Source organism: Arachis hypogaea, chromosome 12 (genome assembly GCF_003086295.3).
Source record: "Arachis hypogaea cultivar Tifrunner chromosome 12, arahy.Tifrunner.gnm2.J5K5, whole genome shotgun sequence".
NCBI classification, from domain to species: domain Eukaryota; kingdom Viridiplantae; phylum Streptophyta; class Magnoliopsida; order Fabales; family Fabaceae; genus Arachis; species Arachis hypogaea.
In genome coordinates, this window is record NC_092047.1 from 118,210,319 (window position 1) to 118,354,497 (window position 144,179).

Here is a 144,179-nt window from a genome sequence, read left to right on the forward strand (position 1 = left end):
TGTGATTTGTTTCTTGTTGTTTGATGAGATTATGGAGGAGTGTTGTCTTGGTATTTATATAATATGCAAAAGAAGAAAAAATATTCGGTGTTCAAATTGTTTGGTATGTTAGAGAAAGTCAATACACGGAAAAAACAAAGTGATGGTGGTGGCACCTTCCATTTTATTAATTAAGACTTTTCAAAAATCATATATATATGGATTATGGGACGAACGATAATTACCCGTGTGATACACGTAATAAGATTTAAAATAAAAATTTTAATTTTAATTTTTTTAAATTAATTTGAATTATAATAATTTGATTAATAATTTTTTTATATATATAGAGTCACCCATATGATTTTATTTGAATAAAAAAATACAATTTGAATTTTTAATATTAGAAGTGTAATTTATTTTATGCTATAATTAGGAATTATTTAAAGAAGTGTCATGTTGATGAAGTAGTAATTAGTAATACTATTTTGTGTCATTCTCAAATAATTTCATGAAAAAATGGTGGTTTAACTTATTATGTGTTAGTTAAAGTGGTAGTAAATTATATATTAATTTTGACATTAAAAAAAATATGTGAGTTCAACTTTGTTTTTATAGGAATAGTTTATATATCACTAGAAAAATATTTTAATGATTTTAATGAATTATTTGTCAAAAAATACATACTTTTAGAATTTAATGATGAACAATGTGAAAAATTTTTATACTTATTTCTAAAGTAGATTCAAATCAACATTTTCTTTTAAAAAGAAAATCAAACAGCTGGAAAAAGTGAAATGAATTAATACCACATGCAAGTAGGGTTAATAATTAAAGAGAAGACTTGGATATTATTACCCCCTTTGACTTTTTGTTGAGTCTATAAGTTTTTTTTTGTTTCTCTCTCTTCCAACTCATGCAAGTATTAAATTATTAAATCTTAAACGTTGGGGTTTGACTGCAATATTGGGGCCGACATTTTATTTAGAGAGAAAAAAAAATGTGGATGCAATACAAAGGAAAGTAGCAAAAGTGGAATTCTCAATTTTGTGTTGACAATTGAGATATTCATTTGAAGAATATCACTTTCTCTTTTTTTCAATTTGTCTTATTATTTATGTGTTGTATGTTTATTCGCAAATGTTGCATCAATTAACTTCACTCATTGCTTACTTACTTGTCACCATACTTTGACCAAATCACCTTTATTTTTATTTTATTTTTTTATTTATTTTCTTTATTGATATATATATATATATATATATATATATATATATATATATATATATATATATATATATATATATATATATATATATATGCAAGTATAAATTTATCACATTTTTCTGAGATTTTTTTTTTTGGTTACTTCATTTTCACTTGACTTTGGCTAATAATCTTCCTTATTCCACATATAGAAGAGAATAATTTAATTAAGGAGTAAGACAAATGAAACAGCATGTGCAATTGGGCAATGAATAAATTAATTAATTAATTAATTAAGTGAAAAAGATTTTATATAAGTATTGGGTTTTTTTTTTCTCTAGATTCGTTGAAAAATAACTCAAATCAAATCTAATAAAGTTCTAAACCACTGCGCCGAAACGATCACAAAGAAAAATTGGTATTGACCATAAATGTAAATTCAGTTGGCTTAATAAATAAGTTAACTTTTTTATAATTAAATAACCTATTATAGAAATTAATTAAATATGCTTTTATCATTTGAATTATACTTTTATATAATGAAATGAACTCATCACTACATTAGACATAGAAAAAGGTTACGTGAATACCAAATATATTCATCGTATATTTATGTATAAATATAAGTATTATTTAATTTATTTTTATTATATATTTAAATTTTAATATATATTTTATATCAATGGCTAATTTAGTGATTGATTTTTCATATACATATAATATAATTATTCTACATATAATAAGAGTTTAATTAAAGAATTAATTATTTTTAATTAATATCAGCTAATAAATTTTTACATTACTTTTTTATTTTAATTAACATTTAAAATTTTAAATCTAAAATTAATTCCTAAATTCTAAATCTTCTAAAAAACGAAATTCTAAAAAGAGTAATTTTACATTGAAAATTGATTAAAGTTGACTAATTAAAAATTAATTTTTTATATTTATTAATAAGCTGGATTTATAATTTTCAGATTTTTTTAATAGCTCGGCTTATCCATCAATTGATCTCATTCAGATCGAAAATATGGTTGACGAGAGGATTATCATTCCTTAAAAATACAAAAACAAATGTTAATTAATAATTATTAAACTTCCTTTCATTCTAACTAGTTCACATTAGGCGACTGTAATACATGATGATAAGAAGAGTGTATATATATATATATATATGTATGTATGTATGTACGTACATACGTACTTATCTTATGAAATCAAACAGAGAAATAATTATAATATAATTAAGCTTTAAATTATGATAATGAGATGATGAACCGGTAGCTGGAATCTGACTCGCAAAATTGATTAGACTTTTGGTAGTTATGGTTTTGATTTGATAAGATATATACGTGAGTGGTGCTGATGTGTCCGCGTATGTGATCTTATACCAGTTGTATTTTATTTTATTTTTTTTGTATTTTAAATTTTTAATATAGAAATGACGAAATAAATAAAATAAGCATGTCTTATATCTTCTTTTACTTTAATTTTTTTTTAAAGAAAAAACAAATTTCCACTATGTTACTTGTATACGTACATAATTAATAAATACAACAAGCAATCTCATGAAGAAGGTCAACTCATCAACTCTATACGAAATTTATTATATGATGATCATCTTAGAAAATAACCAATTCAGTTATTAATTGGTTCGTTTAATTTCCGTTTAAAGCATTAGATATAAAAAGTACCTTCCATATTTGAGAGTATTTATTTGACAACTTTTTTTCTTCAAACAACATTATGGATTCATAAACGAGGATGTCAGTTACCTTACTCATACGACAATACTAAAATTATATTTAAATATAAATACATATTAAAAATAAAATAAATTATACATACATATATTTATACATAAATATTATTAATAATTAATTTTAATATATGAATAATGTTTTTATTACGGATAATAGATGTATCCATTTTTTCTTGACAAATATAGAAAAATTTATAGTACTAAAATTAATTTCAATTATATGATAAATATGGTAAAATAAATTTATATTATTATTATTATTATCCATAAAAAAGTTTATTAAAATTTTTAGTTTTTTTCAAATATTATTATTTTTATCTATAAAAATGATATTATATATATATATATATTTAAGATCAAGGATCAAACATTAATATTATATATAAAATTCGTGGGTCAACTAATCAAAGACAAATAACAAAAGCAGTATGCATGAGACAATCATCAAAACTAGCTATAGCTAGAAAGATAAAGCTAAGAACAAAGTTTATTAAGGGATTAACATGAACAAAACAAGATTGAGAAAATTAAATAAAGAAGTAATCATGGGAACTATCTCTATAAAGATAAAGCCAAAGAAAAAGGCAAATCGAGGTTATTATTTTACTTTTTATATTTTAAAAAAAGAAAAGAAAGAAATATGAAAAAAATAGTATAATTTGGTGATGGAGGTGATGATGGAAAACACAAAAATTGTCGGCCATGGAAGTGAATCACATGGTGACTTAGATTGAGTCAATGTTGTATTGAATGTGAGAGCACTAATTAAGTAACGTTATATAAATGCCAAATGCTACTATTACAACAAGAAAGGTCAAAGCCTCAAAGCCGCCACCAAAGTCCAAAACCAACGTGAACTACCCTGCACCTTTAATTATTCCATCTATTTTCAGCAAATATTTTTCTCAATTATTATTATTATTATTATTATTATTATTATTATTATTATTATTATTATTATCCGCTTAATATGAGTTTTTTTTTCTGACTCTCTATATATTCCTCATCTAAAAATAAAGAGATAAATCAATATATGAGGCAAAATAAAAACACCAAAAGAAAAAAATACAATTTATTGTACTACTTTTATATTTTAATGAGATTATTTAATTTCTAGTTCAATATTAACATACACGTTTATCTTCCACCTTTATATATTGAGTTAGATATAAAAAAAATATTCAATCTAGTGTATATTAAAAAAAAGTAGTTAATATTCAATTTTAAATAGCATCACTTCGTTCGTTCGTTGCATTATATTATATTATATTATGGACGATTTCCAGTTGTAACACGACGTGCGATGATGACTTCACATATTCATGATTTTCGTGTGGGTGCTTAGACTATTTCCGGTACAGAATTCATTTCAATTTTTATTTATGGCCTATCTGTCATAAAAAGTAATTCCACGTCAGTTTTTGCGTCATAAACAGTAAATAGGAACTCAAAGCATCTCTCTCTTTTCCATTAAGAGGAACTAATTTTAGTCTCTGTTGTGATCCCACTTAATTAATTAATTAAAATAATTAAAATTAATGTAATTAATTTTTTTTAATAATGTAATTTAAATATTTAAATTTAAAAATAATTCACTATTAAAAGATATTAATATTAAATAAATTCATATATAACAATAATACATAATATATAATTTGGGGTTACACTAATTTGTAAAATTACTTAATATAAAGAAAAATATAATTAAACTCTATAGTTGACGACAAACATTGTGAAATTGCCATATGTGTTCAATCAAGTCCTCTTTCAATTGTCTATATTGCTGCCTATTTTAAAGTTGGGCATTTCTTTGGAGAAATTGATGGTATGATGTAAAATCTTCTTCTTCCAGCTGAGATTGTGATAAACCATTTTCAACATCATCATACTCAAAATCTTAAGCAAAATTTCCTGCATAAGTCTCTTTCATCCTCAACAATCATATTTAATATTAATTATGATATAAATAATTAATATAAATTATTAATTAAATAAAAATAATTATTATAATTACTACTAAATTGAATATTATTTAATTATTTAATATAATTATTTATTATAATTTAATTATTTAATATAATTATTTATTTAAAAGGTAACTTGCCATGTGACAAGTTATTATTGGTTGTCTATAAGTTTTTTTGAGCAGAAACTCCACTCCTTTAAATAACGTGAAGGAACTTATTTTATTACTTCTCCAAGGATAAATTTCTCAAAGTGTCAAAAAAAAAAGTTAAATGAAAATCAACCATTAGAGATACTCTTATATTTTAAAAAATGTACGTATTTTCCAAAAATAAAATACGAATTAAAGGATAAACGATATTTTCAATATTCACCGGATAACTGAAAAAAAAAATTGTTGTATCAATTATATTACTGCCAATATTCATTTCTATGGATTGGTTTTTGTAATACCCACAGATATTTTGTATACCAAGAGAAAAGACCTTTTAAAAAATTTATTTAAATATTACCAAGGGATTTCATTAACCAATAATTAAAAGATCAAAATTTTAATTTCTAAAATATATGAAACTTTTATTTCATATATTTAATTACAAAAATACTTCCTATCACTATAAAAGAAGCGGAAATTAGCGACACTTTTTTAAAAAAATTTTGGCGGTTTCAAAACACACAAAACGCATTACTAGCATTTTAGAAACCATCGCCTTTTAAAATGCGAGAACTAGAATTTGTGGTGGTTTTTAAAAACTGTTGATATAACTGTGGTTATATCAATATATTACATCGACTTATTTTATAACAATTTATAATAATGTAATATATTCAAAATTAACAATCAAATCTATCACTACAAATTTATATATATTTATACTTATAATTATACATATTAAACTTGTTTAAGGGTCTAGAATAAGATGAATCAAATCTATCTCTACAAAAGGATCTTTCACTCTTGCCTCTTCTATAGTCATAATTAGCATTAAAAGATCTACATCCAAACTGAAGCAATGTCTGAAAAAGATTAATTTCAATGACACTCAATTCAGATTATAAAACGCTCAATATAATCATGTCTTTATGAGCAAAAAGAAGATCCTCAAATTTGATATTAAGGACAAAAAAATCATATTTTGTCATAATGGAAGAGATGTACATACATCGCATAATTTTTGATAAAATCATCAGTGATAGCAGACATATGAGCATTAAGAAAAAAAGATGACTAATGACAATCGACACTACTAGAATTTAATATTTTTTCTAACGAAATTGAGATAAATTTTGAATAAATTAAAGGCAATTTTTGTTTTAAACGAATTAGTTTTGTCTAAAATTTTGCTTTAAAAAAACCCTATTTCTAGTAGTACAAGCAGAATTAACAGTACAATAGTACAAATTCTTTTAAGATAATCTGAGGTATATAGATTCCATGTTCCTTCATGGATTTCAATTGAGTCTTGATGAGTTGTTAGACTACTTTGAAATCTTGACAAAGTAATATGTGATTTTAGACCAAACCTAATATGCATAATAACACTCTAGCATTCGGTTCTTGAAGTAAAAAATCAAGTCATGAGATAATGGTCTTTCAATTTCCATTCTTTGAAAGATTTTGATTCTGTTCCAGCTACACAAGCAGCTTCACTCTCAAACTAAGCTAGGATTTTACGTTCAAGAAGATGATCTTATAAATTGTTTACATTAATGACATGAAGGACCAATTTCTGTCACGTTCATTTAGATGAGTCTTCAATTAATTTATCACGAATAAGAGGGAGAAATTAAAACATTGAATGAAGATGAAAAAGTTTATTGAAGAGAGACTATGAGCTTGTTTGGGTGAGCTTTTAAGAAAAGATTTTTTTTCGAGTTATCTTTTTTTGAAAGATCTTATAGAGAAGTAAAAGTAATTTTATGTTTGGATATTTCATGTAAAAAGGTCTTTTTATCTATCAATTATGTTTTGGTATAACAATATAAAAGTATTTTTTTGTTTATTTATTACATGAAAAACATCTTTTTTTTAAGAAAAAAGATCTTTTAAAAAAAGATGTAAATTATAGCTTCTCAAAAAAGATCTTTTTTTAATTTTACTAGTGCTTTTACTTTTACTGCTAAAAATTTGCCAAACACGTTAAAAAATAAATAAAGATCTTTTTTTATAAAAAAAAATCTTTTTTAACAAAATAATAGCGCCCAAACATACGCTATGATAACTATGTGGTTGATTGGAATCAGCTAGAGCTCTAATACAGTGATAAGATTTTGATGTGAGCACGCAAAAGAGTCTAATTAATGTATGTGAGCATAGTATATTATTGACGGTGTATTAGAATCAATGTTAAATGCACTTGAATGATACAGGAAATTATATATAGGCTCAGCACAATTTTTATTAAACTTGCTTATTTATAATTTGAACCCGCGGAACTTATTTAAACTTATGGGTGAACTAATTATTCGACTAATTTAAATTAGTTTATTAAACTTCTTAGTTTAAATTAATATAGTAAAAAATTATGAAATACCAAATACGCTATATTTTTATGTGTGATGGCTGATTAATTGCTAATTTTTTGTATCCATATAGTATGACTAATAATTAATTAAAGAGAAAGTATAGAAAATTAGCATTTTTATTAAATTTTGGCCAATATTTAATCATTAAAAAAAATTGAATAATCTTATATTATTAGATATAATTTTATACTATTAAAAATATTATTATTAGCTAATTAATAATGACTATAAATCACATCATCTACTGGCTTCCTAACACTCCTCTTAATTAAATTATTATAAAATATTTTTTCGGTCTACTTGAGTTAATACCACCATTTAAGACGAAAAAAAAACTTGGGTCAATATCACATTTGATAACACACATTGAATAAAAATAATAACAGTAGATTAATATATAGGCACGCTTGTAAGATTACATCCCCAAGTTATAGATGAAATAAGTTGAATTCAAATTTATTTAGATAAATTTAAAAGAGATTTTGTATAAAAAAAATATGTGAAAAATATAATTATTTATATATTTTTTATCAACTCAATCTTTTTGGATAAGTGATTATGAAATCACTTTCCCTTATTTAACAACAACAATTATCCCTTATGTAACACAACGCAATCAATCAGAAGCCCAAATTAATAATGTTAACCTCAATGAAGAATGTGCTTGATTACGGCATTGTTTATTGAAATTGTAGTACTAAAATTAAAGTGCATCGTCATCCATATTCATATTATATTTATATTATTGACACTACACATTGGCGTTCACATTACTGTATTCCGTATGACTGTATGAGAATTGAATTACATTAATTTTGATATACTTATTGACTTTTATTTTTCTCTTTGATCACATGTATCTTTTTATATTTGTTAAGAGATGATATATTATTATATACTATTTTTTATTAATTTAAATTTTTAGGATAAATAATATTATGATATAAAATCAGAATCTAAATTCTAGAAAAAAATTAATATAAGATAAATAAAAAAATTTATACAAAAAATATATTAAATTATTGCATAAAAAATATATTAGAGATATAATTATTTATTTTTTATCAACTTAATTTTTTAAAAAATGACATCATAACAATATAAAAAAAAATATTAAAAACTAGTAATATTGCATAAAAATGTAATTATTATTAATTAATTATGTATTTAAATTATTTTTAATTAACAAAACAGTTAATTGTTAAAAAAAAAATCTAATATCAAAATAGTGTTTGCTATGAAAAGTGTAACACACTATAATAAAATATTCAAATTAATATCATAATGTAAATAAAGAAATTTACTGGCAATATAATAACCCCACATTACACATTAGCGTTTTACCAGGTCAATCGTCTTCCTATAAAGTCAACGTTAAATAAATCCACGTGCCAAATTAACATTCATTTGGGGATTGATCAATTGGTTGACTTAGATTTAAATGTCAACGTTGCAACTTGTATGCAAGACATGTGGGTAATTTAGGGTCAAAAAAACAAGGGGTGCATTTCTAATTAATTGTTGTTTTTCATATTTTCCATACTTGTTATTGAACTTTTTAGTATGTACATAGGACAATAAGGGAATAGAAATATAGTATTTATTATTAGGAGAATTATATTTGTTAAAATAAAATTTTTGGTTAGTTTGATCCTTGAGTTTAAAGAGTATTTGAACAAAATAAACTTACGAGTTTGCTTATCAAATAGGTTGTGACTTTTAATTTTCCCCTTTTTTTATTCTATTCTTGTGAAATTCGATTTTTTTGAGAAAAAAAAAAACTGTTGGCTAGGTTTGTTGAGATTTGATAAACTATTAATAACTTTTTTTTTATATAAAGAATTGAAAGGAAGGCTTGTTCGAATATAAATGGTATAATATATGAGTTTAATTTTAATGTACTAACAGTGTAATACATTCGTGTAATTATATTTTTTTTAAATGGTATTCATGCAGTTAATAAAAATAGTAGTTATTTTTTATAATGTGACATTAGTGCATTAAAATTAAATTTATTTAAAAATAAAAAATAAAAAGAGAGAAACACGTAATTGCACCAAATATTGAAACAAATATATAAACCCAATGAATAATTCACTAGTTATTACTATGAAACTTCCAAAAAGTTGGTTTTCTTTCAAACATGAATATATCAAATTGAACATCATATTATATTTTATATATTTTTTGTTATCTATTTTGATTATTCTTTTGCTTAATAATTCAAGCTATGTTTTTGTCAAAATCATAATTTTGAGTTTACCATTTCTGTGTGCATGGTTATTCCAGAAAACAAGTGCATTGCATATATATAATATATAATTAATATATAGCATTTCAAAAAATTGGGAGCTTATAATTTTGGAGAATAGATACATGATGAAATGTTTTGGAACTTTCAAAAATGGTGGTTAAGAAATAGTAAATAGTAGAATACTTCTTACTTGAAGTTACAGTGTTTGAACTTCGAATGAAGCCAGCGGTCTCCGAAGTGGTCAACGGATTCAAAGTCCTTTAGAAATAAATAAACAAATAAAATAGATTATACATAATCTATTGATCAAGTCTAAAAGAAGTTTTTATATATGTTACGGTAGGTAACCGGAGATTAATAGAATAGATGGCGTTGGCTGGCCCAAATGTGGGAAGGAGGAGGTTTTCGGATGAGTGTGCAACTCGGGGGACTCCGTCCGACTTGTTTGTACGAGGAGAGGGGGTGGTACCTGCAAAGACATTCCGATGCCTAAGTTAGCAAGAGTGTGAGCAGGTCTAGAGAGTATTGGGCTTAGAGATACCTGAGGGGGTCAGTGTATTTATAGTGGTGAGCCAATAACCACCGTTGGAGTAGTGCCGTATCTTTTGGGTGTTAACCGTCCCTTTATCTTAGGGAGGTTAAGATATGGCTCGATGAAGTGGTCAGAGAGATTTTAGGGGCGGTTGCTCATTTAAATGAGTGTTTATCCGCCAGCTAACCTCACGTCCGACTTCTTCGCAGTAAGTCGTGGCCGACACCGACTTCGTATATGAAGGTCGGCGCTTAGCTGGGCTTAGTTCTTCGGATTAGCCCTTTCTATTTGGACCTGAGCCTTTATCATTGGGTCAGGGTATGAACAATATACATAATCTAAGTTTGCTAAAAAAAACTTGCAAAACCTATCAATATGATATAGGAGAGAATGCAGATTGAATCGGATCGAATATGGCGAAAATTTCGATTCGATTCGCACTAAAATCATCGGATCAAATTCAATATTTGCAATTTTTAAATTTGGATCCGATATGTATATTTGTGGATCAGATCGGATCAGGTTTCAGATATATCCGCAAAACATAAAGATATTTTTAATAAAAATATATCAATAAAATTAATTTTTTTATTCTTTTAAATATGTTTACTTTTAAAATAATATTAAACATACCTTTCTTAAATAATAAATTAAAATAATACAACATATATAATAATTATTAATTGAAACAAAATATAAAAAAATATTTACTTATTTATTTTTTATTTTTACAGATACGCGAATATGCGGATACCTACACAAAATTCGTAAACTGATCCGATAGAATTGCGGATCGAATCTATATCCATAATTTCAGATGAATTCAGATAAATACTACCTAAATATGGACATATTTAAAATTATTATACATACATATTATAATAAGATGTTATAAATGGTTTGAATAGCATTGCATGCACATATGGTTTTTATTTATTTAAGAATTTTTTATTAACTAATAAATTATTACCTGCATAAAATGGGATTCGAATCTCCACACTTATTTAAGCAGATTAGTAAACTAATACTAAACCAATCCAAGTTGATTGGATGGAGTTCAATTATAGTGCCAATAAATTATGTATTGGATCACAAATCCATTTGATTTTTGGTCATGAATAGCATGAAGCAATAATAAGTGTAAGCCCAACAAATGAGCCCAAGAATAAATCTAATGGAAAATGTGAATGCATCAAACATCCAGGCCCAAAAAAGGACAAAATGTCTACAACTGTATTCAACTCAAAAAGAAAGCTGAGATGTCAAACAAAAAAAAACACACACGCACACAAGAAAGTTTCTATAGAAAAAGACGTTAATAATCAAATTAGTTTTTGAAAGATCATATATTTTTTAAATTTGTTTCTATATTTCTTTTTAATCAAATTGGTTTTTTAAATATTACGAATTAATTATATATGTCTTTCATTTACTCCACTCATAATTTTCGTCAATGATTAATGATGTGAAATGTTAATTGACCTCACACATAACATGTTCAATTAGATATTGACTAAGTATATTTACGAAAATCTATCAATTTAATCACTAGGTCATATTAGGAATAGAATTTTATAGTTAAAAAAGATAACTAAATTAATAATTTTTTATAAATATATTTGTCAATATCTAATTAGACATATCCAATATTATATATGTTATCAATTAATGTTTTATAACTTTAATTTTTATAAAAACTATTAACAGAGTGACCGAAAGACAAATATAATTAATTCAAATTTTTAAAAAATCAATTTAATTAAAAAAATATTTTAAAAATAAATTTAAAAAATATATTATTTTTTAAAAACTAATTTGCCTACTGACTCGTTCAACTTCCATGGCATAATATTGGGGGTATAAGGCAAATTAATCCTTTTGGAAATTTAATCTAGTTGCAACTGCACCAAAATAATGAAAATCAGAGACAACGTGATTAATTTTCAGCTTCAAATTAAAAGAATCATATTTTATAAGAGATTAATTAATTCTTCTTCTTTTTTTAAGTATAGGTTATTGTTAAATGGCAGATTTAGCTTTTATATTCATGAATGTTGACCCCAAGAGAATCATTGAACGTTGACCGTTGATCTAACAATAACGTTGCACCATACATCTGTGTGTTGATTCGCTAACATGTCATTTTCATATTTGCCTTACTAAATTTGAAAGAGAACAGAAAGAATAATCTTAAAAAAATAGAAATTAAATAATAATAATAATAATAATAATAATAATAATAATAATAATAATAATAATAATAATAATAATAATAATAATATATTTTTGAGAATTTATAAATTCTTAATTTAACATAATAATTTTTAGATAAATATTTTTTTCCTTTGATATGTGAATTTATTTCAAATAATAAAGTATAATAGAAAACACAAAAATATTCTATACAAATAATTAATTAATAACTGATATTTTTATACACACCTAATATAATTATATATTGAAAGATTTTATTTAGTACATATCTTTATCCATATGTTGTTGAAAGTAACTAAAATATTGAAGGTCGTTTCATTTTAACATCATTATTTTTTTAACAATCAATACAAAATATCTTTTTGATTTGTTAATTAAAAAATAGTATAAATATACAATTAATTAATAACAATAAGTCTATTTTAATATCAAAAGTATTTGGTACATATGAATAATATTATTGTAAATATATTCATTTAAGGCTTATTAGAGCAACCAAAATTACTCTTCTCTATATGTCTATATCATTATGTTTCCACCATTTATTCTTCCCCCTATATTAAACCCTAATAATTAATAGATATAGTAGTTTATTTATAGAATAACTTTAATTTAAAGTAAGCATATAAGTGTTGAAAATTGAAAGCTGTTTTTCAAGTAGTCAAGTAGAGCTGTAAGCATAACCCGCTATTCACGATGGTCCATCAGCTTTTCTACTTCAACATTATCTTTAATTGCCATTGTTCATACCCTCAAGAAGCTTCCTTTCATCATTTTATTGTTGTCTCTCTATATTTATTTATTATTATTTTTCTGATTATTGAATCAAGCATCTTTAGAAATTTATAAAAAAGTTTAAAATTTAAAATTTTCTTAGTTTTTGCATAGTTTAAAATTTAAAATGATGTTAATTTGTTGTGTATTTGTGTATATATAAATTATTCTCTACATATGTCATTTATATTCACGCACTTCATACTGTTACTGTACATTTTTCTTTTTCTTGCTGCTGTATGTTCTTTTTCATTATTTTTCTTTTTCGTCATTGTCTTCATCAATACCACATCTTTCTTCTCCTCTTCCTCATTCTTTTTTCATTGAAATTTTTTCTCCTCCTTTCTTTTTCTCTTACAACAGTAATTCATATATATATATAGTTAGTCATTCTTCTTTATCTTCAATTGAATAAAAGATACACAAGTTTTCATTACATCCTCTCTCAATTTTATTACGGTATCAGAGGCTCTGACGATGATACTTCAATTTTTTCTCACATTTATTAAAAATTATGTCAAAATTCTGTTAGTTTGTTTCTATCGTTTAAAATTTAAAATTCTATTCATTTGTTTTGTATTTGTATATACATATAGTTAGTCATTTTTTTCTATTTTTAATTGAATAAGAATTATACAACGTATTCTCACAATTTTATTATGTACTCTCTCAATTTTATTAGAGATACTTTTCATAATATAATTTTAGACATGGGTTGGAATACCAAATTATACGAAAATAAATGTCGGTGTTGAAAAGTCTAGATATATATGAAGCTATTCATATTAACAAAGCTTAATTTTTACAAACAAAAATATCAAGTAAGGATAGGATTTTTAAAAACTAATGATTATGTAACATTATTTTACGTTTACCTATTTGAGGGATGAAATAAATGCAAAAATCAGTAATAATATTCTCGTCGAATGTGTTATCATACATTGTCTTTCAATACTAGAGGAGTTCAAATCTTGGAATTTCGTTGTTCACAACAGATTAATTTGTTCGCTTAGTTTAAAATTTAAAATTTAATTGTGTTTTGGATTTTTGTATATATAATTATATATGGTTAGTCATGTTTTCCTATTTTCAATGAATAAGAAATACACTAAATTCTCTTTACGTACTCTCTCAATTTTATTACGTACTCTCTCAATCTTATTACATATACTTTTTATAATATAACTTTAAACATGGGGTTCGAACAGCAAATTATACGAAAGGAATTGCAGGTGTTGAAAAGTCTGGATATTTACGAAGTTGTGTTGGGGTTCAATGATCAAATATGACCGTTTTAATTACTAATGGGATTCACCAATGCTTAGAGCGGCATATTCCCCGTAACCTTTAATTTTTTCTCACCTTCATTAAAAACTAAGTCAAAATTATGTTAGTATGTTTGTATAATTTAAAATTTAAAATTTTGTTAGTTTGTTTCGGATTTGTATATATGTATATATATAATTAGTCATGTTTTTTTATTTTCAATTAAATAAGAAATACATAAGTTCTCTTTACGTATTCTTTCAATTTTATTAGACATACTTTTAAATTTTATCATGTATTCTCTTAATTTTATTAAATATACTTTTAAATTTTATTATATATTCTCTCAATTTTATTAGACATAATTTTCATAATATAACTTTATATGAGATTCTAGTATCAAATTATACGGAAGAAAATGCGAGTGTTGAAAAGTCTGGATATATATGAAAGCAAGATTATCATGTAAAGAGAGAATTTTTAGAAATTAACGATTGTGAAAGATTTTGTTACGATAATTTCACTTATTTAAAGGATGAAATAAATGCAAAAATCAATAATAATATTTTGATTAAATGCTCTATTCTAGATTATTTTTCAGCACTAGAGGACATACGTAAAGAAAACATGTACGTGGAAAAGGAGTTCAAATCTTAGAATTTTGTTGTTCACAATAGGAGAGATTGAGTTCAGAATCAAATATAACAGAAAATAACTAGAAACAGTGAGATGAAGATTTTATTTTAATTGCTAAAAATTTCAATAAATTTTAATTTTTTCTCACTTTTGTTTAAAAATTGTGTCAAAAACTCTGTTAGTTTGTTAGTTTAGTTTAAAATTTAAAACTCTTGTTAATTTGTTTTGCATATATATATATATATAAGTTCTTTTTATGTACTCTAGTTATTTTAAATCCCAATAAATTTCAATTTTTTTTCACTTTTGTTTAAAAATTGTGTCAAAAACTTTGTTAGTTTGTTGGTTTAGTTTAAAATTTAAAACTCTTATTAATTTGTTTTGCATATATATATATATATATATATATATATATATATATATATATATATATATATTCTTTTCATATACTCTCTTAATTTTATGACGTACTCTTTTAATTTGATTTTATTATTAATGATTATTTGGTTCAATTTCTTCTTTCTATGTTAGCTATTAAAAGAAAAAGTTTTTTATATGCATGTTCATTAATGAAATAAATCCTTCAATAATTTTATAATTTTAATTTTGATGTAATTATATATACATGCATACCTTCACAAAGACATATTTATATATATAATCTTCTAATAATCATATTTTAAATTTTTTTTCCTAGGCCAATTTATCAAATTAAACACTAGTATTCCTTCTAAATGGGATAAAATTTTTGGCCATTAATGATACTTTTTTTTGTAGACTTTGTTAAACATTAAAGAGATACTTGGTTTTAGAAAATGTTTTTGATGTTTTCAATTTTATTATTTTTTATTTTTATGATTTTATAAAAAAATAAAATTAGTAAAAATAATATTTTTTTTATTTTTAATTTCTATTTGTACTATTTTTTATCAAATTCTAAAAATAAAATACACAAATCACACTGATCAGAAATTTCTGATTAATTACACAAATTTCAAATTTAGTCATACACTAATTTACATCATCAATGATTACTATCCATTGTGGTGATTTTGTTATGCTAACATAACGAATGTATGTGTTCCTTTTACTAAGAGATTAAATATACAATTTGATTGGTGATGATGGTGAATATTTTTTATTTTATTTTATTTTTTATTTTGTTTGTATATATCTACTTTTTAATAGAAATATCAATCAATTGGGTCAATTCGATCGGTTTAGATTTAATCTACTTAAATCTACGAATTATTCGAATTCTAAACATTGTTTTTAGCTTAATTTGTAAAAAAGAAGAATGTACTTTTTTTTTGTACTCTATCACATGAATGTCTTTCTTTATTTTTGTGATTTTAGGACTAGTATTATTGTTTTAGGAATACTCTTCTATTAAATTTAGGAAAACCTTCTTTCATATATGTTTTTTTTAATTGTTTTGTAGGAAATCTCACGGATCATTTTTATTATTAATATCATATATGAATGAAATTCTAACTTTGACTAAAAAATAGACCTTATTATCACTAGATATTTAAGAAGTTTAAATGATTATCAAGGGTAGGCCTCACATGATCATTAATCATGTATTAACATATTAACACAATAATTTAATTTAATTGTTAACAACTTATAAAAGTGTTACAATGATAGTAACTTAGAGTTAACCAACAAATTAGACTAAAATTTTTTACACTAATTACAATGTATCAAAACCAATGTGAATAGAAAGAAACCGTATATATATGTTACACTTGAGTGATACCTCCAAAAATTGCCATACACCAAGAAAAAAAAAACTATTATTATATGACAATTGCTTAAGCAAAGTATTGACATTTAATTGTCAATAATTAAAATACATATATAGGTTTGTACATTAATAAAGGAAAACATGTCATCAAATATATAATAAGTATGCATTTTTAATTAATTAATTAATTAATTAATTCACTTATGCAAACTTGCCAAAAAAAGAAGACTTATCAGGAAAACAAGGAGAGTTCCTCCAAACCTGAGAATGATTCTTAATAATTTCCATTGCTTTTTCTTTGATGTACTTTGCATGATCACTCTGAAGAACCAAACAAAGCTTTGCAACAGTTCCAACCTTCAACATCTCTTGAAGCACCAAATTTGTAGCAGAGAATTTGGATATCAATGATAGAATAATTATAGCTCTATCATCAACCGCCGCTGAAACCTTCAAAATCCTTTCAGTCAAAACCGCCATTGAACCTTTGTGACACAAGAATTGAGCTCTTCCACTAGCACATGAACATAGATGAAACAGAATAGACATTGTTAATTCAGTGATTATCTTCTCAGGTGTTCTCATTTCAATCTCAATCATCTCAAAAACTGCACCACATTCCACCATCATGATCCTGTTTCTTCCATACGCACAAGCACTTAGCAACACTTTCAAAGCGCCGCTAATACCTTGTTGTGTTACAACACCATTTCTCAAAACCTTCACAATCTTCTCAAAGAACTCAAATTTAAGCCTCTGAATAACACTTGAATCACCCCTTTGGATCAAGTTCTTGATCACTAGAACAGCTTGTGATTTTACAGTCGCCGAATTCTCCGAAAAATCGCACCCCAGAAGCCATGTTAGAGAATCCAACACCAAATCAAAAACATTCTCGGACATAAGAATCTTAACATCCTCGGAAGAAACCTTAACAAATTGTAACAAACTAAGAGCTTCTTCAATACCTTCACCAATTTGATTGATACCCTTTTTGTAACAATCCAACATGAACATGATCATGGCTTTTGGGACACCAGAATCAAGCAAACACTTCTTGTTCCTCTCATTTTCAGTTGCAAGAAGCTCCAATTGCCTTAAGCTCTTGATCTTCAATCTTGGATCCTTAAGATCCTTAAGGAGCTTCAAAACTTGAACTTTGTTAAGTGGGGGCTTTGGTGTTGGGATTCTATCAATTCCCAGTGAAGAATTTTGAGTGCACCATGCTTGGATCAAACGTCGAAGGGTATGGTTTGGTGTAAGATCAGAATCATTTGGTAGGGGCATTTTGGTAACTGGACATGTTGTGTTCTTGTTCTTGAAAAGCCATTTCTCAATGCTTTCTCTATCATATGTGATTCCTGTTATGGCAGTCACAGGATCCTTCATGATTTGAAGTGAAATTGGACATATGAAATATTGAGGAACTTCAATTTCATTATCCATGTGAATGTGATTCAAATATTTCTGAAGTGTAAAGTGTTCTATTTATTTTATTTTTTTTGTTTCAAAGGAAAAAAAATAATTGCAAGTTCTTATATGAAAATAAATGAGAGCGTGTGAAAGGAAGTAAAGGAAATTGATATTCAACAAGTGGTAAGAGATTGCGGCTAAAATTTAATGTATTAATAAATATTTAATTTGTTTAATTCATAAATATCATTGTTGAGAGAGACAAATTAAACTAATAAATACTTAAACAAATAATATACTGTTTTTTTAAATATATATAAATAAATTAAGACACATTTGAAATTCAAAAGATATATTTTGTGGAAGGAGAAGTAATTTTAAAAACTTGAATTAATTCCAAAAATTTCATAGTGGTCATCACTACTATCTCTTATGATTTTTTAATAAATAAATGACAAAATTGATTGATGAGAAAGTAGTTTGATGATGATTTGGTCTTGAGTCATACCGTCTAAATGAGCCAAATATAATTTATAGCATTCCATATTCTAAGGTATCAGTTCGGTGGTCAAAGGAGGAAAAAATGAAAAAGCGTTGGAAGAAAACAAGAGCCGGAATTAAAAGCAATGGGACTTGTGTATATACAGCCATGTAATGATGTTAGGCCTGTTTAGTCTTTTCCTAATTTAAATGTTTCCTTTTTCTCTGTTGTTTAAGAAAACATCAAACTATATTGTGTATATTAAACACCAATGTAAATTTGTGGAGTAGTCAATTTATTCGTCTATTTAATTAATGTCAAGATTTAAATGCTGTTTTGTGTATATAGTAATTTATTAACCAACTACATACTCTCATATGAAACTTAAATTTACGATAAATTAATTTTTAATCTGTTTGATTGGGAGATATCATAAATAACTAAAAATAAAAATATTATGTATATTAAAAGTAACCATTTACATATAATATATATAAAAATATATGTTAATTCATTTAATGATTAATTATAGTGTATATGTATATATGATCTTTTGAAGATTTTTCTCATGATCAAATATGTAAAAGTATTTTATCAAATAGATTATTGTTCTTTAATTTATGGGGATTGAAGTTTTAGCAACAATAGCAATTAATTCCACTAACGTGTAAATATATCTAATCACTAAAATTTGATGTAGCTTCCATTACACAAAATTCTTTGAAGTTGTGTCGGAAAAACAGGGAAATTGATTCTTCAACGTTTTATTCATCTTATATTTTGTGTTGAGAATATGTTATCATTATATTATAAAAAAATACTATTTATATATTAAAATTAATTATCGTATAGTTATATATAAATATATATTATTTAATTTATTTTTAATGTATATATATTTTATATTTTAATATATATTTTAGATTAATAATTAATTTTTGTGTTTAATTTTAATATACGCGTAATATAATACACGAATAATGCTCTTATTTAGCTGTAATTTTGATATCCTGGATGGACACTTATTTTATCACGTTTAACTATCTTCCATATAATAAAAATAATAAATAATAATAATAATAATATGTTATTACTTATATAAATTAAATATTGTTTTCTCATTCATGTTTTTGGTGGGCTTTCCTCTTTATTTCCCCCCTCTATCTCATTCTATATATTTATTAGTTAGTTTTATTTTCTATTAATTAATAATAATCTTAAAAACTCAATCACACTCTTAGCTAGGAGCACCTACCATTTCATCTAAATTTGTGCCCTGATTCCCAACAAGAATTGCGGTAATAAATTAAGCAAGGACATACTCTCACTCTCTTCTCTTTCTTTTGGTACATGGGAAAGGCTCAGTTCAAAATGTGTTATATTTATAATTATTTTTTTTGAATTATTAATCAATAATTTTCAATGTTTGATTTCCACAAAGTTTCTGCCAGAATGAAATGCCTAATAATTTGTTTATAATCTCGGTGGGAATCAATCATTTATGAAAACAAAGTGTGACCTATTTCTTACTATATAAAAATTTTAATATCATCACATGGTCAAGTTGCAACTATATAATATATCATAATTTATCTGGTTAATATAGTTTATTTTATTTCCCTGAATATTCTTGTTACTTAATAATAATTTTGCTGAGCATGTTACAATAACACAGGTTTCACATTATTATTTTAGTCAACCAAAAACCGTATCATATTCCAAATAGTTTGAAAATAAGGACACAATTAATTGTTATCATTGATTGTGTTCAAATTACATAAAAAAAATGTTAGTCAGAATTTCTTCAAAATTTTTCTAGCAACTCTCATAAAAATTACACCTCCTTTTCCTACCTAACTTGGAAATTAAAATATGTGAAAGTAGCATTTTGTAACGAAAATTGCACGCACGACTCAGATTAAACTTGAAAATAGTTCAACAAATAAGGACAATCATTGTTGACAATTTTTTTTATCTTAATATAAACCGAACAAGTAAACAATAAATAAAAGGAGATGCTCTCATAAAAACGTGTAAAATGTCTTTTTGTAAAAATACTTACCTGTCGTATTATTATTCGACGTAATAATGAATCGGTTATTTTTTAATTTTTTAATAAATTATAATAAAATCAATTTTTTTATAACAATAACAATAAATCTAATACTTTCTTTAGAAATTTAATTATATTTTTTAATTTTTAGGGATTTAAATGTTCGCAAAACAAAAAGTTATGGATATATTTGTCTTTTTATAAAAAAATTTAAAGATATTCGATTTAGATTGTGTAATTTGATCGGATCAAATCGAGTCTAATAACTATAATGCAGACAATTGAGTTATAATTATTGTTATAATAAACCGATTTTGTTCTAATTTATTAAAAAATAAATTATTAATAATTAGTTTAATAAAGATGTCTAATAATAACATGACACATATAAATGTCTTTACAAAAAAATATTTTTAGTGATTTTATTAAAGTGGTCTCTTAAATAAAAAAATCTAAACTAATAACCTTAAAAATCAATTTATGATCAACGTTATATATATATATGAACTCATTAATGCATGCGTTCAGGAAAATCCAAATCAGCCTGAAAGAGTTGCATTAATCCTTTCTTATATTTAAAAAAAAAAACAAAAAAGATAATAGAGATGCATTCTTTTTCTTTAATTTGAAAAACGCGGTATTAATGTTATCATCAGAAGCACTTTTATTTCATTTTAGTTTATTTGAAGTTTTATTTTGGACTTCATACAGTCAAGTTGATAGTAGCTTTAATTAATGGATGCCTATTTCGGAGTCAACGGGAAGACTCAAAGTAAACGTATAGTTTAAAGGGTAAATCGGTAAACCCTAGCTAGCTCCTTATGCATCTCGTAATAATGGATGCCAATGCTGGCCCCATTCAATATAATTTATTACTGAACCTCTTTCTTCCCATTATTTTTAGTAACATTCTTTATATAAACAATGTTAATTATCAAGAAGAATTGATCTTAATTTTTAATTATTTTGTTAAATATAATTTTTATTATATAATTTTTTATATACTTTTTTTAGTCTTATTTAAAAAAATATATGGTAACTAGAGATTTCACTTAATAAAATAATTAAAAAAATAAAAAATTATTTTCGGCAAAGATATTAGTTTAACTTTGAAATCCTTTTTGAATATGAAAAATATTATATGAACAATCATTATTGCTCTTAGTGAAAAATTCATGAATCATGATAAAATAATTAATTAATGTATTCGATAATAAAAAAGATTAAAATATTAAAACTGACTACTACGAAAAATTGTGACGCTAATAAATTTGATTATGAAAAAACTAAAACTAACTTATAATCATAAAATATAAATTTTAGTAGATAAAATTATCAATAATTTTCAAATTATCTTCCAGATCTCTCATCCAATTCAATTCCAGCGCGCAGGATGGATGATGTTGAAATTATTGGTGGTGGTGGTGGTGGTGTCCACGGCGGATCGGAATTGGGGTTGAATTTTGGGGAATTAAAGGATTTGAAGGAGACCATTGAAATTAGAAATTCAGGAATTGAAGAGTGGAGAGTAGATGTTTAGTTTATGTTTGAGAAGTTCGAAGTAAAAGTGAAAAGAAAAATAATGTAATGGAAGTGAAGTGGAGGTAATGAGGGAAGAGAATATTTGAGAAAGGAATTGACTGATTAGGTTAGATTAAAATGGAAAATTGAGAATTTTTGATAATTTTTTGAAATTTGAATAATTTTATCTATCATAATCTATCTTTTATGGTCACAAATTAATTTTAATTCTTTTGTGGTTAGATTTGTTAACATTATAATTTTTAATGATCTATCTTGGTATCTAGTCATAAATTTCCTTTGAAAACAAAAAAAAATTTAATTATAGCTACATAAGTTTATATAGGTAAATGTACTTCTACCGAATAGTACATTATAAATCAGATTCAGTTCAGTTAATTGTATCATTCCCCTTGTTATACACGTTTTCACTTTCCAAATACATTAAAAAAAGGTAGTAACAGAACACTGGAAGAAAAACGAGATTAGATCAAGTTCTTCACGCCATAGTTTCAATTTCATATATATACCAAATTATGAGAATATATATATATATATATAACAATTTATTTATCTCCTTCAATCAATTTACATTATTATGATAATATAAATGATTTTATAATATAATATTAGTAGCATTAATTATCAGTTAATTAAATAACTGAAAAAAAGATATAAGTTAGTTAGTTCGAAAAATAGTATGCTAACTTTACACATAAATAATAATTTTGTAGTTAATTTTTACTAAGTATGTTAATTTTATCGTATTCACACATCTTTTGTTAAAGATATAATCATTTATATTGTCTCCTCCTATCAGTTTATATAAATTTTTAAAATAGGTGACTTTATTATATGATATCAAAGGTTTATATTCCAAAAATCAAGAATTTGATAATTAATGAACCTCAAAAATAAAAAATAAATAACATAAGACAAATAAAAAGAGAAAAAAAAAACTTAAATAAAAATTAAACAAATTTAAAAGAAACTTTTAATTAAAAAAAAGTATTATAAATATAACTATTTATATATTATCTCTTTTTTATTGGTTTAAATTTTTGAGAATAGTAATTTCATAATATCTTTATCTTTTTCTTCTCACTTTTTTTCTTCTTTTTTTCTATTTCTTTCTTTTCAAGTTCCTACTCTTGCCTTTCAAGTGTTTTTATAATTTAAAAATTTAATTGTCTAGACTTTGATCTTTTTTAACCATCATTAAAAGAAAGAATTTTAGTATAAAATAAATAAATAAAAATAACACGCAAATTCTTAGAAAAAAAGATTTTGTGTGAAAAGAAGTTAAAAATATAATTAATTACTATTTAAGACTTTGAATTTAAATGCATGTGGATTATTATTTGTGGGATGCCCCATGATGATCAATTTAGTGATTTCTGGTCCAGCAAATCATGGATAAGACAAAAAGAAGAAAGAAGAAAATTCAGAACAATTCATACAAATAAACGTTGTCATATTTAATTTACAGAGGATGTTCATATAAAGATGCTTAAAATGTCTTTTTATAGAGATGTTTATGTTTCACATTATTATTGGACGTATTAATGAATTGATTATTTTAAATTTTTAATAAATTAAAATAAAACCAATTTTTTTTATAACAAGAACAATAAATTTAATTTTTTTTACAGATTTAATTGTATTTTTAAATATTTAGAAATTTAAATATCTAAAAAATAAAAAATAGGGATATATTTATTTTTTTTATAAAAAAATTAAAGATATTCAATTTAGATTGTGTAATACGATCGGATTAAATCAGGGCCAATAATTATAATGCAAATAATTGAGTTTATTATTATTGCTAAAATAAACTAATTTTGTTCTAATTTATTAAAAATAAATTATTAATCAATTTAATAAAAAGATCTAATAATAACATGATACATATAAATGTCTTTAAAAAAATATATTTTTAGTGTCTTTATTAAAATGGCCTCCTATTTATAATTGCATTACTTAGAATTCTATTAGTCCCCCAAAAAACTAGAATTTTGTTTTTGTAGAATTTTATCTATTCGACCACTTATGTTATGTCATCTTAATATACAGCGAGTTTGAAAAAGATTGAACAATAATAATTATTTATGTTTTTCCAGCAATCAACATTTAATTTACTTGTATTTTCAAAATGATCATACATCAAAACAAATAAGATAATAATAATGAAGTATCAAATTATTTCCAAATGTTATATGGAGTTTAATTTATATATACATGATTCATAAAAATAGTGAAGATTTTAAATAGAAGAGTTGAATACATGCCGTGCTAGTTAGATTGATAATAAATTTGAAGGCCAAAGATGGCGGCTATGTTGAATAGAGATTGCATATTCTTCCCATCGATTCCAAATTCAAGTCTTCCATTCAATTTTATTATGCATGAAACAACATAAAAACACAACCTAGATGGATGGTGATATTCAACACTATATATGGGGACCATTCTTTGATGCCACTTTCTTTTTTTTTTATATTTCTTCGGATTTTATTTACATAATTTCGGGTGGTATTCATAGTCAAGCTAAGTTAGTTTTTTTTTTTTAAATCAATAATTTTATTTATGAAATAAAAGAAACGTATAGGTGTCCATGTATGAGATAAATAAAAGAGATAGGAGATTTTTAATATTCTACTATATATAAAAGTAACATAATATAATAATCTAATAAGAAAGATAAAAAAGTAAAGTGCTCATCAACTAGAAAGTGAGAATTTGTTGAAGTTCTTTCTGTAACTTTAAAGCCAACGTCATTATCTTTTCTACACTAGTTGATACATTATTAAAGATAAACTTGTTCCTAGCCTTCTATAAGGACCAGCTCAAAATCACCATCATCATTCTCTAAGAGGAGCTATTGGATTGGGTACGCAAGACTCTCATTCTCAAGTTCCACTCAACATAAAAATCAGAGTCTTCGGTGCTCCTTCTAGTAGTTAGTAAGCATATTTTTTTTTACCAAATTTCTTTTGATTTTACACAATGGAAGATGCAATGATTGTGTTCTGGAAATTGTAGGCACCTTTAGCAGATAGGTTGACTCGATGGGATGCGATGATGAAGCTTTTGCAGCACTGGAAGCTTTTTATGGAAGTCCCTCCAAAAAAAATCTTAATCTTTCTGGGATTTTCAGCTTCCACAATTCTCGCCACAAATTTCGTTGTCTCATAATCTCTGAGCAAAATTCAATGGGAGGATGCGAGAACCCATAAGCCACACAGTACCAAGTACTCACTTCATACAAACCACTTTTATTAAGGACCCATTAAATTTTATCTTATCTATCCCCAATTGTTGTTGCTAGCACACGCTGACTAGTGTACTCAGAAAAAATACTTCTAATTAGAGTTTAATTCTACTAACTATTAGAAAATATTAAGTCTTTGACCATCAACAGTGGTTGATTTTGTAAATTGGAAGTTTCAGATAAAGAAACAACATAAGGATGTGGAGGAGCAAGCCAAGGATCACTGAAGATTCGGATACTGGATCCATCACCAACTCGCCAAACCAACCCCTTTTCAACAACCTTACGCCCTTCCAATATGCTACACCACCCCGACGAAGGTATTGTTCCAATCTCTGCATTCATTATCAAAGTATATCGAAAATATTTACCTTTGAAGAGTCTAGATAGGAGTGATTGTGGCTGAGAGATAACTTTTCAACATTGTTTTGCTAATAACGCCAAATTTTGAGCTCCTAGGTTCTTAAAATCTAGTCCACCTTCCAATTTCGGTCTTGTCATAGTATCCCAACTAACCCATGCCATTTTCGCTCTTCACCGTTTTGTTTCCACAAAAATTGGGAAAGTATGTTATGAATCTCCCTAATTAAAGTGTCAAGAAGACGGAACATGATAATAAATAAATTAGGTTAGCCTCTCCAATAGCTTTGATTAGAACATGCCTGCTTGCAGAGGAGAGAATATTTCTTTTCCACTCTTGAACTTGCTTTCTCACCTTGTCCTTGATTTCTCCGAAGGTGGCCTTTTTTTATTTTTAGACTGTAGATGGAAGACCCAAATATTTATCTTGTACACCAATATGATCAATTTCTAATTTCCGAGCCAGTAGTAATCGAGCAGCGGGAGGAGTATTATTACTAAAGAATAGAGCTGATTTATGCAAATTAACTTTGTGGCCACTGAACCCCTCGTATGACTGAAGAAGATTGAGAATATTTTCACAACTATTTTCTGACGCTTTGCAAAAAAGGATTAAGTCATCCGCAAACAATAAATGATTAACAGTATGACATCTTCGATTGATCTGAATACCTTTAATGAGACCATTTTGCTCTGCCTTGTTTGGCAAAAAAGATAATTCTTCTGCACAGAAAAGAAAAAAGGTATGGAGATAGAAGATCTCCTTGACGGATACCTCTATTTGGTTTAAAAAAACCAAAAGGTTGGTTTTCAACAACGACAGAATAAGAAATTGTAGTCACCACCTCCTGTATTCAACTAATTCACCTAGATTCAAATCCCAACTTCTCTAAAATGAACTAAAGAAAATGCACTTAACACGATCATAGGCTTTGATTATATCCAATTTAACAGTCATTTCACTCGATAGGCCCCTTTTCTTTGTCTTTAGATAGTGCATACATTCATGAGCTACTAGGATATTGTCTGAAATCAATCTACCCTTAATAAAGGCACTTTGATTATGGTTGATCACCGAAGTCATAAATTTCTGTATCCGATGGACTAGTATTTTAGAAATAATCTTATACACAACTAAGAAAAGGCTAATGGGTCTAACTAGTGTCATATCCTTTGCATTAAGAATCTTAAGAATGAGACAGATTTGTGTATGGTTGAAACTCTTTAATAGTTTATCACTGACAAAAAAAACTGTGGACAGCCTTAAAAACATCCTCCCCTACTAAACTCCAGTAGAATTGAAAGAATTTAGTCGTAAATCCATCATCACCAGGGCACTATGAGGGTGAACACTAAAGACCGCACGTTTTACCTCATCAAAACTGACCGATCTAGTTAATTTTATGTTCATGGTTGCTGAAACTTTGGTTTCAAAATCTTCGAATGCATGTGCCAAAATAGCTTAGTTAATCGATGTGAAGATATATTTGAAGTATGTTTCAGCTACTTGTACAATTTCTTCACGGATGGTAGCATACGTACCATCATTCTTTTTCAGTTTCCAAATTTTATTTTTTCAGATTCTGGAATGGAATGATTGGTGAAAGAAACTTGTATTTCTGTCCCCTTCTTTTAGTCATTTTACACGAGATTTATCCCTCCAATAGTTTTCTCCTTAAAATAAGCATCCTCAAGTTTATTTTTCAAGACTTCAACCTGTTCTCTCCTTGTAATACCCTTCTCTCTGAGAATTTCAAGTTGAGATGTGAGTTCACCAATGTCCTTCTTCGAATTAGATTTGTTCTACTGCTGCCATTGAATAATACGATGTCTATAATGCTCCAATTTTTGAGCCAAAACAAACATTGATGAGCCATCCACCCATTCCTTTCAAGTTTCAGTGATAATTATCCGAATTTTTTCTAAACCACACCATCTCTCTTGAAACTTAAACCTCTGATTAGATTTTTCTATGACCGGATTTGTGTCAAGGAGGATAGGCGCATGATCTGAATCATTTTCTGCGAGTCGAGACAGCGAGGCTGATAGAAAACAATCTATCCATTCACTGTTTGCAAGTGTACGGTTAAGCCGCTCCCTGATTTGGTCCTGTCTTCGTCGCCTATTAGTCCAGGAGAACCTTCTCCCAATCATACCCAATCCTTCAGTCTACCACCATCAATAAAATTCACAAATTTAGAAATAGATGAAGTTGATTTTAATCCCTTTCCTTCCTTCTCATCGAGGCTCACTATAACTTTAAAATTACCTATAATTATAACTTTTTCAAAGAAACCTTGTACAAAAGAGGAAGTTCTGTGTATTGGGTTGTGTATTGGGTAGACCGAATTCCATCCAAGCTATTTAAATTTACTCTAATCAGTCTCAAAAACAGTTCAAAGCATGATTAGTTACCTTGACAGTTATGAAATTTTTTTTTTCAACAAGAATCTCAACCATTGTGTCCTCCTTCCATGCTAAAGCCAATCCACTAGCTGTACTTGTCGGATTAACAATCCTCCAATCCGTAAAATGACAAGATCTCAACTTACTTTCTACCAGACGAGATTAATTTTTTATTTCACATAGAAATACAATCTCAAAAGAGTGGGATTGACACATCTCTTTAAGGTTATGAACTGTTAGGAATCTTTTCAAACCGCGACAATTTCATAAAAAAACTCTCATGGCGAATTAAAGGAAAAGAATGAAAAAAAAATTAAAAAAAGAAATTGACAAAATCAAACATTAATCTAAACGATACAAAAATTCTATTTTAGAAAAAATTCTAACAGAATAAATTGAAAGAATATGTACTCCTCGCATAAAAAAACCTAAACGGGGCTTTACATTGGAAAAACTCTCAAACTAAGTTAGTTATAGTTAGATAAAATATTGCATATAATTAAGTGATTAACAAGTCCGAACAAACAAAGTAATATTTTGTGGTTTATATTAAAAATTGTCCCTCAATTATTATGAATGAGTAAATATTAAATTTGGTTATTAAAAATATAAACGTGAAATATGTCATTCCTTATATTATCTCTTTGGTCTTTTGATACTCTAAATCTATGCTAATGTGGATTATTAATAATTAATTAATTTATTTATAATAATTTATGTTTTTTTGGTTTAAAACCGGTTGTAAGTTTTTTTTTATTTGTTTTGGTTAGGAGCTTTTTTTTTTAACCAAAAAATTCAATACAATAAAGCGGAGCAATTAGAATATATAAAATACAGAATCACTAGTTAAACAAATATAAATTAATTCAAAGTCCTTTTTAATATTAACATCAACAATTAAGGATCAAGATTAGTTCACTTTTTGTAGTTCATAATTCAACTTGTTGATAATTTTTGAGACATCTGCTTTTAAGTTTCTGAAAATTCTGTTCTTCATTTTTAATTACCTATTTTAAATAATAGCAAAAAAAAACCAATCAACTATCTATTACATTTTTTCTTTCTTACATATGCTCCTATCCAACTCTCAAAGTGTTATTTGATTGTTTCTGAAACTGATCATAATTTATTATAGGCATCCAACTAACTGACCAAACACACCACACATGCCAACTAAACTCACATCCAAAAACAAGTGAAAACTATTCTCAGTATATTTTTTACATAAAATACAAGAATAATCACTTTGATCAATAATACAAAATCTCTTAAATCTGTCTTTAGTATTTACTCTTTTGACTAATCAAATCAGGTGAATAACTTAATTCTTGGTGGTACCAACCCCTTTCAAATAAAACTAATGAAATTATAACTTGTAATTTTTTTTAGAGTGTTTCTGCCTACAATACCTGCATAAATAATAAGTTAGTAGAATAAACGTCTAACCTATTAAATTTTTATACTATTATATTTTTCTATTATTTATTTATTAATCCAACAGATTGTATAATTTTATAAAATTGGTAAATTAATTCCAATTTCCATTAAAATAGAGTTCTTCTTCAATGAAGTTTTTTTTTTTTTTTTTTGGTCAAGTTCTTCAATGAAGTTTTGGTCAGGAGTTGTAAGGTTTGTTTGAGAAGGGTAACGTACTATGCATATTTGGGCTTTAGAGAATTTTATTGGATAAATTTGTTTTGAATGTCGTTAAAAATTTTGTTTGAAAGGTCCAAAAGTATTTATGAGGCCCAAGAATGCTTTTTATTTTCTTTTCTTTTTCCATGTCTAGTTTCCTTTTCTGTCCAACAATGTAATATTTCCTGACCAAAAATGTTTTAGTCTTAGCTGAACTCTTAATAAATCAAGATTAGCTTGGCTTAACCAACTTAGATTCATCGAATACTTAGTTCATCCATACACTTAAATAAGTGTTAGTAGTTTAAATTACGTTTTGTGTACGCAACAATTCATTCGATAACGATAAACTATTAAATAAAACTTTAATCTGCAACAAATTTAGAAAAAACAAAATAAAAAAAGTTTAGTCCAAAGTAGTTAATGTGGATTATTCCAAATTCATACATAGGAGGAGAAAACATTAGTTACATTCTTGCATGGGAAATGAATACTTTTGTCCCGAATCATACTTTAAATCGTTTAGTCAAGTCAATGCTAATAATTTTCAACGAAGATTTTGAATTATTGTGGTATGTTTTGTAGAATATCATATGTTATATTTCTCACTGCAAATAATATATTAAAAAATGATCGAATTTCAAAGTACACATAAAAGACTTCAAGCTATTTGGCAATGTGTAATTGGCGTGCTGTGTTGGATTGTGTAAATGATTTATTTATAAAACAAAAATTGCCGAATAGTATGAATTAATTAATTATAATTTTATTGTGGCTGTCTCAAGCTTCTAGTTTCATGTAAATATAGCTATAAGTCATTTAGTGCTGCATGTCATGGTTGACATTTTGTGCCTTATTATTGGTTCCAACCTCCATATTTTCATGCTCCATGATTGAGTACTTGTTGAGTTTGAAAATCAAAGATTCTCTCCTTTCAATTTTTCATAATAATACAAGTATTAAAAAAAAGCTTACTTTTTTATTTTTATAGAAATACAATATATTTCACTATATGTAATAAGAATTTATCATAATACTTCAAAAGAGTAAAGTGTGATTTTTGTCCCCGACATTTGAGGTAAGTTCTATTTGTGTTTTAACGTTTAAATCGTCTTATTTGTATCTCTAGCGTTTATAAAAGTGATTCAATGTTATTGTGCAATCAATTATACTAACCGATCAAATTGTATTTTTCAATTATTGTTAGTTAGATGTATTTATTGTTAATTAGATCTCACTTGGATATCTTTGATTTTAATATTGTACTCACTATTTGTGTTTAGGTTCAATTATGTCCCTAAAAAAGTAAATTATGTAAATATTGGAGGGATTAGTTTCAACTTTTGATGAACTATTATTCAGATCATCGGCTCTGTCCCAGACATTTGTATTCTAATTTTAAGAAGAGATTTTTAGAATTCCAACTAAAGTTCATGATATAGAATTGACGGTAGGATAACATTGAATCACTTTTACAAATGTTATGGATATAAATAAGACGATTTAAACATTAGAGATACCAATAAAACATACCTCTAAACATTGGGGACAAAAAAGATATTTTACTATACTTCAAAAATTTAGACCAACTACAAGAGAATTTACCATAGTAGCCAGCAAGATCAAGATTCAAGAACAATCTATTCCCTTCTAGTAACATTTGAAAAGAAAAAGTTCCATCTCAAAGGGCCAACACATGAAAAAGAGTTTTGTAAAGTCTTGGACTTTTCGACCATAATAGCTAACTAATTTTTGTAGTGATGGTTTTTTGAAGTTTTGTAACTCATTATGTTGGTATTTTAATAAAGAGTAGACTAATCGAAAAGGACTAAATGCGGAAAATTCTGACACTCAAAAGTATGAGTGAATTGTCACATTACTCTAGATATATTTGGTTTTTTAAAAAATAATAATAAAAAATAATAATTGATAGTAGACTAATAAAAAAAAGGGTGTTTATGGATCGGATCCGATTTGTATATCTGTGGTGTTTATTCGAATGCGATCTGAAAATTGCGAATATGAATCCAATCCGCACACTAATAAGATCGGATTGCAGATTTTGTGTAAGTATTCGCGTATCCGTAAAAATAAAGAAATAAATAAATAAATATTTTTTATATTTTATTTCAACTAATAATTATGATATATGTTGTATTATTTTAATTTATTATTTAAAAAAAGTATGTTTAATATTATTTTAAGAGTAAACATATTTAAAAGAACAGAAAAAATAAATTTTATTGATTTTTTAATAAAAATAAACTTTTAAAAATATTTTTGTATTTTTGCAAATATATCCGATATCCAATCCGATCCGCAAATGTGTAGATCGAATCGGATCGTATTCATGCTTACAAACTGCAGATATTGGATTCGATTATTTTAATGCGAATTGAATCAAAATTTTGGTCATATCCAATCGATCCAATACGCGTTTATCCCTATTGAAAAGGACTAATTGCTAAAAATTCTGACACTTGAAAGTATGAGTGAACTGCCACATTACTCAAGATATATTCGATCCTTTTAAAAAATAATAACAAAAAATCAAAAAGAAAAAATTTAATTATCATATCGCATATATCCCCAATCAAATGTATATATTGTTATCTTTTGACTTTAAAGAACTTTTATAACAACCAATCCCATCTATAAAACTTACAAAAATAATATACAACTTCAATCATATAATAAAATCTGAAATCTGAAATACCCTAAACCTATCTAAGAATATACTAAAATGGTTCTATGCAAAAGTATAGGACCTATGCTAGAGTAATTAATAAAATCCCCTTCTTTAGTTTCTATACACTAAAAATATAACAATGTATTATTGTTATTTAATTTATTATATTAATTAGGCCACATAATCTGGCAACAATTGTGCAGCAAACCTCTTTGAATTCTGCATACTCTGAAATGCAGCTGAAGAGTGGTGAGGATTTTGAGTGTTGTTAACTGCACCAAACTCATTTGAATGTTGTTCACCACTCATACGATCCAATCTTCTTCCTAGTTGAATGTTCTGGAATGTGTCACAATGTGGAAGACCAAGAGTGAGTGATACACCATTATTGTTACTATGATTATTATTACCTGAGAATCTTGTAAAATTTTCAGCAGCAGCAGCATCAAATCTTGCAATTTCATCAATAGGGTATTGTCCAAATCCACCAATGAAGTTTGTTTGGTTCCCAACATTATTGATGAACGAGTATTCATTGTTGTTATTATTATTATTATTATTGTTTTGGCTATGATGAACAATTTCATTGCTCCTTGGCTTCTTAGGACTACTACCTTGTGTGATTCCATCTAATAATTCTGATGACCCCATGAAGCTGAATCCTGAACTATTATTATTGTTGTTGTTCCTTGAATTTCCACCAATTTGCGAAGTTGGTGTCGAAATTGAAACGTTTTCTTGTTTCGAATTGAAGCTCTTTTTGGTATCAGATTCAGAATTGCTGTCTCGAGGTGGTGAATTTTTAGCATTGTTTGGATCTTCATTGCTCTTGCTTGATTTGTTGTCCTCAGAGACATTGTTGTTGTTACTATTGTTCATATCATGATCCTTCATTTCCTCTAAGTACATTTCCTCCACCATTGGTTTCCAAAGCCTAACTCTTGCATTTATGAACCAATTTGATACCTGATCAATTCATAATAATAATACTATGTTAATGTTCCTAACTTTAAGTTATAATGATCAATTAAGAGATATACAGATAGAAGAAGTTCAATAAGGAACATGTTCTTTACCTGGCTCCTTGTAAGCCCTGTTTGTTTTGCAAGCATGTGTTTGTCTGAATCCTTGGGATAACTGAAAACCAAAAATTCGGTTGTTACTTTCATCACTAAACTTTTAAGCAACAGTCAAGGAATGTGTTTGGATTTGCATATTCTAAGTTCAAAACATATCATAATCAAGGGTTTTATTTAAATAACTTTTGAAAAAGTAAGCTATCACTTCCATTCATAAAAGTTTCGATTGCTGACAAATTTACTCATAAACGAGCAAAAGTAGTAGTTTATTGATCTTTCGTAGATACAAAATTAGTTTCAAATCTAAATATTAGAAGTGAACATCAAATATTTCGTCATAATCAATGAAAATACTGTATCCACTATTCATATCAATCTTTTATGTTAAAATACTGTCGGTTTTTCTGTAAATAAAATTTTGCCAATATAAAAAAATTAGTGATATTTGAAATATTTGTTACTGTATTTTATATTACATCAAAAGGAAATAGATATATAGATAATATATCGAGTTAGAATACGATTATAACTATGTTCAAGAAACATTTCTCATATTAGAATACTTACGGATGAAGAAAATGTTCGAATAGCCAAGCGCGTAGAACGGAAACCGATCTCTCCGGGAGTCCTCTCTGGGGTCTCCAAGCATTGTGATGCATCATTCCCAATTGTTGTATAGCTCTCTGTTGCCTTAGATGATGGTCAACATATTTAAGCCTTGACCCTTCAATTTTGCCTCCACCACCACCAAAGTAGTCCTCTTCACCTAAGCTCTTATTTGCAGCTTTAATTTGTCCAGTTATGGCATCCTTCAAGCACCTAAATTGCTTTGAGATTGTTTGCAATGCAAGGGCAGTGTATGTTCTTGCTGATCCAATCCCAGCTGCTTGCTCAAATGATGATATTACTATCTGCATTTGATTATGGTATTGCCTGTATCTTTGCTCCACCTATTTCATTCAATATAAATAAATAAATAAATTAACCTTTATTTTATTGATTATATTTAAGTAAAGTGAGTGAAATAATTGAGTATAATGGTTGATGCAACATTATATATGATTGTTGGTATATTTAAGTTAAATTCCATATCATCAAGTATGAGTTAAGTTTTATTTTGGTCTCTGAGATTGACGAGTTGTATTAAGTTAGTTTCTGACTACTTTTCAATTGTTATAATTTGGTTTTTAAATTAAAAAAATGCACCAATATAGTCCCTCGTGTATTTTTTGTCACCAAAACTCAGTTAAAAAGGAGTTTAAAAGTTCTGCGTTACATTTGTACACTTTTTAAATCTGAGAACCAAATTGTAGCAATTGAAAAATCAATGACTAAATTGATACACCTCGTCAATCTCAGAGACTAAAGTGGAACTTAACTACTCAATCAAATATATATAAAAAAAATTAATTCATGTCATGACTATATGGTATTAGACCATAATGTTTCATTTAATTTGTTAACTAACATATTAGTCAAAATTGTTTGTCACAAACGTGAGAATTTACCAATGTTCAATGAGAAGAGTTACATAGGTTACAAATGAATGAATTTTACTAGTTCATCCAAATGTTAAAAATATCATTAGCATATGTAGTAATTTTGAATGTAATTATTTTACCTTTTAAGGCATTTTGTTTCATATATATACCACTTTCAAAGCAACATAAGATAAAAATATTATTTTTGTACTAAACATTTGAAGTAAGTATTAATATTATTTCTAACTTTTTCTTTCTTATTCGTATCTCAGATGTTTTAAAAGTGACTTAATTAATTCACTATTAACTCAATTAAAAATTACTAATGTACATAGTAATATATATATAGTAAATGTTGAATCTGATAAATTTCTATTGCATTACTACTATTGTGTTATAAATTAAAAAAATAGAAAAAAAATTAACTCAAAATTTTTTAGCATATTATTGCTCTTTCTACTAAATTGCATAAAAAAATTAGTTTGAGAAGATATGCATCCTTTTTTATAATTTTACCCTAAAACATACATTCCAATGCAAGTTTAACTAAATTACCCGCATTAAAAAAAAAAAAAAAACAAGAATTCACCATATACATACACCAATAATTTCAACATCAACACTTAACACTTTCTTTTTATTCTTTCTTCCACTTTGTATATATCTATGATTATGTAAAAAGTACAAACACCAGCAATTTGTCATTTTGTATTACTAAATGACAAATGTTTGATGGGATGTAAGTCAAGAATACTATTCAGTTTCTTAATTAATATAACTGTGATTAAGTTTCATTAGAATAATAATACGGATTCATGAATACTCCTTCTCTTTAATTTTTTAAATTTTTAAAAATTAAAAAAATAGTACAACTATATATCTTTAAATCAATATATTTCGCTTAATTAATTTAAAGATATTCTAAATTTTCACTTTATCAAATAGAAAAAAAATCAAAAAAATATTTTACGACAAATAATTAGATAATAAAAAATTATATACACGTGTCTTTATAAAAGTTAATAATTAAAAATTATTAAATAATAATTTAGTTAAATATATTAAATTATTTAATAATTTTTAATTAATAATTTCATACGAAAATAACTAAAATTGAATAATTATTAATTAACAATTAAACTCTTTATAAAAAAAATTAAAAATTATTTTCTTAACCTAATGGAAACCAAATTAATTTTGATTAATAAAACCTATGAGCGCAAGGTTTACAAATCATATGTACGGGGAAAATTTAAGTATAGTTAACTTTATGTGAAGTTAATAATTAAGAGTCATTAAATAAAAATTTAGTTAAATCAGATAAATTATCTAATAACTATCAATTATCATTAACTTTATGTAAAGTCGACTACACCTGAATTTCGACCGATAAATATATACTTATTTCATATCGTCAAACAAAACCTTTGTGTATTTATTCAAACAAAAACAAACAACTAAAAATTAAAAAAATAATTAAATAATTGAAGTACCTCATCAAGCATGGTGATTAACTTTGCTTTCTTCATCTGAATTTCTTGTCTCTCTGTGGTTGATAACTCAGCACAACGCTTCTCACTTCCTTCACCAACCGAACCATCTCCGCCACTATTACCACCGTTTGATGAAGATTCTCCGACACCAACCTTAGCCTTCTCAAAACTCTTCTTCTTCATATTATTATTATTATTAACATCGTTGTTATTATTAACATTCACAACCTCTTCTAGAAGCTCTTGTGTGGCCCTCAAGTACTTTGAATTCAATAACACACTCTGAATTCCCGAAACACCGCCTCCACCGTTGGTAACCCCGGAAGCAGAAGACGGGGACCCACCGGAGACTCGAACCTCGTCCCCCGACATAGCTGGAAGGCTTAGAGAGAGTCCTTGTGTGGCGCGTGTAGCATCACGCGCCGCAGTAGTAGGGTCAATTGTGTTCCAAAGGTTGTAGTGCCCTCGCGGCGCGTAACCATGCAGGGCAACCGAGACATCATGGTGGCCGTGCATGTGCTCGGCCGCGAGAGGCACACCAAGGAACTGTTGTGATAGCGGCGCGTGAGATGCGAGGGAGGAGTTTCCGGCGGCAGCGAGAGAGTTGAGAAGCATAAGGTTTCCGCCGTGTGGTGGCGGAGGCGGCGGCGTGTCGGAGAATTGTATGTACCCGGGGTTCATGAGGACAAGAGTTTGAAGGCCGCCATCAACACCACCACCTTGAATTTCCGAATTACCATGAAAATATGTCGCCATAGATTTCTCAAAAATTTCTTTTTTAATCTTTGATTTTTGTTACTTCTTCACACTGAAAAAAAAAAAGGACTATAGAAAACGTTAGTTAATGTTCACATACCACTAAATATTTATAAGAAATTAAAATATTATGATGTAAAAATTTTTACACTGTAATTAAATAAAAAAATTATAATACAAAATTTTAATTCTCTTAAATAATTATATAAATATGAAAATTTAATTAAAATACAACAAATTAAACACATCACAATTCAGCAATAAAGAAACAACACAAGAAATTATTAAACCTTATCACTATGAATAAGGTTTATGATTGATTAAACTCATAATTTAAAAAAATAAAATAAAAATTGAGTTTGCTTACTTTATAAAATTTAATTAATATCTAGTAATAAAGTCATTTTATTATTTTTCCATTATTAAATTAAATATACTCTTATCTATACTTGTGTGGTGGTTGAGTAAGTTCGTTGTACCTTTCAGCCTTGTGGATCAGCCCATCAAATTAAACAACTCTCAGATTTTGATGAAGCTAATAAAGAATTCTCCTCCGTCTTCCACAAAATTAAAGAACTAAGTACTCTCAGAAAAATAAACTGTAAATAAAGAAGAAGAAGAAATTAATTAGCTAAGTACATACACAAGGATCCAATATTTTTTTTATTAGTGCAAAACCTAACTAACATATACATATTCATTATCCCCAAATTTGGTTTACTAGAGGAAGAAGAAAGAGTAGAAAGAGGTTACTATATATATATAATAAGAAATGGGAGGTAGAAGAAAAATAAAAGAGGGAAGAATTGAATATGTATATATATATGAAATTAATGATATGATGATATAATATAGGTACCTATATATGTGATATGAGGGAAATTGGATTGTGCACGTGCTTCATGGATCATGTATTTGAGTATTTTGTGCACTGCAAAGGAAAGAAACTAAGGATTATATTTTCAATTACACAGAGAGAAAGAGAAACATGGACAACCACAACACGCACACTTAGTCTCACCCACCATAGCAAAATTATATCAAAATAAATATGATACACATATGCTATATATATGTAGCTCCTAGCTAGATATATATAGATTTGAATTCATCAAATTAAAATCAAAATTAAAACCAATAATAATATTACTATATATACCTGGCCTATATCATCATCAATAATAAGAAGTGTGTGTTATTGTTATGAATTATGATATGAATATGAATTTGATATATCTTAGCATGCAAAGGAGAAAGCTCTATCTCAAGCTCAAAGTGGAAAAGAGAGAGAGAGAGAGAGAGAGTTTAAAGTGAGAGATAGGTTTTAAAAAAAGACTTGGGAGAAAAAGATACCAATCTTTGTTCACCTCATTATCCACTCAATTATATATACCCATTTTTTATTGAAAAAAAAAGAATATTTAGAAGAAGAAAAAGAAGAACAATAAGGAATATTTGAGATTATTCTGGGTTTAATGGGATATAAGGAAAAAAAAATCAGAGAATATAATAATTATGTGTGAAGAATGAAGTAGTGAACTTGTACATACATATAACATAGTTATCTCCTTATCTTTCTATGTGATTTTTTTTTTCCTTTTTTTTTTATTTGGAAGAAGTACCTGCGAATAGATCAAATAAACAGATGATGAACTTGTTTGTGTCTTTTTATAATTTGATTTGATTTGTATCTGATGCACCCAAACAAAAACACTTACTATTCATGAGCAACAAAGAACTTTTGAAGGGCGAAAGAGAAAGAGAGAAAGAAAGAAAGAAAAAAAAATAAAAATTAAATGGGCCTGCAAAGAAATCTTGTGTATCTATATATAAAAAAAGTATGTATTAAAAAAATAGAAAAAAAAATTAAATAATTTAGAGAAGATACAAACAGCTGAAAAACGAGGAAACGTCTCCTTCTTCAAAGCATAGGTTAATTAACTTATTTGTTAATAATAAAAAATAAAATAAAATAAAAAAAGAATAAAGACGAAGGAAGGTGACGATGGACAAGAAGCGGGTGGAGGAATCTGATTGCTCATTTCTCCATTAAATATCTTCTTGTCGTTTTCACAATTTCCATGGCTTTTTCTTTTTCCTTTTTCAACTTATTATATTATTACTACTATATATATTTATATTAATTAATTTTTTGTGGTTGGATATATGGCTGCTGAGTTTGTAGATAAAGCAAATTAAATTCCTGACGAGTATAAGAGCCAACCACCATGACACCAATTTTAATGCCTCCAAACTCCAAAGGCTGAAAATTATTTATATTCATAAATAATCTTTTTGCAGATATAAAATACAGTAATTAATTAATTAATTAATTAATTAATTAATAGATCTATATATATAGGCCTATTAAATAAGTAATTAATTCATATAGCCTGGAATTTAAGACTTACATTATTTTCTATGACCTAATTTTATTTTTATATTAATTATTTAAATGTACTATTACATCATATAATTAATCTTAGTATTTCTCTATTTGGTACTTTCTGTTTAATTAGTTATTTTTCGGTATATTTTTCTTTACACAAAGTTGTGGAAAATCTAATTTCATTTCCTAGGTTTTAATAACACCACAAATATTTGTAAGTATATTTTATTATTATTGTTGAAAAATGTTAATTTAATAACCACAACTCATCAAGTAATAATTAACAACAATAAAAAATGTTAAAATTATCTCCATCATTATCCTTTAATAAAATTCAATTATGTATGTGGACAATATTAACTTACTTTCCATTATTCCATATAAATTTGTGACTCTAATTAATCTTTTCCTTTATGGGGAATGTATGAGATAATAATGAATATCCAAAAGAGAAAATTACCTATATATATTTTGTTGCTATATATCTTGTGAATTTAGCAAATCAGAGAAAATTAAAAGCAATTATTGTAAAAAAAGAGAAAAAGGGAAAGAGAGTTATAAAAGTAAAGGGTCCCAATCAAGTGCATGTATGATGTGTATGCAAATAATGACCCTTCAATAATGTGGTCCTACCTTGCATTTCATGCATCAGACCTGTATCAAGCATCACCACATACATCGCATTAAATAAATTATTAATTTTCATATCAACAATTTAATTTAGTAATTTATTATTACTTCTATTACGTATATTTATTTCTTGCTTTTTATTTATTTATTTTTTAAAAAAGAAGAACTAATTTCAAAGTCTTTGATTTCCTTCTTCATTCTTCCTAAACAATTCTTGATCACACTCAAAGGATAACTTAGATTAATGAAGGATTAATAATAATAATTATCATTATTGACAAGAAAAGAAAGTGACTAACAAATAAATAATTAGTGTACTAACCCTTTCAAGGGTATGAATGAGGCAATCTCATCATTTGCATGGAAAGACAGAGAATAATTAATTAATTAACCATATTAAATTAAAATAAAAATTATGAAAATCTAGAGGGCCATTTTCTAATACATATCCAAGTCCTTAAAAGCTCTCAATCACCATCAGTAACTATTATTGTGTAAGAATGTGTGCAGTGACAAAGATTTTAGGACTATAACATTTTCGAAGTTTGGGGACATTCATTAGTATAGGGTATATATATATATTTATATATTATAGCTAGGGGAAAAAAATTAAGAAAAGAAAAAAAAAAGTGCACGGTAGTTGCTATTAATAATATACTATATAGAGTTGGTTTTGTATGAATGATACCTTTTAGTAATGAAGATGCATGTCATTCTCCTAAGAGATCAATGTCAATAGTATTTATTTCATTACTATACTTTCACTTTGGATTCTTTCATGAAAACTCATTGGAACTTTTTGTTCTCACTCAACCACAAATTAACAAACTGGAAATAATATTCACAGGTACCTACTATAATATATATAAGTATATATAGATATATATAGCACATTGGATCTATCAATTGGACACATGTATAAACAAGAGCAAAAGGGTGTACTCATCATATTGTTACTAATGAATATTCAAATGTCAGTAGAGAAGCATATATACATAGTTTTCATGGGTGTACTTGAATGTACAAAACATGATCAAGTATCTTACATAATAGTATAACTGAGTAATTGAGATATATTGGTTCTTTTCTTTTCTTAAAAAAAAGCCTACTACTGGAGGTTTATTTATTAGACGCCGGCTATACATATAACTATTTTTTGTTTATAAATTATACAAATTGGTCTAAGTTTAAAAAAAAAAAAGTGTACCACTCTTTTAAATTGAGCGTCCAACGCACGCGCCTTATAACAACACGTTCATTATGCCGCAATCTTTTTCTTTTTTTTCAATCAAAATGCAAACCGTCAAGATTCAAGTGACATTCGAAACAAACTACGATTCTGCGAAGAATAGAAGAAATCAAGAAGAAAAGATACAAATCTCCATAAAAAATCACCAGAAAAAACGAAGAAACATTATTCAAGGTACTGTTTTACTGTTTTTCTAGATTTTTTTCTAAATTGTCTCTGTCATGTGCTTCATCCTTAACCAGCAAAACATTAAAAGATTTCAAGAAGAAATATACTATCTCCTCCCTGATATTGGGTGTACTTCTTAAATTCTTTGGGTGTATCTCTGTAATCTTTTGGGTGTATTTTTGTAATCATTTGGTTTATTTCTCTGTAACCGTTTGGATGTATTTTTGTAATCCTTTGAGTGTATTTTTGTAATCCTTTGGGTGTATTTCTAAAGATCCATTATCTTCAAAACAATTTAAAAACTTGATTTCATAAACCATGAAAATCGAAAAAAACAGAAAGAGATCGAAGGCAAAGAGAGAACGCACGAAGGAGATCGAACAAATTTGGCAAGAAACTCGAAAAAGAAAATGAAATCTTTTGAAAAATGGAAGTTATATATTCACACATTAATTAATTTGGATTGATTTAAAAGTTTGTTAAAGAGGCATGTAACATAAGCAGCGCGTTTAGTAGTTTCGTTTTTTTCAGTCTTGTAAAGCTTGTAAGTGCAAAACACTTGTATGTAGAGATTAATCCTATTTACTGTTAGAGTTTAACTAGAAAATTAACTTTTTTCAATGAATATTAGTTATTGTTTTAAATTATAAATCTTAAATTTTAAATTAAATCTTAAAGTCTATATATATATATATATATACATATATATATATCCTAAATTCTAAATATAAACCTTAAATTCTCTAAAAATAGAAGTTAAAAAATAATATTACAATAAAAAATTTGACTAATATTAACTACTACTTAAAGATTATTTTTCTATATTTCTTTTTTTAATTATCTTTTATCATGAAAAATTTGACCAAGTAGTGCTGCTTTATGATTATTTAAAGCTTTAAATATTAATTAATAATAACTAATTCTAATTAAATTCTATGCAGCTTCTCCTAAGGAAAGTGTATTATATATTTCTTTGTTGAGTTCATCTAGAGAGCTATTTTTTTCGGTTAATATCAATTAATTTTTGAAATTATCTTTTTATTTTAAATTTTAAGTTCTTTAATTTTCCTAACTTTTAAATTCTAATCCTAAATCATAAATTATAAAAAAATAAATGTTAAGAAAATAATTTTATAATTAAAAAGTTGGCTAATATTATTGACTAAATAAAAATTAATTTCTATACTTATTCTTATTTATTATATATTTAATTACTCACATTAACTGTGTTTAGAGAAAATAAACACAAAATAGAAATATGGTTGGTCAACAAAAGAATATAATTTATAATGGGTATAAAGTTTTGCTAATTATACTCTAAATTAGTAAAAATTTTAAATAAGTTACTGATAGGATATCCAATATATTAAAAGCATCAAATATTTTAAATTTTATTCCATAAATTAATATGTCTCTTTTTTTTTATAGAATATTGAGTAGAAAAATCCAAATCCACAAGTATATGCTTACATGAAAATTTATGTGATAGTTGAGAGTACTATGTACATGGTTTATTATTTTGATGTGAGATAGAGATAAAAGAGAAAGAAACTTGGAAGGCTCAAATTCCTCACTTTGGATTTAGCAATCAATCTATCAATCATGCTGTATAATTGGGTGCATGTCCCTTACTATGTGATTTAGGAAAAGTAAATGTAAAACCATTATAGAACCCTAGAATCTAACAAGGTGGAAGTTATCATGATGATGATGGTGACATGGAATTCAATTACTTTGGATATTGTACATATGATATTTCCTAAGAGCTACTAATACATTAGCCATGGCTATTAGTAACATTTATTATTGACCGAATTCCTGATAATTATTTTAAAATAATTATGAGGTCTTTGATAAAAAAATATCTAATTTGATTTTTGATTATTTTTTGGAATTGATTAGTTCCTATACAAAAAAAATAATATTAATTTTTTTTTGTACAAAGGGCTAATCAATCCTATAAAAATAAAGTTTAGGAGTCTGATTGAATATTTTTTTAAGGATCTCGTTGTCTTTTAAAATAATTATCAGAGACTGTTTAGGATTTTTTCTCTTTATTATTAAACAAAATAATTAATTAATTAATTAATTATAATAAAGTGCCCTAATTTTAGCTATCTAATCAATAGATCATCTAATATTTTATTTAACCAACTTTTTTTTTATACATACATAATACATTTGTGTATGTATGTATGTGTGCTCCATATCTATTTTCAATGTTGTTATCATGGAATTGTTGTCCATTATACTTCAATTTCTTTTAAGAAGAAAATGACTTGTAAAGAAGCAAACACTTTTAGTAAGACAGACACAAAAAAAAAACTTTTAATAAGAAAAAAATATTGTTTAATATAAGATTTTCAGCAACAATTTCTAGTTAGTATGTGACAATATACGTGGCCAGGATAAGAGAATGCAAAAGGTGTAGAAATAGCACCAAGTATATAATAACTCATATGCTTCAATTCAATCATCAAAACTAGGATCTAGCAAGTTCCATCATCAGGGAAAAAAATATATAACAAAATTATATTACCAATGCATACCGACGAATATTTTTATTCAAAATTTTCAAATCAGGGACCAATTTTGATGAGTAGGGTTACATGTCTAAATTATTTTGAATTTTATAATAAGAAGCATGTGGTGTATATATAATTAATTATATATATAACCTTTGAGAAATCAAAACAAAAAATAATGGCGCTATATAGAAATTGAATTTCAAAATTTCGTTTCGCTATCAAATAATAAATTCAAAATTCAGCAGCATTGAAGTATATCTACATACAACATATATTATAGTAGTGTGGCCATGAGATTGTTTTTTTTTCCCCACTATAGGGGTGGCATAGAGTAATTATTATTAGGGTAAAATATATTTTTTGTTTTTAAAATATGGTAAAAATTAAAAAAATATTTTTAAGTTTTATTTTGTTTTAATTTTGTTTTTAAAATTTTTGATTTGTATCAAATATATTTTTAATGGTTAAATTTTCAAAAAATTTACGACCAATCTAACAATAATGCATGACAATTATGCTTAATTTATTTGTGTTGAGAGTTGTTCTTAAGAAATTGTTATTTAGTTGGTCTTAAATTTTTTTAAAATTAGCCGTCAGATATATATTTGATACAATCGAAAATTTATGAAATAAAATTAAAATAAAATACTTAAGAATATTTTTAAAATTTTTGTAAAATTTTAAAAATAAAAAATATATTTTTATCTTTATTATTATTATTATTATTATTATTATTATTATTATTATTATTTAAAGGGTGGACCCATGCTTTTAAATAACTAGAAAACAAAATAAAAAGAAGACGAGTGTTGAGGGTGCAATGTTTTCTTGGGATATGATCTATCTCCAATTTGTGATTCTCTTTGGTGGAAGAAAGAAAGAATACCCTTTTGGAGACGCAAACTATTATTATTGGCTTTGGATCATGACTTGGGGTCTCAGCAGAATTGAGTAAAAGACCAAAGTAGAGTACAAAAGAACCCTAATATTGCTACAAAAGTTATGGGTCCCATAATGCACCTACTTATAACCTCTAACCCCACTCCTATTCTTATATGCTCTTCTTCTTCTCCATTTCCACACCACATGTGAAGAATATTAGCTCTTACTTAACTTGTATACTTCATCACTTAACCAAACTATAGTTAAAAGATTGGTAACTAAACCATAGTTAATGACCGGTTTGACTCGATCGATTGATTGAACCGAAAGACTCGACCGGTCTAACCAAAAATTCGATAAATCAATCATCAATTAGCTAGTTTAAATTGTTAATTGAACTAAATTCTGTCAATTCAATTGAATTTGATCAAACTCACAAAAAAAAGTGAAATAATTGCTCTATTATTGTCTTAAAATGAGTTAAACACAATTTTAAAAAATGTTAATGTATTAAAATTGAAAAATTTTAAGAACTTAACTTTTAATTAATCAATTTTAGGATTTAGATTATAATTTAATATGCAAGATTAAAAATTTATAATTTAAAATTTAAAATAAATAAAATAATTTATAAAAAATTAATATATATTAACTGAAAAAATTAATTTCCTAGGATCACTCATTAAAATTGTGTATATACTCCACAACAATGTCATCTTGTAATTAGTTAAAGTATTATATCTATTTTATATATATCAATTACAATAAATCTATATTAGGGTTTTAAAGGATAAAATAAAAAAAATCCAAAAGACTTCAGTCCCTCAAAATTATCACCCAATTTTCTGAGTGCATGGCTACCTTTTTTGCCATTGACTGTGATGATGAGTTTGATCACTGTCACTGTATATTTGAGGGTCCAAATATTCGAAGTCAAGATACTATATCTGATATATAGATTGCCATGGACATGGTCAAGTTCATTGAACTTCATCTTTTGCTATTGTTTTCACTTGTCCTTCCTTTGTCGCCCTCACCCTTGTGCCTTTGTTTTTAATTGTGGTGACAAAAACATGTTTGATTATTACTCAAACTCAAAAACATTATACAGCCAAAGCAGATAAATAATGAATAATGTTACGCATTTAAATTTTTTTATTAATTAAGTTGGTTTAATATCAATAAAAATCAAATATGAATCGCATTATTCTAAGTCTTATTATATAATTTGGTTGGACTTGATTTATAAAAAAATTTGGATATGAGTAGCATTACTCATAAATAATTGTTACAATATGAGAAGTTTATCTCATATATATATATATATATATATATATATATAATTAATTAGTATTCGTACACTAAATAGTAAACACCATTGACACTCATAAAAAAATATAATTATTATTAATTAATTACGTATTTCATTTATTTAAAAAAAAGGAAAATAAGGCCAAGTTCGGTTATGAAATATTATATGCTTGCTAAATAATAAAAAACATTCAACTTGTTCTTATTTTTTAGTATTTTTGTCTATATTCAATTTTAATTGTTCAAATTGAAAGCAACATTGTCGTTATATTATCAAGCTCTTGTCATTTTTTATTGTTTTCATCTTCGTTCTCCTTCATCTTTATTCTTCTAATTAAACCATTGTAAATTTTTCATATAGCATTTTGATTTAGTGTTTGATTGAGGTTTTTACAGTATTTGATTTGTGAATTTATTAGCCTTTAATTTTTTTAGTTTATTAGGGTTTGGTTTGTGGTTAAGTTGGGTTTGATCAATAATGCGAAATAAATTTTGATAAGAAATTTATTTGAGTTTGATCAATAATGTAAATTATGAGTTTGATGGTAGGTTTTCTAAATGTATGATTTTCTATGTATATATGTTAAAATTTGTTTTTTGAGTTTTATTGGGCTTCAATTGAGGATTTAGTTGGAATTTAATTATTCAAAATTTTGTTAGAAGGTTTTGTAGGGTTTGATTTGTGGGTTTATTAGTGTTTGCTTAGAAATTTTGTTGGGTTAATCAATAATAATGTAAATGATGAGTTTATTACATCTTGATAGGAGGTTTAATTAGAAAGTTTTGTAGAGGATTTTTAAAGATTTTTTATCTGTGAATTTGTTAGTGCTTAATTGATAATTTTGTTGGATTTCATCAGTACAAATTATGAATTTGATAATAGATTTTTAGGAGATTTATTTGTGAGTTTGTTAATTAGGGTTTAGTGTCTAGTTTTATTATGTTTTCATAGGAGGTCTGATTGGATTTTTATTTTTTATTTTTTAAATTTGATTTTGATTTGATTTAAAGAGAGATTTGAAAAACGAGTGTGGTTTGAAAAATAAATTTATTTTTAACTGAATATATATTATTTTAGTATATCTTATACATTTTTATACTGGTATTAAAATGGTGTCAATTAAAAAAATGTTTACTCAGCGGAATTGTGAACTTTTTAGTATCTATCACTCATAATACTTAGATTTAATGATTGAATAAGAGTCTAAATAAAATAGCTAGGGACACTAATAATTATTATATTGTGCCGTAGTTCTAACTTTAGTTAAGTATTATTAAATCTTGAATCTTGATAACAGGTATTCAATGGATTCAATATCTGCCATTAACTCACTATAATAGAGTAGTTTAGGGTTATATAATTCTGTTTGTTGATTATAAATATTTATTTTTGCAGATAGATGAAGAAATTCATAGTTTCTATTTTTTATCATGGTGGATATTTTGTAAAGGGTAACAAGTGAATTTTTCTATATATTGATAAAAAAAAGTTAACAAATTCTTTAAGATGGATATTAACCTGCTTTTTTGACCTGCAAACTCTATTTGAAGGTTTAGACTATTTGAATTATAAGGCTATATACTAGTTTAATCCTATGACTTTTGAGTTGGAAAGTGAATTACTTCGTATAAAAAGAGATTCAGAGATTAGTCATATATGTAACATTAGCAAAAATCTCTCCATCACATGATCATAATTCAAGTTGACTAATCAACTCATGCAGAGAATTTGTAAAAGTTTTTTTTTGCTGATCATACAATCACATTATTCATAACAAATCTTAGTAGAATGTAAACTAATAAAATCCTATAATTATTTACTTTTTATATACTGGGATCTAAAAAATGATCTACTTGAATTTTTAGGAGTTCTTGAAATAGAAATTATTGCATACAAATTATATAGATATTTTAGGTGTTGTTCTTTAATAAATTTAACTTTTCTTAAATTATTATTATCGTGTCTGAAATCACTATAACTGAATTTATCGTGTCTTTTTTTTCGACAATTCAAAAAAGATGAACTTTTTTTATTTGGTGATATTGGAACTGAATTAGGGTTTATAAACAGAGTTTTAGGGATAAATAATTTGAACTATAATTGAACTGCAACGTTTCGAATTGGACACTAAAATGACCTGTTTCACTATTTTTCAGAAATTGTTTTGTCCTCGCAAACATGGACACTTAACAGTTACATGTATAAATTAATGTGTCAATTCAGCAGTTTTAATTAGTGAGTCACACAAAAAATAAACTAAAAACTATTTTAATTGATGGAAACATCTACTAGAAATTGATGTGTATATTAATTTTTTTAATATTAAATTATTCATTGTTAAAATTTTTGGAGATTAATTTTATTGGGTAATTATATATTAAAAAATATTAGATATACGAGATTATAAGTTTATATATTATAGAAAAATATTTTGTTAATAAAAAAAAAGTAAGAAACAACATATATAATTTAATTTAAGATTTTAGTAGGAGGTGACTAGCTAGCTAGCTAAGCCAGCTAAGATGTATATATATTAGGAAGAATGAAAGAGAAAATTGTGGATCGGATTGATTGCTTATTCCAATTTGTTTTTATTTCCATTTTTTCTTGCATTCATGGCAATGGGGACCTTCCCAATTAATGGTGTATCCCCAACAAAAGTGGGTGCACACTTGTAAGGGGTAGGGCTAATACTACCACCTACACCAGCTACCTTTCAAATCTTGTCTATTTTCAACACTTTTTTATTTTTTATTTTGGGCTCACACAACCTACTCATATCTAAATTAGCCTCGTAGGTTCCTTAATGTTCTCCTTTTTATCAAAATGTTGTTTGTAATTTTAAAAATAAACCATCAAAATATATAGGTCTTAAAAAATTCTGACATTGACAAAAGGAATTTTTAAAAATTAAAATAAATTTCTTTTTACTAAAATATATATCCATTATTCCATCACATGATAAAAAAATAACTACATTATGTATGTATGTATATTGTATAATTAAAATCTCTCATGAGAATAATATTAAGGTGGCCGGCCATAGAATTTGTTCATATATTGTAAAATTGTATATATGTGTAGGTTTTTTCTATATAAAGAACATATAAAATTCAAAAATGTCTTTCAAAGGATTTTTTTTCAACTAAAATATGCCATTTATTTATCTCATTTTATTTATTGATGATAAAACTCTGGAATTTATGAAAATAATTTTGCTTCAATTTTTATTTATTTGTTGTGAAGCTTTTATTAATGGATAATATTATTATAACTACTACAAATCCTAAAAAAATGGATATTGCACTTTATTTCTAATAGGATATATAATTGGTGTCATATTAAGTTTTTATAGAAAAATAAAATAAAATAAGAGAGAATAAAGCATGGTGCACATAGTGGGGGTGGGGGGCCTGATTTATTTATTATTTATTGGTACTAATTCAATTCAATCCCTTCTTATATTGTCAGTAGCATAGTGTGTGCAACCATACGTAACGAAACCCAATTGGGTTATTTTTAAATTTATATATTTATGAAATATTAAAAAAATGTATGATTTATTAATTCTCTCTCGTAGTAATCGAGTAAAACGTCTTTTTATAAAGATATTTACGTATCATATTATTATTAAATGTATTAATGAATTAGTTATTTTTAAATTTTTTAACAAATTAAAATAAAATTAATTTTTTATAATAAGAATAATAAATTTAATTTTTTTTAGAAATTTAATTATATTTTTAAAATTTTAAAAATTCAAATGTTTAAAAATAAAAAATCAAAAATATAATTATTTTTTATCAAAAAATTTAAAGATATTCGATTTAAATAATATAATTCAATCGAATTAAATCGAATCTAATAATTATAATATAGACAATTGAATTTATTATTATTATTATTATAATAAACTAATTTTATTTTAGTTTATAATAAAAAATAAATTATTAATCAATTTAATAAAAATATTTAATAATAATATAACATATATAAATATTTAAAAAAAATTAATATCTTTATTAAAGTGATTCCTATCAATCTATCATTCAAAAACGATAGAAGTGTCTGTGTCACTGCTCCAAAATTGTGGGTTAACGATAAAAGCTTATTAGTCAACAAATCTTCTAGCATGCATGTTTGAGGATAAGATCAAAGTCATGTTTGGTACGGGTGTATTTGGTTATTTGATAATTTTTATTAAAATAATTAATTATATAACAATTTATATTAGATATTTTCGTTGAAAAGTGACTGTAAGATAATATATTGCGTTTGAAATATATGGAAAATAATTTTTTAGTGATACAATCATAAAAATGAGTATGAAAGAATTGTCTATATTATTTAATATGGTTTAGGAACAAAATAGTAAATCATTAAAATTTAAAAATAATAAGCTTTTAATTTAATCATAAATTTCAAACTACTGTTTTCGCTTGTAAACTATTTTTAGCTTAAAATTATTAATTAATTTTTATTATAATTATTTTCAACGAATGCTAGGGGGTCAATAATTTTATTGAATTTTGGCCAGTATGTAACCAGCAGAGGAAGATGAGCCATTGAATAAAATCTCATACCAATCTCATACTATCAAATCATCATTGATGACTAATTAATGGCTAACAATCACAAAAATTACTGACCCCTAGACTTTCCCTTATTCAAATACTCCTTTTCATGTTTTCCAACGATGCCCGTACTTTTTTTCTACACCTTGCTGTTGACTTCTTTACATTGATTAGTGTCATAATCTAAACTAGCCACCTCATCATTTTTTATTAATTGAGAGATTAAGAATATCGTTAATAAATATTTTAAGAGTATATTCATTGAGAATATTAAAAAGATATTTTATTAAAAGTTATTAAAAAGATATATTTTTTATATTTTCAAAGTAATGAATAAATAAAAAATTTCAAAATCTTTTATTATTATCTTATTATTAACAAATCTCTTTAAGAAATGCATTCTTTTAGCTAAATCTTTATGAAACTATTAAAAAAATTTATGTAGTATTTTTTAATTTCAACAATACTAATAAAAATCCTAATATTATATTTGAAATTATTTATCTCCAAAATTTAAAAATTGATAACAAAAAATTTTTAAATAATTATATCTCTAACTTTTTTTTTAATATCTTCTGCCTTCCATACAATTTCTTTCTCCTACTTCATGATTCTTAGAAGAAGGAAATATAATATGCAACACAAATTATGATTTAGTTTGTATACTTTTAACATAACATTCATCTTGCATGGTAAATAAATGATTGTCATGAAATCACCTTTTTTTTAGATTAAACTTATAAGAGGTGGCAATATAAATAGTTATATTTTTAACGAGTCTTAACAATTAAAAATTTCTTTTAAATTTGCTTGATTTTTCATATAATTTTTTTTATCAGTCTTCTATGTTTTTTTTTCTATTTTCAGAGTTTACCAAGAATTGAACTCTAAATCTTTAGAATATAGAATTTTAAAACTATGAAATCACTTCTTTCAAAACTTAAGCTGATAGAAGATAGTAACATAAGTGTTTATATCTCTAAATCATTATGAATTAACTAGCTACCTCATCGTATGATGAGAAATATTGAACTAATTAATGACACATAATTAGAATATGGATCTTCTAAATATTTGCTTTTCCTTAACATGCATGCATGAATTATATATGTTAGAAACAAGAGAGTAGTCTTAAAAATATATTATTGAGTGTGTCTAAAGATACAATATACAAGGGTATATATAGGTATTAAAAAAATCAAAACAATAAAAGCATAGAATCTTATAATAAATATACAGATATGCTATATAAATATAAATGATACTAATTGATCTTAATTGATCCTATTGTACTCTAATATCCTCCTCAAACTCAAGTGGGAGCTAACGATACCATCTTGAGTTTGGATACTAGAGTCAAAAAACGAGTACGATGATGAGCCTTTGTAAAGATATCAACAGTCTGATCTAGAGTTCCAACAGCTATGAGACGAACAACATCAATAAGGAGATGTTGCCGAACAAAGTAATAATCAATCTCAATGTGTTTGGTACATTCATGAAAGACATCATTATGGACAATCTGAATAGCATTGCGGTTGTCACAAAAACATCTGAAGAGCACCCAAGTCTTTGAAAAGCCAATGAATCGAGACAACCTCAGTAGTGGTGTCAGCAAGAGCACGATATTCAGCTTCTGTGTTTGATCAAGCAGTTAATATTTGCTTCTTAGCTCGCTAGAAAATGAGAGAGTCACCAATAAATAAACAATAATCAGTAGTAGAATGACGATCAGTGGGATCACCATCCCAATCAGCATCTGAGTATGTTTGAAGGGATAAAGATGAATGAGTAGAAAAATAAATGCCATGAAATAAGGTGCTTTTGATGTAGCGAAGAATGTGAAGAATTGTCACATCATGAGTAATACAAGGAGCTAACAAGAACTGGCTAAGAACATGAATTGGATAGGTGATGTCTGATCATGTGACAGGTACGTAGAAGAGTCCTCCAATTAACTATCGATAAAGAGTAGGATTATCCAAAATAATGCCATCCATAGGGGTAAATCGAACATTAGGCTCAAGGGGAGTAGACTTAGTGCGACTATCTATAAGTCTGCCTCGAGCAAGAATATCCAAAGCATACTTAGCTTGAGAGAGTTAGATATTGTCATATGTAGATATGACTTCTAAACTAAGAAAATAACTAAGAGAACTAAGATCTTTCATCTCAAAAGTATGGTGAATGGAGGCATTGAGATCAGAGATACCATCAACAACATTTTCAATAATGATCATGTCATCAGTATACAAAAGTAGAAGAACAACTCCACGTTTACTTTTACGAATTAAGAGAGAATTCTCATGATGGCTGCAAGTGAAACCGAGATCGCATATAGTGGTGTTGAATTTGTCAAACAATTCACGAGGAGCTTGCTTAAGACCATAAAGTGCCTTGCGAAAGAGACAGACTTTGCTAGAAAGACAAGGATATCCTGGAGGTGATTTTATATGGACCTTCTTTTTCAAATCTCCATTAAGAAATATATTCTTCACATTCATCTAACTGAGAGACCATTTTTTATCGCAGCAATGACAAGGAGATCTCGAACAGATGTGAGACAAGCAACAGGAGCAAAAGTCTCTTCATAATCAATACTATACTTTTTTTGTACAATTTTGAGCAACCATTCGTACCTTTTAACAGTCAATAGAACCATCGAAGTGAGTCTTGATTTTGTATACCCATCTACTACCCACAATTTCTTGATTAGAAGGAGGATCAACCAAGTTCCAAGTGTGTGTTTTTTCAAGTGCCTGAATTTTTTCTTGCATTGTTTGCTGTCAACTTAAATTTGTGGAGGCTCCTTAGAATGACTTAGGTTCATGATGATGAATAATAGTAGAAAAACAATGATAATCAAGAAGATGAAGAGATAGATTTCTTACCCTAGAAGAACGAGTGGAAGAAGAAAGCATGACAGCAAGAGTAGGAGCATCGTCCGGTCTAGAATCTTTGGGAGATGAACAAGATAGAAGAGGAAGGGGCTCGAGGGATTGACTTGAGATAGAATCTGTAGTATCATCACTAAAAAAAATATCAACATTGGGGTTAGTAAAAAACGGTGACTAAGTAGAAAGAATGGACTCAAAAGAGAAAAAAACTAGAGAACATGTGATGCTCTCAGAATACAATTTGACAAGATATATGAATCCGAGGTCGAAGTTTATTATGTTCATAAGGCTAAATAAGGACAAAATAGACACAACCAAAGACATAAAGAGAGTTATAATAAAAAAATTATGATAAAAATGCTCAAAGGGAGTAGTGTTATTAAGGACATAAGAAGGGAATCTATTGATAACATGAACAACAATGAGAACAATTTCGCCCCAAGTACACTTAGGACAGGAAGAAGAAATAAGCATTGCATGAACAGGGTCAAGAATGTAACAGTGTTTGTATTCAGCTCTGCCATTTTGTTGAGAGGTACCAGGACAAGAAAACTCAAACAAAGAATCCTGTTCAGCGAGAAAATTTAAAAGTTTGGAGTCATGATATTCCATAGCATTATCGCGTCTGAAGATCTTAATGACCTTGAAAAACTGAGTTCTAATCATAGTGACAAAGTTAATATAAATCTGAGGCAGCTCATAACGATTAGTCATCAAATAAATCCAAGTAAAACGTAAATAATCATCAATAAAGATTACAAAGTATCGAACCCCTTTCATAGAAGCGGTGGGAGTGGGGCCCCAAACATCAAAATAAATAAGATCAAAAGGAGAGTAAGCAAGAGAGGAATTATTATGAAAAGATAAGGCATGTTGTTTTGCAGTTTGACAAGAAATGCAATAAAAAAAACTCATTATTAGGGATGAATGTGGATTAGATATGGCAAAAATCTCGATTCCATCCGCTTAAAATCATCGAATCGGATCGGATGTCGGATATATCCGCAAAACATAAAAATACTTTTTAAAAGCTTATTTTTATTTGAAAAAATCAATAAAATCTCCTTTTCTACTCTTTTAAACATGTTTACTTTTAAAATAATATTAAACATATTTTCTTAAATAATAAAAATAAAATAATACAATATATATGATAATTATTAGTTGAAATAAAACATAAAAAAATATTTACTTATTTATTTATTTATTTTTGCGGATACGCGGATATGTGGATACTTACATAAAATCCGCAATCCTATCCGATCTGATAGCCTTGTGGATCAGATCCATATCCGCAATTTTAGGATCGGATTCGGATAAATACCGCGAATATGCGGACGGATCCAATCCATTAATACCCCTACTCATTATGAACTTGACCTAAAACACCCGTAGACATAAGAGAGCCCAATTTTTCTAAGGAGCTGTGGGCAAGACGGCGGTGCCACAAGTGAATAGTAGATGGAGAGGAAATAGCACAGAGGTTTGACATAGAGGAAACATGAAGATTCTCGAGCTCAAACAATCTTATGACCTTATAGCCAGTCCCAATGATCTTTTCCATCCGACGATCCTGCACACGACAACCAGAAATAGAGAAATTGATATCAAAACTAAGTTCAACAAGTTGACCGATAGAGATAAGATTAAAGTTTAATTTTAGAATAAAATAAGTATCAGAAAGATTAATATTTGACTGCGAAATAAAACCCGTATGTGTCGTATGCAAGAGGGAACCATTAGCAATGTTGATAGAAGGTACATTTGTAGTGGTGAACAACAATGAAAAAAGATGACGCAAATGAGACATGTGATTAAACAAATAGAATTAAAATACCATTTAGAATTACTTGGAGGGGTGAAAAGAATAGCAGAGGTATTACTAAAAAAAGAGAGAAGTGGCTTAACAAGAGATTCAATGTCGGATGGAGAGATAGAAGGTGGGTTGAGAGAGGAAGAGTTGGTGGATTCAATAGCAGCAGCAGCAGAAGCATGCACATTTGGAGAGTTGTTGGGACGAGAATGATACATGTTCTGATCTGAACGTGGTGTTCGAGTAGGAGACGTAGTAATCAAGTGACTCGAGATCTTACAATAATGGTAGAACAATTTTGGGTAATTGGAGCCAATCTGACCTTTTTGTTTGCATGTACGACATTCAATAGAAGGACAGTCTGAGAAGGAGTTCCTAGAATAGTTACAGTTTCGACAAAATTTACCCTTTCTGTCTATGGCAGCAAAGACAGATTCACTCTTAGAGCGAGTCAACCCTAAGCATATTTCTTCAAACTTAAGACGAGGAAGAGAATCTTCAAGACTAGGAAAGGAATTTTGATAAAGAAGAGAAGCTCTAAACGGCTCATAGTCATCAGTAAGTGCCATAAGAAACTGTACAAGACGTGTTCGATTCTGATAATTCTCATATGACTTAGCATCGGTGGAATCTTTAAGAACAGGCTGACAAGAGGTCAATTGATCCCAAATAATTTTTATTTAAGCAAGAAAATAAAAAAAAGCGCTTGTCCACGTTCTTGTTTAAGGCTATGAAGCTCCTTTAACAGTTGGTACTTATGGAAGAGATCAGAAATAATGTAATACTTTGCCAAATGATCCCATACCTCTTTAGCAGTTTCAAAATGCCTTAACTGTAAATGAATGTCTGGAGTAGAAGTGTTGCAAAACAAGTGATATCTGATGATTTTTACAATCCTAATATTCCAATCTCTCCGCAAAGTCTTTCTCAACATCCTCCTTAGATTTGGAGGTCCATCTTTTAATTTTTTAGTCACAGTTGGCTTAACAGAACAAACAACATGACCAGTCACATAGCGCTATATATAATTTTTGCCCTTTAAGCAATTCTCGCATAGCTTCAACCGAATGAGCATAGTTAGATCCATTAAGGATAATAGGAATAGGCTAAAAAATATCCGATTTTTTCATAATAACAAAAATAGAGGCGAAAAAGAGAAGAAACTACAAATTTGAGGCAGAAAATAAAAAAACAAATGACAGAATTGGAAAGAGTTCAACCAAAAATCTTAGCAAGGGTCCCACTATTTGTCACGTCAGCTGCCACGTCAGCAGGGAAGGACACGTGGCAACGCATGATAAAAGGAGGGAAAACGCATCAGCACTGACAAGACAAGATGAGGTGACCTGCGGGTCAGGGAGGCGGGCCGGGTCGAAAGGGACGCGAGTTGAAGTGGATCCGCCGTGACACGTGGTGTGTTGTGGTCCTGCGCGTGGATACAATGGTGCTGGAGGCAGCTGGAGGGAGGAAGAACCTGAAGCGGACAACGAGCTTCAGGCAGTGTGTGACGGCGTGTGCAACAATTTTTGGCGACGATTCTGGATGCGTTGGAATCGGGACGACGAGTCAAACACAAAGGTGACTAACTAAAGCGTCGGAAAAGGATCGAAAAATGGGGGCAAAGAGCACTGCCAAAAGAAAAAACAAAGGGACTATAAACAAATTTTTATGGAGAGATAAAAAATCTATACTCTTGATATCATGTTAAAAGTAAGAGAGTAATTTAAAGAATATATTATTGAATATGTCTAAAGATATAATATACAAAAGTATATATAGGTACTAAAAATATCAAAACAATAAAAATATAAAATTTTATAAATATATAAATATATTATATAAATATAAATGATACTAATTAATTTTAATTGTTCTAATTATACTCTAGTATACAAAATGGAGAGAGAGATTCCCAGCTAATAACAATCGCATCAAAGTAAGATTTTAAACTGAAGCAACCGACAAATGTATGTTAGTTATGAATTCATACAATGATATATTCAATAATATTAATTCAACTTTCTAGCTTGTGATTTTGTAACAAACTGGGGAGAGAGAAGGAAGGAGATAACGTTATTATTAGTTAGCAAAACAATGAGGGGTTTCAAACAAGTAATAATGATGTAATTATATCAACAATATTATTAAAGCCATATATATAATATGGTTGTTGAAATTTCTAATTATGTCAACAACACAACATTATAGCTTCTAATTTTTGAACAACACAACGCATACATTGGTTGAAAGATCCCATCCCTACCTTGTGTTCCTTTTTCTTAGCCTTCAAATAAAATTCTAGCTAGATATATATAGTACTTGATTTTAGATATAGTTTTTTTTTTTTTTCATTTCATCTGTTTTTATTATTGAAATAATATTAATTAGATTTTAATTTTTATGGACGGTCAACATAAAAAAAATTACACAGAAATATCTAAATGCATAAATTTAATTGGATAACTATATAAAATTTTTTAATAATCAAAATTAAACTCTATTAATTATAAAACCATCGTAAAATTAAATGTCCATACCTTATGCTACAATGGTTTTTGAATCGCTGATAACTCATTTTACGACGGTTAAAAATTGCCGCTAATCTTTATATAAACCGCTGCTAAACGCCGATTTTCCTATAGTGTATTGTGTTTTTAACTTTTATGTTAATTTTATGTCTTTTAGATTATACTATACACAGATGTAAACTAAGCTTCATAAGTAATTCATTTATTTGAGAAACTTTTACTTAATTTATTAATCTGTGTGGTAGCACCAAAACAACTGAACACCCCCAACCCCCCTTTTATTTTATTTTATTTTTATTCTTTTTTTTTTAATTTTCTTTGTGAGATAATAAAATAATGCCATGTGTTTATTATTTTCTAGGCTTAAGCGCTTAATAACTAACAGTGACAATTTTCATGGAACCCCACCACACTTTTATTTAAATTTAAATTGAAGTCCCGGGGCCCTATATAAGTTAAACAAATGCATGTATCTTTTAGAAAGTTGGAATTCAATAACAAAAGTGATCACCACCAAGAGGAAAAAATAAAAAAAATAGATATTAAAGTAGAATTTGCCTAACACAGTTCTAGATTCAACCTACTTTGTGAATTGTGATATGTGTGCTCGTTAATTTCCACATTGTTCCAATATTTAAATTGTTACAAAAGACAAAGCTTAAGTATCATAGATTGCTAATTTATAAAGGGATATAAGATGGTGACATTATTGAAGATGTAATTATTATTGTTATCTATCCCAAGAAAGGAACTAGCTAGTAGGGAAAATGGTTTCTCAATGGAAAGATAGATAGATAGCACTAACATTAATATAATAATAACTTTTAAGTTCACTATAATAAATTATAGAGTATCCATGAAAGATACATACATACTTCATTATTACCATGAAAGATACTTAAGTAACATCATCATATAATAATTGGATATATGGAAATCAGAACCTTGCATTATTAATAATTAATGAAAAAAAGGCTTATGATAATTTTTAATCACATTGATTCTCATTAATGGTAAAAGCTCAGGCGTAGTCAACTTTACGTGAAGTTGATAATTAAGAGCAGTTAGATAATTTGACCGATTTGATTAAATTTTCATTTAACAGCTCTCAACTATCAACTTCACGTAAAATCGACTGCACATAAATTTCCACCTTCATTAATTAACTTTGTTTGAGAATCGCCACCAAGTAATAATTAATAAATATTTAAAATTAAAACTATGTAATCTGTTGTTTTTTTTTTTGTGTTGTGTATTTTATTTGTGTGTTTGTAGTATATTTCCTTTTAACTAGAATAATAACATATAATAATTATAAACTAAGGTTTTGAGGGTTAGTGCCTAGGAAAGCATAGACAGCTCCAAGCAAGTTCTAAGTAATTTAATTTATTATTAGTTTTATATTATTTTCTTATTATTATCTCACTATCAAGATAGATCAGCATGTGTATTTGCAATTTCTTTTTGTTTATGAATGGATAGTGTGTCGTTTTCCAGCAATTTATGAAGATTTTCTCGTACATCATTCTATGAGGTTCTCTTTTTCTTTCTCCTTATCAGTTGTATGTTGATATTCATTATTATTCATGCTACTATATATACACACTATAATAATTGATATCCAAATCAATTAGTTCATAAAGCTTTCTAAAAGTCATGTATGTATATCTGATCTTTCACAATTATAAACTTGAAAGGGAACTAATATATCAAATCAGATTATTATTAGATACTTGTGCCAATAACAAGTATATATATATATATATATATATATATATATATATATATATATACTCTTTATTTTCCTTTGTGCATATAAAAGAATATTATTAAAATTAATTATTATATATTTTTATATAAATACATATTATTTAATTTTTTTAATATATATTTATATTCTAATTATATTTTATACTAATAATTAATTTTAATAGTTAATTTTAATGCACAGCTAATATTATTGTTATATATACATAAGAGCGAAGCTAGAATAATTTTTTAGAGAGGGTAATATAAAAATTATAATTTTAGAAAGAGAAAAAAAATAGAAAGGACTAATGTAAAAATTAAAAGATTATATACATAAAATATTTTAAATTGAGAGAGCTATTGTCCCCTTAAAATGTACGAGGCTCCATCCCTATATATATTTATAATTATGTATTGTCATATTATAAAAAAAATTAAATTTTTAATTTTTAATTTAAAAATATTATTTAAATTTATAAATATAATTAAATAATTATATAAAACTCTATGTACTACCAATGAATCAAAATTAAATCATATTTATTTTCTTTTCAAAAACAATCATATTCAAACGGTATAAGAACAATATATGGATGTTAAACCCTAACAACTATGTAATCATATTAATTAAGATTACAAAGGGATGTAATGATTGTAATAGACTCAAGTTCAAATCATAAACAAAATAATAATAGAAAAATCACATCAATAGCTAAAATAATATATATAATAATGTAAAATAAAATTAGAAATTCAATATCTCCACAATTAAAACCTGGCCTTATAAGATTTATCTGTCTATCACTTCAAGAATGGAAGAGTTTGGTATAGAAGCAATATAAAATAAGGATATGTATACCAAAAAAACAGAAGACAAAGTTGAAAGTGGTAGGGCCATGAATGAAGTAGATGAAAAATTGAAAACAATAATTGAGGATAGGGGGATATGGGTCCTATATTATCGTTTCTGTGTTGATCAATGATGAGATTCCCACATACATATTAGGGCAGTGGTATCCTACATGTCTTCTTCACAAGATTGATATGATTTGTTCAAAACCCATTTACACCATCATTGCCCAATTCACCTTTTTTTTTTATAAAAAAATTAAAGGTTAAAAATTTAACAAATTTATATGGATTTAATTGATGTATATTGAGTGTTACATTTTCATTATTCTTTTATCACATGTTTGTATTTATATAATTTTTGAGATAATAATAAATTTAACTTTTTTATTTAAATTTTTTAAATAACTATTAATATATGAAATTAAACTTTGTTACATTGTCACTTAATCTCATTCTTTTCATGACAAAAACTTTTATAAGGTATATTGCTCTGATAGAGAAGTTTGAAAGAGATATGGGAAAAGAAAGATTTTCATTTCTAATAAAATCATGAAAAAAAAGATGAAGAATTTTTATTATATTTGATATAGAGAATAATACTACCTATTTATACTAAATTGATTATGAAGTTTAATATAATTAAAATAACTAAATTTTTTAGATGATTTTGTTAGAAAAAGATAAATATAACAAACTTAAAAAAAATATACATAACAAATTTTGTTTCTAGGAAAAAAAATGATGGTTTAATAATTTCCAATAAATTAGAAGTTATGTAATAGACTATGAGAATGCGAATTTCACCAACAATATTTTTTACGACTGAAAAGTTAAGTAAAAGTCTCGTTGTAAATTTCAATAAATATTACTGACGATTTATAGCCATCAGTAAAAATAAAATAATAATATTGATACCTATGTCGTCTGTAATAAAGGGATGTCAAGTTCAAAATTACAATTTGAGGTGATGGGAATGAAAAATCATAATTTAACCTTTATTTATCAATTGATAGTTTTACTAAATTTGTAATTAAATTTTTATAATTAAAATTTTTTAATTGAATTTTTATACAGTTTTAAATTTTATAATATTAAGTTCTTGTTAAATTAAAATTAATAGAATATTAAAAAAATGAGAAGATGTTCAAAGTTAGGAGTTTAATTCTTAGATGTGATATCTTCAATTTAAAAAAAATATTCTGTTAACTTTAATTTTTTTGTACGATAAAAATCTAATTATAAAATTTAAAATAATATAAAAACTCAATTGAAAATTTTTAAATTATAGGCACTTAATTATAAATTTAGAATTTTGGTAAAATTATAGAAACTGACAGAATAATTTAACCTTTAACAAATTCAAAATATTTTCCATGTATTTCATAAGATATTTTGTAATTATGAGTTTTAAAAAAAGTAATTAATTTACTTATTTTCTTTTTTAATATTTCGTTTCGAAATTAATCTTTTCGGTGGAGAAAATCTACTCCCATTCATTTAAAGGAACCTCAAGAAGTGAAACTCATTAGGATTTTTCATTATTCACTTTCATTCTATCCTCTTTTTTTTTTTGGTCATATTGACATTTTTATATCAGTCATATTAATTTGGGCTTTGTCTGATTCACATAGACAGACCAAAACATTGTAAGCTGTTACCATTTTGTTACTTTATAAGTTTATAATATATATGTAAACAAAAAAAAAAGTTTATAATATATATTATTTTGACTCAGATGAGTTTTATTTTTCAAGCATCAAATTAGTTTCACAAATATTTTTTAAATAAAAATAATATCACACAAGTGTTTGCCAAAAAAAGAGTGTATATCACACAACTTTGAGTTTTCTATTCATTTTTCTTTAATTTTTTCCTTTCTCCTTCACCCTTTACAAGAGATTGTGATAATATACACAAGGTTCGAGGTTCAAATTTTATCCTAATGTAAAATAAAAAATTTATATGACTTAATTGGCACTTCAATTTCTCAAAGTCAAAATGGTGGGGATCAGATGCAAACATCCATTTAAGGAGATTGTAAAGTTGGGTGTTGGGATTTATTGGTTGGCTAGATGTTAGTTGTGCAATTAATACATAAATGCTTTTGAGAGTAGAAGCAAATATTTCTTGGATAATATATATGAGAAATTTCAAAAGTATATTCTCTACTCTTAGTATTATGGAATATTAATACTCTCTCTAATTCACAATATTGTTGTTTTAAAATTTAAATAAATATTTTCAGTGCAACATATATTTGTTATTTTCACATTTTAAATTTTATTAAACATTTTTATTTTTACCTTTATTTTTTCACATAATAGCAACCACATTAAAAAAATATAGTACTTATATTACAAATTAAAAAAAAAATTGACTCATGGTGTTGCTAGTCTTAAAGTCTTATCCTTTTGCAATTTACTCTACTTATTTATTGATAATAAAGGATAGTTTAACAATAAGAAGGTGAAGCAATATAACATATCTACTCTTGATTATTTATTTATGTATTGCTTATAGTTGTGAAAGTGTGAGAGCTATGTAGGTGAGTTTGTGTGTATATGAGAGTAATTCAAAGGCTATTGTGTTAAGGGAGGAGAAGCATAAGAATATATATGGGGCAGCAATCTAGCAAGTAAGTTCTTATTAAACTTTCATCTTTGCTTATTGATTTTTTTTTCATTTAATGTTCAGGATGTTATTGAGTTAAATTTTTGTTGTTCTTTTTCTGATTAAGAAAAAATAAAAATTGATTAATTGAAATAACGGATGGTTCATAGAGAGACCAGAGAGAGCCTGAAGCCAGGGGATCACATCTACACTTGGAGAACTGCATATTTATATGCTCATCATGGTTCTTTTTATTTTCTCTCAATTTCTCTCTTTATAATTATTTAGGATGTAATAAATGAAATTTTGGGCCAATATATATAGTGAAATTTTATTCCATTTATCTCTATTTCTTATTTTCCGGTACATTTTAAATTAAAATAAGTATATAAAACCAACTTTTAACTAGTTAATATTAATTAATTTTTTTTATTGTAAAATTATTCTTTTAACCTCTATTTTCAAAGAATTTAGAGTTTATAGCTAGGATTTAAAGTTTAGGATTCAAAATCTAAAATAAAAATGTAATTGAAAAAAAAATAATTGTTTATTGAACAAAAAAAAAAATGAACTCTAATTAAACTTTTAATATGTTGTAGTTAGATACATTCATGTATAGATCATTGTTTATGTCTCAAGTCTCAACTGAATCTTTCATTGTGTGACTAACTGAATAGGCATTTACATTGGTGAAGAAACAGTAATTCATTTCACTGTAAATGGACAATCATCAATAAGAACTATTTCATCATCTGCAAACTCGATTCATAGATGTCAAAGGTCAACATGTAAGGATCCACACAAGGCGAATGGGGTGGTTTCGTCTTGCCTCGACTGCTTCCTAGCCGGCGGTGATGTATGTCGGTATGAGTATGGCGTCTCCCAGGTTTACTTTTTCGTCAGACTCCGTGCCGGAATGTGTACTCTCGCAGCCTCAGATGAAGATGAAATCGTTGTCCGTTGAGCAAAGTATCTGCTCGAAAAAGGCTTCCCCAGCTACAATCTTTTCAAGAACAATTGTGAAAACTTTGATGTGTATTGCAAAACAGGGAGGGTAGATGTTGAATATGGAGAAGTTGGACAAAGTGGCCAAATAAATGCTATTCTTCCTGCCAGTTTAAGGATATTTAAAACTGACATTGGACTAAGGAACCTGCCGAAATTAGAACCAGAAGAGTTGGCAGAAACATTGCAAAAAATGGTTTCTCAACACCAATCCCAGTGATTGTTGCACAATAATCAAGTGTTATGTTAAGTGTTCTTGTTATATGTACAATACTCTGTAGAATACTGTGCTGATGATATAGTTCGCATAAGAGTTTCTATGTAAAATGAGTATAGCAAAAGGGTTTCTCTTTTCAAATTATTAATTATCATATGGGGTATGAGCAAGAATAAGCAAGATCAAACTATGGATTTGCATAACTTCTTGTTGTTGCTTGTACCTGTACTGTACTTTGTTGTTTGCACATGTTAATGAGAGAAGCATGGATTTGCACAATTAAGATTTCCATGCAACTTTCAATTATCACATGTTAATGCTTTCTAAATTCTATGCAACTTTTTTCTCCTTAACTTTCATATTAGGATGTGAATAAAATATATGAATTTGAACAACTTATTGGCAAATGATCAGTATGATTATTATGGTAACGATGCTTTAACTTAAGATGATATTACACTTAACCCCTTAAATTTCAGAGAGGTACTTTATACTTATTATATAAGAATCCTGAAGTGTGTAACTGAAGAGCTAAAAACTGCTTAAGAAACCGTTACCTTGGAAGGTGTAGGGAATCACCAGCTATTGCCACATGTATCAGCACTAGTAGACATCAAGAAGAGAATAAATCTTCTCATGTGTAATTTTAACAAAAACAAGTCATATACGTTTTATTTAATTAATATTTCGTAAAACTATATATCACTAACAAAAATTGGACTAATCTTGGTAAGGCCCTATAGTTGCAACCAAAAACAATAATCCAAAGGAGAAACTAAACCTTCAGATTCATTACATGCCATTAGTGAAATAATTTACCTGTGGGGGCATGAAATGATGGTCTTTGTCTTCAGAGTGGTGATCGTTGTATGGTTAGTTTAAGAAATTTGCTCCACTGATCTGAATTAATCAATCTATATTCACCAGCCATAGATTGGATTTTGTACTTGCGGGGGCAAGAGATGAAGGTCTTGAGCCTGCTGCTTGTCATAGTTTCGTGTTCCAGGTAAAGCTCCGGTACATAGTCGCAAGAATTCACTGCCGTTGAAACAGTAGTGAGCGAATGCTATTCCTCCGTCTACCATCTCTGTCAGATTAGGCATTGAAACTGACTTAGCAATGCGCTTTTGTCCGTTATGTGTTTTCGAGTTCGCAGTGTCATCTTGCGTATTCAGAACTCTGTCAAGCTCAGAATATTCCAGAAATCTTTGAGTAGCAGCGTCCCAAGAAAGTTGATATCTTTGCTCTGGGGAAAGAAGTTGAGGCTCATTTTCTAATGCTTCTTTTACTTTTGCTACAAAGTCTTCGGATGTCTTGTAAGTCAAGCAGTTGGGGAAAGTCCTGAAGAACTCATTTGATGGATGATCAGCACAAACTACAAATTTTCCCATGGCAAGTGCCTCGGCTGTAGCGGTGCAGAGCACGTCACTGATGCTTGGATTTATGAAGACTTTATACCTTCACGAAAGTAGATAAATAATGTCTCGGAGGAACCAGATTTACAAAATCAAGTTCAGTATTAGCATCTGGCATTAAACACATGAACTAGGAATACAATTCATCTGTGATGTACAAAATACATTCATGAAAAAGAGGAAATATATATATCATAATCTAAATTGTGGCTCAGATAACAAATTATTCTTACCCATGAAGCGAATCATCTGCATGGTCTCTTCCCTTCTGAAAGTTGATATTCAAATCAAATCTTTTAGCCATACTCTGAACTTCGTTGGCATCCTCTCCATTACCAAATACATCCAACTTGAAGCCATCAAGATCACTCTTATGCTTTGCTAATAAATCTATCAATTCCTTGTACCCCTTTGCCCATACCATCTTTCCCAAGAAATATGCTCCTTTTGTGAAGGCTTTCTGCCCGAGCTCCTTATCTGCAGCAATCTTTTCTCCAATTTTCAAGAACTTAGGATTCACCCCGTGAACATTGCAAATTACAGACCTTGGTAAATCCTGAGTGGCAGCTGAGAGACGAAGAACCTGAAAAGAAATAAAACATAACTTAGTTCATTTTGTCTCTTCAATATTTATGATAATATAACTCCTTGAAAATTAATCAAGAAAAAGCACCACCACATTGCTACTTGTGTTGCAGGTAAATGTAGGCTTCGATAAATATCATACCTTGTGGCAGTGTGCTCTCGTAACCAAGTTATTTATGTGCTTCACTAAGAATGCTTGGAGGGGACCATTTTTCTCCCTCTTGATGTATTCCAAGTAATTTGTGTGGACAACACCAACAACATGGTTGAATTTATCTGTCCAACGCCTGCCATGATGATACCAATTCAAATGTTCTGGTTCTTCCAAGATGGCAATGTCGGCATCCCTGGATGGTATAAATTGAGAAGTATCACCAGCAGGTATTATACTTCGTCTTTCTTTTGAAAACTATGCACAAGAAGGACAAAGTGTGAAAACTAAATGCAATTTGACATGAAAACCTGTAGAATGCAAATAATCTCCAAAAATAGCTACCTTCCCAGGATAAAAGCAAATTTTAAAGTCTGCCTTGAAACCAATCCTTTCCTCAAGCCAATTATGTATATAAACTTCCTGTTGTTCTGGCAAACTGAAGGTGATATTGTCAGGATAAACTAGTTGTTGATCTGATGTGCAAAGCCATGGAACCATCAGAGTTATTTTCTGATTTGCAGATTTTGATAGGTATGCAGCTCGAAATAGTGGATTTACCGATGTTCCCGTCATCCAAGGAAGACTAGTAGTTGTGACTATGGCCAGATGCCTCTTATTCTCGGATGGATCATGCTTTGTATGATCTGTCCATGGTTCACCATTATATCGGTGGCCTGTACTCTGAAGAACACTTGCTATTCGTAAATCCAATTCATCGTTTACATTTCCATTCCCAATAATCGAGGATTCTCCACTTGAAAGGGACCGCAGAACAAGCTGGTTCTTACTTTTACTATACAAGCTTTCCACTATCTTATCGCGAAAATCTGTCATCACATTTGGAAAAACAAATAAAGTGAACTTGACCAACAAACTAGAAATCTAAGACTATTGACAAATTTTGCTAACTAACACAGCAGAAACATAAACTTCAAGCGAAAATAAGTGAAGTAGAAAATCACTGCAACGAAGCCTCCGGAAGTACGTACCTCTGCGGACTCCAAGTTGATCCAAAAAAGGACTAGACTGTTTCACAAAATAGGCCAAAAGTTCAGGCACATCCAATGGGGGAACTTCCTGAAACAGACGTCGCGTGAAAAATATTAACCACAGTTCCTCATTCAAATCAAAACCACATATGCAGAGCATACAAGAATTGGTCCGCAACACAGCTACTGACACATTTAAATGGACCTTGTCATACAAGTAAAAACCAATTAACTAACTATAACACACTTTTAAACAAAGTGCATTTGATGAGGCATATTCACATGATGGAAAGAAAACAACTGACCTTTGACTCTTCAGGCTCCTTGTATATTAATTTCTGCAAGTACAAAACATAAACATTCTTAAAACGAGTTCTTTTTCAGACAACTAAATAGTGATGATAATATTAAACAACATCTAATATATAAATTCATCAAGTGAGGTCTTTTACAATCCCGGAAACATATATCAAGAATAAAAACATGAAAATTGAAAGTATTATGAACTACAAAAAAGTAACAATATCAAACAAAATTCATCGAATTCGAAGTTTCACTCCTATCTATTTAATACTCCCAGGATTTTGTATAAATTTTAACTCATGAGAATATATGATTGCGTCATTGCGAGTGAAACTTTAAGTTAAGAAAACACTTAAGATGATACTATATAGCATCAAAAGAGTGCATGGTCATAGTAGCTGAAAATTTTCCATCTTCTACAGAAACTAAAAACAGTTTTTTTTTTCCTTTCTGGAATTCTTATTGCTTTAAAATTTTGTTCAAATATGCGAGGAAAAAAAAGAAGATTTTTTCATTGCAAAATAAAAACAAAAAAAGAAGAAAGAAAGAAAGAAAGAAAAGGAAAGAAGCATACCAAACTTGATTTAAATTTTTCAACGAACTCGTTGTTCTTCTCGAACTCCTTGAACTTCGTTTTCAGCTTCTGGATCGGTTCCCAATCTTTTTCTTCCCTCTTCGAATTGTCCCCTTCAAACCCCCAAATTCCATCGGTATCCTCAACCTCCGCCACAATCGCATCCTTTATATTCACCAAACCCATCCGAATCCTTGAACTACACATCGCCGTCGCTGTCGGCGGCGGTAATCGCCATTTCTGGATCCTCCTCGCACCACTCCCCTCCGACGTCGCCGGCAGCCTAAGGCGGAGGTTCCTAACGAAGTCCATGTCCGCCGGGTTCTGCGGGGGAGGAGGAGGGTCGAAGGAAATGGCGAGGTTTCGGAATGAGGTGGCACGGTCGCGCATGAGCTGAATGTCGTGGCGCCATGCGTTGGAGAGGAGAGAGAAGGCATTGGCGGAGGAAGTGGTGGTGGTAGTGGTAGTGGTGGTTGGGGTTTTAGGGTGGGTGGCCATGGCGGAGGGTTGTGGTGGTGTTGCCATGGAGGAAGGAGAAGAAACCAATGGAGATTGAGGGTTCTTCTTCTTCTTCCAATGTGTTTGGGAGTTGCGACTCGTTCCTTTGTGGAGGGAACACGCTTTTTTGGCGCACGTGTTTATTTCTCTTTTCACCACGTGGGTTTTTTTTTTTTTTTTGCTTTGGTAAGAGAAAGCTTTTTGGTGTTTGGGTCCAACGAAAATGGGTTGTTGGTTGGACTATGCATGACCTGGAATTGGACACTGAGTCCAATATTCATGCTGTATGCAAAATAATTGTCTCGTTTGTTAAAAAATATATTAAAACTAAATAAAAAAATTTAAGATGTGAAAATTGATAACATAATAAAACAATATTTTAATTATTTTTAAATTTATATCTTTTATTATTTATTAATCTCACTATCTTAATTTAAAAGCGGCTATTACTAAAATATTACTTTATTATTTTAATTTTTGTATCCAAACTAAATTAGTAAAATTATTAATTGTGATTATTGGGAAAAGTCCCATAATTTGGTCGTTTAATTAAGCAAAATGATATTTGAATCAAATTTTTTTATAATGTTCTGTGTATAAACTATGAAAGTGATATATAATACTATTTTTTTTAAAAATTATTGTTCAGCAATTCTGATATTTATTTAAATAAAATATAATTAATTATTTGATCAATTAGGTTTATCAAATAACAATATTTTTTTAATTTTTTACAATATCTATTAATCTAATAAATTAAAAAATAATTTATTATAAATTAAAATTTTATTTAAAAATTTGTTATCCTCGAATAGGTCGTTTATTTTTGGGTTTTTCACAATATCTCCCAATTTGATAGGTTAAGAACTAATCTGTTGTGGTACTGAATTCTATTTAAGGGTTTATTGTTGGCCAATGAATTGCTGCATACACAAAGCGAGATTCAAACTCCCAACTTTTATTTCAACGGACTAGTGAACTAATTACTAAATCAACCCAACTTGGTTAATAGATTGTTTATTTTAGGGGGTATCTAGCGAAAAATATCTGAAGCCCAAAGTACCTTAGCCCACAAAGAATGGGGGGTTAGATTCGTTAGGGTCGTTATTACTTTACGTGTAGATTAACGTGTAATATAACATATTCACAAATTGCAACTTGACACCCAAAAGATCTGAAAATTGCAACTTAGTTTCTTCTTTTCTCTTATCGTCTTGGGTTTTGTGCTTTCATTTCATTATTAGTTTATTATTACGCGTTCAAGTTCCAACAAGCACAAGCATCATCACGTCAGGTGCCACGTGTCCATCATTTTATCATTCATTTTCCCTTGCACCGTCAACTTCTCCTTCTCTCTCTTTCCTTAACGGCGAAGCTCCCTCGGAAGGGCACCATCGTCATTTCATCTCCAACAGTTTCCTGTTCTTCTCCCTTTAACTGCGTTAGAGAGAGAGGGGAATCGAATTCAGAGGTTGTTCCTGTTCTTGTTGCAAAAGGAGAAGAAGAAAAACAAACATTAAGATATGGGGTTGCTGTCCAACAGGTAAAATCTTGTTAAATTCTTAAAAAGTTTGAATTTTTCCTAACTTGTTATGTTTATGGTGTGTTATTGAATTCTTGGTCGGATTTTGATTTGGAGTATTGTTGTTTTGTTTATGTTATGATTTATGAACACCCAAAAATTTTTTTTGAATAATGGAAATGGTGGATTGTGCAGAGTGAGTAGAGAGAGCTTGAAACCGGGAGATCACATCTATTCATGGAGGACTGCTTATATTTATGCTCATCACGGTTTCTCTGTTCTCTCTTACTCTTTTTTTTTTTAATTATTTTTAGGTTTTGGTTTTGTTTTTATTATTTTGATTATATTAGCTTGTTAAGGTTTTGATTCAATAGTGTAAAGAAGAAAAATTAGTGAATGGAGTAGAGATATAGTTAGTACTTAGTAATTATTAAGTTTTTGGTGAAAAGAAGCAATGGATAATAAGCATTTTGTCAATTGTACGGATGGTAGTTTAGGGTTTTAATTAAGAGTAACTTGGCTGGTTTTGGTGATTTCAATTTCGGGGTAGCCTTGAACCACAAATAATTTTGTCCTCTTTGTAGTCTTATTTAAGTTTATAGCATATTTTCTGTGGATTAAGTGACAGTTTTGGTGGATATAATGACATTATATAATGGAGAAACTAGTCCTTTTGCTGTTAAAATTATGAAACATTAAAAACCATGGGACAATTAATGAAAAGTTTAGATTAAGATGGAGCCAAGGTTACTAGTAGAGCAGAGATTTTTAGTTACATTGGATTCAAGATCATACTCCTACATTTTTGTGCTATTGAACATGTCCTAAGTCAATTGTATAGTGGTTAAGTGAGACACAACTGTGAGCCATATAGCACGTAATCGTATAATGTGGTCCAAGTAAATGAATAATGCATTAGACATGGTGTTTTGAAGGGCCTCCTTATTTGAAGTATACTTTGTGGTTGCAGACTTTGGCATTGTTCAGTCTCTCGCTTTCATTAGAGTCATATGGTAGATAATCTCGTGTTGTGACGATTTTTCATTCTGTCTGAACAACAGGAATTTTTGTTGGCGATGACAAAGTCATTCACTTCACTAGACGCGGGCAAGAAGTAGGAACTGGCACCGTGCTCGATCTTCTCCTTGTTAGTTCAGGACCGGCTAGATCTCGAGAAGCCTGCCCAACATGCACAGGCACAGCACCCCAAGAGGGGCATGGGGTGGTTGTCTCTTGCCTGAACTGCTTCTTATCCGGTGGCGTCCTGTATCGGTTCGAGTACGCTGTCACCCCTGCCCTCTTTCTTGCAAAAGCCCGCGGTGGAACATGTACTCTTGCAGTCTCTGATGACTATGACATTGTCGTCCATCGAGCAAAGTTTCTGCTTGAAAATGGATTTGGCTGCTACAATGTTTTCAAGAACAATTGTGAAGACTTTGCCATCTACTGCAAAACCGGCCTGCTAGTTGTCGAACAAGGAACTATGGGACAGAGTGGCCAGGCAGTTTCCATCATAGGCGGACCTCTTGCTGCCGTTCTTTCCACGCCACTTCGGCTGGTAACTACCAATGTTTACGGAATGGCAGCGACAGCCATCGGAGTGTACTGTGCGAGTAGATATGCTGCTGACATCGGAATGAGGAGAGATGTGGTTAAGTTGCAAGTGGAAGACTTGACTAGAAGGTTGGCCACTGGGTTGCTTCAGGTTGTTGAACCACAAGTCCCTGTGGCTCTTGCACCTCCTCAATCTTCTTCTCAGCCTCAAGTTCTTAGTCATTGATTATAAGTGCTTGTTGTTGTCTTTGTTAAAATATTTTCTGTTAAGCTTCAAAAAATGATTCTCATGTCCATTTTTCATTTCCATCTTGGTGTGTTAAGCAAATACAAATTTGATTGAAAGACTCTATAGTGATGGAACTACATGAAGTTATACTTTTGTTTGTACATCTGTTTCTTGTTTTTGGATACTTTTTGCTTTTTGTTACTTGAGTTATGAATCTTTGCTTGGATATTTTCAATTATGTGCGAGTTCAACTGAGATCTAATTTCTAGTTAAAGTGGTCATTGAGATGAAAATGTGAATTTAATCATTGGAAATATCTGAATTGTTTCAAATAATCACAACTCAAACAAGCATAACTTATTAGGATATTTATCATCAACAGTACTGAGTTGATTGACTCATCATGAATGAACTTTACAATCCTGTTGGACATTTTAGACATCAAGAACTTAAATTTCTTGTGCAGTTTATTACAATACTTAGCGGCTCCATTGCTCAACAATTTGTCACTTCTTAGTCATGAACATGACCAACATAGTATACTCTAACTTTTCTTCTTCCAACTTCATCACAATCCTCTTTCTATATCTAAGGAATAATTCATCAATTATTCCTTCACCAAACTCTGCATTTAACATTGGTTCACAAGTGGCCCTTACATGTTTGGCTATGAAATCAGCACTCATATCTGCATTATCATTGCCATTGTTATTGTTCAAACCCCCATCCCAAGGGTTGTTGATAGCTTCAAGCTTTTGAAGAGTAAACGACCCTTCTGACTCAATCACTTGTATCACTTCATCTGGTGTACCACCATATCTTGGCATGTTCATTGAATCCAATTTTGCCTCTTCAATCAAACCCTACAATACAATACATTAGATATAGAAAGATATAGATATGAAAAAATAGGTAAAAATAGGTAACATACTTCATAAGCTTATTGTTTCTTAACAAAACATATAACAGAAAAGATTATAGAATTTTCCATGTATGTGTATATGTACCTCTGAAACCATGTCATTGAGTGCTGAACCAAGAACTTCATAAGGGGATATCATTTCAGAATTTTGATCTCTGCCAAGAAACATCAGAAACATACCACCACCCTGCACTAATTCCTTTGCACGAGATCTTAGAAATGCACTGAAATCATGTTGAAACTGATCAAGATATGCTTGGTACACCTCTGGTGGGCTTGTTCTTGTTATGTAAATGTTTCCCTTATTAACCAATCCAGTTCCCTTAGCCAATCTCCTCGGGGTCTGGAATAGAACGAAGAAATGTTTTACACTATCAGTACATAATGGATTTTGCTATCGTGCACTCGTTAGCAAAATCCTATTATAAATTGAAGATCATTGAAGTTGGCCTAACCTGAGAGAGCCAATGCAGACTGGCAGAGGAATGAAATAAGTGAATGGAATTGTTAGGGAAGAGTCTCCCATAAAAGCTCCCTGGTGTTGCATTCACCAAACACGAACCGAGTCTCTCTCCCTTTTCTTCCATTAGCCTCTCATAGAATTGAGGTAGTGACTCAAATATGTTGTTGAAATCGTTCCGAAATTGATCATTCAGGAAAAATTGGAATGCAAGTGGTTCATGATCATGATTATCAAGGTTGCAGCTTATAGAATCTACAATATCGATGATACCAGATACTAATTTGAGTGCATTGGGACCTGAAGAACATCCTAAATCTGCCACTTTTAGACAACTTGGTAGAGAGCTGCTATAGAGGCTCCTTATACTTTCTTCCAGCATAGGTTTCACTTTGGACATTAGATTACTCTACAAGGAATAAGTTATAAACCAATGTAATCCAAGATTAATAATGTTGTGCAAGACTAAGGAAAAAGCTTTTTAGATATGAATGATTTCAGGATAAGATATCAGAACTTTTATGTAATTATAAGGTTTAGATTTCCATCCTTGTTGCCGATAATACTTCTAATTAAACGAAAAATTTCAACATAAAATAGGATGAATAGTGTAACATGGATTGGTTCAAAATAGCTAGATTAGTAGAAATCAAATGTGGATAACTGAATGAAAAGTCAACTCCCATCTCTTATGTTCTCTCTTCTTTCAATTTCTCTCTATGTCATACAATTCTCCCACAAATTCTCCAATTTTCATACTTGTTAAAATGAATCACAAGAAACTCTTATTATGAAATAACATGATCCATGTTTAGCTGCTTTTACTTTCAGGAAAAAGAAAAACAGTTGATGATCAAGTGTGCAAGCAATATGAGAGAGGAAGAGAGAAGTAGTATGGAGAACCTGAAGTGATGAGTTGTTAGCATAGCTTGTTTCTCCAACTCCACCCTTAGTGTGAATGAACTTGCTTCTTGTTGCCATTGATCACAGCAAAGATAATCAAAGATTCAAAAACCTAAGGAAACATAGAAATGATGATAATAATAATAATAATAATAATTATAGTTAGTTAATATATAAAAAAAGTTATCAAAGGAGTAAAAGATTCCCGTTTGTTGTTTAGCATACCCTGTGACGATGATGATTCTCTTCTAAGTTCTAAGATCATATATAAAGCTGCAAAATGCTATAAATTTGTGTATCTTTCAAGATGCATTAAAAGAAAATAAGCTCATTAGATAAATTTGTTGTCCAATTTCATCGTTTGTAAATATTTATCCTAACGCTTAAAAAAATGGAACATTAATTAATGTATCAATAACATACAATCATACCTGTGATAACTGATAACCTTTCTATATTAATAAAAGTAGTAATTATAGAATGCCGACCCAAATACTATGATTATATTTATATCATTTATATGAATTGAATATGGATATCTAATTACATCTAGTCAATAGTCAAACATAAGAAGCGTGATTTTTCGTCTATTCTAGTTTCAAAACATCCCAAAACTAGCTAAGCTGTAGCTGAAGAGTGAAGGTGGTGGCGGTTGTGTAACTTTCGGTTGGACTCATATTGGGCCCAATTTTATTTGGGCTTTCCTTTTTGGTGTTTTGGAAATTGGGCTTTCAGAATGGGTATAAGAAACAATACCAAAAAATATTGATATCAAAAGTTCAAAACAGTCCCAAACTCCCAACCCTACCGTCACCGGCGTTATCAGCATCCCGCCGCCGTCACCTTGACCGTGGAGCTCGTTCCTGTTCCTACTCCCTAATGAGGTACATTCAATTTGGCAGAAATGTGGTCTCACAGATCCTCAGACGCAGGTACGTCACCAATCTCGTCAGAAACCCAGCGAAACCGCCCTTCACTCTCCCAAAGCGTCGATATTCTGCTGAATCGTCCACGTCAGCATCGTCGAAAATAGTGCAGGACCTCCTCGCCGAAGTGGAGAACGAGAGGCTCCGGGAGAGAGATCAGCGAATTAGGGCCGGATTGGACACCGCCGACATCGACGCCGAATGCGAAGAGGACTACATGGGCGTGGGTCCCCTCATTGAGAAGCTCGAGAAAGCGAGAGTCAAGGATAAGGAATCCAATCTCAACCTCTACGAGGAGCCTTCTGATTCCGACACCGACGAAGACGACGAGAGGTTCACCCCCGAGGCAATCCAGAACCGCTTCAATGACTTCGAGAAGAAGTTCAACAGGCACAAAGACTTGCTTAACAGTTTCGTCGAGGCCGAGACTTTCGACGAAGCTTTTAGACTCATGAGTAGGATTGATAAGTTTGAGGAGAAGCATTTTAAGTTGCGTCCGGAGTACAGGGTAATCGGAGAGCTCATGAATCGTCTCAAGGTGGAGACTGATCAGAAGCAGAAATTTCTTCTGCAGAACAAGCTGAACAGGGCAATGAGGTTGGTGCAGTGGAAGGAGGCTTATGATCCCGAAAACCCTGCGAATTACGGAGTTATTCAGCACGAGCAGCTTGGGCCTAATGTGGATGCGTTGCAGAATGCGGGATTCGAGAAGGAGAATCGGATTACGCAGGGAGAGAATGCTGATGCAGCAGCCGATGAGGATGCTAAAGATGTTGATGATGATGATGATGAGGAGGAGTTTGATGACATGAAGGAGAAAGACAACATACTGCTGGCGAAGCTCGATGCCATTGATAGGAAACTCGAGGAGAAACTTGGTGAACTTGAGTACACGTTTGGGAGGAAGGGTAAGCTTTTGGAGGAAGAGATTAGGGATCTCGCTGAGGAGAGGAATGAGTTGACCGAGAAGAAGAGAAAACCTCTTTACAGGAAGGTATTCACATCTCATACATGCCTAATTTTGTTCACTTTATAGCCTGTGGATGTGGTCTTTTAATTCATGCTCATTGGCTTCACTTTATCAATTATTTTACTCACAATTGTTAATTAATGAGTGCACCATTCAGAAAGTAATTTTCTTAGGTATGAGAATTAAAAACCATTAGTGCTGCAGTTTAATCGGCTCTGTCTCTGTGTGTTTGCTTTCAATATGAAGGATTTTGTTACAGTTAATTGTTCGCTTCATTTTTTCTATGAGAATTTTATGTACTGAAAATGCTAGTAAGTTTTCTTGCTAGAGTACCTATGGATATTTTTTGAATCTAGTATATGCTGCCTAAAAGAAAAGTTTTCTCTGCAGAACATTACCTTAAGGATTTAGCTTCTGCTGTTATTTTGGACCATACTATGCTTACCTTATTTTATGCTCCACTATTAAGCAAAGTGCACAAATTTTATCGCTGCCTCTCATTTATATTCTTCTCATTGGAAGAAAAGTTTTTCTCCATATATTGTCTCAGAGGTTTTGTAACGCATTTCGCTGTTAAATTCTTTGTCTGAACAAGTGTGTGTATATATATAAGTTAATTGACCTTTGTTATGTTTATTTGATTGGAGAGTAAACTGAAATTTCATACAAGCCCAATTGAATAAGATCTTTTCAGTAATTCAGTTTGATCAAGTGACATCATTTATAATTTAAAAAAAAATAATAAAGAAGGGAGGAAAAAGAACCCTGAATCTTGAATCCGTAAAAAACACACTTTCAAATGAACATCCTTAACTGGTTTTCTATTTTTCAGTAATTTTGAGTTCTCAAAAGTTTATCTGAGTAGCTTCTGCGATTTTGGACCATACTATTGTTTACCTTATTTTATGCTCAATCTTTTAACACAATGCAAAAATTATATCACTGCCTCTCATTTATATTCTCCGCATAGGAAGAAAAGTTTTTCTCTATATATTGTCTCAGAAGTTTTATGAGGCACTTTACTGTTAAATTCTTTATCTGGACAAGTGTATATATATATATATCAGCTAGTTGATCTTTGGTATGTTTGTTCGAATTTAGAATCGTTACCTTCTGCAGTGAATTTGATTGGAGAATAAACTGAAATTTCAGACAAGTCGAATTGAATAAGATCTTTTTGTTTGATCAAGTGACATCATTTATAATTTAAAAAAAAAAAGAAGGGAGAAAAAAAATTGCTGAATCTTGAATCCATAAAAAACACACTTCCAAATGAAAATCCTTAAAAAGTGAACTGGTTTTCTATTTTAGAGTAATTTTTGTGATCACAAAGTTTATTTGAGTAGGTGGGGCACATTCTGTGTGACTACAAGATCGATATTTTTGGTTAACCCTCTAAGTTGGTTTTTAGCTTTGGTGATTCTTGACATTTTAATTATTGACTCTAATAAGCAGATATCATATAGATTGCTGGCATATGCTTTCGTGAAATAATGGCATTTTATATACTTTTCTGTTTCCTCGAGAATTTAGGTCTATTGTTATCCCTTGCCTGAATTTCCCATGCAGAGATACTCATGGGTATACCATTTTTGAAGAATGATTTTTCTGTGCTAAGTGCCAAAATGACCCCTTATTTAGGTATCCTGTATTTCTTGCTTCACATCCATCTTTATATATACAAATACCTATGTTGATTTTTTTTTCTATGAAAATTGTTATATGTATACAATACATGTTAATATCTTGATCTTCTTTTAAGATATTGCATTTCTTTTTTATTTCATAGAGAGAGTTCTTATTGATCTTTACATTGTGCACTTTCATTGTGTTCCTTGTTAATTTGAGTTTGTAAATTTAGTTATTTTGTCCGCTGTCATATTTGTGCTATCAATAGATCTAACTTTAGATTTTGTTTATATGTGTTACCAGGGTTTTGATGTGAAATTGATAGATGTGAATAGAACGTGTAAAGTCACTAAGGTACTCCGCAGATTTTACTTCCTTCCATGGTTTCCACTCTTTTTTATTTTTTTCCCTATGTGTTTAGTTATTTCATGGTGTAGGGAGGACAAGTTGTTAAGTACACTGCTATGTTAGCTTGTGGCAACTACAATGGTGTTGTCGGATTTGCCAAAGCCAAAGGCCCTGCAATTCCAGTTGCCCTTCAGAAGGTATTGACTCTTATTTTGCCTTTCAAGTTCTGTTTAAGTTTTCTTTGGCAGTTAATCTGTTCTTGAGACGGTGAGAGTTGGGATTGGTGGCTTTTGTTCCACCATCAGTTGCTTTAGGATTTCAAATAAACCTAAAACATGTTTTACTCAGTACACAAAGATCTTGCTAATATGAACATGCTTTCTTGTAAATTCAACTAACAGATCATTCTTAATTATTATAAAAGTATCCAAATATTTTGTATTGTTAAATTTTACTTTGAAAACTGTTTATCCAATATGCTTTATTCTAATCTCAAATTAAATTTGGATCTCATTTTACTGTATACTTTTGTTTGAGTCAGTTGAAGAGAGTTGAACACAAAGTGCTGGTTGCATTATAGATTTATAAGATACATACACACGCATAATAATCTGTATAACATTGATCTTTTCATTAGAGGATTAGAAGAACTAAATATGTGTTTATAAGCCTTTAATAAGAGTACCTATATTTTTTCTAAGTGAAAGTAGACCTTGAGTGATTTATGTTTAATAAGTTATTGTTTTGACAGAGTATTGAATTAATCATTGATTTTTCCACAATCAGGCATATGAGAAATGCTTTCAGAATTTGCATTCTGTGGAGCGACACGAGGAACACACGATAGCACATGCTGTACAAACATCATATAAAAAGACGAAGGTATGTAATCCATTTCCTTCTAGTAGCACTTCCCACATTTATCACTCTGATTAATTTTAGCTTCTATAATGAAATTGTAAAGGGGCTTTGTTTTTGTGGATAGAATTGCAAGTGTTTTGCTTATCCTTGTTAATAGTTGAGATTACTCCATGTGTTTATGCTTTAGGTGTACCTTTGGCCTGCTTCCACCACAACTGGCATGAAAGCTGGTAGAATAGTTCAAACCATTCTGCATTTAGCTGGTTTTAAGAATGTCAAGTCAAAGGTAACTGACATTTGAATACAATCAATAAAAGCGTATTCCTGTAAATATAGTCCTTGCTCTAATTTTAGTTGCGCTTGATAGGTCATCGGTTCCAGAAATCCGCATAATACAGTTAAGGCTGTCTTCAAAGCCCTTAATGCGGTTAGTATCTTGCTGATGATTCAAATCAATCATTCAAAATGGTTATTCTGTCATTGTATTTGATATGAATTTGTTGCTTTTCTCAGATTGAAACACCGAGAGATGTACAAGAGAAGTTCGGCCGGACTGTGGTTGAAAAGTATCTATTGTAATGGGGATTGTATTGTGCTGAGTTCATTGCTGGTGGGGATGTATTGCATTGAATCCTCTAATATCCACTTTTTCATGTGTTAGGTGTTTCTTAAATCACTTGACATGAATTGGAGGCCAGTTTCCTCCATTCCTTGTTTCTTTGTATTTCTTCCCACCAAGTTCTTGGCAGCATTATCTTCGAAATTTTGCATGTATTTTTATCGTGTTTTCATAAAGGCAAATGGAACGGTAATGCAATATAGTGGCCCTTACATGTTTGGCTATGAAATCAACACTCATATCTGCATTATCATTGCCATTGTTCTTGTTCAAACCCTCATCCCAAGGGTTAATGATAGCTTCAAGCTTTAGAAGAGTAAACGACCCTTCTGACTCAATCACTTATTCACTTGTATCAATGCATCTGGTGTACCACCATATCTTGGCATATTCATTGAATCCAATTTTGTTTTTTCAATCAAACCCTACAATACTTCATAAGCTTATGGTTTCTTAACAAAACATGTAACAGAAAAGATTATAGAATTTTCCACGTATGTGTATATGTACCTCTGAAACTATGTCATTGAGTGCTGAACCAAGAACTTTATAAGGGGAAACTATATGAACTAAAAGAGTAATTTAACCTTTTGTATTCTATTTATATAAAAAGTTAAAATTAAAATTCTACTTATTCTCCACTCAAAGGACCATATACTTATTGTATGAATCTCATATACCATTATAAATACGATAATGAGATTCTGAGTTACTGACACCATATAAGATAGAAAGGCATGACAATAATGTATTAGGCATGGAGATTTGTATGTGTCTATAGTGACAATGCAAGCACGATAATTCATTAGAATATCTATACTTGTTAGATTCATTCATAGTTAAAATTCAAAGATAGAAGCTCATTTCCATTTCCATGATTCCATCTGGTTCTCTAAGCTATACAAAGCTTTACTTATGTTTCTATAGAATCGAATTGCTTCTTTTAATATAACTTCTTGCTGTTTGTACGTGTCTTTAATTTGTTGTCGGATTTAGTTCCATGAGGTAGTGTTTGCTTCCATAAATTTTTCGAATTGAAAGATTAGGACTCAATATTGTGTTTAGTAGTTAAAGATCGAAACTAAAATTTCAGTCTTGAAATACAAAATTTTAATCCATTCAATATCTCTAAAAAATAAAGATACAAGAGACTGAAATTAAGACTTTAATTTTTTTAATAAAATAAAAATATTTTAGTAAATATTTTTATTTTATCTTCATATTTACCATGAATCAAACAAGATAAGACTTACCAATGAGCGATAATTCAAATGGCATAATTTTTCCATACTCATCTAAAGATCGCAAATTTGAATTTCACTCCTAACTTTGAAAAAAAAAAAAAAAACCAAGATAAGACTTCATACAAAAGTTTAGTCCCTTCAGTTTTGTACACTTTATATCAAATATAATTGAAAAAACTTAATTTAGTCTCAGATTCTCAATCTCAATCTCTTCCAAAGATGTTTGAACTTTGATTCATTTGAGCTATGAATCTCGTTTAACAGTAATGTTGGTTCATTGTCAGAATTTCACTATGCATGAGATGATAACATTATTCCCCAAAACAAAAATGCAAGACAATAGCAATCCATGAAAAAAAAAACAGAGAATTATAAATTTGAATAGCTTATTCAAAATAATAACATTCATGTCATTTCTTAGTCATGGACATGACCAAATTAGTGTACTCTAACTTTTCTTTTTCCAACTTGATCACAAGCTTCTTTCTATATCTAACAAATAACTCATCAATTATCCCTTCACCAAACTCTGCCTTCATCAACGGTTCACAAGTAGCTCTTACATATTTGGCTATGAAATCAGCACTCATATTTGTATCATCATTGTCATTGTTCTTGTTCAAACCCTCATCCCAAGGGGTATTGATAGCTTCAAGCTTTTGAAGAGTAAAAGACCCTTCTGACTCAATCACTTGTTTCACCTCATCTGGTGTAGCACCATATCTTGGCATGTTAATTGAGTCCAATTTTTCTTCTTCAATCAAACCCTGCAATACATTAGATTTCATATATGAAATTAGTAAACCACTCTTGAGTCCAATTTTTCTTCTTGCCAAGTGTTTCATATTATATATTCACACAACCGTTTCTCAATGGTTTCTATATTTTCTATCTTGAAACACTTGGCATATACATATAACATACTTCATAAGCTTATGATTTCTTAACAAAAGATATAACATAAAAAATTATGCAATTATCAAGAATGAATTTTGTTAAAGCTTTGGATTGTCTATGTAATCATGTATGTATGTACCTCTGAAACCATGTCATTGAGTGCTGAACCAAGAATTCCATAAGGAGTTACTATTTCAGAACTTTGATCTCTGCCAAGAAACAACAGAAACATACCACCACCCTGCACTAATTCCTTTGCACGAGATCTTAGAAATGCACCGAAATCATGTCGAAACTGATCAAGATATGCTTGGTACACCTCTGGTGGACTTGTACTTGTTATGTAAATGTTTCCCTTATTAACCAATCCGGTTCCCTTAGCCAATCCCTTCGGGGCCTAAACGAGAACAAAGAAACGTTTTACACTGTCAGTATATAACGGATTTTGTTATCAAGCACAGGTAATCAAAATCTTATTACAAATTGAAGACCATTGAAGTTAGCCAAACCTGAGAAAGCCAATGCAGACTTGTGGAAGAGTTAAAGAAGTGAATGGAATTGTTAGGGAAGAGCCTCCCATAAAAGCTCCCCGGCATTGCATTCACGAAACACGAATCGAGTCTCTCTCCCTTTTCTTCCTTTATCCTCTCATAGAAATGAGGCAGTGACTGAAATATGTTGTTGAAATCGTTCTGAAATTGATCATTCAGGAAAAACTGGAATCCAAGTGGCTTGTTATCATGATTATCAAGGTTGCAGCTTATGGAATCTATAATATCAATGATGTCAGACACTAATTTGAGTGCATTAGGACCTGAAGAACACCCTAAATCTGCCACTTTCAGACAACTTGGTACAGAGCTGCTATAGAGACTCCTTAAACTTTGTTCCAGCATAGGTTTCACTTTGGATATTAGCTTATTCTGAAAGGAATAAATTTTTTTCCACAAAATTTGGAATTAGGTTTACATACCAATATAATGCAAGGAGAGTAACAAATGTTTAATCATTACATGATATCACAACTTCTATCTAAGAGGTTGAAATTTCAATCTTTGTTAGCCAAAATACTTCTAATTAAACATTAAATTTCAACATAAAGTAGGATAAATGTAACATGTATTGTGCAAATAGTTCAAATAATAGAAAGTAAAGTTAGCTATAATATGATAACTTTACCAAATGTAAAAGAAAATTCAACTTCCCTCTCTTACATTCTCTCTTCTTTCATATTAACAAATGAATCTCTTGTGAATTCCACAGTTGAGAGAGAGAAAGAGAGAAGTAGAAAGGAGAACCTGATGTGAGGAGTTGTTAGCATAACTTGTTTCTCCAACTCCACCATTAGCGTGAATGAACTTGCTTGTTGTTGTTGCCATTGATCACAGGAAAGATAATCAAAGATTCAAAAGCTTAATAGCCACAGTACTCGTTGTTGAAACACCCCTCTTCTTTATAGTAAGCAAAGATGAGCAGGTGCTACTTGCTTTAAGGAAAAATAATAAAAATACGTTCTAAAAATTAAACTTCGGTTTCTATTCTAACCAGAAACGCGCAATGGGTGGAGAGGTATATAGTATATTTTAATAAATGTTATATTAAAAAATTTTAGAGAATATATTATAAATAGATTTTGAATTTATTTATTTTTAAAAAAGACATAGATTATTTATATTAGAGTTATACAAAATTATATTTTTTTTTTCATTTTTCGATTTGCATTAATGGCTACACTTTGTTTTTTCTTGCGGTTTCTTTGTTTGTAAATAATGAAAAAAATAAATGAACGAGAATGAAAAACATATAAAAATGTTATATTAAATTTAAGAAATTTTTGACAATTAGTATAAGAGATTAAGAAATGAAAAGTAGTAAGAGTCTTAATATGTATAAATTATAGAATTTGAATATTTGTAATTGAAATTTTTTATAATTATTATTATTATGATACTTTTAATGTATATTTATTGCATTTAATTAGTACTTGATGTTTCAATTGAATAATAATAGATAAGAGTTTTTGTTAAATGTTAATTTGTGTTTTTGTTGTTTTAGAAATAAGGATTTATTTGAAAAAAGTTAATTTGTTGGTTTTTATTGTGTTTTTTAGTTGTTTTTTGTGTTTTTTTTAATGTGAAAATAAAAGTTGATTTGGCAAGATTTGAGTAGTAGATTCTAAAATTTTGCCAAGTAAGCGTTAGTGCTGACATAGCGTTAGTAGAAAAAGAGAAATAACTTAAAAATAATGTAGGTAAACCTATGTAGCTACTTTTATATATTAAGAATAGACGTGAAGTTACAATAAAATATATAAAAGAATAATAAGAGTGAATTATAATTAATTATATGTAAATAGAAATAGAGAATAGAAATTTAAGTAATATGAAAGTATGAATAGTGATGCCTTAAATGATAGGAACTACTAAGACAAAGATACTTAAAATATTTTTTAAGATATTTTTTAGTAATTAAAATTTAATACATATAATTATTAAATTGTGTTATTTTTATTAAAATTAGATCAAACAAATTAATTTGATCAAAAAATAAATTATATCTTGAATCGATTTAAATTAATATTTTTTTAAAAATGATTATAATATTTTTATTATAAAAAATAACTAAAATATTTTTTTATTATTATTATTATTATTATTATTATTATTATTTTGAGAATTCTAAATCTTTTTTTTCTTTCTATATCATTATAGGATTAGAATTTAGAATTTTTAATATATATATATATATATAATAACAATATTTTAGTCATTTTTTATAATAGGATTATTATAGTTATTTTTTATAAAAAAATAATTTAGATCGATTTAATGTTTGGTCTACTGATTTTTCAACTAAATCAATTTATCTGATATAATTTTGATAAAAATAATATGATTTAATTGATTATATGTATTGAATTTTAATTACTAAAAAACATCTTAAAAAAAAAACGTTTAAAAAAAAAACGTTTTAAACGTCCTTATTTGACTAACTCCCTACACATTATTTAACCAGGAAAGTCAAAATATGCTTAGGTAAGCACATACGCAAGAGAAGTTTGCTTTTATAACTTGTCATCCTCATGTAGTCATGTGAGTCTTTGTACAGTTTGCTTTGAGGGGTGATTAGACTATCACATTCAAGTATTTGCACATTTTCAACTCAAGATCATTTAGTATTCATTCATCTCATATACTTTAAAAAATATAAGATACAATATATAAAAAAAATTATAAAAATACTTGTCGAAAGAGTGTTTTTGTCTATAGCAAAAGATGCGTTTATTATAACTGGGAATCACCTCTAATGAATATCTATAAAGTGAACTGTGATACAAACGTTTTTGAAAATGAGCAATTAGCTGGCTTTGGATGTATTATTAGAGACAGCATGAGAATTTGGATGAAAGGTTGTTCTGTCAGTATACCTCCTTTTAATGTTCTCTGTTGTGAGTTTCGTGCTATTTGGAAAGGGCTTGTTATGACTTGGGATTGCGAGTGCAAAGAGGTCATATGTGAAACTGATAATCTTGATGCGTTTCTTCTTGTGCGAGGCACAACCAGCATGATTAAAAATGACGATTTAATGGCTAAGACTGCTTTAAACAAGCAGGTGTACCTAGAGTGGTTACTATCCCCTAATAATTTAGACATTATTAGAGAGGGGTGCTACTTTTTTTTAGGTCTTCTTTTTTTGTGTTATATTCAGTCACCAAATAAAAAAAAATGCGTAAAATGCGTTGATTCAACAACTCATTGAAATATCTATACTACTTTGGATTTCATAGGAAGAAGCCTATGAATGACCGTTTTCTTTATTTAAGTTGCTATTTTGCTTAATAACTTCTTGCTGTTTGTCTTTGTCGTTGGGTTTAGTTCCTTGAGAGAGGTAATTGAAATTGATTCATTTGAGCTCTGAATCTTCGTTACTTATCCATTTAACAATAATCTTGGTTCATTGTTAGAATTTCATATAGCAGGCGATGAATCAGATGATATCTTTCTCCACCTGAACATAAATGAAAGATAATTGCAGTCCATGCCAAAAAGAGAAATTATAAATTTGAATAGCTTAATCAAAATAATATCAACATTTTTCACATGAGCTCCTTAAAAGGTACATGACTTGTCTGAATCTTGAGTACACTATATCATATGTCAGTAGTCCAACCAACAGACACTACAGTAACTTTCAATATTTTCCCGGACAAAACTCTCATACCAAAAAAGTTGGTAACTCTGGAAAAATTGATCATGGATACAGTCATTGATACAAGGCCAAGATTCTCCACACAACATAGCAGGGTCTTGAACAATGCATTTGAAGCCATGTTGGAAATTCAATCCTTGCTATTATATAGCCTTAAACAAGCAAAACGGCATTTATACAACCATCGTTTTCTGGGTTGTTAGTAACCTGGGCATATTTACCTGCATTTGTCATACAAAAAAAACCAATTAATCATTCAGTTGAAATTTCATATCAGATGCAAGAAAACCAGAAAAAGGGATCACAAATAAACTTACCCCAAACAACTTTCCCTGCTGGTGTGACCAAACCGAGTTCACTGACATTCACCTAAATTAACAGTGTGCGGAGAAATGAGCAACACATTTTGATAAAAATCAATGCTGCATTACACATCAGCACATCTTGTTCGAAAATTGATTATAAAAGTAAACTGCTATAAGAGCAGAAAATGTAAATACCTCGATTATAGTACCCCTGGTAATGACACCAAGGGAGGTGTACATAGGGCCATTGGGATTTTTCTTCACCCCAATTATTTCCAGATTGAAGGTGCATTTAAGCTCTGGATGAGTGACATGAGCTTTAGTGAATCGAAGTCCAGTTGGACGAATGAATCGCTCATATTTTGGTGGTTTTCTGGTAAAGCCAGGCCCAACAAAGGTAGCTTTGGTGACCATCCTCTTCCATTGCTTGGCTGCAAAATAGCCAAATATTAAATTTCAGATGCATTACATGTTATGAACATTATGCCACAGACAAAGAAACAAAAAAGGATTGAGATTGATTCTTGCCCAGAAAACAAATTAACATGAGTTATATAAAATGGCAAAAGCATAAACCACTACCAGAAATTTGAGAAACTGAAGGTTTAATTACTCTATTAGTCCCTATAGTTTTGTGAAATTTTCAATTAGGTCCCTATACTTTTTTTCCTTTTAATTGGGTCCCTACACTAATTTTTTTTTCCAATTAGGTCACTCTTGGTAGTAATTAGCTTAATTGTATAGGGACCCAACTAAAAAAAATTGGTGCAAGGACTTCAAATAAAAGGAAAAAAAAGTGTAGGGACTCGATTGAAAAAAAAATTGGTGCAATTAAAACAAAAAAAAAGTATAGGGACCTAATTGAAAATTTTGCGAAACTATAGGGACTAACAGAGTAATTAAACCGAAACTGAATCCACTATTTTACATTGGACAGCAAAATTTGAAGAACCATGGAAGATGTAAAATACTTACTCTTTCTTTTACCAGACCGAACCACTTTGAACATTTCATCTTCAGCCACAGGACGTACCTGAAGAAACAAGGAAGCATACACTTAGTAATTAAAGTTAAGTCAACAAAACAAAGCAAATAGGAAGCACATTTCAATTTAACATCAGCAGAGTATTGAATGCGAACACACCTTCGGTAGAGGAACATCCCATTTCCCAGCCTTCTCCTTCCTCTTTTGCTTAATTGTATTGCTGAGAACCTAGACATGAAGAGCTTTCAGCTTAAATATACAAAGAGACTATTATATCAGGACTTAAGAATATTTTTAATACTGCATGTGTTACATACCTTGGCCCTAGTTGTATTCTCACGATCAAGAAGATATGCAGGAACAGCACCTTCCTGAACATTATCATCGGTCTTACGCCTAGATGTCGACTCTTCATGCATAGCCAAACTGTTGATACACAACAGTGACAAAAACCATATAATTATCTCACTAATTTGAGAACCTATGTAACACTTACAACTCTATAATCATGTTCATGACAAACTACAGAATGCAACACTACCCAAAAACACTTAAATAAACATGCCATTCAAATAATACAATATAAATAAAAATTCAGATCTCAAATGACAACATCAAATAGTTTCATTTCTAAACGAAAATGCAGCCCTTCCACCAGAAATCACAAGCTAAGCAATAACATAAGATTGTAAAACAACAAACTCAAAAAAAAAAAAAAAAAAAACTAAACTCACGTTTTCTTCATCAGTGCCTTCTCAGCATAGTTTTTCTTAGCAATCATCTTACCCTTAATACCAATAGCCTGTTAAAAATTAAAAAATCAAATTAACAAAAGAACAATTACAATCGAGCTAATACAACAATAAAAAGGTTTACATAGAAAGAATAATTGAACTCGAGAGGTGGAAAGTAAGCACCTTTTGCGCCATTTGAGAGCGCTTGTGAACTTGGCGAGCCTCCTTCTTGCGCTTGCGCTCGAAGTGGTCGAGGCGGTAGCCATAGTCCCTTCTGTGACGTTCTATGTAATCTCCTTGCGGCTACAACAACAGAACAAATCGAAATCAGAAAAATTAAAAATTAGACAGAAAAAAAGGAAATCTTCGCAGCAAACAGATGCAGAGAAACTGAAAGTAGATGAAGAAGAGTGAAGCGAACCATGGTGGCGACGGAGAGAAAGGTTTCGGATTCGAAACGAAACGGAAAAAATGAAAGAGAAGATAGTTGTGTTTATAAACCCTAAGCTGTAGCTGAAGGGTGAAGGTTTATGGTGGCGGTTGTGTAAGTTTCAGTTGGATTTAAATTGGGCCCAACTATATTTGGGCTTTTTCTTTTTGGTGTTTTGGAAATTGCGCTTTCAAGATAGGTATAAGGAAAAATACCAAAAAAGTATTGATATATTTAGTAGCACATAGGCTTGTCTTCCATTAAAGTAGTGAAGATCCTCTAACCAATACAAAATATATTTAGTAGCACATATGTATATAATTTTTTCTCTTTTTAGAATTTTTTTTGACATCTTGCTATTCGTCTTTCTTTTATTATATATATACATTATTCTAATAATATTTTCTATCAATTTTTCTCTACATATCCAAACCACCTAATACCATATTCTATCATCTTTTTATAATAATAGATGCTAGTTTAGACAATTTTATAAATAGGTGAAAAAAACACAAGACAAAGCTGGAAGACATACAATTTCATTAAAAAAAAAAAATTATCAAGAATAAAATATTATTTCCAAAATTTGAAGATGTAATATAAAGCTCATAGTAAGTGTTGTAAAGGGAAGTGTAGAAAACAATAGCTTAGCTTAGTTATGAGAATTGTGACCGACTTGTGATACAAGGTTGCTTTTTTGTTTGTATTTTTCTTTCTCATGTCAAACTTATATTTCATATTTTCTATCTTATAATTAATGTACAAATTAAATTATATACCTCTAAAGTTTTTTTTTTCTTTTAAATCTAGCCTATGATCTGAATCGTCCGTTGATTTTGTAGACATATCATTAGTAAAAAACATATACCATGATGGGTGTTCTTTGATATGCCCAATAAGATACTTCAAAATCAATAATTTTTAAATTATTATATATTGGATACATATGAACCTAGATAGATATGTATAATATTTTCAAGTTGGTGTTTGGTGTATTTCACAATTTATTTTATTTAATTTTATGAGTGCAGAATAATATCTAGGCCTCTTGATTTTGTCAGAAGAGCATGCAAGAGACAAGGCGGAACTTAATAATGATGAATACTCTTGTAAAAGTATCATAAATTTAGTTTGTTTACCGTTATTTAATTATATAAATATATTTAAATAATTTTTTAAATAATAAAATTAAAAATTAATTATTTTTATTATTTAAAGAAATAATCAATCAAATTTGTTGTAACTTGTAATATAACATTTAATATCGATAGTCACTCTTAGAATACTTATTCACATATGTATCTTTTTCGTTTCTTTGTATCTTAAATTTAATATTTATTTTACACCTATCGTCATATAAAATCAAATAACACTATATAAAATGATTATTTTTCCAAATTTCGTTGAATTCAAGAAACAATTAAGTTTAATTAAAGTAATAAACTATTAAAACAACGGAACACTATATTAACAAAACATTATATATATATTGGTAATTTGTGATTCTCAAATCTCAATATACCGAAAGGACAATAATTAATTAACAACTCAAGAATATTCTATAAATGTGTTATTTGCAAAATAGAAAACCAAAAGAAACCTATGGCTACAAAGAGAGTGTGTAGTACACTAAAAATGTTGGTTATTATGTCACTAATTATTTGTTCCGTGATTTATTTCTAAAATGTAGTGAGAAATGCATTGAGATAAGAGAATGCATCTTACAGTGTCAAGTACTATATATTGGTGGCGATTTATTGGAGAAATGCTATCAGAGATGCAACTAGCTATATCTAATGTTTTAATAATAAAGGATAAATTACCCTTTATAATAATATGTAATGATTATTAAATGAAACAGGGGCGGGGTTACATACTGTAAAAGAAGGCAACGACCTCCTAATTTTAATTTTTTATGTGTAAATTATATGTAAATTTTAATTTAGTCTTTTTTAAAAAATTATTTTAATATTATTTTATTATATAAATATTTTTAACCCTCCTTTAATATTTTTCTTAATTCTGTCTCTGAAATGAAATTATTTAATTTATTATGATTAATTTTAATTCTTAATTTAGCTTAAATTTTAAACACTTAACTAATTAATTATAATATAATTAACTCTTTATATAAATTATTAATATTATTAAAAAAGTATTATTTTATAATTTTTTATTTATTTTCAAACTACACCTTTATTAATTAATTTCAATCACACAAAAAAAACTCAAAAATTAAAAAAACAAATTAAAACAAAATTTGAGAGGCACACAAAATTTCCAAGAGTCCCTTCTTGATAATTTTCTCTTTTTTTTATTTTTTTCAAAAATCTTACTCATTTCTCGTAGAGTACCTTTTCTTTGGGTTCTTTATTTGAAATCTGTTATACCTAAAACTGAATTAAAAAAAGTTATTCGTATGAATCATTTGTTCGTTTATCTTGCGAAAAGAATTAAACAAATCTTAACTTAGTTATGCACAATAATGGGATTCAATTCATTCATCTAGGACTTGCACTCTTGAATAAATAAAACAAATTAAATTGACATGAAAAACTTATAAAAAAAAGTTTAAGAAATCAATTGTAACATAAGTCAACTCAAATAAATTCTTTATATATATTTTTAATTTTAAAATTTAAAAAATTTGAGTATTGCAAGATTTTTTTTAATAATATACCTATTTTTCAATTAGTTAACTTTAGTTAGCTACACTTTTAATTGATTTCTTAACAAAATCGAAAAAAAAACCAAATAATGGAAAAGACATAATAAAAATACAATAAAATTCGTGTTTTTAGTGACAAATTAAGTACCGAAAAAGTAGTTAATTTAACTATATATATATACTTACTTAAATTTACGAAATAAGTAATTTTATGATATCGATCGTATAATATTCTGATATATAATGAAACAACTTACCTTATAAATTTTAGTAAAAATATACACTTAAATAATTTTATATATAATAAATCAACATTATATTAAAATATGAGAAACTTTTTATATTAATAATTTATTATGGCTTTTAGCATAATGAAAAGACATTAAGTAAAAAATCGAACCTGATAAAACTCGGTGTATACATCAAAATTCATCGTTACAAAATAGAAGAAAAGAGAAAGCTAGCTATGACAAGAAACAATGTATCTCATGCACTGAAAATATTGATAATCACAATAGTTATCTATTCTGCCATTGCTAAAATTCATGAAGCTTTTCCTCAACAGCTTGCAACTATTCGTCCACAAAATTTGTGGACACGACGGCGTTGGAAGCCAACTTATAAGGATGTAATTGATGATATCGATGTGTGTATCAAAAAATGCAGCGAAACTTGTAAGAATGACCAATCATTGTTGATAAGATGCATTGCTAAATGCAGTGCAATAAAAATGTGCACCGGTAAGTGTGAAGAACAGTTTTCGGGTAACGAAAATTTGTTGCAGAAATGTTATAAGAGATGTAATAAGTCCAACTAGTAAGGCTGTGTTTACTTTAGCGTTAAAAAGAAGAGAAGTACGTTTTGAGTGCATTGAATATTTTCTCTTTATCTTAAGTATTTTTTTAAACGTTAATGTAATTTTACGTTCTTAAGGGAGTTTATAAAAAGTTAGAAATTATAATTTATGTGTTTAATTATTTTAAGTGGTGCTTATAATTATTTTAAGATTAAAATTATTATAGTTTCAAGAATATTATATTTATATACATGATGAATATCATATTCGGATATTATAAATATTTTGTTTGTTTAGTACCGTATATAAATTGTTGGAAATTATAACAAGTAATGAACAAATTTTGTTTTATTTTTTTTTAATATTGGGTTCAGATGGATATTATCTCCCAAAATAATCTATTATGTGTTATATTAAATTGTGGGGATCTGCAACTTTAATTTTTTAAGTTCGTTAAAATAATAAAATGGCGATGCTATTTTTACTTTAATTTTTTTTTTAAATAAAAAACAAAATGGTGATGCTGTTTTCTATTTTAATAAATTTTAAATGAGAAAGTTTAGGGGGTCAGCAATTTTGTTAAAATTTGGCCAACACTTAACCATCAAAAATAAAATAAGTAATTCTGCACCATTAGATGTAATCTTCCACCATTAAATACACTTATGATGGTTGATTGATGGCTATATATCATAATTTTTGCTGACCCCCTAGCACTTCTCATTTTAAAATTTTAAAACAATATTTTGTAGACAAAATATCAATAATATTTTATATTTAAAAAAAAATATTTATAATAGGATAAACTCACCTGAAACCAAATAATCTAGTAAAATTGTAAACACATATTTCTTACCAATATTAAAAAATAGCTATAATAAACATAATATATATATATATATATATATATATATATAAATTTTTATTCCTTTAATATAAAAATAGAAAATAATCACCATTTAAATAAGAATAAATATTTCATCTCTGTAAAAATATATTTTCCTAAAAATAAGCTATTTTATGAACTAAATTATAAATTTTTTTTTTGAAAGTGAAGCTCAACACGTGAAGTGGAGCAATACAAAACGGAAAATAAAATACAAGCATCAACACAATAGGATCTTATATCTCTATGTTATCTCCGGCATTGCCATCAACAACCAAAGGGATTTGCACCTATCCACTCTTTGTAGCTCAGAGAGTACATGTCAACAATCTCCTCCACTCCTTTACTCTTGTTCTGAAATAGTCTTCTATTTCTTTCCAACCACAAGTTCCAGATAATCGCGCAGAAGCTCACCATCCATGCCTTACGATCCGCCTTTCTAGCTGTGACCTCAGTCCAACTTAGGAAATGTTCCTTCAACGAACCCGGACAAGACCATAATCTACCAGCATATGATAGCCATGCACACCAAACCTGCCAAGAAAAGCTACATCCTAAAAATAAGTGGTGACCAGACTCAACACAATTATTGCAGAATACACATAAGGTATCTTGTTGGTTAATGACTCCAAGTCAACTCAGTCTCTCCTTCGTACTGATTTTGCCAGTCAATGCAAACCAAACAAACACCTCCACTCTTGGTGGCACAAGTCCTTTCCAGATAGTACTTGTAAAGCTATAGCTTGTGATCTCCTCCGGAACCATGTCCGCCTGCATTACCTGCACAAATGAGTTAGTTGTAAAAACACCTTGTTTATCATATTTCCACACAATTTTGTCCTGTCTGTCATATGCAAGTCTAACCAGCCTTAACTCATCAAGTAGCTGGTTCACAAGATCCAACTCCCATTGGAACAACTGTCGTCGCCATTGGAAGTTCCATATCCACTCTAACCCATCCCAAAACCCACAATCCCCTATCACTGATCCTACTTGGTTTGAAACATAGTAAAGTCTAGGAAATTGATCTTTCAACAACCCTCCAAGTAGCCAGACATCCTCCCAGAAACGAGTATCTCTTCCATCTCCAACCTCCATAGACAACCCATCAATCATCTTCTGTCTCAGTTCTTGACTCTTGAACTGTAACTGACAAATATCCCTCCACGCCTCCCCCCCCCCCCCCCGCACTGGTAATTCTTGGGTGGACAAAGGCACAGTTGGATTCAAATTATTACAAGAACAGACCACCTTCTTCCATAACGGGCATTCCTCCTTAGAAAAGCGCCACCACCACTTAAACAGAAGAGCTGTGTTCCGGATCATAGCATCTCCAATTCCTAGGCCTCCTAATCTTTTAGGAGCCTGCACTACCTCCCACTTGACCATAGCCATACCATTCCTCCCATCCTCCTTACTCCATAGGAATCTTCTCTGTAAGGAGATCAATTTCTCTGCTACCGCCTTAGGCATCTTATATAAGCTCAAATAATACACCGAGAGGCTATTCAGCACAGATTTGATAAGCACCAACTTTCCAGCTTTATTGAGGACCTTGGCTTTCCAGAGGCTAAGCTTTTCCTCCACTTTGTCTATAATTGGCTTCCAAGTCTTAACCAACTTTGGATTTGCTTCAAGCGAGATTCCCAGGTATTTTACTGGAAGAGTTGCTTCCTTACACCCCAACACCCTGCACATACTCCGTACCCACAGCTCATTGCAGTTAATAGGAATCAAGCTAGATTTATCAAAGTTGATACTTAAGCCCGACATCAACTCAAAGCACCGTAGTAACCTCTTGTAGTTTTTGATGGTTTCTTCCTCAGGTGGGCAAAACAAAACCGTATCATCTGCAAACTGAAGATGTGACAACTCGATATGATCTCTCCCCACCAACAACGGCGATATACGACCATTCCTAACAGCCTTTCCAATCATCCTGTGCAGGACATCCACAACAAGAACAAATAAAAAGAGGGACAGATGATCACCTTGTCTCAAACCCCTTTCCATCTTGAACGGCTTAGAAGGTGATCCGTTTATCAACACTGACATAGAACACGTGCTGATGCATTCCATAACCCAGCCCCTCCACCTTCCTCCAAACCCCATCTTTTGCAGAACAAGATCCACAAAGCTCCACTTAACCCTATCATATGCTTTCTGAAAATCTAACTTAACAATTGCCGCTTCCTTTTTCCTTAGTTTGAACCACTGGACAGTTTCACACGCTATCAGGGCCCCATCATGGATCTTCCGGCCTTTGACAAAAAATTCTAAATAAACATATGAATTATATATATAAAGTATAATCCTCAAAAAATAAATTATAATTCTTTAGTGTAAGGTCAGAACGAAAAAATAAGAATATTTTATTGCTACCAACCTGTACAGATAAACGCGGCAACAACCAAATTAAAGCATATATTAGCGAAGCGTTGCTAAATATTAAAATAAGGTGAAAAGGTATGATTCTTGGTGAGTGGAGGGTTACGTTGTTCTATACTATTATTGAATTATATATTTAGCAAAGAACAGGAGGTGATGAACTCACCTTTTTTTTTATGTGTTTATCCCGATTTACTTGGACTTATTAGTTACTAAAAATGTTTATACATGTAGTATTATTGATCTTAAAAATATCATAAGATATTACTAAGGATAAAAGATATATTTAATCTTTTCATAAATAAATAAAAACAGTTTTTTTTTCTTTATCCTCGCTGTTCTTAATATTTATATTACATTTTTAACATTTTGGATTTTTGGCAATCTTTTCGAGTATATTTTAAGTTACGGAATTTGATGACCTTTTATTACTTTATTAAATTCAACGAGGAGTTAAACAAAATTGAGATAATAAAGTAATCTAAGACAATATTCTACTCGCTAGAGTGAAGATTTTTTTTATTTAGTTTACATTGACAATTTACTAATCTTAGAACAGAGAAGGGACACAAATTAATCAAAAAATATTCTAATAATTAATTCGAGAATCATACGGAATCTAATAATATTAATAAAATTAAGAAAGATTTTAGGTTTATATAAAGTCTAGTTTCATTTATCATGAATTTGTAATCGTAAAGATAGAAATGGCTAAACACGGTATGCTTTATTTACTAATAATATTGATAATTGGAACAATTATCTGTTATGTTAATATTGAATTTGATAGCTTTATTCGTGATAATGAAAAAGCGTGGTATCCAACTCTTGATGATATCTCATATCTAGATCTAGAATTGTGTCGCAAAAAATGCGACCAAACCTATAATAGATTCTCATCATCAAAATCAAGACATAGATGGCAAAGATGCATACAATTGTGCAAAAAGCTGAACGAAGATATAGAAAATATGTGGGGGACAAAGGAATAGATAGAAAAAAGTGCACCTAGCTAGCTTACTACTTTACTAATGGTAAGTATTTAATATATTCGATTTTTTATTTTTGTGAGTTTGTTTTTTTAATTTATCATCAAATATAGTACTTTATTAATTATATGTATTTAATATATTTTCTGAAACTTTTGTAATGAGAAATACTAGGTGTAATTCGGTTAAGGTGGTAACTGATATGAATTTTTTTGGATAGTAGTCTAAGATTCTAATCTTGGTATAAAAAAAATTAGTCGTTGGGAGAACCTCTACTTTCCTTACAGTATTTCAATTAAGTAGAATTTCTAATAATAAGATCTAAATTATATTATATTAGTTCACTTAGGAAACTTTTTAATGAGATAAATGAGAAAAAAATGAATTATGAAAAACACACTTAAAATATTCATGTCTTATCTTAAGTTTTCAAAAAAAATAATATCATAAACATAGTATTAGATTTTTTATGACCCCATTTTATGAGTTTAAACTTTTAGAAGAAGTAGTATCATGACAAAAACTAAATGAATTATTATTGTCATGATATCACTCCTCCCAAAAGCTTAAATTAATAATAGAAAGCTACATATAAATAGTTATATCTCTAACTCTCCTATTGCTACAACAATTTTCTTTGGTTATAATCAATTAATCATACATGCTTGTTTTGAATTAGTCTATTAAATTATGATTCTAGGTTCTAGCTAAGCAAGAGCTGAGAGGTGCATTATGTTTTGATTACAACAATTTATATAGTTTGAAGTTAATTTTCATGTATTCCTTGGAGGGACTTGTATATGAGTGTGAAGGTAAGATAGTTGGGTGATGCAACAAAGTTAAATAATAGGAATTTGGTAAAAGTGGAAGTTTATGATTTATGACCATTATAATCAAATTCTTTGTGCTCACATACTATGACAATTGTAATAAGTTCTTTATGTATTAATTATAGATTTTTTATTCTGTTTTCTTTAGTTTTTTCTTGTCACATGCTAATTTATATTGTTGCTCTACAAGTTTTTATATAAACTATCAAAAAGAAATAAAAGGCTATTTACATTTTTTATTATTTTTTAGTACATCGGAGTATATATGAATGTTCTAACCGTCGCAAAATATATTATGACGGATTAAACCGTCACTAAATATAGAAAAAATTTAGTGATGGTTTTAACAACCGTTACAAAATATAGTATAAAAAACACATTGACAAATATTACAAATAATTAACAGTTTTATACTTTAAAATTCGTCACAAACAATTTAACAATACTCCTTATCAATGGTAGTCCAAAATTGTCACTATCACTTGGCGATGCTCAAATCTGTAATGTTTTTTAACGGTCACGGAAAAATTTAACGATAATTAAAGCTGTCGCCAAGTAATAAAAAAATTATTGTCCCGAAAATGTTGTTTTGTTGTAGTGTGTGTCGACAAAATGAGGTTATGCCAGGTTTGTCCGAAAAAAGGTCTAGCTTATAATCGGTTCAATGACGAGACAAAATAGTATGTGTATCGAGAAAAGACTTAGGCACGTTTTGAGAAGGTTGGTGGAGTCAAAGAGGTCGAAGATATTAGATGAACGCATATCAAAGCGGGTACATGATTGTGATCAAAGAGATTCAAATTTCAATAGTCAAGCAAAATAATTAGCGAGAGCAGTTTATTTGATTAGAGGCAACCATTGGCACGTGCTAAAGGATCATTGGTCGAAAGAATAAATAGGAGGATGCAAGACTAACAAAAGGTTGGAATCTTACGTTTAGAAATACATTTAAACACACACCCATCCCCACAAATTCATGTGCATTATTCTAGGTTGTATTTTGTCTAGAGTTTCTTCCACCATTTTATTTTATGTTCTTTCATTTATGTATTTTATCTTTCTTAGCTTGTACTAGTTCTTTTCTGCACTTTTTAAATTAAGTCTTTGAAATTCTTTAAAGACTAATGACATAGTCAAGTACTTTGAAATTCTGTAAAGTGTTGTTGTATTTGATTAATATTTATGCAAAGTTATCTTCAATGGTGAAACATAGAAATTTTCGATCTTTATTTGATGCACTTCTTTGACTGTTACTCATGAGCCTGGAATTTAAATCATGAACAAAAAGTAATCTTCAATGGTGAAACATAAAAATTGGTAAACAATGATTCTCAATTATCATTTTCAATTCAAACGAAAAGATTTTCATATGAGTATGTTGCCTAGAGATTTAAAGTTTAGAACATGTTCCATTACATATTTGCTTAGTTGGTTGGTTAATATGAGGGTGGGAGAGAAATATTAAATTGTATTGGAAGAACACTATTTATATTGAAATTTTTAAAATATTAAAAATATAAATAGAATGAGTAATTACGTAACGTGTGCTCTTGAAAGTGCTTCAAAATATTGTTAAGGACAAAAGATATCTAAATAATTAAAAACATGTTTTTCTTTAATCTTACTGTTATACATGATACTCAACATTGATATTACATTTCTAACTTTTTATATTTTTTGCAATCTTTTCGGCTATATTTTGAGTGAAGTAATTTGATGACACTTCATTGAATTCAAGGAGTTAAACAAAATTGAAATAATAAAGTATTCCATGATAATAACAATATTCTACTAATTACTAGAATAAAGATTTTTTATTTTGCTTATATTGGCAATTTACTACTCTTAGAATAAGGAAGGGACACAAACTAGTCATGAAATATTCCAATAATTAATTTGAGAATCATACTGCATATAATAATGTTAATAATGTTAAGAAAGATTTTAGGTTTATATAAAACCTAGTTTGATTTATCATGAATTTGTAATTGTGAAGAGAGATGAGTAAATTAGGTGTGCTTCATGTAATAATAATAATGATAATTGGAACAATTATCTATTCTGTTATTGCTGAATTTGATAGCTTTATTAGTGACGGTGAAGAACCGTGGTATCCATCTATTACTGATCATTCATCTCTAGAGCTAGATGTCTGTTACAAAAAATGTGACCAAACCTATGACAAATTCTCGTCATTAAAATCAAACAATAGATGGAAAAGATGCAGAAGAATGTGCAGAGAGTTAGAGGAAAAACTTAGGGAGAGTATTTGGGAGGAGAAACATATTAAAAAAAAGGTGCACCTTGCTTACTATATTATTAAAAGTATTTAATGTATTTTAATTTTTTTTTATGTTTGTGAGTTTGTTTCTTCATTTATTATCAAATAAATGGTAAATATGTAATATATTTTTTTAAGTTTTTGATGTGAGGAATATTAGCGTGCAATTTGGTTAAGGTGGTAATTATTTTGATTTTTTGTAGACGGTAGTCTAAGATTTTAGTCTGGGTATAAAAATTACACCTTGGGAGACCTCTCCTCTCTTTACAGGATTTCAATTAGATCAACTGATCAAGTGGAATTAGTAGAATTTCTAATAATAAAATCTAAGTCATATTATATTAGTTCGTTTAGGATTTTTTTTTATGTGATAATTAAATAAGAAAAAAAGAATTATGAAAAACACTTAAAAATATTTATGTCTTGATCGATTTAAGTTTTTGAAAAAAGTAATATTATGACATAATATCAAAATTTTATCATTGATTTCATGTATCTCATTTTATTATTAGTTTAAATTTTTAGGAGAAAATGTATCATAATAAAACTAAATGAATTATTATTGGTATGATACTATTCTTTTCCAAAAGCTTAAACTTATAGGACTTAAGATAAGGCAACATGAATGATTATATTTTTAACATTTTTTTCGAACAAGAGACTCTTTTGGGTTCTTTAATTTTTGCATAGGCATTTTTTTATTTGTCTTGTACTATTTTTTTTGGAATTCATTAAAGATCGAACTGTAAATTTTTTGAACATAAAATTCTGATACTATATCATAGAACCACTATTTTTAGGAGAAAATGTATCATAATAAAACTAAACGAATTATTATTGGTATGATACTATTCTTTTCCAAAAGCTTAAACTTATAGGACTTAAGATAAGGCAACATAAATGACTATATTTTTAACATTTTTTTTCAAACAAGAGACTCTTTTGGGTTCTTTAATTTTTGCATAGGCATTTTTTTATTTGTCTTGTACTATTTTTTTTGGAATTCATTAAAGATCGAACTGTAAATTTTTTGAACATAAAATTCTGATACTATATCATAGAACCACTTCTTTTAAAAACTTAAACGAATAGAAAAAAAAACAACATAAATGATTATATCTTTATCGATTATAATATTACTTGTAATGTTGGCCCTAATAATATAAGAAATGGATAGTTAAAAGAGTTATTTTGGTTTCCACATTTTATTGTATTAGAGGAAGGAAGCGATAAGGGGACGAGGATAAGCTGCTGTTAAAGTTGGCAAACGGACATGTCCATCCATCCTGTTCCACCAAAGTCCGCCACTCAATGGGTTTATGGAGTATCTCATTTTGTTCACTTTGCTTGTTGGTTTAATTCTTCTTAATGGTTTAGTTGTTTAAGTCTTATGAAACATAGTATACTCATCTTTGTATGGATTTTAAGAATTTAATGTAATTTTGTTTCTCTGCCATTTAGATTCAAGCGTCTTCATAAATATTGGGCAAAAAATTGCATCATGTATTTCAGTTAATATATTTGACTAGAATTTAATTTTGATGCACTATTAGTGTAAAGTAGTTTTATGCATATATTCAATTAATATGTAACACCACATCAGTAAAAATAACTATCTTTTATATTAATCTCGTGAATGATCATCTAAAAGAACGGATGTGATTGTACGATTGTATGAAACGCTTTATATTGTCCGTACATCAAAATTAAACTCTTGATAGTAAATGGTTAAATAAAAGAAACATATTACGGGAAATATCTTTATTTTTAGGTTTAATTACTCTGTTGGTCCCTGTAGTTTTACCAAATTTTTAATTAGGTCTCTATACTTTTTTTTCTTTCAATTGGATCCCTATACTATTTTTAATTTTATAATTAGGTCATTCCTAGTGTAAAAAATGTTAGATTTAACTTAATATTTATTCGCAAATTGAAGGTATTCATAATTAAAAACCTAACTAGATTTTTGACTGCATGTATTTTAGGAGAAATATTCTGTTAATTTTAACGTTTTTGACATGAAAATGATCTAATTATAAAATTAAAAGTAATGTAAGGATCCAATTGAAAAGAAAAAAAATATATGAACTTAATTGAAAATTTGGTGAAACTATAATGATGGTAATCAGTGGCTAAGAGAACGGGATTGAATCTTTGTCATCTTTTTCTTTTCTTTTAACCTTGCTTTCCATTGAGAGAGTACATGAGATATTTTGGTTCTGTCTCCTGATACAGTACGATACAGAACAATGTTTCTTGTAGGGAGTGTTGTATAGAGCGTGAGGCTTATTAGTAGAGTAATCAGCAGATAATTTATTTTTGTCTCCTAAACAAACAGAGTAAAAAACTTTTGATAGACTAGAGAGAGATACACTGATGTATTCTGGTTTGGTTACTTAGTGCAATGTAACCTACATCCATTTTCTATCACAACAATGATGGAATTTCACTATCTTTTTCAACAGATTACAATCACCAATTCTTTCTAGGATCTACACAATCCTATCTGGGACATGTCCAGATTCTAACTCTAACCTAAACTTGACTAGGACTTATCCTAGCTTTCAACAGCAAAGTGATAACCCAACTTGTAAGGGAATCCTCTCAGGATCATGACACAAAACAAAAAGACTTACAAAGAATTTCTAAGATAACTATGACTTTTTCTCCAAGTCTAGCTCACTACCTTTTTTCACTCATTAACTTTTTCTTACAAATCTCACCATGTTTGCCTTTTTCAAATGAAACTCAGACAGGCTAAACTGAGAAAAAGAAATACTCAATGAAAGCCATGAAGGAGAAGAACAAGAACCGTTCAAGGAGCTATGAAAATCGAAGCAAGTGCTCTTTCTCTCTTGCTCAATCCTTGCAGTTCACCCCTATTATAGAGGAGTGAAGCTTTAAAGGTTTGAACCAAGTCCAACACTTGGGTTGTCTTCTTCTCCAACATCAGAACCAGCATTGGCATGGTCAGAGGAGAGAGAGACGGCTGAAGCAGTGACATGCAACCTTATCATTCTCTTTCATCCTTTTTCTTCAAACTTCTTAAAGTTGGCCCGTGTATTCTTGCTTTGGCCACAAGCTTGATTTTTTTATTGTTGATGAGCCACTGAGCACCTTTGATTTCACTGTCTTCATTGTTGCTTGAAGGATGCTTGAGACTCAGAAGATTTCTTCAAGGTTTCTCGTTGAAGCATAAATGGAAAAACCACATTTTTGTGATCTTCTGTTGCATTGAGATCTTCCTTTTGTTGTAGCCCTTATACTTTCCCTTCTTGCTTGAAAATGGAAGCTAGCTTTTGGTTCTTCTTGTTGTCCTAGTTTCAGATCTTTTTTCTTTTTTCTTTCTTGTTTCAGAGTTGATGTGATAAGAAAGAAAAGGAAGAGAGAGTTTTCTTTCGGTGGATGTGAAGTGAAATGATTTAACCAAATTGAATTTTAAATACTTAGTTAGTGACTAAGTGAATTGTATGATTTTGGGTGTTGGACCACCGAATCGGCTTGTGATGGATTTGGAATTTCTTTCTTTCTTTCTTAAAGTTCAGCAACTCAACTTTTGGATCAAGAGTGATTGCTTTGCTGAATCCATATTGGGCCAGAATGTGTTTGTGTGTGGGCTAATGTTTCATTCTTCTTAGACCAATGTGATTAATTTCGATTTCTGCACACTAAACAAGATATATCACACAAATAATTTAATCCAATAATATTTAGTCATCATTTTAATCATATTTTAGTTCACTAAATTCAACATATAAAAACCAATAGAGTAATTAAACCTTAATTTTTATTATTAATCAATCACAAGCTTATTGGTTTCAGTCGATCAATACTTGTAATCACCAGTGCTATGATTATATAACATAATTCTCTTGCATATATATAGCTTCATCGTAAGTGTTGTCCAAACTCAAGAAAAAGTGACTTAACATCCCGATGTACATTAAGGAATACGTCGTTACTCCAATAAGGAGAATAAAAACACCCTATATAAAAGGAAACAAGACAAAAAAGGCCAAATCTAATAAGAGTGAACACAAACATAAAGGCAAACTTAAGCATCAAAATATTTTTGCAAATATTTTTTTTGCCATAGTTTGTGGCCAAACGAGCCAATGATGAGTTTTAGTTTTTATTACAATGTCAGAAATTCAAATATACTCCAAATAGTAAGATAGTACAATATATATTATTATTTGGTGATATTTTATTGTTTGTACAATAATTAGGGGTGTTCATGAATCGGATCATATTTGCAAATTCGCGGTAAATATCCGCATCCGATTCAAAAATTACAGATACGATCCGATCCGTAGATGATCGGATCGGATAAGATCCGATCCACACCCTTTACGGATTGGATCGTGGATATCTGCTCTACATCCGCATATCCGATCCACGGATCTGCTGATCCGGACAATAATAATTTAAAAAATAAATAAATATATATGTTTTGGTATTATATTTACTTGTTTATATATTTTAGTTAGTAATTATTATTCATATATTGTATTATTTTATTTTTGTTATTTAAGAAAATTTGATTAAAAATATTTTAGGAATAAATAAGATTAAAAGTGTGAAAGAAATATTTTTATTGAATTTTTTACATAGAAATATGATTAAAAAGAGAAAGTTTAATTATGCGAATATATCCGATATCCGATCTGATCCGGCACTAGAAAATGCGGATATCATATCCGATCCGATCTGATGAGAATTGTGCAGATCGAACTGAATTTTTGACCATATCCAATCCGCGTACACCCCTATGTACAATTTAAATGCACTTTTTGCTGGAATATGTATCAGTTCTAACAAACACTTAAAAGACTAGCTATTTATCACTATTTTGGTTGAAGTATCCAAATGTTTAAAATTTTAGTTCTATAAAAGGCTATTATGGTTCTCTAACTTAAGTATCTCTAATTTAAATTTATTTCTATGAAACTTATTGCATCATTTATAACTTTATCATTCATTACTTGTTCAAAAACTTAGACATTAGTTTTGCATAAAAAAAAACTAAGTACATAATTTAACATAAAAAAACACAAATTCTAGCAAGAAAAAAACACATTACTTAGTATTTCAACCATCCTGTCTTTTAATTTCAATGTCATTCTTGTTCAATCTTCTTTTCTAATGCATTAACCTATTCTTTCCACAATAATAAGTTTTTCTTTATTCTTACTGTTTTATAAGATACTCAATATTGATATTATATTTTCAACATTTTTAAACTTTTTGCAATCTTTTATACTATATTTTGGGTCAAGTAATTTGATGACCCTTTATTGAATTTAAGGAGGAGTTAAACAAAATTGAAATAATAATAAAGAATTCTAAGATAATATTTCACTAGAGTGAAGATTTTTTATTCCACTTACCTTGGCAATTTATTAATCTTAAAATAAGGAAGGGACACAAACTAGTGATGGAATATTCTAATAATTAATTCGAGAATCATATTGCATATAATAATATTAACAATGATTTCAGGTTTATATAAAGCCTAGTTTTATTTATCATGAACTTGTAATTACAAAGAGAGAGATATGACTAAATATGATGTGCTTTATGTACTAATAATATTGATAATTGGAACAATTGTTTGTTATGTTAACGTTGAATTCGACGGCTTTATTCGTGATAATGAAAAAGCGTGGGTTCCAAGTGTTGATGATGCCTACAATCTTGACATGTGTTACAGAAAATGCAATGAAGCCTATGACACATCAACAAGAAAATCAAGAAATAGATTATATGAATGCAAAAAGTTGTGCAAAAACCTAAATCAGTGTATAGAATGGTGCAAGGAGCGATGTCGTGGAGATGAAGATGCATATAAAAAATGCATAGAACAAAGGACTAAAGATATAAATCATTTCTTTTAGTTTCTGACTAAAGCTATGAATGAAGATCCAATTCAGAGATGGATAGAAAAATTTAAAAATGATGAGTGCACTTAATACTTTATTAATGGTAAGTATTTAATAAGTTTTATTGTGAGTTTAGTTTTCTAAAAATTAAATACACCTTGTACTTGATGTGATGAATACTTCTTTAAATTTTGGTTCTAGTAGTATAAAACATTATAAAACATAATAATTTATAATATACTCTGACATAAGAATGAAGAGTTAAGAACTTCAGTATATATTTTTTTTGTTGTTCAAATATCTTCCAACTTGATAAATTAAGGATTAATTCGTCGCGGATAATTCATTGCAGATTTAAACTCTATTTAAGATTTTGTCATTATCCAATGGGTCATTGCATATATAAAACAGGATTTAAATTCTCAATACTTACTTAAGTAAATGAATAAGTTAATTACTCAACCAATTTAAGTTAGTACAAAAACTTCAATACTAAAAAATGTTTTATATATGTGTTAATTGTTTATGCATAATACTACTATGCACAATTAGTCTTCACTTAAAAAAAGAAAAGTGTACGTTCACATATAATTTATACATTTTAATATCATATTTTTTCTATTAAAATATTACTAAAAATAAAGATATGACGATCAATTAAAAAAAGGGGATAAAAATTATTTTTTTCTATATAGAAATTTTAAATGCATAAGATGTGCTTTAAATATTCATGATATAAAAGTTTCAAGTATTATTTAACAATTAATAATTTATATTTTTAAATATTAAATTGTTTAATTTAATTTTATATATTTTAATTTTGTTAATTTAATTATTAGATTGAATTTTATGTTTAAGTTTAATTTTTTTTTATTTTGACTTAATATAATAAAAAATTATAAATATTTCTTAAATTATTATAATCATCATATAAAGTGATTAAAAAAATATTAAAATATTTTTTAATTTCGTGATAAAACTATAATGTTAACAAATGAGAGGGTGTAAATTGGAGGATACAAAACTGACAAAAAGTCATAATCTTACTTTGAGAACCACACTCGAACACTCACTCATCCCTATAAATTCCTATGCATTATTCCAAGTTGTTTTCTGTCTAGAATTTCCTCCATCATTTATTTTATTTTATGTTATTTCATTTATGTATTTTATTCTTTTTTACTTGTATTAGTTTTTTCTGCACTTTGAAAATCCGTAAAGACTAAGAACATAATTAAATACTTTGAAATTCTGTAAAATATTATTGTATTTGATTAATATTTATATAAAGTTAAGTTTCATCTTGTATTTTATATTTGTCAAAGTTAAGTTTTAGCTCTTTATTTTATGCACTTCAATTCTTTCACATTTGGAACTCACAAGAGGAATTTGTGGTTTGATCCTAGAATTTGGATCATGAACAAAAAGCTATCTTCCATGATTTTTAAAAATTGGTATAATAATGATTTTTAATTATTATTATCTTCGATTTATACTAAAATATTTTCAAGTAAATAGTTGTTTAGAGATATAAGTTTTGAAATTGTACGTTCTGTTACTTATTTGCTTAGTTGGCTAGTTAATAATATAGTGGGAGAGAAATATTAAATTCTATTTGTGAAAGTACGTAGCAACAACTATAGAGAAAAGGAGAAAAAAAAAAGAGAGTTCTGTTCTTTTTTTCTCTTTCTTTCTTTTTCATTTCTTCTATTGCTTTTGCTACATATTTCACATTATTAACAGGACACTAATTATATTAAAACTTTTAAAATATTAGAGATATAAATAAAATGAATAAATATGCAATATACAATCTTAAAAGTGCTCTAAAATATTGTTAAAGGACAAAATATATCTAAATAATTAAAAATAGGTTTTTCTTTATCCTCATTGTTATATATAATATTCAACATTGATATTATATTTTTAACCTTCTTAAAATTTTTGCAATATTTTCGACTATATTTTGGGTCAAATAATTTGATGACCGTACCCTTTACTACTTTATTGAATTCAAGTAGTTAAATAAAATTGAAATAATAATAAAGAATTCTAATATAATATTCCACTAGAATTAAAATGTTTTATTTCGCTTACGTTAACAATTTACTACTTTTAAAATAGGGAAAGGACAGAAACCAGTGAAAAAATATTCTAATAATTAATTCGAGAATCATACTATATATAATAACAAAAATATTAATAACAATAATTTTAGGTTTATATAAAGTCTAGTTTCATTTATCATGAACTTATAATCAGAGAGAAAGAGAGAAATGACTAAACAGGGTGTGCTTTATGTAGTAATAATATTGATAATTGGAATAGTTATTTGTTCTCTTAATGTTGAAATCGACTACTTTATTCATGATAATGAAAAAGCGTGGTATCCAAATGTTGATGATGCCTATAATATTGTCTTGTGTTACAAAAAATGCAACAAAGGCTATAACACATTATCGAAAAAATCAAGAAATAGACTGAGTAGATGCAGAAAGATGTGCAAAAGGCTAAATGATGCTACAAAATGGTGCAGGACGCGCTGTCATAATGATGAAGTTGCATATAAGAAATGCATAACACAATGGAGACACTTTTTAAGAGGAAATCCAACTGAGAGACAGATAGAAAATTATAGAATAAATAATGATGAGTGTACTTAGTACTTTATTAATGGTAAGTATTTAATATGTTTTATTTTATCTTTTTGAATTTTTGTGAGTTTTGTTTTTTTAAAAACAAATGTACCTAGTACTTGATGTGATGAATACTACTTTTAATTTTGGCAAAATGTACGCCCACGCGTATGCGTGATCTGGGGTATATGTGTACACAAACCTTTTCATACGCAGCATGCGATTCTGTTTGACGCGCATGTGTGCGCGTGAAAAGGGAATGCGTATGCAAAATGGTCTAAGGTGCACGCCCACGCGTACGCTTGACCCCTGTTTTTAGCAGAAAATGGATTTTTGTGTTTTAAAGCTCAAATTTAAACTTCTAAACTTCTATTTTTATTCTTTTAAATTCTAGATCTTGCTAGTAAGCCTAGTAATAAGTTGAAGCTAGGAAATAGAGGTAATTTGAGGACGAAGTAAAGGTTAAAAATGATGAGTCATATGAGGAGAATGTGTATGCATGAAGGACATATGATGCCATAGCTACGATGAACGATTATATAATGAATACGAACGATTAAAAATACTTATGTGGATTATGTATTCAATGTTATCCAAGATATGAGTTTCCCTAGGTAAAGTACCGTGGCTTGCCACTACGTGTTCCAGGTTAAAACTCGATACTCTGTTGACTCGACGTAAGTGTGACCGGGCACTTATAAATCCCCGAGAATGTTGACCCCTATTGAGAAATTTTACATAAATATGAGAAAAAGATATGCATAGACTCTTGGGGATACGCGTCGGGGGACAGTCCAGGGTTTAACAGCCAGACTTGTTGGGTTGGCTTGATAACCGACAGATGAGACTCATCAGCCATATGACAGGCATAAGTCATGTTCATATTGTCTAATTTGCTTGCTTGTGAACTATATGAAATTGCCTACGTGATTATAATTTTCTACTTGTTATAATTGTTATTTGTATTACCTGTGAACTACTTGTGTTTGCCTTGTTCTGCTTGTTTGTCTATGCAACTCATAGGAGATGGAGGAACGGAGGAAAGGTGAAAAAGTTTAGTGTACATGTTAAGTTTAGTTAGGTTTGAGAACCTTAGATGACCACCCATTTTTGGGTTCTATTTTTAGTTCCTTAAGCTCTATATCTGAGTGTCGGCGTTCTAAGATTACCTCTGGCACTCCCAGGACCTTATATCTTATATGCATAACACCTTTACCACGCTGAGAACCTCCGGTTCTCATCTCATACTATGTTGTTGTTTTTCAGATGCAGGTCGAGAAGCACCTCGATAGGTGTCTGGACTTCTACACCGAAGTGGTTTCTGGATTTTTATTTTGATGTATAGTTTATGTATATATATGTACTTAACTTTTTCCGAACAACTTGTTTATTTTGCTCCTCCTAGAGGATTCTGGAGAACTAGGGTTTTATTTATGTATTTTGGATTTTGGGATATGTATATATGTATGTAAATATTCTCTGGCCAGCATTGGCTTCGCAGGTTGAGTTAGGAGTTTGATATTTTGTACTCTTGAGCCTCTACTCTTGTCTTTTGTATATATATGTTAGTGAATTTAGTTTTCTTCGCACGCAAGTACTCTAGCTTCCTGAGCGTTGCGTTTTTAATTTTGGCGATTTTGATTTTACCTGTTTCTCAAGGCTCCTCGTATATTAAATTCTTTCTACTATTATATGTATATATTTTATTTTAGAGGTTGTAATAGCACACCACCTCTGTTTTACAACTTAAGTGTAAAGCTCTGTGTGGTAGGGTGTTTCACATGCCAATTTTCGTTCTCTATTTGAAGCACTTTTTTTTTTCTGGTGCTCATAAGAAAAATTTGTTTTTCTCCTAGAATTTAGATCATGAACAAAAAGTTATCTTCGATTGTGAAATATAAAAATTGGTAAACAATGATTCTCAATTATCATCTCCAATTCAAATGGGAAAAAATTTTCGGATGAGTAGTCACCTAGAGATCTAAAGTTTAGAACAAATTGGTTGGTTAATACAACGGTGGGGGAGAAATATTAAATTTTATTGGAAGAACACTATTTATATTAAAAATTTTAAAATATTAAAAATATAAATAGAATGAATAAATATGTAATGTATGTTTTTGAAAGTGCTCTAGAATATTGATAAGGACAAAAGATATCTAAATAATTAAAAACATGTTTTTCTTTAATCTCACTATTATACATGATACTCAACATTGATATTACATTTTTAATATTTTATATTTTTTGCAATCTTTTCGACTATATTTTGAGTGAAGTAATTTGATGACCCTATATTGAATTCAAGAAGGAGTTAAACAAAATTAAAATAATAATTAAAAATTCTAAGATAATATTCCAATAAAATAAAGACTTTTTATTTGGCTTACATTGACAATTTACTACTTTTAAAATAGAGAAGGAACACAAACTAGTGAAAAATATTCTAATAATTAATTTGAAAATCATACTGCGTACAATAATATTAATAATATTAACAATAATTTTAGATTATATAAAATTTAGTTTCATTTATCATAAACTTGTAATTACAGAGAGAGATGACTAAATACCGTGTACTTTATGCACTAATAATATTGATAATTGGAACAATTATTTATTATGTTAATGTTGAATTCGACGGCTTTATTCGTGATGATGAAAAAAGGTGGATTCCAAGAGTTAGATGATGCCTACGATCTTGACTCATGTCGTAGAAAATGCAACGAAGCCTATAGCACATTATCGAGAAAATTAAGACAAAGACGGCAAAGATGTAAAAATACTTGCGAAACCCTAAATTGGTGTATAGAATGGTGCAGAGAGTAATGTCATGGGGATGAAGATGCGTATAAGAAATGCATAGAAGCATGGATAAGCAAGATACAAAGAGAATTTGAAAAAACTATTACACTTTTAAATTTTTTTATGAGCTAAGTTTAACTAAGTTAAATAAAAATACTTAGAATAATATTTTATGTTAGATCATCTTGATTATTAGCTAGATTTAATTAATAAAAGGATTTAAATATATAATATTATTCATTTTATAATAAATATTGATGAGTGCACCTAATACTTTATTAATGATAAGTATTTAATGTATTTTATTTTTATTTGTTTTAATTTTTGTGAGTTTTGTTTTTGGAAAATAAATGCACCTAGTAATATGATGAATACTACTTTTAATTTTGGTTCTAATAATGTAAAATACAATAATTCAGAAATGTTTATTCTAAGTTCAACAAATTTGGCATCCAAATAATATAAATATTCTGACATAAGCATAAAGATTTGAGAATTTCAATATTGGAAGCGTTTTCTATAATGGGTTAATGATTGTTTATGTATAATACTATTATGCACAATTAGTCTTCCCGTAAAAAAAAGGGTGTATTTTCACAAGTAATTTATTAACATTTTAATATTATATTCTTTTTATTAAATATTTTTTTATATTTAAATTTTAAATCAAATCTGATCTAAAAAACATATAAAAAAACATATAAAAAATCGAAGAGTGCTAGGGGGCAGCAGAATTTGTAATGTTTAGCTATTATCAATATTTTTAATGATGTGAGATGAAATCTAATGGTATAAAATTAATAATTTTTTTTTGATAGTTAAGTATTAGCCAAATTTTAATAAAAATGATGACAGTAAACTTTCTCAAAAAGATTAGCGATCATTATAAAAATATGAGATAATAAGAAACGAGTTTAACCCCAAGATAATTTGAATGTTTTGAAAGGGAAAGAGCCTCGTATACTTCTAAATTAATGCCTAATAGGTATATGTATAGGGCAAGAATTAAAAGCAATGATAGAGTGTAAAGAAAGAATCAACCTAATTGGATCAATTGAAGAAATTTTAAAGTAAGACAAGAAGATAATAGTAGAAAGAACATTGAGTTAGGAAGATGTGTTGAATCTCAGAATCAAGAGTTTCTCATAATAATATGTGAAAGTGATTTTGAACCATGATATAACTAAGAATCACAATGTACATTAAGAAAGAAGTCATTAGTCCAATAAGGAGAAGAAAAATAATACCCTATAGAAGAGAAGAGGAAAAAAAAAAAGACGAAATCTAATAATCGTAAACACAAACATAAATATTAATTTAAGCATGGAAGTGTTTTGTAAATACAATTTTTACCATGGTTCATGGTTGAACGAACCAACGAGTCCTAGTTCTCATTACAATGTTGGAAATTTAGAAATATTCCAAATAGTTAGATCGTACAACAAAACATATTAATGATTATAAAACATTATAATTTGTTGTTGCCAGTAATATGTTAATTTATATGGAGAAATAATTAGTTGGTTAATAGAACGATGAGGGGTCGCAGCAACCGTGTTGGAGTCAGAGTGAAATTGAAACAATTAAGCAACAAAAAATTTAACTATATAAAAAAATATTGGAGGAGAAATATTAAATTTTATTGGAATTTAAAAAGACATTATATATTAAAATTTAAAAAGAAAGATTTTAAAAATACTCTTAAATTTTATTTTGTTTTAATTTTGTCCTAAAAATTTTCGATTTGCATCAAATATATTCTCGACGTCTAAAATTTCAAAAAATTTAAGACCAATTTAACAATAATGCATACAAATTATTATGCTTGATTTACTTATGTTGTTGAGGGTTGTTCGTATGAAAATGTTATTGAATTGGTCTTAAATTTTTTGAAAAATTAGCCTTTAGGAATATATTTGATGCAAATCGAAAATTTTTGGGACAAAACTGAAACAAAATAAAACTTAAGAATATTTCTAAAATTTTTGCCAAATTTTAGAGACAAATACTTTACCCTAAATTGAATAAACAGAGATGTAGTATGGGAATTTGTAAATACCCCCAAAATATTAGTTATTAAGGATAAAAGATATATTTAACATTTTCAAAAATAAGTAAAAGATTTAGCAACCGATTCATTAGCGACTGATTTAGTGATTGAAAAGTTAGTCGCTATTTAGCGACCGATTTAGCGACGAAAATTTGGTTACCATTTAGCGACCGATTTAGTGACTGATACTCTTTGGTGAGGGGTTTGGTGGCCTTGTTAAAAAATCAGTCACTGATAAATTCCGTTTTTAGAGTTTATCTTGTGTTGAATTTAGAGTATTTTGTCAACCTTTTCTCACATTTATTCAATGAAATAGCATGGTTTTGTGATTATCTCCTAATTTGTGCTTAAGTGTGAAAACATGCTTTTTAAGTCTTTACCTTGATGATTTTTTATCTTTCTTTGATTCCACTAGATACCTTGATGTGTTTGTTAGTGATTTCAGATTGAAAAAGGCTAGGAATGGATCAAAGGAGTGAAGAGAAAGCATACAAAGTGGAGAAATCATGAAAAGCCAAAGATTTAAGATGCACCAATGGACGCGCACACGCACTAGGCGCATACGCGTGGATTGTGCAATACTCAAGGGATGCGTACGCGTGCTGTATGCGTACGCGTGCTGTACGCGTACGCGTCGATGCCCGCACGTGACTTCTTTAGTGAAATCGTGCCTGGCGATTTCTGGAGAGCTTCTGGCCCAAATTGAAGTTGAACTTTGGCGGAAAAAGGCTAAAAGGACCAAGGATTGAAGGGGAAGGCATCACTTGGCATCATTCTAGTTTATTACACACTTTAGTTTTAGTTTTAGTTTTAGTTTTCTAGAGAGAGAAGCTCTCCCTTCTCTCTAGAATTAGGATTAGGTTTATGTTAGAATTTTTTAGATCTAGGATTTAATCTTTGCTTTCATCTACTCCTACCTTTGAATTCTATGTTTCTACATCTTGTTCTTTTATTCTTTTATTGTAATTTCTTCTATTTTGTTTCTATACTTTATTGTGGATTTACTCTTGTTCTTTTTATTTTCTTTTAATGCAATTTGAGGTAATTCATGTCAATTGTCCTTTCTTTGACTGTTGTTGTTAATTCTTTGCAATTAGTTGTTATTAGAATTCATTCTTGTTGTTGATTTACTATGCTTTTCTTTTATGCCTTCCAAGTATTTGATAAAATGCTTGGAAGGATGTTAGAGTTGAATTTTATGCTCTTGGCTTGGGATGGTAACTTAGGAATTCTTGAGTCATTAATGTCCAAGTAATTGATGATTGGAGTCATTAACTCTAGTTCTCATTAATTGATTTAGTGGAGAGCTAGGACTTATGGACTTGGATTAACATAACTCATTTGACTTTCCTTTACTAGTTAGAGGATGATTTAATGAGGTTGATCCGTGCAATTATCATGTTGTGGTTAGTGATAAGGATAGAGATCCTTGACCACCTAAGCTTGCCAAGACCATTTTACCATTTAATTTCCATTGCCATTTACTTTTCTTGTCTCTTATCCAAAACCCCAAAATATACATTCTATAACCAATAACAAGAACACTACCCTGCAATTCTTTTGAGAGACGACCCGAGGTTTAAATATTTCGATTATTAGGATTATTAGGGGTTTGTTACTTGTGACAAACAAATTTTTGTATGAAAGGATTATTGTTGGTTTAGAAACTATACTTGCAATGAGAATTCATTTGTGAAATTCTATACCACACAATTATTCGTTCATCAAAATGGTGCCGTTGCCGGGGAATTGCAATGGTGTTATGTTATTGGTTATTGTATATATGTGAATATTGTGAATATCTTATTTTTTGCTTTATTTGCTAGTTGTAGAATTTTGTTTCTCTTGTTTTCTATTAGCTTTTGTTTCTATTTTCTCTTGCTATCATGAGTTCTCACTTTGGCTATGAGTTTGGTTCTCACCATGTTGTAGGAAATGGGAGCTACATTGAGGATGTGTATCAAGGATGGGACACTTAAAGGTGGGAGGAGTCATATGTATATGACCAATCTTCTTGGCAACAACCCCCACCAATGCACTATGAAAAAGAGCCATTCTATGATGCATACCAATCAAATGGATATGGTGAATTTCCTTGTTACTTTCAAGAACCACCACCACATGTCTATGAGCCATATCCTCAACATAACTCTCAACCATACTTACAAGCCCCTTTTCACCAACCACCTCCATATGACCCTAATCCTTATCCACCATTCCAACAACCATATGAGCTGTATGAACCATACATAGAGCCACCACCATTCTAACATCACCACTTCCAAGATCCACCCCCTCCATACTATTACCAAGATGAACCACCTCCAATGTAAGAAAATTTTTAACCACAAGATGAATTCTACCTTTCACCACAACCTTCCATGGAGGAATATTCATGTCCATCGATCCAAGAGCCATATGATCCTAATCATGTTATCCAAGCGGAACAAGAGTCAAGGGATCATCTCAAGGAAGCATTGGATCAATTTCAAGCAACCATAGAGCGTGTTGTGCAACAAGTAGAAAGAGTAGAGAGTGTTGAACCGCCACAACCCTACCAAGAAGAACCACCTTCCTAATATGAACCCTTTCTCCAAGACAATGAATCCTCTTATCCACCCCAATCCTCAATAGATGAAACCCTTAGTCATATTCTTCAAGGACAAGAAGAGATGCAAAAGGAGGTACTAGATTTCACGGCCACCTTGGCCGAGGTAGTAAACCGATTAGCCTCCCAATGCTTGGACACTCAAGGAACTCCCATGACAACATGTGAAGAATCAAATGAAGAGCATAGCATGAAGGAGAGATTGGAAACTCCGGTGGGAAATGAGGGAATTTGCTTTGTGTTGGAACAATTGGAGGAAGCTATAATTGTCGAAGAAAAGGAAGAAGTGGTTGAAGATTTAAGAGATGCGGAGTCTCTATGGGAACATAGAGTTGAAAAAAATCCCTTCAACAAGATTGAAGTTGATGTTGAGGAGGAAAGTGCACATCCTCCAAAGCATATTCCATATTAAGAATTGAATGGGATAGAGCAAGAATTGAGTTCCTTGGAATTGAAGATCAAGCATCAAATTTTCTTGGTGAAGAAGATAAAATTGATGAACAAAGGGTTGAATTTGAGAAATCTTGTGAGGAGGTCCTTAGAAAAAGGAGGACGGGATACACTTTGTCAAGACCCTTGGAAGCCTCTTTGCCTAGGTTGTCATCTACTCCTTCATTTGAGTGGGTAAAATTCATTTCTCTTCGCTTTATTGTCCCACTTGAGTATGGCTTGCTTGAAACGGATGGTCAACTTAGGATGCTTTACGGGATGAAGCATAAGAGAAAGATGTTTTGTAGTTGGCGTTGTAAATCAAGGCTCATTATGGTTGACACATCAAAATGGGAATATAAGGGTTGGAATAGTGCTCAATTAGAGGGGTCTAGGAGGATTGTTGGACACCTTTTTGAGAATTCTAATATCGTACCACCCGGACGGACTAATAATGATCAACTTCAAGACGGGTGTGAAAATAAAGTATGGGATCCCGGATTACAAGATGAGGATCAACCTTGGGAGCCCCAAGCTTGTGAAGAACTCCATCAAGACTTGGTGCAACTCATGAGAAATCTTGGGGCACAATGGAGAACTAAGCATTGGTGGGAGTTCCAAGAAGAATTTAAGTACAAGCCACCTTGAGAGGAGCTTCCCATAAGTCCAACGTAAGGACAATAAACAAAAGTGCTAGGTGGGAGACACCCCACCATGGTAACATCTTTTCATTTTTCTCTTTTGTAAATATTGGTAAGATAGGTTTGATTTCATGTTTTTCTTTGTTTGTTGAGTTTATTTGATAGTCTAGTATGTTGAATAAGGTTTTATGGTGTTTTGGTAGCTGTTTGGAGGTTTGAAATGCTTGGTTTGGTGCAAGAATTTGGAAAAATTTTGAAAAATAGAGCACCAACCCATGCGTACGCGCCATGCACACATACGCATGGCCCAAGCATTTTCGACCATCCACGCGCACGCGTGGATACAGAAGTTCAACCTCCCAGCCAAAAACCCGAGAGTTGCGCCTGCACTGCGCGAACATTGTGCCTCTAGCACAGACCAACCCACGCGCACGCGTACACCACGCGTACGCGTCGCTTCTCTCTGGTGCAACCCACGCTTATGTGTACTCCACGCGTACGCGTCGCTTCCATTTCGCCATCACCCACGCGAACGTATCGCTGTACGCGTACGCGTAGATCACCTTATCTCAACACTCTTATTTTCTCATCTTCTTTCCATTTCTTTCCTTCTCCTTTCTTTTTTCCTTCTCCTACCCCTCATCCAACACTACCAAACACCATCTATAACCATTCCTTTTAGTTAGTTAGTTAGTGTTTAGTTAGTTTAATTCTCATTTCGCTTTCTCTTTTCTTTGACAAGTGTTGGATTATAAATCTTGTTTACTGTTTATTGCTACTGACCATTGATAGAATGTTATTTTAACATCATCTTTGTTTATATCCTTGTTGGATTCTTTGTGAGGTATAAATTCCTACTTGGTTTTGAATTTTTCACGCTTCACCTTTGTGAACACCGAGTGAATGAGAATTGCCTTCAAGCTTGTTAAATCTTTTTGAATTGCATGATTTGGCCACCATGTGATTTGAATTCTCTTCTTTGATTAGGCAATTTCTTGATGGATGATGTTGTGCATTTATCTTAATGCATTGTGTTGATCATATGCATCTATATGTTTTTAGCTTGAATGCTTTCATGCTTCTTTATTGCTTGTTTGGTTCTCTTTACCTACAAGTTTAGAGTATTTCAAGCACACTAGAATGAGTGAAGTGTATGCTTCTTTTGTGTAAATTGTGACATAGCTTTTTATGCTAGTGTGCGTGTGTTCTTTACCGCGCACAATTTAGGACCCACACACCTATTTTTCATTAATGTCACATTAATTCACTCACTTCATTCTAGTAATTTACCTCATTCCAACAATATATGCTTCCTTGCTTTTGCATTTACTTGTTTTCTTATTTGATTTTCTATTTTTCGTTGAGGATGCACCATAAGCAACAAAGGAAGCGGGAGAAAGAACAAGCAGCAACCGGTTGACCTACCAGCTGAAGGTAGCAACTCGGAGAGTCGCTGTACCCCCTTACTCATCTTTGAATGCACCGAGGACGGTGCAAACTTTTAAGTGTGGGGAGGTCGTCTGACCGGTCGGCGTTCTTAGGTGAGAAGTTTCTAATCCCAACACTTTTGCATTTCATTTTAGGTCTTCTAGGAACTTTTGTTGCATATATATATATATATATATATATATATATATATATATATATATATATATATATATAATAAGCTTAGTCAAAATAATGATATTTTTCAAGGATTTATTCTATAGGGCATTGAAATCCCAATTGATTGAGTAGAAACTTTTCATAGAACTTGCTTGAATTATATATATATTGTGGAACATGATATTTGAGCTAAGAACACAAGCTTGTGAGATTTGAGCCTAATTGTGTGGTTACATCTTATAACCACTTATCTTCCTTCTTGTGTGCAATTGTTCTCTTCCTATGAGTGTGATCCTTGATTTGTTTAATTCTATGTGTCCAATTATTCCTTGTATTCATGCATTTATATGATTGAGGCCATTATTTTATTAGCTCACTTACCCAAATATCCTACCTTTTATCTTCCATTGTTAGCCAATTTTGAGCCTATGCTTAACCCAATTGTTCTCTATTTTAGCACATTACAAGCCTAAAGCGAAAAATAATAAAAGTTCCTTGTTTGGATCTTTGATTAGCTTAGGCTAGTGAGAGTATTTATTATTCAAGTTTGGGAAGATTTGGGAACATTGGTTGGGATAAAAGGGGTATTTTGTATTTTTATATTTGGAAATTGGGTGCATGCTCATGTATTGATTAGATGTATAGACTTTATGCATTGATGTTCTTGTACAAAGTTGAAACAAAGAAAAAAAAAGAAAGAGAAATGAGAAAAACAAAAGAAAAAGAAAAAAAGAAAAGAAAAGAAGAAAAGAAAAAAATGGAAAAAGAAAGAAAAGGAAGAAAAACAATAAAAATGGGACAAAAATGCCCCAAAGTAAAGTCCAATAAGAGTCAATGTATAAGTGTTGTAAATGAAAAGAAAATGCATGAGTATGTGAAAAAGTGAAAAATGGGTAGTTAGGTTAGTTTTGAATTTGTATAGGTTATTGTATAGGTTAGGTGAGAAAGTCTAGGTTAATCAAAGATTCAAATTTTAGTCCACTTAACCATATATGATCCTACCTTGACCCTAGCCCCATTACAACCTTTGAGAAAGATCTCATGATATTTGTATGCATGCATTGAGTAATTGTTGATTTTTAGATGAAGAACAAATTTTGGAAAGCATGATTAGGGGAGAATTGAGTGAATCAACCCCCTAACACTTGAGTGATTAGAGCGGATACACATCCGGTGAGAGTTCGATTGCTCAATTACATGTATTCACCATAATTATCTATATTCTTGCAAGTTTGTAAATCTTTTTGATAATTCAATGCAATTGTGGGTTGGATTTGATTCCTATTGTGTTAGCCCTTATGCTACATATGTTTTCTTGAAAGATTGATTTGTTTTGACCAAGCATTTGCATTCATGTAGATAGTTGCATTTAGATAGGTTGCATATAGTTTAGTTGCATTGAATAAATGTCATACCCCTTGTTTCCTTCTTGGTTTAGCATGAGGACATGCTAAGGTTTAAGTGTGGGGAGGTTGATAAACCCCATTTTTAAGGTTTATCTTGTTTTGAATTTAGAGCATTTTGTCAACCTTTTCTCATATTTATTCAATAAAATAGCATGGTTATGGGATTATCTCCTAATTTGTTCTTAAGTGTGAAAACATACTTTTTAGGTCTTTAACTTGATGATTTTTAATCTTCCTTTGATTCTACTAGGTGCCTTGATATGTTTGTTAATGATTTCAGATTGAAAAAGGCTAGAAATGGATCAAAGGAGTGAAGAGAAAGCAAACAAAGTGGAGAAATTATGAAAAGTCAAAGATTTAGGATGCACCAATGGACGTGCACGCTCACTAGGCGCATACGCGTGGATTGTGCAATACTCCAGGGACATACGCGTCAATGCCTGCACGTGACTTCTTTAGTGAAATCGTTCTTGGCGATTTTTGGAAAGCTTCTGGCCCAAATTGAAGCTGAACTTTGGCGGAAAAAGGCTAAAAGGACCAAGGATTGAAGGGGAAGGCATCATTTGTAGGGGTGTCTGCGGATCAGATCGGATCGGATATGGCCGAAAATTCGATCCGATCCGCACAATCACTTTTTAGTGTCGGATCCGATCCGATCCGTTCCGATCCATGGATAATAATTAAACCTTCTCTTTTTAATCATATTTCAATGTAAAAAATTCAATAAAAATATTTCTTTCATACTTTTAAATTTATTTATTCCTAAAATATTTTTAATCAAACTCTTTCTAAATAACAAAAATTAAATAATAAAATATATGAATAATAATTACTAACTAAAACATACAAACAAGTAAATATAATACCAAACATATATATTTATTTATTTTTTGCGAATCTGCAGATCCGCGGACGTAGAGCAGATATCCGCGATCCATTCTGTAAAGAATGTGGATCCGATCCGATCCGATCAATTTGCGGATCGGATCATATCCGCAATTTTCAGATCGGATGCAGATATTTACCGCGGATCTGCGGATACGATCCGATCCATGGATACCCCAAATCACTTGGAATCATTTTAGTTAATTACACACTTTAGATCTAGTTTTAGTTTTGGTTTTCTAGAGAGAGAAGTTCTCCCTTCTTTCTAGAATTAGGATTAGGTTTAGGTTAGAATTTCTTAGATCTAGGATTTAATCTTTGCTTTTATCTACTCCTACCTTTGAATTCTATGTTTCTACATCTTGTTCTTTTATTCTTTTATTGTAATATCTTCTATTTTATTTCTATACTTTGTTGTGGATTTAATCTTGTTCTTTTTATTTTCTTTTAACGCAATTTGAGGTAATTCATGTCAATTTTTCTTTCTTTGATTATTGTTGTTAATTCTTTGTAATTAGTTGTTGTTAGAATTCATTCTTGTTGTTGATTTTGTATGCTTTTCTTTTATGCCTTCCAAGTATTTAATAAAATGCTTGGAAGGATGTTAGAGTAGAATTTTATATTCTTGGCTTGGGATAGTAACTTAGGAATTCTTGAGTCATTAATGTCCAAGTAATTGATGATTGGAGCCATTAACTCTAGTTCTCATTAATTGATTTAGTGGAGAGCTAGGACTTATGGACTTGGATTGACATAACTCATTTGACTTTCCTTTACTAGTTAGAGGATGATTTAATGGAGTTGATCAGTGCAATTATCAAGTTGTGATTAGTGATAAGGATAGAGATCCTTGACCACCTAACCTTGCCAAGACTGTTTTACCATTTAATTTCTATTGCCATTTACTTTTCTTGTCTCTTATCCAAAACCCCAAAATATACATTTCATAACCAATAACAAGAACACTACCATGCAATTCCTTTGAGAGACGACCCGAAATTTAAATACTTCGGTTATTAGTATTATTAGGGGTTTGTTACTTGTGACAAACAAATTTTTGTATGAAAGGATTATTGTTGGTTTAGAAACTATACTTGCAACGAGAATTCATTTGTGAAATTCTATACCATACAATTATTCATTCATTAGTCACTAAAATTGGTCACTAACGATTAGCGACCGAAGTTGGTTGTTATTTTCTAATTAGCGACCACCAGAATCGATCGCTAAATCGATTGGTATTCCAATAATTTTTTTAGTGATATATATATTTGCTTAGTTGGTTGGTTAATAGGATGGTAGGGAAAAATATTAAATTTTATTAGAAGAACACTATTTATATTAAAAATTTTAAAATATTAGAAATACAAATAGAATGAATAAATATGTAATGTATATTCTTGAAAGTGCTCTAGAATATTGGTAAGGACAAAAGATATCTAAATAATTAAAAATATGTGTTTCTTTAATCTCACTGTTATACATGATACTCAACATTGATATTACATTTTTAACTTTTTATATTTTTTTTGTTGCAATCTTTTCGACTATATTTTGAGTCAAGTAATTTGATGACCCTTTATTAAATTCAAGAAGGAGTTAAACAAAATTAAAATAATAAAGTATTCTATGACAATAACAATATTCTACTAATTACTAGAGTAAAGATTTTTTTATTTCGCTTACATTGGCAATTTACTACTCTTAGAATAAGGAAGGAACACAAATTAGTTATAGAATATTTCAATAATTAATTCGAGAATGTATATAATAATTTTAATAATATTAAGAAAGATTTTAGGTTTATATAAAGGCTACTTTGATTTATCATTAATTTGTAATTGTGAAGAAAGATGAGTAAATATGGTGTGTTTTATGTACTAATAATAATGATAATTGGAACAATTATCTATTCTGTCATTGCTGAATTTGATAGCTTTATTCATGATCATGAAAAACCGTGGTATCCATCTGTTGATAATTATCATTTATATCGAGATCGAGATGTCTGTTACAAAGTATGCGACCAAATTTATAACAAATTTTCGTCATCAATATCATACTCTAGATGGAAAAGATGTAGAAATGTGTGTAGAGAGTTAGAGAAAAAATTTATAGAGTATTCCGGGACAAAGGAACATATTAAAAAAAGGTGCACCTCGCTTAATACATTATTAAAAATATTTAATATATTTTATTTTTTTATGTTTGTGAGTTTGTTTTTTAATTATTATCAAATATAGTAATTTATAAATAGTAAGTATTTAATATATTTTTTAAGTTTTTGCTGTGAGGAATATTAGCGTGCAATTTGGTTAAGGTGGTAACTATTTTGATTTTTTTTTAGATAATAGTCTAAGATTTTAGTTTAGGTATAATAGTTACATCTTGGGAACCTCTACTCTCTTTACAGGATTTCAATTAGATCAAGTGGAATTGGTAGAATTTCTAATAATAAAGTCTAAATTATATCATATATTAGTTCATTTAGGGTTTTTTATGTGATAAATGAAAAAAAAAATGATGAAGAACACTTAAAAATATTCATATCTCAATTTAAGTGTTTGAAAAAAGTAATATCACGATACAGTATCAAAATTTTTATAATTGATTTTATGTATCTGATCTTATTATTAGTTTAAATTTTTAAAAGAAATAATATCATAACAAAACTAAATGAATTATTATTGGTATGATACTATTTTTTTCCAAAACCTTAAACTGATAGGTCTTAGGATCAGGTAAGATGAACGATTATATCTTTAACATTTTTTTTCGAATAAGAGACTCTCTTGGGTTTCTTTAATTTTTGTATAGGTCTTTTTTTTATCTGTCTTATACTATTTTTTTCTTTTGTGATTCACCAAAAATCGAATTGTAAATTTTTTTATCATAAAATTTTAATATTATATCATGCAATCACTTCTTTTAAAAATTTAAACGAATAAAAAAGACAACATAAATAATTATATTTTTATCAATTATAATATTACTTGTAATGTTGGCCCTAATAGTATAAAAAATGGATAGTTAAAAGAGTGATTTTGATTTCCACATTTTATTGTATTAGAGGAAGGAAGCCATAAGGGGACGAGGATAAGCTGCTGTTAGAGTTGGCAAACGGACATGTCCATCCATCCTGTTGCACCAAAGTCCGCCACTCAATGGGTTTATGGAGTATCTCATTTTGTTCACTTTGCATGTTGGTTAAATTCTTATTAATGGTTTAGTATTTTAAGTCTTATGAAACTTAGTATACTCATCTTTGTATGGATTTTAAGAATTTAATGTAATTTTGTTTCTCTCCTATTTAGATTCAAGCGTCTTCGTAAATATTATTGGGCAAAAAATTGCATCATGTACTTCAGTTAATACATTTGACTTTCAAAATTTTGATAGTATAATTTAATTTTGATGCATTATCAGTGTAAAGTAGTTTTATGCATACATTCAATTACATAATGCCACATTAATAAATGGATGTGATTATACGACTTACACTGTCCGTACATCAAAATTAAACTATTGATAATAAATAGTTAAATAAAAGAAACTTATTACGGGAAACATCTTTATTTTTAGGTTTAATTATTCCGTTGGTTCCTCTAGTTTTACCAAATTTTCAATTAGGTCTTTATACTTTTTTTTCTTTCTATTGGATCCCTACACTGCTTTTAATTTTATAGTTAGGTCATTTCTAGTGTGAAAAAAACGTTAGATTTTACTGAATATTTCTTCGCAAATTGACCGCATGTATTTTAGGAGAAATATTCCATTAATTTTAACGTTTTTGATATGAAAATGATATAATTATTAAATTAAAAGCAATGTATAAGGGTCTAATTGAAAAGAAAAAAAATATATGAACTTAATTAAAAATTTAGTGAAACTATAAAAACCAATAGAATAGTTAAACCTTAATTTTTATTATTGATCACAAGCTTATTGGTTTTAATCAATCAATACTTGTAATCATGAGTGCTCTGATTATATAACATAATTCTCTTTTATATATATATATATATATATATATATATATATATATATATATATATATATATATATATATCTTCATCGTAAGTGTTGTCCAAACTAAAAAAAAAAGTGACATAAAATCACGATGCACATTAAGTTTTGCATAAAGTCATAAACAAAAACTAAGTACAAAATTTAAGATAAAAAAAAACACAAATCCTAGCAAGAAAAAAACACATTACTGTAGCATTTCAACCATCCTATCTTTTAATTTCAATGTCATTCTTGTTCGATCTTCTTTTCTAATGCATCAGCCTATTCTTTCAACAATAATAAGTTTTTCTTTATTCTCACTATTTTATAAGATACTCAACATTAATATTATATTTTCAACCTTTTTTCTTTTTTTACTTTTTACAATCTTTTTTACTATATTTTGGCTCAAGTAATTTGATTACCCTTTATTGAATTGAAAGAAGAGTTAAACAAAATCGAAATAATAATAAAGAATTCTAAGATAATATTTCACTAGAGTCTCTCAGGTTCTACAAGAACGAACTGCTCTGATACCATAATGTAACACCCTACTATACAGAGTCTTATGCTTAAGTCATAATTCAGAGATGGCAAGGTATTACGACCTCTAAAATAAGAATTTAGTACGAATAGTATTGTGAAAAATTATTACAACTAGGAGCCTTTTTAAGAAAAAGGGGTAAAACAAAAATCGTAACTCAAAAAGCGCAACACTCCGATCGATAACGTAACGAACAAGGATAAACCAACGCGAGATTATATATATACAAAAGAGTGTCAAAAACGAGAATATCAAACTCAAAAGCCGGTTGCGAAGATAACCGATCTGAGTATATATATATATATATATAGACACACACACACACACAAAAGTAAATAAAATAGGAAACTCCAAGGAAAACCCAAAAGGACACAAAAACTGAGATCCTATTCTCCAAAATCTCCTATAAGAGGAGTCATCCCAGTTGTATTATTCAATGGAGATAAAGTATCTAAGAGAAATCATAAAATCAAAACAGAGTCCCGAGAACAAAGGATCTTCGCTAATCCAGAAATCTCCAGCATGCCTCAGCGAGAAACCTCACGTCTTGCATCTGAAAACCACAAAATCCGCATGGGTGAGAACCAGAGGTTCCCAATATGGTAACAACTTCCACATATATAATATATAATAATAGAGAAAAGTCGAAGGCAATCTTAGGACTTCCTCCAGATAAAATCAAAGCTTATAAACAAGCTAAACCATAAGTGGTAACTGACTAAAGATCCTTCAGTCTAACTATTTCTTCCCTTTCCAAACCCTTCAGACCTCCCAACCACCAGCAGGAGTATAATATAGCAAACACAGTTATTTCAGACAAGAGATATACAAATAGGAACAGATAAGGTATTTAAACAAATAGCAAGTAATATGCAGTCAAATAGGCAATCTCAATCAATTCACATAGTATGCATATGATGAATGCTTGTCCCTAATGGCTGATGATATCATCTGTCGGTTATAGACCCAAGCCGACAAGTCCTGGTAGCTAACCATTGGACTGTCTCTCTGTCGCGCATCCCCAACTCGAGTTATACTCATCATAATCTTGATCATAATCATAATCCATATCCATCACCCTCACTGGTGAATATTTACGGGGACGAGCTCATCCGGGACTTTCACAGTGCCCGACTACACTTACGACATAAGGTCAAAAGAGCTTCGAATCTCAATCTAGAGCACGTGGTGCTAGCCCTTGCTTTCCCCTAGGAAAACTCTCATCTTCAATAGTGAAAGTGCAAACATTCACAATTCATTCAACAGCATATATGCATTTATACTTAGTCATAATCATGGCTCCACTATAACACGGCAATAATCTAACCATCCGACTCACGGTTAAATCCATAACTAGCCAATTCATTGACTCATTTCCTCATTGCTAGGCATATCATAATGATTTAAGACACAAGTGGTGAGATCGAAGGCTTAGAAGTGTGAAATTTGACTTTTAAAACTCAAAAATTAACTTTGGGATGAAAATAGGGCCACGCGTACGCGCACTCCACGCGCATGCGTGGATGGCCACAAAGCTCATCGGCGCGCAAGCGTCATACACACGAACGCGTGGTTGAAAATTAGCCAAACGACGCGTACGCGTCAACCACGTGCACGCGCGGGTACATTTGTGCCCCAGGCACAAAACTGGCACAACTTTGGCAAAACTCTTGGGAAAATGGCTAGGCATTGGGTGCATCACATCGACGCGCATGCGCACCCCACGTGCACGTGTGGATGGTGCCTTTTCGAAAGACGGCGCGTACGCGCCAAGTGCGCCTACGCGCGGAGGGTTATTCTGCTAAAAATTTTCTAAATTAAAAGCTGCAGACTTCACAGATTCAACCCCCATTCTTCCGACGGACATAACTTTCTCATTTTAAATCGTTTTCTGCCCGTTCTTCCAATGGCATGGACATCCCGGATCCAATTTCATTTCTAAGTAAGCTTGGTACAAAACGGGGATCCGTAGTCCAAGTTATGTCCCGTCAAAGTATGCCCAAAAATCATTTTTTATACAAAACCACAAAGTGCCATTTTCAAAACAAGCCATTTTTAACTCTTTTTAAAATCAACCAAAACATGCCAATTTCAACCCTTTTTGAAATCAACCAAAATATACCAAAATCAACATCAAGCCTCCTCAACTTACACATCAACACCTCACCACAATTCACAAAATATCATCCCACCATTTTAACACTTCTCAATCAAATGGATAAGAGACAAACACATAGACATGTCATACATACTTTCTCATCCCAATTTTCATTAATACCATTTCCAATCAACCATCATTGTACATAATCAATATCATACTCACCATCAACATGGTTTCACCCACAATTCAACCTTAATCAATCATCAAGCATATATCACAACATGCATATTTCTCATACATCATACCATCAAGGCATCAATAATCATCATCACATATATGACCACATCATATATCTCAACCATTCAATAACATCAACAATTCAATGCCTATCTTAGGGCCTCTAGCCTAAGTATTTCCTACCACATTACATATTAGATACGAGAAACTGAGACCATACCTTAGCTGATTTCCCCAAGCTCAATCGGAGCACTTCGAAACCACTTGTCCACAAGCCCTCTAGGTCTCAACACCTCCAAGCACAGATTTTTACCACCAAAAATCTCTTTTCAAACTTTTCAAGGTCTCAATTAAGTCCCAATATTCACATACACACCACCTAAGCCACAATCATCATACCAATACATAACATTTCAATACCCAAACATCATAGAACAATAAATTATACTAGAATTGAGAATCTTACCATATCTAAGATCCAAGGAGACAAGATTAATCTTCTTCTTCAAGAGAGTTGGGTCCTATAACATCAAAGAGCCCAAAATCTCAACATTTTTGCTCATAAAACTCGAAAACAAGGCTGGAAATTCGAAGAGCAAAACATGGCTTACCTCAAGATTGATTGTATGAATTTTGTAGAGCTCTTTGCGGTGAACGCGTGGCCATAAATGGAGCGACAATCGGAGCTCTAGATCAAAAGTTATGGTAGTTTGAAGATCAAGTGAGAGATAGAAGTTTGAGAGAGTGTTCTTCTCTTCCCTTACTCCATTTCAGCGTGTGTGTGTGTAACAAATGAGGAGAGAGAGTGCTGAAAACTAAGATTTTGGTTTAGTTTAGTTGGGCCAAGGGCCCACTTTGGGTCCGGTTGGCTCGGTTTGGCCCGTTCGTTCCAATCTTGGTCCTATTTCTATAAAATTGGTACCGAAATTCTCGTCTCAATCTCCTCTATCATATTAAGCCATAAAAATCACATTCTTGGCTTTCTAGAATAAATTCTCATTTATGGGTTAATTAGCCGTTAATTAACCGGGTCTTACAGATATTTAATTATTTTTGCTTAAATATAACTGAATATTTATTTTGTTAAGTATTAGGATTTTTTCATATTAAATGAATGTTTTTTTATAATTCTATAATTGTGTAGTTTACAGTCTCTTTAATCATCAAAACGGCACCTAATATCCCAAAACGCAGAGAACAAACGGCTATAATCCTTGGAAGAGAATTTTGAGGATAAACCTTGCATGTGCTATAATTCTCAAGAAAAGTCCGTGTCTTCCACAGAAGGATCCGGCATAGAAGCCACAGCCCCAAAAGCTGAACCCGGCATGGATTTTTCCACACAGCTCGCGGAAGAGGGTGGAACAAACGGCTCCGAACTTCCAAAATTCGAAACCGCATGTGCATGCAAGCCAAATGTGTCGGCGTCAAACTAATCAAAAGCATTACTTAGAGTTAAATTGAAAGGGTGATTGTATTGTCTGTGTAGATCCCAATCGTTGAAATCTGAAAGTAAAGCATCACCATCGTCACCGAATCCGTAGGTGAGAGAGAGAGGTCTATGTGTGTGATTGTTGGAGGTAGGTAGATTGATGTAAGAGAGAAAAGGAAGGCTTTTATAGGTTTTAATTAGGTTTACTTAATTAATTTTAAATTTTTTAAATTTTGAATTTAAAAAAATTTAAAATTAATTATTGATATAAATTAATGTGATTTTGTTTAGTTTTTGTCTACTAACCTCTTGATTTCATATACTTTTTCTATTAATAATGATTTTAGGTTTATATAAAGCCTAATTTTATTTATCATGAACTTGTAATTACAAAGAGGGAGATATGACTAAATATGATGTGCTTTATGTACTAATAATATTGATAATTGGAACAATTGTTTGTTATGTTAATGTTGAATTCGACGGCTTTATTCATGATAATGAAAAAGCGTGGGTTCCAAGTGTTGATGATGCCTACAAAATACAATGAAGTCTATGACACATCAACGAGAAAATCAAGAAATAGATTATATGAATGCAAAAAGTTGTGCAAAAGCCTAAATCAGTGTATAGAATGGTGCAGGGAGCGATGTCGTGGGGATGAAGATGCATATAAGAAATGCATAGAACAAAGGACTAAAAATATAAATAATTTTTTTTAGTTCCTGACTAAAGCTATAAATGAAGATCCAATTTAAAGATGGATAGAAAATTTTAAAAATGATGAGTGCACTTAGTACTTTATTAATGGTAAGTATTTAATAGGTTTTTTTTGTGAGTTTTATTTTCTAAAAAATAAATGCACCTTGTACTTGATGTGATGAATACTACTTTAAATTTTGGTTCTAGTAGTATAAAACATTATAAAATATAATAATTTATAATATATTCTGACATAAGATAGAAGGAAGAGTTAAGAACTTTAGTATATATATATATATATATATATATATATATATATATATATATATATATATATATATATATATATTGTTCAAAGTATTTCAATAAACTAAGGATTAATTTGTCACGGATAATTTATCACAGATTTGAGCTCCATTTAAGAATCTGTCGTTAGCCAATGAGTTGTTGTATATATAAGATAGGATTCAAACTCTCAATACTTACTTAAACAGATAAGTAAGTTAACCACTAAACCAATTCAAGTTAGTACGAAAACTTCAATACTGAAAATGTGTTATATATGTGTTAATTGTTTATGCATAATACTATTGGTAAGGACAAAAGATATATAAATAATTAAAAACATGTTTTTCTTTAATCTCACTGTTATACATGATACTCAACATTGATATTATATTTTTAATATTTTATATTTTTTCAATCTTTTTTACTATATTTTGAGTCAAGTAATTTGATGATCCTTTATTGAATTCAAGAAGGAGTTAAAAAAAATTGAAATAATAAAGTATTCTATGACAATAACAATATTTTACTAGAGTAAAGATTTTTTATTTCGCTTACATTGCCAATTTATTGCTCTTAGAAGAAGGAAGGGACACAAACTAGTTATAGAATATTCCAATAATTAATTTGAGAATGTATATAGTAATCTTAATAATATTAAGAAAGATTTTAGCTTTATATAAAGTCTAGTTTAATTTATCTTGAATTTGTAATTGTGAAGAGAGAGATGAGTAAATACGGTGTGCTTTATGTACTAATAATAATGATAGTTGAAACAATTATGTATTCTGTTATTGTTGGATTTGATAGCTTTATTCGTGATGATGAAAAACCGTGGTATCCATCTTTTGATGATTCTTATTATTTAATTCTAAATCGAGATGCCTGTTACAAAAAATGCGACCAAACCTATGACAAATTCTCGTCATCAACCTCAAAACCTAGATGGAAAAGATGCAGACAAGTGTGCAGAGAGTTGGAAAAACTTATAGAGAATATTTGGGGGACGAAGGAACATAATAAAAAAAAGGTGCATCTCGCTTATTACATTATTAAAAATATTTAATATATTTTATTTTTTTAATTTATTACCAAATATAGTACTTTATAAATAGTAGGTATTTAATATTTTTTTTTTAGTTTTTGCTGTGAGAAATACTAGCGTGCAATTTGGTTTGGTAATTATTTTTATTTTTTTAGATAGTCGTCTAAAATTTTAGTTTAGGTATAAAAATTACACCTTGGGAGACCTCTACTGTAGTCTCTTTACATGATTTCAATTAGATCAAGTGGAATTAGTAGAATTTCTAATAATAAAGTCTAAATAATATTATACTAGTTCGTTTAGGGTTTTTTATGTGATAAATGAGAAAAAAGAATTATGAAAAACATTTAAAATATTCATGTCTCAACTTAAGTTTTTGAAAAAAAGTAATATCACGACATAGTATCAAAATTTTTATGATTGATTTCATGTATCTAATCTTATTATTAGTTTAAACTTTTAGAAGAAGTAGTGTTATAACAAAACTAAACGAATTATTATTGATATGATACTATTTTTTTCCAAAATCTTAAACTGATAGCACTTAGGATCAGACAACATAAATGATTATATCTTTAACATTTTTTTTGAATAAAAGACTCTTTTGAGTTTCTTTAATTTTTGCATAGGCTTTTTTTATTTATCTTGTACTATTTTTTTCTCTTTTGTGATTTACCAAGGATCGAACTGTAAATTTTTTTACCATAAAATTCTAATAATATATTATGAAATCACTTCTTTTAAAAATTTGAATGGATAAAAAAAAGACAACATAAATTATTATATCTTTATTAGTTATAATATTATTTGTAATGTTGGTCCTAATTAGTATAAGAAATGGATAGTTAAAAGAGTGATTTAATTGGTTTCCACATTTTATTGTATTAGAGGAAAGAAGCCATAAGGGACCGAGGATAAGCCGCTGTTAGAGTTGGATTTATGGAGTATCTCATTCTGTTCACTTTGTGTGTTGGTTTAATTCTTATTAATGGTTTAGTTTTTTAAGTTTTATGAAAGGTAGTATACTCATCTTTGTATGGATTTTAAGAATTTAATGTAATTTTGTTTCTCTCCCATCTAGATTCAAGCGTCTTCATAAATATTGGGCAAAAAATTGCATCATGTACTTCAGTTAATACATTTGACTTTCAAAATTTTAATAGTATAATTTAATTTTGATGCATTATCACTGTAAAGTAGTTTTACGCATGCATTCAATTACATAATGCTATATCAATAAAAATAACTATCTGCTACATTGATCTCGTAAATAATCATCTAAAAAATTGTATGACTTACAGTGTCTGTACATCAAAATTAAACTCTTGATAGTAAATGGTTAAATAAAAGAAACATATTACGGGAAATTAAACATCTTTAATTATAGGTTTAATTACTCTATTGGTCCCTCTAGTTTTACCAAATTTTCAATTAGGTCTCTATACTTTTTTTTCTTTCCATTGAATTCCTACACTGCTTTTAATTTTATAGTTAGGTCATTCCTAATATAAAAAATATTAGATTTTACTGAAATTTCTTCGCAAATTGACCGCGTGTATTTTAGGACAAATATTCTGTTTATTTTAACGTTTTTGACATAAAAATGATCTAATTATAAAATTAAAAGCAATGTAAAGATCTAATTGAAATATATATAAACTTAATTGAAAATTTGGTAAAACTATGAAACCAATAAAATAATTAAATCTTAATTTTATTATTAATCGCAAGCTTATTGGTTTCAATCAATCAATACTTTGTAATCATGAGTGCTCTGATTATATAACATAACTCTCTTGCATATATATAAGGAGAATAAAAACACCCTAAACAAGAACCCAAAAAGGCCAAATCTAATCAAAGTGAACACACATAATAAAGACAAACTTTAGCATCAAAATATTTTGTAAATATTTATTTTGCCATGGTTTGTGGCCAAACGAGCCAACGATGAATTCTGGTTTTTATTACGAGAAATTCAGAAATACTCCAAATAGTAAGATAGTACAACATATATTATTATGTGGTGATATTTTGTTGTTTGTACAATTTAAATACAGCTTTTGATGGAATATGTATCAGTGCTAACAAACATTTAAAAGACTAGCTATTTATCACTACTTTGGTTGAAGTATCCAAATGTTTAAAACGTTAGTTCTATGAAATGCTATTATGGTACTCTAGCTTTAAGTATCTCTAATTTGAATTTTTTTTTCTATGAAACTTATTGCATCATTTATAACTTCATCATTGAATACTTGTTTAAACAGACATTAGTTTTGCAAAAATAAAAGTTAAGTACAAAATTTAAGAAAAAAACACATTACTGTAGCATTTCAACCATCTTGTTCAATTTTCTTTTCTAATGCATCAGCCTATTCTTTCAACAATAATAAATTTTTCTTTATTCTCGCTGTTTTATAAGTTACTCAACATTAATATTATATTTTCAACCCCTTTTTTTTTACTTTTTGCAATCTTTTTTACTATATTTTGGGTCAAGTAATTTGATGACCCTTTATTGAATTTAAGGAAGAGTTAAACAAAATCGAAATAATAATAAAGAATTCTAAGATAATATTTCACTAGAGTAAAGATTTTTTATTCCACTTACATTGGCAATTTATTGCTCTTAAAATAAGGAAGGGACACAAACTAGTGATGGAGTATTCTAATAATTAATTCGAGAATCATATTGCATATAATAATATTAACAATGATTTTAGGTTTATATAAAGCCTAATTTTATTTATCATGAACTTGTAATTACAGAGAAAGAGAGATATGACTAAATATGATGTGCTTATGTACTAATAATATTGATAATTGGAACAATTGTTTGTTATGTTAACGTTGAATTAGACAGCTTTATTCGTGATAATGAAAAAGTATGGGTTTCAAGTGTTGATGATGCCAACAATCTTGAAACATGTCAAAGAAAATACAATGAAGCCTATGACACATCATCGAAAAAATTAAGAAATAGATTATATGAATGCAGAAAGTTGTACAAAAGTCTAAATCAGTGTATAGAATGGTGCAGGGAGCGATGTCATGGGGATGAAGATACATATAAGAAATGCATAGAACAAAGGACTAAAGATATAAATCATTTTTTTTAGTTTTTGACTAAAGCTATACATGAAGATCCAATTCATCAGAGATAGATGGATAGAAAATTTAAGAAATGATGAGTGCACTTAGTACTTTGTTAATTATAAGTATTTAATATGTTTTTATTTTTATTTTTGTGGGTTTTGTTTTCTAAAAAATAAATGCACCTAGTACTTAATGTAATGATACTACTTTAAATTTTGGTCCTAGTAGTATAAAACATTATAAAATATAATAATTTATAAAATATATATTTCATGTTCATCAGATTTCACATCCAAATAATATATTCTGGCATAAGAATGAAGAGTTAATAACTGTAATATATTTTTGTTGTCTAAAACTAATTCAATAAATTAAGAATTAATCTATTATTGATAATTCATTATATATAGATTTGAGTTTTATTTAAGAGTCAACTATTAATTAATAGATTATTGCATGCATAAAATAGAATTCAAATTTTCAGTACTTATTTAAATAGACGGATAAATTAACTATTTGACTAATCCAAATTAACCAAAAAAACTTTAATATAGGAAGCGTTTTGTATAATGTGCTAATTGTTTATGCATAATACTATATTATGCACGATTAGTCTTAGCTTAAATAAAAAAAAGGTGTACGTTCACATATAATTTGTACATTTTAATAATATATTTTTTTCATTAAAATATTGCTAAAAATAAAGATATGACGATGGATTAAAAGAAGGGAATGAAAATTATTTTTTTCCTTATATTAAAATTTTAAACTCATGAGACGTGCTTTAAATATTTATGATATAAAAGTTTAAGTATTATTCAATAATTATTAATTTATATTTTTAAATATTAAAATATTTAATTTAATTTTATATGTTTTAATTTTGTTGATTTAATTATTAGATTAGATTTTATATTTAGGTTTAAAATTTTTTATTTTGACTTAATATAATAAAAAATTATAAATATTTTTTAAATTATTGTAGTCATCATACAAAATAATTAAAAAAATGTCAAAATATTTTGTGATTTTGTGATAAAATTATGATGTCAACAAATGAAATTGAATAGATTGGACGATACAAATCTGAAAAAAACTCATAATCTTAAGAAACACACTTGAACACTCACTCATCCCTACAAATTCCTATGCATTATTCCAAGTAGTTTTCTGTCTAGAATTTCCTCCACCGTTTATTTTATTTTACGTTCTTTTATTTTTGTATTTTATCCTTTTTAACTTGTATTATTTTTTTTCTGCACTTTGTTAATTAAGTCTTTGAAAATCTTTAAAGATTAAGAACATAATTAAACACTTTGAAATTCTGTAAAATATTATTATATTTGATTAATATATATACAAAGTTAAATTTCATCTTGTATTTTATATTTATCAAACTTTCTTGCTTCTTTTATATCCTAATGTTCGCTCCTTATTTTATATACACTTCAATTCTTTCATGTTTGGAACTCCCAAGAGGAATTTTTGTTTTGATCCTAGAATTTAGAACATGAACAAAAAGCTATCTTCCACGATAAAATATAAAAATTGGTAAAATAATGAATCTCAATAATTATCTTCTATTTATACAAAAATATTTAGAGAGATGTTTTGGAATTGTTCCGTTACGTAAAAGAGAAATATTAAATTCTATATATTTGTGAAAATACTTAGCAGAAGTGAGAGGAAATTCTGCTATCTATTTTCATACTATTAAAAGACACTAATTATATTAAAAATTTTAAAATATTAGAGATATAAATAAAATGAATAAATATGTAATTTGCAATCTTAAAAATGTTCTAAAATATTGTTAAAGATAAAATATATTTAAATAATTAAAAATAAATTTTTCTTTATCCTCACTGTTATATATGATACTCAACATTGATATTATATTTTTAACTTTTTTAAAATTTTTGTAATTTTTTCGACTATATTTTAGGTCAAGTAATCTGATGACTCTTTATTACTTTATTGAATTCAAGGAGTTAAATAAAATTGAAAAAATAATAAAAAATTCTAATATAATATTCCACTAGAGTTAAATTGTTTTATTTCGATTACCCTGACGATTTACTATTCTTAAAATAGGGAAAGGACAGAATCTAATGAAAAAATATTCTAATAATTAATTCGAGAATCATACTGTATATAATAACATTAATAATATTAATAACAATGATTTTAGGTTTATATAAAGCCTAGTTTCATTTATCATAAACTTGTAATTACAAAAAGAGATGACTAAATACAGTGTGTTTTATATACTAATAATATTAATAATTGGAACAATTATTTGTTCTCTTAATGTTGGATTCGACAGCTTTATTGGCGATGATGAAAAAGTGTGGCACCCAAGTGTTGATGATGCCTACAATATTGTCTTGTGTTTGGGAAAATGCAACGAACGCTATAACATATTATCAAAAACATCAAGAAATAGATTGAATAGATGCAGAAAGAAGTGCAAAAGGCTAAATGATGCTATAAAATGGTGCAGGACGCGTTGTCGTAGGGATGAAGTTGCATATAAGAAATGCATAAAACAATGGACTCAATTTTTAAAGGAAAATCCAACTCAGAGAGAGATAGAAAATTTTAGAATAAATATTGATAAGTGCACCTAGTTAGTACTTTGTTAATGGTAAGTATTTATTAATATTTTATTTTATTTTTTTGAATTTTTGTGACTTTTGTTTTTTAAAAAATAAATGCACCTAGTACTTGATGGGATGAATACTACTTTTAATTTTGGCCCTTAATAGTATAGAATAATATATAATAATTCAGAAAATTAAATGTTTATTTTAAACTCGTCGGCATTCAAATAATATAAATATTTCGACATAATTAAAAATTGTTAAAAACAAAATATATCTAAATAATTGAAAATAGATTTTTTATTATTCTCACTGTGATATATAATACTCAACATTGATAATATATTTTTAACTTTCTAAAAGTATTCGTAATTTTTTCGACTATATTTTGGATCAAGTAATTTGATGACCCTTTATAATTAATTTATTGAATTCAAGGATGAGTTAATGTTAAACAAAATTAAAATAATAATAAAGAATTCTAAGATAATATTCAACTAAAGTAAAGACTTTTTATTTAGTTTACATTGGCAATTTACTACTCTCAAGATAGGAAAGAGACACAAACTAGTGAAGGAATATTTTAATAATTAATTCGAGAATCATACTGCATATAATAATATTAACAATGATTTTAGATTATATAAAGCCTAGTTTTATTTATCATAAACTTGCAATTACAAAGAGAGAGATGACTAAACATCGTGTACTTTATACACTAATAATATTGATAATTGGAACAATTATTTGTTATGTTAATATTGAATTCGATGACTTTGTTCGTGATGATGAAAAAATGTGGATTCCAAGTGTTGATGATGCCTACAATCTTGACTCGTGTCACAGAAAATGCAACGAAGCCTATAACAGCAGATTATCAAGAAAATCAAGAAATAGACGACGAAGATGCAGAAAGTCTTGCAAAAGACTAAATCAGTGTATAAAATGGTGCAGGGAGCGATGTCGTGGAGATGAAGATGCATATAAAAAATGTATAGAAGCATGGATAAACCGGATACAAAGAGGATATGGAAAAAATATTATACGTTCAAGTCTTTTTATAAATTAAGTTTAATCAAGTTAAATAAGAATACATTAACCTACTACATCATCATTCTACGTAATACTTAACGTAATATGTTATTATTTAATTAACGGATCAAAATGACTATCAATTTGACTTATGTTTTATTTTTTTGTGATTAATAATTTAATATGACTAAAAAAATTATTTAAAGATTAATTTTAAAAATAGACAATCTTTTAAAAACGAATTTAATTATTAATCCTAATTTAAATGCTTTGAAAGAAAAAGAGCATCATATACTTTTAAATTAATACCTAGCTAATAGGTAATAATATGTGAAAGTAATTTTGAACCATGACAGAATCACTATGTACATTAAAAAAGAAGCCATTAGTCCAATAAGGAGAAAAAAAATAATACCCTATAAAAGAGAAGAGAAACCAAAAAAGACCAAGTCTAATAATCGTAAACACAAACATAAATATTAACTTAAACATAGAAGTACTTTATAAATACATTTTCTATCATGGTTCATGGTTGAACAAACCAACGAGTCCTGGTTCTCATTACAATGTCGGAAATTCAAAAATACTCCAAATAGTTAGATCGTATAATAAAACATATTAACAATGATTATAAAACATTATAATTTATTGTTGCCAGTAATATGTTAATAATTTATATCTAGACATAATTAGCTGGTTAATAGAATGACGAGGAGTCGCTGCAACCGTGTTGTGTTTTAGTGATAGTGAAATAATTAAGCAACAAGAACTTTAACTATATAAAAAAAAAGTATAGATAAATAATAAAAATATTAAACAATGTGAACAATGGATATATTGGATGTTCAATTCATTAGGTGTTCGAATATTCAATTCACTAGATATGTAGATCGTTATTCTAATATTAAGATTTTGGTGAATAATTTAGAATATAGTATGTTTTACTTGAATTGAGCTAATTTTAGAGCTCGATATTTATGTTGTTCAAGAAAATTATTAGTTACTTAGTATAACCCAAAAACTAACTTGGTTGGTCAAATAGTCAGCTCATTCATCTACTTAAGTAAATGTTAAGGGTTTGAACATGCAGTAATCTATTGACCAGTGACAGACCCTTAAATAGAGCTCATATCCACAATAGATTAGTCCTTGACCTGTCGAGTTGGGAGTATTGTGAAAAAAAAAACCCTAGTATAACCCTATAAAAAAATATTAGAGGAGAAATATTAAATTTTGTTGGAACTTGGAAAGACATTATATATTAAAATTTAAAAAGATTTTATATACGTAATAAATTGAATAAAAAGAGATGTAGTAATATGCGATCTTGAAAATACTCCAAAATATTACAAATTAAAGGATAAAAGATATATTTAACCTTTTCATAAATAAGTAAAAACTGTTTTTTTTTTCTTGTTATCCTCGCTGTTGTACATGATACTCAACATTGATGTTACATTTTTAACGTTTTAAAGTTTTTGCAATCTTTTTAATTATATATATTTTGAGTCAAGTAATTTGATAACCCTTTATTACTTTAATGAACTCAAGAAGGAGTTAAACAAAATTGAAATAATAAAGTATTCTAAGACAATATTTTACTGTATAGTGAAGATTTTTTGTTTTGCTTACCCTGATAATTCACTACTCTTAGAATTGGGAAGGGGCAAAAAGTAAACGAGGAATATTTTAATTATTTAGAGAATTATACTGTATTTAATAATATTAATAATATTAATAATGATATTAGGCTTGTATAAGGTCTAACTAGTTTCATTTATCATCATGAATTTGTAATTGTAAAAGAGAAAGAGATAACTAAACACAATATATTTTATGTAATAATAATAATAATAATTATTGGAATAATTATTTGTCTTGTTACCGCTGAATTTGATGGCTTTATTCATCGTCATCATGAAGAACCATGGTTTCCAAGAACTATTGTTGATGCCTTGGATCTAAAAGCATGTTACAACAAATCAAAACGCAACTTGCGTTTTAACATAAGAAAAAAAGAAAAAATATCTCCTGCGAAGAGTTGGCTAAGGCATACTAGTATTATTAATATTATTATATTACTATTATTATTGTTATCAGCACTACAACAAGTTATTATTATTATTATTATTATTATTAAGTTTAATTATTCTATTAGTCTCTATAGTTTTACCAAATTTTTAATTAGGTCCTTATACTTTTTTCTTTTTAATTAAATATTTACATTGTTTTAATTTTGTAATTAAGTCCTTCCTAGTGTAAAAAATATTAGAATTAACTGAATATTTCTTTGCAAATTAAAGGTATTTATAATTAAAAAGTTAATTAAATCTTTGACTGCATGTATTTTAATAAAAGTTTTATGTTAATTTTAATATTTTTAATATGAAAATGACGTAATTACAAAATTAAAAGTAGTATACGAATCTAATTAAAAAATATATATAAAAATTTAATCAAAAATTTAATAAAATTATAAGAACTAATAGAATAATTAAATTTTATTATTATTATTATTTGTAATTACTATTATTAAATACTACTATTGTTATTATATATTATTGTTGTGTGCATTATTATTATTATTATTATTATTATTATTATTATTATTATTATTATTATTATTATTATTATTATTATTATTACACGGAACTGTATATATATTATTGTTATGATTATTCACCGTTTTAGTTATATTATTGTTACTGTTAGTTAATATTAGAAATAATAGTACTATTAATATTATTATATTATTATTAGATTATTAGTATTAGCACTTCTGCTATTATTATTATTACTGTTAGAACGTAACCTGCGTTTTGATTATTATTAAAAAATAGCAAAATGCAAAACATAACCTACATTTTTGCAGGTTTTATTTCAAATTTTTTTTAAATAAAACGTAACCTGCGTTTTATGTTGTTCAAAAAAAAAATTGTAGAACATAACTTACAATTTGTACTGATATTATAGTAGTATAAATACTGTGTAAACATCTATTTTATTGTCTAATATTAATATTTTTTTAGAGTAAAGTATTATTTTTGTCCCTAACAATTAGGATAAGTCACAGAGTTGTCTCTAACGTTTTAATCGTCCTATTTAAGTCCCTAACGTTTTAAAATTGGCTCAATGGTGTACTGCCGTTAGAGATCTGTTAACAGAATTGACGGCAGGACAAAATTGAGACAATTTTAAAACGTTAGAAACTTAAATAGAACAAAAACGTTGGGGATAAAAATGATACATAAAAATAAATTTTAATTTTATCCTTTAATATATAATATCATTTTTTTACTGTATATAATATTTAATTATTTTTTAATCACATCTAAGTAAATTACACTTAATCACACTACTTTTATTCTAAATAAATTTTTTTATATTTTTATATTAACTTATAACTTTAAGTGTAAAATTATAAAAAAAATAAATTTATTTATAATAAAAGTAATGTGATTAAGTGTAATTTACTTAGATGTGATTAAAAGAATACTGTGTACAGTAAAAAATTGATATTATTGCATTGAAGAATAAAACTAAAATTTATTTTTATGTATCGTTTTTGTCCCCAACGTTTCCATCCTATTTGAGTCCTTAACATTTTAAAATCGTCTCAATTTTGTTCCGCCGTCAATTCTATTAACAGATCCCTAACGGTAGGACAACGTTGAGTCAATTTTGAAACGTTAGGAACTTAAATAGGATGATTGAAACGTTAAAGACAATTTTGGAACATATCCCAAACGTTGGGGACAAAAAAGATACTTTACTCTTTTTTTATATATAAAAAAATGAGCCAATATATATGTATTACTTAATTTATTTTTAATATATATTTTATATTAATAATTAATTTAATAATTATTTTCAGTGTATATTCAATACAGAATTATACGGTTTTTTATGACATTTTTTTATTTTAATATACTAAAAATTAATCTATCATAAATGTAATTTTTATTTAAAATTTTGTTATTAATTGATATATTATTATATATAAAACAAAATTTTGATTCTTAATACTTATTTAAATAAATATATAAGTTGATTATTTATAATCACGTATTAGCAAGGTCAGAGAAGAAAAATAAAAATATTTTAGCTACCCACCGATGCAAATTCGCAACAACCAAATTAAAGCATATATATGCGATGCTAAATGTTAAAGTTAAATAGGTGTAACGATTCTTGGACTCAGATTCATGAAGTGTGGTGAGTGGAGGCTTGCTAATTAAATACTATAAGTAATTAAAAATTAGACCCAATGTACCCAAAAATAAACAAAGAGAAAAATTAAACCTGCGTAAAGGATAAATTAAACAAGTGTAATTTTGGACTACTTTAATTATCACTATAAAAATTTAACAAATTAATGATAAATTTTTGTAAAAAATATTTTTTGTCATTAATTCATCACTAATTAATGATAAATTAATGATACACTAACAACAAAATTAATGAACAGTTACAAAATATCTAAATTTAAGACAAGCGACTGATTAGCGATAAATTTATGAGTAAGTTTATTTTTCGTAAATTGAATTTGTAGCTAAAAAAGGAGTAGAAAAATTTTTTTTGCTAATTTGTCACAAATTAATTAGCAAGTGACAATGTTATAGAATTCTAGTCACTCGAGGGTTCAATCGAATAAAGGTAAAGCAACAAGGAATATTGTTGTCACTATTCCGTCATAAGTGTTTGATATACAATTAACGAGAAATAATTCACACACTAGTTCATCACTAAATAAAATGTGCGAAAGGGTTAATTAGTGAAGAACAATGTTTCGAGCTAATCCGTCACAAAGACTTAAAATACATTTTGCGATGAACAATTTTCTAGCTAATTTGTCGCCAAAGATTTTTTTTTTAGCGACACTACAAGAAAATAGAGTTATTTTAACACTTTATTTTTTAACACTATAATTAAATGTCAAAATTAATATATATTTTTGACAAATATCACAAATGTCAAATTTTCTATGTTTTCTTGATGAATAATTTGACCGTAAAAAATTACTCCTTAATTTTGACACTCATTTGTTTTCAATTTATTCCACTATTTTTCTTCTTTTTTGGGCTCTGTCAATTTTGATATCACACTGCTATCAGTTTAAGATTATACTACTCATTCTTTATCTTCAAAACCTCAATTTATTCTTTAGTTTTAAGATCTCATCTCATTTTTTATTAAATTTTTTTGTTGAGAATATTTTATAGTCAATAAGTGTCAAAATAAATAGTATTTTTGACAATTAATAAGTATCACAGAAAATATGTTCTCAAAATTTTCTAACAAATTATTTTTGACAGCCAATATTTATCAAAATAAGATTTAAATTTTTTTCACAATCACTTATATGTTAAAAATACTATTTTTGACAAAATTTTTATTGACATATTTTCATAGTTAAAATAGTGTCAAAATTTATTTTTTTGACAAATTTTAATTTTCTTTTACACATTATAATGCTAAAAAATAATTTATATTGTTGTAGTGTGAACAACTAGTTTTTTGTCAATTTGACGCATAATATTGTAAAATTTAAATTAGGTTAGCGAAGGAAAACAGACGTCATTAATTCGTCGTAACGGATAAATCATTTAATTAAGAAAGTATTTCTTACTAATTAGTTGTTAAAGTTAAAATATAGATGTTGAGCGCCTAAGATCTCAATAATGAGAAATTTGCTACTAACAATAAAAGAATAATACAAAAAAGAAAAAAAAAGATATGAAAAGATAGCGTATTCACACACATTAATAATAAAATTGATTTTTATTAAATTTAAAACAATATAATTAAATTTAATTGTCAAAAAAATTTAAATCACTACAACAATATAGATTATTTTTTAGGGTTATAATGTGTAAAAAAAAATTAAAATTTGTCAAAAAAACAAATTTTGACACTATTTTAACTATGAAAATATGTTAATAAAAGTTTTGTCAAAATAGTATTTTTAACATATAAGCGATTGTGAAAAAAATTTGAATCTTATTTTGATAAATATTGGTTGTCAAAAATAATTTGTTAGAAAATTTTGAGAACATATTTTCTGTGATACTTATTAATTGTCAAAAATACTATTTATTTTGACACTTATTGACTATAAAATATTCTCAACAAAAAA

At 28.7% G+C, this 144,179-nt stretch overlaps 10 protein-coding genes and 3 long non-coding RNA genes across 29 annotated transcripts in view; 6 read left to right on the forward strand and 7 right to left on the reverse strand.

Moving 5' to 3' along the window:
- LOC112728754 (E3 ubiquitin-protein ligase PUB23-like) overlaps nt 1-130 on the reverse strand; it is a 1,817-nt gene extending 1,687 nt beyond the window's left edge. The window contains exon 1 of the mRNA XM_025779036.2: nt 1-130. This exon is cut by the window's left edge and continues 1,687 nt beyond it. The gene's annotated coding sequence lies outside the window, so the exon portion shown is untranslated.
- Nucleotides 131-16,891: 16,761 nt separating this feature from the next.
- LOC112728755 (E3 ubiquitin-protein ligase PUB24-like) lies at nt 16,892-18,371 on the reverse strand. Its single transcript, XM_025779037.3, has one exon. It carries the CDS (start codon nt 18,308-18,310, stop codon nt 17,066-17,068), a length of 1,245 nt encoding a protein of 414 aa, XP_025634822.1. The 5' UTR covers nt 18,311-18,371; the 3' UTR covers nt 16,892-17,065.
- Nucleotides 18,372-32,557: 14,186 nt separating this feature from the next.
- On the reverse strand, nt 32,558-39,606 carry LOC112728756 (BEL1-like homeodomain protein 1). Of its 9 annotated transcripts, none has more exons than XM_072210249.1 (8): nt 39,221-39,524; nt 39,053-39,124; nt 38,362-38,433; nt 37,982-38,101; nt 36,747-37,571; nt 34,340-34,722; nt 33,770-33,830; nt 32,558-33,659 (listed from the first exon to the last, which is right to left on the reverse strand). In XM_072210249.1, the coding sequence occupies exons 5-8, from the start codon at nt 37,500-37,502 to the stop codon at nt 32,865-32,867; spliced, it is 1,995 nt and encodes a 664-aa protein (XP_072066350.1). In that variant the 5' UTR covers nt 37,503-37,571; nt 37,982-38,101; nt 38,362-38,433; nt 39,053-39,124; nt 39,221-39,524; the 3' UTR covers nt 32,558-32,864. The 9 variants fall into 9 exon arrangements, with proteins under 9 accessions (XP_072066350.1, XP_072066353.1, XP_025634823.1 ...); XM_072210252.1 differs by having other exon boundaries at nt 36,747-37,554; nt 39,221-39,519; XM_025779038.2 differs by lacking the exon at nt 39,053-39,124 and having other exon boundaries at nt 39,125-39,606.
- A 23,519-nt stretch (nt 39,607-63,125) lies between these two features.
- Nucleotides 63,126-65,258, forward strand: LOC112728759 (protein LEAD-SENSITIVE 1-like). Of its 2 annotated transcripts, XM_072210255.1 has the most exons (3): nt 63,196-63,708; nt 63,854-63,927; nt 64,361-65,258. In XM_072210255.1, exons 1-3 carry the CDS (start codon nt 63,689-63,691, stop codon nt 64,645-64,647), a joined length of 381 nt encoding a protein of 126 aa, XP_072066356.1. In that variant the 5' UTR covers nt 63,196-63,688; the 3' UTR covers nt 64,648-65,258. The 2 variants fall into 2 exon arrangements, 1 of the variants encoding a protein (XP_072066356.1); XR_011869048.1 differs by lacking the exon at nt 63,854-63,927 and having other exon boundaries at nt 63,126-63,708.
- Nucleotides 64,230-69,450, reverse strand: LOC112728758 (digalactosyldiacylglycerol synthase 1, chloroplastic-like). 6 transcript variants are annotated; one of them, XR_003166312.3, is made up of 9 exons: nt 68,926-69,450; nt 68,354-68,386; nt 68,049-68,136; nt 67,402-67,886; nt 67,048-67,314; nt 66,554-66,903; nt 65,725-66,363; nt 65,463-65,508; nt 64,230-64,686 (listed from the first exon to the last, which is right to left on the reverse strand). XR_003166312.3 is itself a non-coding variant. In XM_025779043.3 (7 exons), the coding sequence occupies exons 1-7, from the start codon at nt 69,448-69,450 to the stop codon at nt 65,826-65,828; spliced, it is 2,286 nt and encodes a 761-aa protein (XP_025634828.1). In that variant the 3' UTR covers nt 64,230-65,825. The 6 variants fall into 6 exon arrangements, 1 of the variants encoding a protein (XP_025634828.1); XR_003166311.3 differs by having other exon boundaries at nt 64,230-64,836; XR_003166313.3 differs by lacking the exon at nt 65,463-65,508.
- A 201-nt stretch (nt 69,451-69,651) lies between these two features.
- Nucleotides 69,652-72,889, forward strand: LOC112728762 (protein LEAD-SENSITIVE 1-like). The gene is made up of 3 exons (XM_025779049.3): nt 69,652-70,966; nt 71,141-71,214; nt 72,007-72,889. The coding sequence occupies exons 1-3, from the start codon at nt 70,947-70,949 to the stop codon at nt 72,723-72,725; spliced, it is 813 nt and encodes a 270-aa protein (XP_025634834.1). The 5' UTR covers nt 69,652-70,946; the 3' UTR covers nt 72,726-72,889.
- A 120-nt stretch (nt 72,890-73,009) lies between these two features.
- LOC112728761 (probable caffeine synthase MTL2) lies at nt 73,010-75,579 on the reverse strand. Of its 2 annotated transcripts, none has more exons than XM_025779047.3 (5): nt 75,445-75,579; nt 75,014-75,125; nt 74,106-74,519; nt 73,736-73,993; nt 73,010-73,591 (listed from the first exon to the last, which is right to left on the reverse strand). In XM_025779047.3, the coding sequence occupies exons 2-5, from the start codon at nt 75,089-75,091 to the stop codon at nt 73,235-73,237; spliced, it is 1,107 nt and encodes a 368-aa protein (XP_025634832.1). In that variant the 5' UTR covers nt 75,092-75,125; nt 75,445-75,579; the 3' UTR covers nt 73,010-73,234. The 2 variants fall into 2 exon arrangements, with proteins under 2 accessions (XP_025634832.1, XP_025634833.1); XM_025779048.3 differs by having other exon boundaries at nt 75,239-75,464.
- LOC112728760 (uncharacterized) lies at nt 75,504-80,704 on the forward strand. Its single transcript, XM_025779046.3, has 7 exons — nt 75,504-76,933; nt 78,842-78,892; nt 78,976-79,083; nt 79,673-79,768; nt 79,935-80,033; nt 80,115-80,174; nt 80,261-80,704. The coding sequence occupies exons 1-7, from the start codon at nt 75,893-75,895 to the stop codon at nt 80,324-80,326; spliced, it is 1,521 nt and encodes a 506-aa protein (XP_025634831.1). The 5' UTR covers nt 75,504-75,892; the 3' UTR covers nt 80,327-80,704.
- Nucleotides 80,705-81,960: 1,256 nt separating this feature from the next.
- Nucleotides 81,961-84,096, reverse strand: LOC112728763 (probable caffeine synthase MTL2). Of its 2 annotated transcripts, none has more exons than XM_025779050.3 (4): nt 83,806-84,096; nt 83,017-83,430; nt 82,647-82,904; nt 81,961-82,377 (listed from the first exon to the last, which is right to left on the reverse strand). In XM_025779050.3, the coding sequence occupies exons 1-4, from the start codon at nt 83,884-83,886 to the stop codon at nt 82,021-82,023; spliced, it is 1,110 nt and encodes a 369-aa protein (XP_025634835.1). In that variant the 5' UTR covers nt 83,887-84,096; the 3' UTR covers nt 81,961-82,020. The 2 variants fall into 2 exon arrangements, with proteins under 2 accessions (XP_025634835.1, XP_025634836.1); XM_025779051.3 differs by having other exon boundaries at nt 83,687-84,063.
- Nucleotides 84,097-86,546: 2,450 nt separating this feature from the next.
- Nucleotides 86,547-89,301, reverse strand: LOC112728765 (uncharacterized). The gene is made up of 9 exons (XM_025779052.3): nt 89,162-89,301; nt 88,924-89,043; nt 88,741-88,808; nt 88,324-88,432; nt 88,166-88,234; nt 87,997-88,054; nt 87,217-87,452; nt 87,034-87,085; nt 86,547-86,937 (listed from the first exon to the last, which is right to left on the reverse strand). The coding sequence occupies exons 1-9, from the start codon at nt 89,162-89,164 to the stop codon at nt 86,870-86,872; spliced, it is 783 nt and encodes a 260-aa protein (XP_025634837.1). The 5' UTR covers nt 89,165-89,301; the 3' UTR covers nt 86,547-86,869.
- A 10,293-nt stretch (nt 89,302-99,594) lies between these two features.
- On the forward strand, nt 99,595-101,636 carry LOC112729475 (uncharacterized). The gene is made up of 2 exons (XR_003166552.2): nt 99,595-100,024; nt 101,226-101,636. It is a non-coding gene; the product is annotated as an uncharacterized lncRNA (long non-coding RNA).
- A 21,173-nt stretch (nt 101,637-122,809) lies between these two features.
- Nucleotides 122,810-124,262, forward strand: LOC112729476 (uncharacterized). Its single transcript, XR_003166553.2, has 2 exons — nt 122,810-123,107; nt 124,026-124,262. It is a non-coding gene; the product is annotated as an uncharacterized lncRNA (long non-coding RNA).
- Nucleotides 124,263-130,954: 6,692 nt separating this feature from the next.
- On the forward strand, nt 130,955-132,389 carry LOC112729478 (uncharacterized). Its single transcript, XR_003166554.2, has 2 exons — nt 130,955-131,294; nt 132,198-132,389. It is a non-coding gene; the product is annotated as an uncharacterized lncRNA (long non-coding RNA).
- The last annotated feature ends 11,790 nt before the right edge of the window (nt 132,390-144,179 follow it).

Bases quoted from the DNA above. Each gene is read 5' to 3' on its own strand.
- LOC112728765 (XM_025779052.3), bottom strand. The intron at 88,809-88,923 runs GTGCTTACTTTC...AATTTTTAACAG, and splicing joins GCTCTCAAATGGCGCAAAAG to GCTATTGGTATTAAGGGTAA. The intron at 87,453-87,996 runs GTAAGTATTTTA...GCTATTTTGCAG, and splicing joins TCGGTCTGGTAAAAGAAAGA to CCAAGCAATGGAAGAGGATG.
- LOC112728762 (XM_025779049.3), top strand. From the start codon at position 70,947: ATGGGGTTGCTGTCCAACAG. The intron at 70,967-71,140 runs GTAAAATCTTGT...TGGATTGTGCAG, and splicing joins ATGGGGTTGCTGTCCAACAG to AGTGAGTAGAGAGAGCTTGA. The intron at 71,215-72,006 runs GTTTCTCTGTTC...TCTGAACAACAG, and splicing joins TTATATTTATGCTCATCACG to GAATTTTTGTTGGCGATGAC.
- LOC112728756 (XM_025779038.2), bottom strand. From the start codon at position 37,502: ATGGCGACATATTTTCATGGTAATTCGGAAATTCAAGGTGGTGGTGTT. The intron at 34,723-36,746 runs GTACTTCAATTA...TGAATGAAATAG, and splicing joins TAATCACCATGCTTGATGAG to GTGGAGCAAAGATACAGGCA. The intron at 33,831-34,339 runs GTAAGTATTCTA...TTTGGTTTTCAG, and splicing joins TTCGAACATTTTCTTCATCC to TTATCCCAAGGATTCAGACA.
- LOC112728755 (XM_025779037.3), bottom strand. From the start codon at position 18,310: ATGGATAATGAAATTGAAGTTCCTCAATATTTCATATGTCCAATTTCA.
- LOC112728761 (XM_025779047.3), bottom strand. From the start codon at position 75,091: ATGGCAACAAGAAGCAAGTTCATTCACACTAAGGGTGGAGTTGGAGAA. The intron at 74,520-75,013 runs GTTCTCCATACT...TATTCCTTGTAG, and splicing joins CTAACAACTCATCACTTCAG to AGTAATCTAATGTCCAAAGT. The intron at 73,592-73,735 runs GTACATATACAC...ATTGTATTGTAG, and splicing joins TCAATGACATGGTTTCAGAG to GGTTTGATTGAAGAGGCAAA.
- LOC112728763 (XM_025779050.3), bottom strand. From the start codon at position 83,886: ATGGCAACAACAACAAGCAAGTTCATTCACGCTAATGGTGGAGTTGGA. The intron at 82,905-83,016 runs GTTTGGCTAACT...GTTCTCGTTTAG, and splicing joins GTCTGCATTGGCTTTCTCAG to GCCCCGAAGGGATTGGCTAA. The intron at 82,378-82,646 runs GTACATACATAC...AATGTATTGCAG, and splicing joins TCAATGACATGGTTTCAGAG to GGTTTGATTGAAGAAGAAAA.
- LOC112728758 (XM_025779043.3), bottom strand. From the start codon at position 69,450: ATGGCAACACCACCACAACCCTCCGCCATGGCCACCCACCCTAAAACC. The intron at 68,137-68,353 runs GTCAGTTGTTTT...CGTCTGTTTCAG, and splicing joins AGGAGCCTGAAGAGTCAAAG to GAAGTTCCCCCATTGGATGT. The intron at 67,315-67,401 runs GTAGCTATTTTT...TCTTGTGCATAG, and splicing joins TTTGCTTTTATCCTGGGAAG to TTTTCAAAAGAAAGACGAAG.
- LOC112728759 (XM_072210255.1), top strand. From the start codon at position 63,689: ATGGGGCAGCAATCTAGCAA. The intron at 63,709-63,853 runs GTAAGTTCTTAT...GATGGTTCATAG, and splicing joins ATGGGGCAGCAATCTAGCAA to AGAGACCAGAGAGAGCCTGA. The intron at 63,928-64,360 runs GTTCTTTTTATT...CTAACTGAATAG, and splicing joins ATATTTATATGCTCATCATG to GCATTTACATTGGTGAAGAA.
- LOC112728760 (XM_025779046.3), top strand. From the start codon at position 75,893: ATGAGGTACATTCAATTTGGCAGAAATGTGGTCTCACAGATCCTCAGA. The intron at 80,034-80,114 runs GTAACTGACATT...TGCGCTTGATAG, and splicing joins TTAAGAATGTCAAGTCAAAG to GTCATCGGTTCCAGAAATCC. The intron at 80,175-80,260 runs GTTAGTATCTTG...TGCTTTTCTCAG, and splicing joins TCTTCAAAGCCCTTAATGCG to ATTGAAACACCGAGAGATGT.